The following is a 138,754-nucleotide window of genomic DNA, read 5'->3' as shown; positions in this document are numbered from 1 at the left end:
ATTCCGCCCGGTGGAATATTATGCAGCTGGATAAAGGAATGAGGAAGCGCTCTGTGTACTGCTGTGGAGGGCTCTCAAAGGCACATTGTCAGGGAGAGAAAGCAAGGTACCGAACGGTGTACTTGGAGCGTTATCTTCTGTTCCCAAAAAGTTGTTTAAGAAAATGAGGGGCACCGGACGCTGCGGGGCTTACAGGAGGCCAGAGGGGAGCCAGGCCCGGCCTGGCCGAGAAAGGCACCAGGGGGCCCACTGGCTGCCCTGCGTCAACGGGCCGTGGCCAGCAGGGTGTGTGTGGGGGGGGAGGTGTCACCAGCAGCAAAGTGGAGGTTCCTTGGCGAGGTCCCTATCCAGGCACCACCCTAAATGCACCGTCAGGGAGGGCAGCATTAGAAGGAAGGAGGCCCCTGTGTGTCCCCTCAGGGGCCCTGGCACCAGACAGGAAGGAGCTTGGCCAGCTCTGTCCCCTTCTCGGCCCTTCCGCAGCAGAGCCTGGCGGGCGCCTGCAGCGCTAACACCCGCTGAGCGCCCACCTGGGTCAGGTGCTGGTTCCTCTGTGACCCGCACTCCCTCAGTGTCCCCGCTGCACTTCACCTAACCGCATGGCATTTTGTGGGGGGGGTTTTTTGTGTGTTTTTAATTGCTTTTAGAGAGGGAGAAAGAGAAGCTTCAATGTAAAAGAGAAACATCAATCGGTTGCCTCTTGTATGCACTCCCCCAACCAGGGATCAAACCCGCAACCTGGGTATGTGCCCTGATGGGAACTGAACCCACAACCTTCCGGTGCACGGGAGGATGCTCCAACCAACTGAGCCACACCAGCCGGGGCTCACCTCACGGCGCGAAGTGCCATCTCCATGCCGATCACTCCCGCCTTTGTGCCCCTGGCCCAGACCTCTCCTCGGGCTCCAGGCTGACCGGTCCAGCTGCCCACTGTGAGGCTGTCTCTTCGGGCACCTCAGACTCCAAAGCCAGCCCCTGATCTCCCCCCAAACCTGCTCCTTGCACCTCATGGTCTCCCCCTATTCAATAAATGACAGCTCCCATCAGGCCAACAACTGTGGAGTCACCCCGACTTCTCTCTTCCCCTCAGACCACGTGCTCACTCTATCTGCAAACCCCGTCAGCTCTGCCTCCCGGGAGACCTAAGTCCCAGAGCTTCTCAGCCCCCAGCTACCGTCCAGGCCCCTCTGTTCTCTAAGACTCTTGCTGGCGTTTTTATTTTGCACATTGCTGTTGGTCTGTCTCCCCCATTGCTGTTGGTCTGTCTCCCCCTGCTGGAAGATGCGCTGTGAGGGCCAGGATCCGCCCGTCTGTTTACTGAAATACAGCAGGAGTCTACAAGTGCCTGACACAGAGAGGGTCCTCGAGAAATACCTGCTGAATGAGTAAAGAGCCTCTCCAGGGCTCCCTCATTCCACCCTGCCCCCCTCAGTGTATTCTCCACACAGCAGTCAGAAGGATCCTGTACAATCATGTCAGATCAGCCATCCCTCCTCTGCTCAGAGCCCACCCCTGGGCACGTCTCATGCTGAGTTAAAGTCCGCTTCATGGCCCCCAAGACTTTGCACAATCGCTTCGTTTCCTTTCAGCCACCACCTCCCACTCTCTCCCCCCTGCTCACTCGGCTCCAGCCACTTGCCTCCTCTCGGCTCCTTAAACGCTCCAGGCCTAGTCCCTGCCTCAGGACCTTTGCACGGGCTGCTCCCTCTGCCCTGCCAAATGTTCTCCCCCAGATGGCCCTGTGGCATCCTCCCTCCCCTCCTTCAGGTCTTTGTTCAAATGTCACAGTCTCAGTGAGGCCTGTTTAAAAGGGCAACCCCACTGCCCCATCCTGACCCTCTCCAACCCCTTTCCCTGCTTTCTTTTTCTTTTCTTTTTTTTTAAATATATTTTATTGATTTTTTACAGAGAGGAAGGGAGAGGGATAGTTAGAAACATCGATGAGAGAAAAACATTGATCAGCTGCCTCCTGTACACCTCCTTCTGGAGATGTGCCCGCAACCAAAGTACATGCCCTTGACCGGAATCGAACCTGGGACCCTCAGTCCGCAGGCCGACGCTCTATCCACTGAGCCAAACCGGTTAGGGCCCCGCTTTATTTTTCTTGATGCCACTTACCACTGTGTGGTGCCCTGTATCAGTTCTCCGAGTTCTGCAAGTGTGGTCCCTGGATTAGCAGCTTGAGCTCCGGGTGGGAACTGGTTGGAATGCTAACTGTCAGCATGCTAAGGTCCAGCACTCGGCGCTCGGGTCTGAGAGCCACTGCGCATCAGTCTTACTTACGGCCTGTCCCCACAAGGAGAACGGAGCTCTGAGAGCAGGGACTTGACCTTTTGTTTCCTGCTACATCTCACGCACCCTGAAGAGCGCCGGGGACAGAGCACATGCTCAATAAACAGCTTCCAAAAGAATGATGGGCCCTGGCTGGTTTGGCTCAGTGGATAGAGCGGAAGCCTGGGGACTGAAGGGTCCCAGGTTCGATTCCAGTCAAGGGCACATGCCCGGGTTGCTGGCTCGATCCCCATTAGGGGGTGTTCGAGAGGCAGCTGATCAATGATTCTCTCTCATCATTGATGTTTCTATCTCTCTATCTCTCTCTCTCTCTGCCCCTTCCTCTCTGAAATCAATAAAAATTATATTTTTAAAAATAAAAGAATGATGGAGGGCACTCATGGAATTGTCACAAACACTTTTGAGGTCTGAGGTCGGTGCTGTCCTTACCCTCCAACACACACAATTACTGGGACCCAGGCCCAGAGAGTGAAGCTACCGGCTCAAGGCGGCACAGAGAGCTCAGAGGGAAAGCCAGGGTCCAAGCCAGGCAGGCACACTGTACTCCAGAATGCCGGCCTCCGGGCGCGCCGGGTAAGGTACACAGGGGAACTGCCCTCTGCCCGGCAGGGCAGAGACTGGGCCTCCCTGACTCCCGCTGCCCTTGTCATGCCGGGGGCCATCAGGCCTGTGTCTCAGACAGGGACCCCTCAGAGCGAAAGACAGGGACTGGCGCTTCTCTGAGTCGCCAGCATCGCCCAGCACAGGGCATGGCCTCCTCCTTTTCCTCGGCCACCTTACTCCTCTGAATCCTCGGAGACCCCGCTGTGGCTCAAGGCCTCCAGACTGCCCCTCTGCCCCCTCGGGGCTCCCACAGCGCCTTGTGCTACTTCTGTTATTGCACATGTGCACCCCAAGCTGGGAGTGCTTCAGGCTGTGAGCGCCCCAAAAATAGGCCCAGGGTCTCGCTCAAGTCGGAGTCCCCAGCACAGTGCCAGTTTAGACTGCTCTCGAGTGTCACCAACCCGTGAGTCTTCCCTGAGCCCCAGTTCCTCAGCCTGGGTGGAGAGTTCCTGTCCTTCTCCCACCTGAACTGAATTTTCTTTTCTTTTTTTTAAAATATATTTTATTGATTTTTTACAGAGAGGAAGGGAGAGGGATAGAGAGTCAGAAACACTGATGAGAGAGAAACATCAATCAGCTGCCTCCTGCACACCCCCTACTGGGGATGTGCCCGCAACCCAGGTACATGCCCTTGACCGGAATCGAACCTGGGACCTTTCAGTCCGCAAGCCAGCCGATGCTCTATCCACTGAGCCAAACCGGTTTCGGCCTGAACTGAATTTTCACTGGTTCCCTCGTGCCCAGCAAGGGGCCTGGCACAGAGCAGCTGACTGAAGGCCTGAAGAAGGAAGAGCACTGCCCAGGAGGGAAGGGCGTGGCAAAGGCCCCAAGTGGGGAAGGAACCTCTGTAAGAGATTGGGGGGGGGGCGGGGAGGTGGAGGAGGAGACTGAGACATAGCAGCAACAGATTCTTGGAGTAGGTGGGGCTGCAACACTAGGACACTGACGTCACCCTGCCACTCACTCCATCTAAGCTCTGCCTGCAGAGTGGCATCCCCAAACCTGCTCTCCCTCAGCCTTCTCCATCCAGCCGGTTGCTCCGCTTCCAACAGCCCCACAGACAACCAGAGCCTGAGAGATTCCTCCCGCCTGCTTGCCTCCTGGCTGGTCTCCCTCCTTCCCACTCTCGCTCCTGCTACATTCCATCTTCACTCAGCAGGCGAGCTTCTCAAAACATAGGGCGGCTGACCTGGCTCCAAGGCTGAAAACCTCCCATGACGCCCTATTGAACCCAGAATAAAAGCCAACCTCCCCCCCCCCCCCCCAGCAAGGTTCACAAGGCCCTACAGGATCTGCTTCCCCACCTCGTCCCCACCCTCACCTGTTCCCTTCCCACCTCAGGGCCTTGGCACTTGATGGTCCCTCTGCCCGGGTTTCTCTTTACATAGCTGACTTCTCTCCAATGTCACTCCCCGGAGAGGCCATTCCTGACCACTCCAGCCAAAGCAGCAGGCTACCCGGCTTAAGGCATCGGAGCCTGAAAGCACTGCTTTGCCGTTACTACTAATTACTGGCCCACTGACTGTCCTGTCCTGAGGCAGGAACCCTCTCTCACTAGTTCGTGCAGCAGCCCCTGCATCTATAACACTGCCTGGCACCGAGTACTCAGTATTTGGTGAATAAAGTATAACACCATGCCCCCACGTGCACACTTCAGTCCTCCAGTGCCACCGGGATCCGGTGCCCCAAAGAGCCTCCAGAGTGCATGCCTCATCTCGCCCCGGGACCGGGTGCCCATCGCTGGGCCTCCAGGTGCAGGCCAAGGTACCCCCACCCCCGTCATCTCCCCGCGCGCCCCCGAGCCAAGGGGGTCCCTCCCGCCGTCACGCCCTAGTGACCCCTCACGCCCCTCTCTCAGGCCTACGTGCCGGCTCCCCAAGCCCCCTGGCAGGGTCCTCGGCAATCCCCCTTGTCCCTTTACTCACCCGCTTCAAACAGCGTTTCCCGCCACGGACTGCGCCGCCGTGACCCCTGACTCCAGCGTGCGCAGGCCCAGAGGCGCAGCGCGCCAAGCCGGCCACGCCCCTCCCGCCCAAATAGGGCGAGACCACGCCCACCACCATAGCACCTGGCCACACCCCATTCTTCCAATTGGGGAGAGGCCACACCCCCTCGTTCCAATTGCAGGCAAATTCTCGCAAAAACCCGCCCCCTGTTGACTTAGGCGGCCCGAAGCCACGCCCCTCCTTGCGGAAGCTTCGCGGCCAAGTGAAGGCTGCGCGCGCAGCCACCCTGGGGCACCACCCCCGCCAGCCCTCGGGCGCTGCGCGCGCAGCCTCCGCAACCCCTCCTGCCTGCTGCCCGCGGGGACCACCTGCGCACTGACCGTCCTTGCACCGGCCTGACGTCCGCCCTCCCTGCAGGAGCTGGCTGTACGTGCTCAGGTCCCGGCCTGATCTGTTCGGTCTCACGGCCTCAAGTTTCCCCATCTGTAAACTAGAACTAGCGTGGGGCGGGCACACCAGTGGGGTGGAGGGCACACCAGTGGGGTGCCCAGCTCACCATTTGTAACTACTCTCATCTCTGCAGTCCTCTCTCCCCCGTCCCACAAACAACATAACCTTTCAGTAACCAGCCCATCTCTCTAAGCAAAACCGCCTTCACCCTCAACCAGGGCTGTCCATCCGGCTAAGAGAACTCCTCGGTGCCCCTCCCTATTCTGAACTCACCAGGGCCTCTCACCTTCCACACCCGGCATGTGCCCTACATCGTGGGGGCCCAGGCTCCTTGTTCTCAAGGTTTAGGTCCCAGCTAGGACGGGATCTTTGTGAAGCCTTGCCTTTCTCCTCCAGCACCCCCTCCCGTCTGCTGCCCCCATTCCCTTACATCCTAGCTGACCCCATTCACTCCCCCACTGCCACCTCTGAGGAGGGACTCTGTCTTGTTCGCTGGTTTCCAGTGCCTAAAATCGGTGTTTGGCACCTAGGAAATGCTCCATACAGACTAGAATGAATGACATGGTCTCAGAATGGACACAGGTGGCTTCAGCAAGTATTTCGGCAAGTACTTGTCGACTGTTTGAACGTCCCAGTCCCCTCATCCACTTAAATTGTCTTCCATGAGCTGGCTCCAACTGGCCTTACACAGGGAGGTGACCCTGAGGCCACCAGGGGCCTCTCCTGAACCCCCAGTGCCTGATGACTGCGAACACCCCTCCCACCCGCCTGGCAGCCTCCTAAAGGGCCAGTGTGGAGGAAGACCCTGGCGGCCCAGCCCCAGCCCCTCTCACACTCACTCTGGCTCAGGGCAGGTTTCTATTCATATTTTATTTTCCCGTTTTTTTTGTGTGTGGTTTTTCTTTTAGTTTTTATTAAATAAAAGCAGAAGGAGAGGGGACCTGTGGTCTCTCAGGCTGTGGGAGAGAGCCATGGGCCTCCCCTCCCTCTGTTCAAGGTGCACTGCGCAGTGGGCTTGAGTGTAAGCTGGGCGGGGAGAGCAGCTGGAAGTGCTTGGAGAGGTCAGAGGTCAGGGCCTGCGACCCATCCACACCTCCCAGGAAGACTCAGTGGGCAGGGAGGGAGCCCCCTGGACCCTGACTGGGGCTTATCCTGAGGGCTAAGGGCTGGCAGGGCCAGGGCTTGTGCTCCAAGCCACAAGGTGGGCCCCCAGGCTCGGCTCCTTCCCCGCCACCCAGGAGGAGGAAGGCGTGGCCACGTCCATTCGTTGGAGGGTGCAGGGCTGCGGGCAGGGTTGCTGGACCCTCACTCGTGGACGTCCCAGATCTCAGACAGCAGAGGCGGCAGCTTCTTGTCCTGGAGCCGCAGGGCGAAGACCTGCTCCGAGTGCACGGAGCTGAGGGTGCGCAGGCTCACCAGCTTCATCAGCATGCGGGGGAAGCGCAGCTGGTCCTGCGGGCGGCAGGAGGACGGTGGGTGCTGGCCAGGCCCTGCGCTGTGAGGCTCGGGTCAGCCCACCAGGAGCGACCCCCTCCCCAGGCTGAGCCAGGAGAGCCAGTGTGGGCAGAGGCCAACGAGAGCGTGGGGACCCCACCCCTGTGCTTGGACCAGGCGAGCTCCTTGGTGCGGGGACAGGGCCTGAGCACAGGCTCTGCTGAGAGGATACGGGCCAGAGCTCAGGGTGCTGCCAGGGAGGCAGACAAGCCAGGCTCAGAGCAGGAGGTGGGACCCCACGCGGGTGCCTCCCAGCCCCCGGGACTGGGTCTCCTCTGCGGGAGGGCGGGCTGGTACCTGCGGCCTCTTGATGCGCGTGTAGGAGAGCAGCGCCTCCACGTAGGGCTGCTGCAGCGCCTCCACGCGGCCGGGCTCCTGCACGTTGGGCCGGTCGGCGGAGAAGATGTTGATGGCAATGAGGAGGGCGTACTCGGCGTCGTCCAGGCCCAGCCGCCGCATGGCCCGGGAGAACTCGAAGATGGGGTTGATGAACTCCACCTGCAGGCCTGTGGGGCGGGAGGCGGAGGCCCCCCGATAAACACGCCGCCCGAAACCGGCCCCCACACCCGGCCTGACGCTGCCCAGCGGGATGAGGAAGTCAGCAGCCACTCCAGTGTTCCTGCCTCCTCCGCTCACCCGTGTCCCCACTGCCTGGAGAGTGCGTGGCACGGAGGAGCTGTGCCATAAACCTGGCCCGAGGGGGGGAATGAGTTCTGAGAGCTGCCATTTATGCAGTAATGGCTACGCTATCACCACCTTCACTTCTGGGCTTCTCCGGACTTCTCCTCAGGAAAAGGAAAGAGTTTTTGTTTTTGTATATATTTTAAAATTAATTTTAGAGAGGAAGGGAGAGGGGAGAGAGATAGAAACATCAATGAGAGAGAATCATCGAACGGCTGCCTCCTGCACGCCCCCTACTGGGGATCAAGCCCGCAACCCAGGCATGCGCCCTTGACCAGAATCGAACCTGGGACCCTTCAGTCTGCAGGCCGAGGCGCTATCCACTGAGCCAAACCGGCCAGGGCAAGGAAAGCGTTGTAAGCCCAGGTCACATTGTGTCACCCCCTGTAGTGGCTTCCACTGCTCTCAGTGGAACTCATTCCCAAGAGTGACTCTTTTATTCATTCATTCGTCAAACTTCCCTGGGTACCTACTACGTGCCAGCGGAGAGAGCCATTTACAAGACAAAGTCCGTGCTCTGCGGAACTCACACGGGGGTTGAGGGGACAGATAACAGACAGATACGTCGCCTCTCCAGCCTGTGAGGTAGCGGTGAGGTCTAGAGAGCAGGGAAGGGTCAGGGGGCCGCTGAGAACCATGTCAGCGTCTCAGACAAGGTGGTCACCCGAGGGGGACACTTTCGGAGGGCCTCAGTGGAGGTGACCTTAGAGCGAGGACCGGGAGGAGAGGGAGCGAGTGACGAGGAAGCGAGGGTTCCAGGCGGGGTGCCACCACCTGTTCTGTCTGAGCTTTTGGGCCACGAGACATTCGGTGTGAAAACTGGGAAGGCCCTGCGGGGGTGGCTCTGTTGGTTGTAGCGTCAACCCGGGCACATACCTAGGTTGTGGGTTTGGTCCCCGGTCAGGGCGTGTACGGGAGGCAACCAATTGATGTGTCTCTCTCCCTTCCCCTCTCTCTCTCAAATCAATAAAAACATGTCCTCGGGTGAGGATTAGGAAAAAAAAAAAATCTGTAAAAAAATCAATAATGGGGAAAACACACACACACTCACACACACACACACACACACACACACACACATACTCACACTCACACACACACACACACAATCAGGAAAACAAAAACTGGGAAGGAACCGGGCACGCCAGGATGAGCTGGTGCCCTCGTTCTGGGCAAAGGGAGCAGCAAGTATAAACGCTCTGAGCGGGATTGCGTTTGATGATTCAAATAAGAAAGAGGAGACCGGTGTGGCAGGAGGAGAGTGAGTGAGGAGCGGGGGCAGGGGATGAGGAGGGAGAGGGACGGAGCCAGACCCCGCAGGCCCGTGGTACTTTCCTCCCAGGGGGACGGGAGCCACGGAGGGTTCTGAGCAGCGGGACATGGGCCGATAGGGGGTTAATAGGATCCTTCTGACTATGTGAACAGACACACTGGGCAGGGGTGGAGGTGGGTGACCAGTGAGGGACCCCTGCCATGGGCTAGGGCAGTGGTCGGCAAACCGCGGCTCGCGAGCCACATGCGGCTCTTCGGCCCCTTGAGTGTTCTAACGCCACTTCTTCAAAATAGACTCGCCCAGGCCGAAAACCGACTTCTGCGCACGGGCCACGGAGTTTCAATCGCACTGTACGTGCGCGCCCGCACGTGGTATTTTGTGGAAGAGCCACACTCAAGGGGCCAAAGAGCCACATGTGGCTCGCGAGCCGCGGTTTGCCGACCACTGGGCTAGAGAGACAACTGAGGCCTGGACTGTGGCAGTGGCAGAGGATGGGGGGAGCAGTGGGACCCCAACCTTTTCTCCAGCCTTATCTCTGTGCTGCAGCTGCCAAGACTTCCTTGTAGTTCCTTACAACTGCCCAGCTCTTCTCCACCCCAGGGCCTTTGCACATGCTGACACCCTGCCCAAAACACTCCCCCGCGTGCCCTGCTGACAACCTCCTACTTAGAGGGTGACTGACTGTCCTGAGAGATGGGAGGGCCAGGAGTTGGAGGAAGGGAAGAGGGGGTGAGAAGCAGACATCTGGGAGTGCAGACAGGTGCCCCCGGTAGAGAGCAGGACTTCCTGAGAAAGACCAGAGGCCGAGAGAGAGGCCTCCGCACAGGGGGTTCCCCTGGGCAGTGCTACTCCCACCCCCCTTTGCCGAGGCGATGCCGCTCAGCCCTCAGCTCCCCTGCACCTCCTCCACCAGCCCACACCCTGGTTAAGCGCTCTGAGAGGGCGGGGACCGGGGTTGCCCTAAATAGCTGCGTAGGCTGCACACTTCACAATGGACTGCGATCCAGCCGCCCTCGGGTGGGACCGGGCTGTGGGTGGACAGACCGTCTTTCGAGTCCCACCAAGATGCCTTCCGTGATAGCAGAGACTCTGCCTCATCCTGCACCGCGTCCTAGCGGGCGGTCAACAACCAATAAACGTGCTCTTACCGGACTGCGGGGGGGACTCAACCCTCACCCCACTTTTTTTTAAAAGACTTTTTTTTACTGAGAAAGAAAGGAAGAGGGAGAAAGAAAGAAACATCAATGTGATGTTTCTGCACGCCTCCTACTACCGGGGATCAAGGCTGCAACCTGGGCACGTGCCCTGATTGGGAATCGAACCGGCAACCTTTCGGTGCATGGGATGATGCCCAGTCCATTGAGCCACAGGCTCACCCCACTTTGGAGATGGGAAAACGGAGGCTCAGACAGGGGTGAGGCAGCCGAGGTCTCCCAGACAGGTCTCCCCACCCTGCGCCGTCCCCGCCTGCCCTCAGCCGTACCTGCGCGGTGGAAGTCGTCCTTGCTGTAGGTGAAGTCCTTCAGGAAGGTGATGCACTCCGTCTCGTGGTTGTAGCGTCTGGCTGTCTCCAGCAGCATGATCTGCGGGCAGCAGGGAGGGGGCAGGCAGGGGCATGAGGAGGCCCTGTGACCTCTTTGGCCACCAGTCCCTCCTCTCCTGGCCTGAAAGGGGGCCTGACCTCACCAGGATCATCCCTGGTCCCTCTGCCCCCCCCCCCAATCCCCCGTTCTCAGCCGCAGCAGCCTGCAGTCAGCACGCCGGACCCTCCCAGCTCTCTCCCTCCCCGTTCCAGCTCGCACAGCACCTTTCGCTCAGGACACTCCCCCCCCCGGTGGTCAGGAGGCACAGGGGAGAGATGTGTGTTTTGTTCACTCACATGTGCCCAGCACTCGGAATGGGGCCTGGCACTCAATCCTTATTTGTTACCATTGTTTTGGTTCAAATGCCAACTCCTCCGAACAGCCTTTCTGGCACATTCTCTAAAGTGTGTCCCTCCGGCCTCAGCCCATTTTCTTTCTCCCCCTGGCCCGTGAGAACCTCTGATGATCTTGCTTAGTATTCTAACATTCCTCCATCAGATACATCCCCACAAAGGCAAGGACTGGCGGGGGGGGGGGATCTTGCTTGTCCCAGGGCTTATCTTGCAGGCAGGAGGGAGGGGCTGGGCTGAGGATCGGAGGGCCGGCTGTTACCTCAATGGTAGACGCCTTTAGGAGGGCGATCTGGTCCTCACGGCCCAGCTGCAGGAAGCCGGGCACCTGCTTGGCAAAGTCCACGATCTCCTGGACTGAGATGATGGCCAGCTCCGTGAAGTGGGCAAAACGCTGCTGGCGGGCATCGCGGGACTGGGGGTCTGCGCCCAGAGGCCAGGGCTGGGACATGGGAGTGGGGGATGGGGTGGGGGTTATTCTCTGGACCCTTCCCAAGAACCCAAGGCCAGGGGGGCAACCTGAGGCAAAGCCTGCACCCCGGAGCTCCTCCTCTCCCAGCCTCTGCCCTCTGGAGCCTCATTCCCTTCCCATGCCAGGCCCCCGGCCCCCCAAGGCTGCGCCAGGGCCAGTACCGTGACTTTGGGCTGGTCGGAGAAGGAGCGCTTGTTGCACTGCAGCTGGGCCGCCACCAACTGCTGGATCATTAGTTCCTGAGCAGCTGTTAACTGGACACCCTCGCCTTCCCCGGAGCCCTGGCCACCCCCGTCCGACCCTCCAGGGGAGGCCCCAGGCCCCGAGGCTGAGCCGCTGCTGACTCCTGGCGTCGCCGGGGACTGCTGCTGCTGCTGCTTCCGAATCTTCTTCTTCCGGATCTGCTCCTCGGAGAGGACGCCTGTGGGGAGATGCGGGCCTCAGCGGAGGCCCCAGGCCTGGGCAGTGGCCAGGCTGGCTGCTCCCTCGCGGGCACTCACACTGCTCCCTCATCCCGGCCTCCTTGCACTTGCGCAGCCGGCATTGCTGGCACTTGCGTCGCATGAAGGCGTCCATCTGGCAGGTTCCACCGCCCCGGCAGGCATAGCGCCCGGCCCCGCCTCGGACCACGCTGCGCCGGAAGAAGCCCTTGCAGCCTTCACAACTGAGCACGTTGTAGTGGAAGCCGGAGGCCTTGTCCCCGCACACACGGCACAGCTCGTGGCCCAGCATCTTTGGAGCCGGGCCCTTCTTACGCTTGCGCTCTGGCTCCTCTGCCGGGTCTGGGATGACTGGGGAGGGCGGACAGAAGCCACGAGAGAGTCACAAAAACAAGCCGGCCAGAGAGGCCCGTGAGAGAGCAGACAGAGGCAAAGAGCCGGAGTATCGAAGGTGACCCAGGGAGATGGCGATTCAGGGGGAAAGAAGTGTATGTCAGCGAACCCCAAGAATGAATCGAAATGAGAGGTGTCGAGGAGGAGCAGAAGAAAAAAATGTCAACAATCGGAGCCTCGTGTCCTCATGTCCGATCTTTCTCTCTTTCTGGATCCCTCCGCCTGCCTCCCATACCAACTCCCAGCCCGTCTCTGGGCCCCGTCTCACCCACGCTGCAGGCTGAGCCGACCCCATCACTGCCCGGGACATCAGGGTCCGGGCCCCCAGGCCACGGCTCAGGACGCTCCTCCTTCACAACGGGTTTAGAAGAGGGGGCGCTGGGCTGAGGGGGCACATTTCCTGAGAGAGGGGGGTATAGTGAGTTTCTCCTGACACGTGTGTGATGGAGCAGTGGGCTGGGCTGGGCTGGGAAGGGGCTCACTCACCAGGCAAGGGGGTATTCTGGGAACTCGAGGTAGGGGTGGACATGGTGGGGTCACGGAGCAGCCTGCAAAATACAGGGGGACGGGGAGCCTTGTGGGCCAGGGGAATTCAGCCGCAGGTCTTGAGGGGAACACCTTTCTTCCAGCGTTCCCAGATCCCCCCCTCACGGCATAGAGAACCCAACCCCAGTCCCCCAACTCTAACAGGGCCCGCCCCTCCTGCTGCAGCACAGCCTCCGGCTTGGCCTCAAGCCACGTCCTCATCTAGACCCCGCCCCCCGTAGGCCCCGCCCACTCCGGCCCCGCCCACCCGCTCTGTCCAGGTACTGTCCCTTCTTCCCACTAAGTTTCATCCCACCTCCTCTTACTCCATCCCACCTCGGCTGGGGAAGGAAACCCCTCTCTCAGCCCATCCCCACCTCCTCCTATTCTGCTCCGCCCCCATCCTGTCCACCTTCCAGGTTCCACCCTCACTCCTCCCAAAATGTGCCTGCGGATCACTTTGCCCCGCTCCATCGGTACCCTTCCCCCCCCAGATCCCGACCCCTCCCCGCCCATTAAGCCCCGCCCCCACCCGCCCATCAGGCTCCGCTCCCACACCTCTCTCCAGGTCCCGCCCCTCTCCAAACACCAGTGGGGGGCGGGGCTCATGGCTGCGCGCGAGGGTCTCGTGGGCGGTCTCTCGCGGGGTCTCCTGCTCCGGTTGCCCTGGAAACAGCCGGGGGCGACGCGAGCTACGGAAAGGAGGGGGAGAAGGAGAGAAGGGCTGAGCAGAGAAGTGCGGGGAACTCCGGGAAGCCCCGGGCTTGGGGCGCCTCCCGCATCTCCCCACACTGGGATGCACCTGCGCCTGTCCCCTTACTCTGCTTCTCTTTCTCCTCGTCTGTGTCCCCTGTAGGCCACCGCCGCTCCGGTCTTCTCAAAAGTAACTTCGCCACTTCTTCCGGCAACCCCACTGTGTGTCACTTCCGGCAAGGGGAGGGGAGTCGGGGGTGACGGACTTCCGGTCCGCCTGGAGCTAGCCAAGTCAGTAGCCCCGCAGGGAAGTCGTGCGCCCTTTGGAAGTTGACCCTCCCGGCAGGTCCACTAGAGGCGAAAGCGTTCCGGACTCATTCGGTCAGACGTGGCCAGTGCCAAACCCCCCCGCCAGGCGCGAGTGTTTCTCTGGGCTCCCGGGAAAAGACTTACTCGGCATTTATCTCCCCAACTAGGGCTCCTTTTCGCACAGGACGGAGTTAAAGCATGTTTGTCCCTTTTTGGTTGTTATAAGTTTCCTCATTTTGGAGATGCTCTGATTATTAGTTTTAAATAAGTTAAATTACAAATCTTGACCCAGCTGTTAAAGAAAACTCAGAATACTTGGACAGGTAAAAGATGGAAGTTGTTCCAAAGTCTTTTCCCCCATGACAATCAGCTCTATATTGAGCATGTATACATTTTTTAAAAAATGAGAATGTCTGACCCATGATTTTTGTAGCTTGTTTGGTCCATCTGGCATGGCCTTGAAGCTGTGAAGTTTTTCATCAGAGGATGTTACCATTAAAACGAGTGGTTAAACCCAGCTGGTGTCGCTCACTGGTTGAACATGGACCTATGAACCAGGAGGTCAGGGTTCGAGTCCAGTCAGGCCACATGCCCAGATTGCCAGATGGATCCCTTGTGGGGGGCGTGCAGGAGGAAGGCAATCAATGATTCTCTCTCATCGATGTTTTTCTTTCTCTCTCTCTCCATCTCCCTTCCTCTCTCAAATCAATAATAAAAAATATATTTTTTAAAACACACACAAAAGAAGTGGTTAAGGTGGGCATCAGGGGGATTGGCTGAACCAATGCCTTCTTTCTCGCTGTGTAATGTTAAGCCAAGTTGTTTACCCTCCTTGTGCCTCTGTTTCTTCATCTGTAAATTGGGAACGAGACCTCACTGCATTGTCATTATGATTAAGTGAAGTAAAACGCTTGAACTGGGCCAGGCTCAAATCAGGAGCCCGGTAAGTTGGAGCTGTTTATTGTTGCAGATGTTAAAGTTGTGTTTAACTTTTCCCCATCAGCACAGTGCAAAGGGCTGAAATAGACTGAGGTGAATTGCAACAGCTTTGGAGCAAGTCACATTCCTCTCAGTCTCGGGGGAAGTTATTTGTATTTCTTTTTGAGGCAGGACAGCAAGAAGCTAGGAAAATTCCTTGGCTAGTGGGATGAGGAAACTGAGACAGAGAGCTGAACACACTGGTGGAACAATTTACAGCCAGATACAGGTCACCAGGGCCAAAAGCCTTGGGTGCCTAGCAATGGGCAAAACTGGCGCTGAACCTGGCCCCCCGGGTGGCCTTTCCTCCCCTGACACATCCTTGGCCATGCGGTTTTGACCCCCCTGAGCTTTTCTCCCTGGAAATAACATCTAGGCCTCAGTTGTATTTCAGCTCCAAGCCCCTGAAAAGCAAAAAGCAGCAAAACCAGGCCAGCAGCACCAGGACCAGCTAGATACTAATCACCCCTGACACTGACCAATCAGTGGAGAGCACGACCCTAAAACAATACAGCTGGAGGCCTAGCCGGGTTGGCTCAGTGGATAGAGCATCGGCCTGCGGACTCAAGAGCCCCTGGTTCCATCCCGCTCAGGGGCACATGCCTGGGTTGTTGGCTCAATCCCCAGTGGGGGGCGGGAGGCAGCTGATCAATGATCCTCTCTCATCATTAATGTTTTTATCTCTTTCTCCCTCTCCTTTCCTCTCTGAAATCAATAAAAAAATAAAAATAAACATATATATTAAAAAAGAAAACAATACACCTGGAAAAGCTGATAATATTCTGTTGAGATCCTTCCCTAAGACCTCTCCTAACTCCCAGTCTTTAAAACCCTCAAAACTAAGAACCCAGCCTGCACTTCGCCTCCAGGGAGCACGCCCAAGCCTTTCCCTTTCCCTCTTTCCCCCGCACAGTGTGCATCTCCTAAATTTTAAGGGACCCCCCGCCATGAGACTTGCAACCAGAGGAGCAATGGGCGGCGGCAGCCAGCACACCCCCCACTGGGGATGGAGCCTGCAACACAGGCATGTGTCCTGACAGGGAATCGAACTGTGACCTCCTGGCTCACGGGTCAATGCTCAACCACTGAGCCACGCCAGCCAGGCCCACGTGCCAATGTAAAAACATTGCGTGCAGAGTCAACCAGTTTTATAGCGAACATACTAATTTTTAAAGGACTTTAAAAAAATGTGTGTTGAGCCCTAACTGATTTGGCTCAGTGGATAGAGCGTCGGCCTGAGGACTCCAAGGGTCCCAGGTTCGATTCCGGTCAAGGGCATATACCTTGGTTGCGGGCACATCCCCAGTATGGGGTGCGCAGGAGGCAGCTGATTGATGTTTCTCTCTCATCAATGTGTCTAACTCTCTCTCTCTCCCCCTTCCTCTCTGTAAAAAAATATCAATAAAATATATTTTTTAAAATGTGTGTTGAAATTTACGTGAAAAAGAAATGTATCTGTATTACTGGAATTCATGTAAAAATAGTCCATCAGAAAATACTTTCCTCATGCTGTAGGGAGTAATCACAAATCTAGCTGTTAGAAATATGGTTCATAAAGTTTGAAGAAGTCATAAACTAGGACTCTTAAAAGAAAACAAACAAAACGTGTGTGTAAATAGGACCACACCGCCACCATGTGGCCATTTGGGGAAATGCAGGCTGGGACTGGGATAGTGCAGAATCCAGGTAGGATGATCCTGAAGGATCAAGATAAAATATTCTGCCCTGGCCGGTTTTTGGTCCCGGGTTCATGTGGGGGGTGCCAGATGTGAATGACCCACGTCCCGCGTGTTTCAGGGTTCAGGGTTCTGGACCTGGAAGAGGGGCCGCGCGCAAATGAAAGAGACAAGAAATAATAATTTGGAAATTGGGGGGCCAGGCGGGAGCCCAACGCAAGGGGAAGGACTTCCGCTGGTGCTCAGGCCTCGCCAGCCTTTTATTCAATTTTGGACACACATCTATCCCTTAGGCAGGTAATGGCGGTAACAGACAGACCATCCTAAAGGTCAGTAAATATTAGAAAGATTTGCTCTGAGACTGGTCAGAAAATAGCTTGAGCCCCCATTGTCTGGACTAAACAATCGGTGCATGGCTCTGGCCCTTGCCAGGGGCTCAAGGGTCACCAGCGTTCTGGAATCCTTGTTTACACTTCTCTGATAGTGAGGACAATGGGTGGCTTCCCACAGGTTCAATTCTGGTCAAGAGCGTGCACCTCGGTTGTAGGCGTGACCCCCAGCCCTGGTCTGGTTGGGGCCATGTGGGAGGCAACCAATCGAAACCAATCGATGTTTTTATCTCTCTCTCTCTTTCTCTCTCTCAAAAGTCAATGAAAAAATATCCTCTAGTGAGGAATGACCAAAAAAGAAAAAAAAGAGAAAGTATTCCAACTGTTGAGACAGAGGAGGGGGAGATGTGGTGAAAGTTACTAGAGAAACTGACTCTGTGCCTGCTGTGCCAGGGAAACCCCCACTGGTGCTCAAAGTGGGTTGTTAAAGAAATGGATTGAGCACTGGCTAGATGCCAGGCACTGTCCTAGGTGCTGGGGACACTGGCAAATGAAACTGACCCAGGTGCATGCCCTGGTGAAGATAAGATTCTAAGGGAAACAGGCATTAAAGGTAATAAGTAAATTACCAAGGTAGACACTATCACTGATGCTAACATGTACATGGCTCACCATCAATGACATCTTAGGATTAGGGACATGTAAGAAAGCCTTGAGTCTATGAAAAATGCAGATCAGGGTACACGGTGGGGGAGAATGGCTGCCATGTTCAATAGGGTGGCCAGGGTTGACTTCACGAAGAAGGGGACATTTAAGCAAAAATTTGAAGGAGGAGAGGGAGTGCCGATGGTCTTAATCCAGCATCTAGAAGGGTTCAGGAATCTGGAGAAGGTGCTCTGTGTAAATTAATCAAGAGTCCAGAGATGAAACATGATTTTGGAAGGCATTTGGGGGGCCAGAGGAGCTTGGCTAAAGAAACCAAGTTCTCTCTTGTCTCAGGACCCCTTGCTTTTTATTAACACAAATTGTCCTAAGGCGAGGTAGATATACATATCAAAGTGTAAGGTTTGGTATACAGAATCCATTGTCAGATTGGAGGAACTACCTCCAGCTGTTCAGGTGTTTGGCCAGCAGGAGGCAATAACATGTAGATTGAAATGCCCTCAGCTGTCTGGCAGCAAGCAATCATTTATGCATCCTTTTCAGGTTTGGGGAAATGCCCTCAGCCATCTCCAGATGATTCCGCTCTGTTCACATGCTGGAATTGGCTTCCGGCAAGGGAGCAAGGTTTTCTGGAGGGAAAACACTCAGGCAGATCAGCCTGTGCAAAGGCCCTGAGGCAGGAGCATGTCTGAGGTGTCTGAGGAATAGCAAGGAGGCCAAGGTGGCTGAATTGGAGTGAGTGAGGCAGAGAGGGAAGAGATGACGCCAGAGAGGGAGTGGGACCAAATCATATAGGGCAGTGGTTCTCAACCTTCCTAATGCCGCGGCCCTTTAATACAGTTCCTCATGTTGTGGTGACCCCCAACCATAAAATTATTTTCGTTGCTACTTCATAACTGTAATGTTGCTACTGTTATGAATCGTAATGTAAACATCTGTGTTTTCCGTTGGTCTTAGGCGACCCTGCTAGTGGTTCTCAACCTGTGGGTAGCGACCTTTCCATTCTGTAATGCCACTGGTACCTCTGACCCTTTCACCCCACCCATTTTTTCTCTCTGTTGCCTTCGCCCCCACTTCCTTCTTCAAAGGCACAGATTCTGCCGAAACCGGTTTGGCTCAGTGGATAGAGCGTCGGCCTGCAGACTGGAAGGTCCCAGGTTCGATTCCGGTCAAGGGCATGTACCTTGGTTGCGAGCACATCCCCAGTGGGGGGTGTGCAGGAGGCAGCTGATCGATGTTTCTCTCTCATCGATGTTTCTAGCTCTCTATCCCTCTCCCTTCCTCCCTGTAAAAATCAATAAAATATATTCAAAAGCACAGATTCTACGGTGAACCACCACAATGGAGTCCTTGCGCACGTAACGCGAACCCCCTTGCTCTTTCTCCCTGGATCGTCCTTGTCTGGTGAAAGCGAACTCCCTGCCTTCTCGGTGCCCGTTCGCTGCCAGGGGAGCCGTGAGAGGAAGCACTTCAGAGGTGTGACAGCAGAAACCAAGCGGACTCTCAGAAGCAGCCCACAGTTTCACAGTTTTCTTCTCCCGTCTCAGAGAAACCATTTTCCACTTTCTCTTTCTCAACCTCCAGTACCCCTTCCTCTCTCCGTTCTCACTTCTTCTTTTGCTGCAAAAACAAAATAGAAGGGACCCCAGGGACGCTCCCAGCCCATCTGCCGAGGGGCTCGCACGGCTGCCCCTCCCATGGCCGCCTTTGGACAAGCTGTAAGAGGCCAACCCTCCACTCAGGCGCCGACTCCCTTCCCGTCCCTACTCAAAACTTGCGATATTTCCTCCTCTCTCTTGCATCATTATTTGTACAACCCTTGAACCTTTGTTCCTTTAGGATCCCCCCCTGAATGTCCCCCCTTCCTCATGGCGCTGCTGAGGAAGCTTTCGGAAACTTGGGGGGGGGGTCTTAGACCCACCTCTTTGCCTGGGACACCCCCACCTTTGTAACTCCATCCTTGAAGATCCCTTTCCTCCAGGGTACACCTAAGGGACTTTCCTTCTACACCAACCTAAATACACACACACACACACACACACACACACACACACACACACACACACACACAGGAAAACCCAAGTTCAAGAGTTGGGGCCCCCACCATCCCGAAAGCAGATCCTCCAGCCGTCACATGACGGCAGCCTCGGCTGACATGTGTCTGCAACCCCACAGGCAAGCTGCTTTCACATTTCTAACTCAGGGAGATCACAAAAGATAATGTGGTTATTTCTGTCTTAAACCACTTCGTTTTGAGGTGATTTGTTACACAGCATTAGCTGACTAGTACACCTGCCCAAGTCTGCTTTTCTTTAGGGTTTTCCAAGTCTTGTAAATGAAAATAGCATTTACAGAGTTGTACTAATGTACATTCTATTGTTTTTCTGGCAATCATCTCTGTCTTTTTTTTTTTAAACTTTTTTTTCTGGCCCTGTTCAGGGTGGCTCAGTGGTTGGAGCATCAGCCTGTACACTGAAGGGTCTTGAGTTCAATTCCCGGTCAAGGGCATGTACCTGGGTTGCAGGTTCGATCCCCAGCCCCAGTTGGGGTTCATGTGGGAGGCAACCAATTGATGTGTTTCTCTCACATCAATGTTTCTCTTTCTCTCCCTCCCTCCCTTCCTATCTCTCTCCCTCACTCTCTCTCTCTCCCTCCCTCTCTTTCTCCTTCCCTCCTCCCCTCCCTTGCACTCTAAAAATCAATGAAAATTAATAACAACAAAAAGACTCACAAAGATATAATATTGAGTGATAAAATTTGGACACCCAGGAAGAATTCATGTGATTCATTTTATGTGACATGCAAGAACAGGTGAAACTAGTCTGTGGCCATAGACATCAGGGTACTCATTACTTCTGGGGGACACTGACCGGGAGACAGTGACAGAGAACTTTCTGGGGAGCAGGAAATGTGTTACATCTTGGTCCGGTATTTTATTTTTATACATAAAAGCCCAGTAAGCTGATCACGTAAATGCTCAAAAGTTAAAGGGTGAAATATGTGATGTTGGCAACTTACTTGAAATATATCATGAGAACAGAGAGGTTGCTGGATGGAGAGGGACAACTGGTTAGATGTGTAATGAAGAAAGTCCCGCATAGTATGGTAATTGCAGAGGCTAGGTGGTGAGTAATGGGGTTTACTGTGTATTCTTTTGACTTTGCTTCAAACTCTTCATAACAATACTAGAGGCCTGATGCACGACATCCGTGCACTGGGGGGAGGGGGAGTCCTTCAGCCCGGCCTGCAGCCTCTCGCAGTCCGGGACCCCTCGGGGGATGTCTGACTGCCGGCTTAGGCCCGCGGACATCGCCCGAGGGGTCCTTAGCGCTGCTGCGGAGGCAAGAGAGGCTCCTGCCACCATCACTGTGCTCACCAGCCGTGAGTCCGGCTTCTGGCTGAGAGGCGCTCCCTCTGTGGGAGCGCACTGGCCACCAGGGGGCAGCTCCTGCATTGAGCATCTGCCCCCTGGTGGTCAGTGTGCGTCATAGCGTCAGGTCATTCTGCCATTCAGTCAATTTGCATATTAGCCTTTTATTATATAGGATGTTTGAGAAGCTTCATCAGGGAAACATGGGGGGAGGCTTAGTGACAGAGAGTCCATGAGAATTATTTTTATGCTTTTTCTTTCTTTTTAAAATTTTCACTTATTGATTTGAGACAGAGAGAAAGATAGAGAAACAGCGGTGTGTTGTTCCACTTATTTATGCACTCATTGGTTGCTTTTTTAAAAAACTGATTTCTAGCCGAAACCAGTTAGGCTCAGTGGATGGAGCGTCGGCCTGTGGACTGAAGGGTCCCGGGTTCGATTCCGGTCAAGGGCATGTACCTTGGTTGCGGGCACATCCCCGGTGGGGGGTGTGCAGGAGGCAGCTGATCGATGTTTCTCTCTCATCGATGTTTCTAACTCTCTATCCCTCTTCCTTCCTCTCTGTAAAAAGTCAATAAAATATATATATATTTTAAAAATTGATTTCTAGAGAGAGAGGAAGGGAGAGTGAGAGAGAAACATCCAGTCGAGAGCAAAACGTGGACCGGCTGCCTCCTGCATGCCCCTGTCCTAGGGATCGAGCCCGAAACCCGGGCATGCACCCACCTGGACCAGGAATCGGACCCACAACCTTCCAGTGCACGGGGTGACGCCCAACCATGGAGCCACACTGGCCAGGGCGGGATGCTTCTTGTATGTGCCCAGACCAGGAATTGAACTCTCAACCTAGGCGGAGTGGGGGGGATGCTCTAACCAATGAGCTGCCCGGCCAGGACTATGCTGATTTGGTTGGTGGTGGGGCTATGGACGACTTTTATTTGTGTTTCAGTTATTTCCCCAATAAAACAGAGTGGGGGAGGGAGGCTCTGACACTCTCGAGGTCCCGCCTAACAGGGGAAAGAGAAAGTCTCGTCTGGTCCTCTCTCCCTTCCCCCAGCCCTTCCACCCACACCTCACCCACCCCTGCGCTAGCTCAAGAAAACCCTTCTGGTTAATGAGTCTCAGAAAGAGGAAGTGGAAGTTACATGTTAAAGCCAGAGTCGCTAACAGACGAGGACTGGGGGCGCAGGAGACCCCCGCCATCACCGCCACCGGAGCTGGGAGTGACAGTGACACTGGATAATGCTTCTGCAAACTCCAAAAACACCCGCACATCCGTCCAACAATACCCCCCCTTCCTCCCGAGTCAGCCCCCCTCCCCCAGGGACTCAGGCCGCGGTCACCTCCAAAACCCGAGGTGGGCGGGGTGCAGGGCGGAGCCTCGGGAGAGAGAAAAGGGCGCTGGCAGGTCTGGCCCACACCCGGTCCCCAGAGATGTCACTGCCGCCTCAGCTGCTGCTGCTGCTGCTGCCGCCGCTGCTGACCGCTGGGCCCGCCGGCGCCGCGCTGATCCGGTACTGGGGACCCCCACCCCCAAACCTGGGACAGACTCTCCCCTCCTTCCCCTTCAAGTGACTGTCCACCCTGGCGCCCCAGACTCGTCACGGCTTCCAGGGGCTCCAAACTGGGTTCTCACCCAAGGGCTCCACCCTGCCAGGTCCTAAGACCCCACTGATGTTTTTTTAGAGAGAGTGGAAGGGAGGGAGAGGAGGAGAGAGAGAGAGAGAAACATCGATGTGAGAGAGACACATCCATGGGTTGCCTCCTGCAGGCGCCCTGACTGGGAACCGGGATGAACCTGCAACCCAGGTACTGCCCTTGACCGTGAATGGAACCCACGACCCTGCAGTGCGCAGGCCCATGCCCTAACCACTGGGCCACACTTCCCAGGGCAGACCCCAGCCCTTTAAGTCCAAGATCCTCCAGCCCCGAAACCCTTGACTGGGGACCCTCCCCTGTTCTCCCTTCATGGTTTTGGGGGCACTCTGATGAGCTGGTCCTGGGGTCTCCAGGCTGGGAAACACCTCCCCGCAGGGACAGAGACCCAGGTCTGGGGCATGTAAACGGGCACTCCCTCCGATTCGCATCTTCCAAACTGTTTAGGTCTCAGTAAGTCCATTTTGGGGGACCCCCATGATCCCCCCATCGGGCCAGTGCCACCCCAATCTCTCCCTTCCTCTCCCCACCCGCTGAAACTCCAGACGGGAAAGAGGGGTACACTGTTCCAGGAGCCCTTTCCCCCACTTCACATTCCTGAGCCTCTCAAGGACCAAGTCACGGAGTCACGGGGATGCGGGTGGGGTGGGGGGTGGAGGGGAGCAAAGCAGTGAGGGGGGGCGGGGCTCCAGGAGTGACCAGTGAGGGGGGGGCGGGGCTCCAGGAGTGACGAGAGGCAGGTACAAGAACTACCCCTGCGCCCCGAGGTTGGCGCACCGGCTGTTACCTAAGAGATCACGGCCGTCATTCCCCAAGTCCGCGGAGAGCGGTTCTCTGAGTGTTGTCCGGCCAACAGCAACCCCTGCAGGAACTTGTGAGAAATGCCACTTATCAGGCTCCCTCCCCGTCTACTCCATCAGAAGCTGAGCGCTCAGAACTTTTAAACGTACTTGTATTGATTTTAGAGAGAGAGGGCGGGAGCAGAGAGAGGAAGGGAGAGAAACATCGATGTGAGAGCAGAACATCAATCTGCTGCCTCCTGCACACCCCCTCCCAGGGATCAAGCCTGCAACCCGGGCATTGTGCCCTGACCAGGAATCGAACCGGCAACTTTCAGGTGCATGGGACGATGCTCAACCAATTGAGCCAGACCGGCCGGGCTATTTAAACATTTTACTTCTTTCTAGTGCTCTGGCAATTTTACATGTCACATCAAGCTGTTGATATGTCTGGAATGTATCTATAATAATAAAAGTATAATATGCTAATTAGACCGGACGTCCTTCCGGACAAAGCCAGAGACCGGGGGAAGGCCTATGCTTGCACAAATTTCGCGCATCGAAATAGTATAAAGAGTGAAATTGGGATTTGGTGCTTATATTTTCCCCCAATGGTGGGAGAAATAGTCTCCAATGCCACCAACTAAAGCATGTGAGGATTTTTTCACAAAGGCTAGTTTTATGTAGGGTCTTTGGAAAACTTTGTGAGTGCCATGCCCTGGGAATGGCTTGTTTTATGTTCATTGGAATGTGTCTATTACTGAAAGCTTTTGGGGTAGGTCTGGTCTGTTTCGGTTGGTTTGCTCTTGTAAAGTCTTGGGGAAATTTGCCATCATGGTCTGGTAGGTGTTCGGTAGGGTTTCTGCTAATGACTGTTACTGTCTGTGGGGCCACGAAGATGTTTGCTTTGCATCATATTCTACTAGAGGCCTGGTACACGAAATTTGTGCACAGGAGGGGTCCCCTCAGCCCAGCCTGCACCCTTTCCAATCCGGGACCCCTCAGGGGTTGTCCGACTGATGGTTTAGGCCCGATCCCAGGGATTGGACCTAAACCAGCAGTCGGAATCCCTCTCACAATCCGGGACTGCTAGCTTCCAACTGCTCACCTGCCTGCCCATCTGGTCACCCCTTACTGCCCCCCCCCGCCAGCCTGATCACCCCCAACTGCCCCCCTCTGCCATCCTGGTTGCCCCCAACTGCCCCCCCTGCCAGCCTGGTCACCCCTGCCGGCCTGGTCGCCCCACGCAGCCTGCTGTTCGGTCATCCGTCAGGTTGTTTCAGTTGTGATGGCTGCTGGCTTTTTATATATTAGGACTAGAGGCCTGGTGCACGAAATATGTGTAAGAGTCTCAGCCCTCGCAGCCCCAACTTTGTCCGGAAGATCGTCTGGAAGGATTCTGGAAGTTTGTTTGGCTGTCCGGTCTAATTAGCATGTTACACTTTTATTATTATAGAGGATTTGGGAAAGACTGTGATAGAAGGTCTATGGGAAGGATATCTTCCTAGCTGTTCATATCCTCCTCCCCACAGAATCCCTCTTCGCCGCGTCTTCACTGGAAGCAGGACCCCGAACCCACTGAGGGGATGGGGGAACCCAGAAGAGCCCCTTGGGCTGGGGGCCCCATCCCCAGGGGGCAGGTCCGCCTTTGTGCCTCTCTCCAACTTCATGAACGTGAGTGTCAGCCCCTCACAGCCCCGCTCTCCGGCCCTAAGGTCAAGTTCTTCACTCACCCTCTCTCCTTATTTTTTTTTGCCCTCAGGCCCAGTATTATGGGAAAATCGGGCTGGGGACGCCCCCACAAAACTTCTCTGTCATCTTTGACACTGGCTCCTCCAATCTCTGGGTCCCGTCCAGGAGATGCAACTTCTTCAGTCTGCCCTGCTGTGAGCTTTTATGGGGGGGAATAAGGCTGAGTGGGGTTCAAGGGAGAAGGGGGCTAGGTCCTAGCTTCCCAAGGGGTTTTGAGGCCCCCTTCTCTTCTGACACGCCCTCACAAGGAAGACTCTGCTCCCCCAGTGACAGACTCCCGACCTTCTGACCTAGGGTTCCACCACCGCTTCGACCCTAAAGCCTCCAGCTCCTTCAAGCCAAACGGGACTACATTTGCCATTCAGTATGGATCTGGGCGGCTAAGCGGCATCCTGAGTGAGGACAAGCTGACTGTAGGTGACCTTGACCCCAGGAAGGCTTGAACCTGGGAGAACCCCAATGTCTAAGATGATCTGGCTTAGGGAAGGGCTTGAGGAGGTGGAGCTTCCTGGGGAAATGGGCAGGGCTTCCCAAGTGGGGAGGCGGGCTTCCCGGGTAAAGGGGTGGGGATCCTTTGGTGGTGGTGGGCGGGGGGGGGGGGAGGGGGGGGGGTTGGGGGTTGGGGGAATGAAGCTTCTCCGGCAGCTGGAGTTGTTTCCCGACGTTCCCTGGACTCAGGCCTTAGCTGGGGACCACTCAGGACTATATGGGAAATGCCCTCCCAGAAATAGCTCGCCCCATTTGAATCTTCCCCTAGATTGGGGGAATCACGAACGCATCAGTGGTTTTCGGGGAGGCGCTGTGGGAGCCCAGCCTGGTCTTCGTGTTTGCCCGCTTCGATGGGATACTGGGCCTCGGTTTCCCCATTCTGGCCGTGGGAGGAGTTCGGCCCCCACTGGATGCACTGGTGGCCCAAGGTCTGCTGGACAAGCCTGTCTTCTCCTTCTACCTCAACAGGTAACGTGGGAGGGTCTACCTTCCCGTGAGGCCTGGCCCCAAGGAGGAAGCTCTGCCCGCCTTCAGGAAGTCCCACCCTTCATTCAGGAGACCACTGAGCTCCTCTCCGTTTAGGAAGTCATCCACCCAACACAGGAAGTTCACATACCCCACATAAGAAACACCTGACCCCTACTGATAGGTCCCACTCACTAAGCAACACCCAAAAATATACTAGAGAAACTCGCCATCAGTTAAAAAGCTCCGTGTTTCCGACTCAGATGCCCGACCCCGTCAAATACTCAAGTTAAGAATCCTTCTTCACCATAAAGAAAGCCCGCCTTCCATTGGAGAGCACACAACAGAAGTCAGGAATTGCCCATTTTTTAAAATACGTTTTTCTTGATTTCAGAGAGACAGGAAGAGGGAGAGATTGAGAGACAGAAACATCCATGATGAGAGAGAATCATCAATTGGCTGCCTCCTGCACAGCCCCCACTGGGGATGGAGCCCACAACCTGGGCATGTGCCCTTGATGGGAATTGAACCTGGGACCCTTCAATCCACAGGCAGACGCTCTATCCACTGAGCCAAACCAGCTAGGGCAGGCATTGTCCATTTTAATCCAAGAAGACCCACTCACCTCTTAGGAAGCTCAGCTTTATGCTCAGACGGTCCAGGGCGGCTCCACCTTCCTGCCCAGGCCCATCTCAGAACACCCTACGCCCATTCAGTGATTCTGACCTGAACCTACTCGGGAGTCGCCCACCTCTTGGTGGATCCTGCCCTCGCACACCTCCAGGAAGTCCCGCCCCCTGCCCCCATCACTCCCAGCCAACTCAGGAAAGCTATGGCCTCTGAATGGCAAGACATGGAATTCAAATACTCTCCCCATCCACTAGGAAGCCACCCCACTCTAACACAATCACATACGCCTTCCAGAGTCAGGTCAGAAACCCCAATGCTCCTCTTAAACCCCCCCCCCCCCCCCCGCAAAGGAACATTGGAGATCTTGCTCCCTGGCCTATGTCGTCAGTTTTAGCTCAACTAAACTCATTAAAATTTACCCCCAAAAGTTCTACCTCCCACAGCCAAACCAGGAAGTCCCACTCCCAGCCCAGGCAGCCTGCAGGACCATAAAATCCTCATCACCAGGAAAGGCTGCACTTGTTTTCACGTCCAGTTCCAACTTCGGGCCCTGCCTGCATCTCACTGCCCCATCTAGAGCCCAGAACCACCCCCTGGGCAGGAAGTCCTTTCCTCGGCCACTCTGGGGGGGGGGGGGCGGGCAGGGCAAACTCTGGTGACACTGCAGCATTCTTGTCTCTGCAGGGACCCTGAAGCAGCTGATGGAGGAGAGCTGGTTCTGGGTGGTTCGGACCCAGCACACTACATCCCACCCCTCACCTACGTGCCAGTCACCATCCCTGCCTACTGGCAGGTCCACATGGAGCGGTGAGGGTGCTGGCCTTCTAGGCTGGCAGGGGTGGGTGTTGTGTGTGTGTGTGGGGGGTGTGTGCTGAGATTGCTCTCCAGTGTCCTGGTGGGAAGGGAGCTGGTGGCTGGACTCCTGGGTCTGAGGGAGGAGGGGCTGGGGGCCTGGACTCCTGGGTCTGAGGGAGGGGGGGCTGGGGGCCTGGACTCCTGGGTGTGAGGGAGGAGGGGCTGGGGGCCTGGACTCCTGGGTCTGAGGGAGGGGGGGCTGGGAGCCTGGACTCCTGGGTCTGAGGGAGGGGGGGCTGGGGGCCTGGACTCCTGGGTCTGAGGGAGGGGGGGCTGGGAGCCTGGACTCCTGGGTCTGAGGGAGGGGGGGCTGGGAGCCTGGACTCCTGGGTCTGAGGGAGGGGGGGCTGGGGGCCTGGACTCCTGGGTCTGAGGGAGGGGGGGCTGGGGGCCTGGACTCCTGGGTGTGAGGGAGGAGGGGCTGGGGGCCTGGACTCCTGGGTCTGAGGGAGGAGGGCTGGGGGCCTGGACTCCTGGGTCTGGGGAAGGAGGGGCTGGGGGCCTGGACTCCTGGGTTGAGGGAGGAGGGCTGGGGGCCTGGACTCCTAGGACACTGGCTCTAATGACTGCCCCCTTCCAAATCACAGTGTGAAGGTGGGCACAGGGCTGACTCTCTGTGCCCAGGGCTGTCCTGCCATTCTGGACACAGGCACATCTCTCATCACGGGACCCACTGAGGAGATCCGGGCCCTGCATAGGGCGATCGGGGGATTCCCCCTGCTGGGGAAGGTGAGGACCCAGTGTCTGGTAGGGGCAGGCTGGGAAGGCTGATCGGGGTTTACTGGCAGAGCCTGAGCAGGATGCTGGGGCCCAATGGCGAGAATTGGGGGCCCGGAGCCATTCCAGGGCGGAAGGCACTGGGCGCTGTGACAGGCTGGGGGAAGTGGGAGGAAGCAAGGACACCACCCACGTGTCTACAGAGTGACTCAGTGGATGGGAGATGATGACAGAGGTCTGTTCAGGACTGGATGGGAGTGAGAAGGCTAGGGGACCCGGGGATGTCGGTGGGGGGCGGGGCGCCGTGTGGAAGAAGCTCAGGCGTCACATTTAGGGGCCAGCAGCCCTCAGACAGTAATCACAGCCATGGAAAGGCGAGCCCTCCCGGGCGACAGAAGGGGTCCCAGGAACATCCTCGGGGAACAACCCCATGGAGTGAAAGTGGGGACAGGACAGGAGCAGCCAGAGGCAGGAAGGAGCGCCTGGAGGGGTTAGGTTCCCAGAAGCCACACAAAGGGTGTTTCCAGCATCCAGTGGGGCTCAGTGCAACCTAAGAGCTGCCCCCACTTCCCCCTCCGGCCCTGCAGCATCCGTATCCTTCTGGGTCTGAATCTCTGTCTCCATCCCTGTGCTCTTTGGCGCTTCGGAGAGGGTGGAGAGAACTCAGTTGCTGAGGTTCACGTTCAATGCCTAGGACGTCTGTAGGCCTGTAATGAGCTACAGGAGCCGGGAGGTCCCAGAGGTTGTGACTGTGCGTTGCCCAGGGTGGAATCCAGCTCTGCCGTTTCCTGGCTGGCTGTGTGATCTTGGACAGGCCACTTAACATTCTCTGGCCTCAGTTTTCCAATCTCTAAAATGGGGTCACTGCCCTAGCCGGCTTGGCTCACTGGATAGAGCGTCAGCCTGCGGACCGAAGGGTCCCAGGTTAAATTCCGGCCAAGGGCACATGCCTGGGTTTCGGGCTCGATGCCAGTGGGGAGTGTGCAGGAGACAGCTGATCAGTGATTCTCATCATTGATGTTCTCTCTCTCTCTTTCTCCCTTCCTCTCTGAAATCAATCAATCAATATATTTTAAAATGGGGTTACTAATACCCATTTCTCAGGTGTGTTGTGAGGACTGAATCGATACATCCACGTAAGGTGCTGGGAACAATGCCTTGATGCCTGTCTGTGGATGTTTTCATCAACCTTGTTCTTATCATTTCCTGTCTTCCCAACTAGGTCATTCCTATTGGTTTTTCAGGAAGATAAACTTCTTGGGTTGCTAATAATAGTCTAATATTGTATTATTAGGACCTTGGGAGTGGTGGAAATTGAGGTTAACTGGAGAGCACACACCCCATCAATCTAAAAGGGTAGCTCTCAGCGACTCGGCTCCAGCCAAGTTTGCTGTCTGGGGAAAGCCAGCTCGCTGGTTTATTGGAGAAACCTGAAATCGGTTTTTTTAAAAGCCCCTGGTTTGCAAATAATAATAGCACTTACTATGTGTCAGGCATTTTCCCCAGCTAACTCATTTCTTTGTCACACAAGGTGAGTATTCTCACCATCTATATGTTCAGATTGGGAACTGAGCAGAGAGAGGTTAAGTAACTTGTATAAGGTTGCACAGCAGCAGGCTCCACAGGACACAACCTGTACCGCCATGGCATACAGGTGCTAATGAATTTTTAAATCATTTTAGCCTGGCCCATGTGGCTCAGTGGTTGAGCAAAGACCACAGTTCCATTCCTGGTCAGGGTGAGGGCTGGATCCTCACTGGGGGACATTCAGGGGGCAGCCAATCAATGATTCTCTCTCATCACTGATGTTTCTAGCTCTCTCTCTCTCCCTCTCCCTTCCTCTCTGAAACGAATAAAAAATATTTTTAAAAATCTTTCAAAAATCATTTTAGACCCAGTGTAAGACAAATTAAATACACCTGGGCACTCCAAAATGGGCTACCAGGTTTTTTCTTAAATGTCTTTTAAAAAAATTATTGACTTTAGAGAGAGTGGAAGGTTGAGGGAGAGAGAGAAACATTGATGAGAGGGCAACATCGACTGCCTCCTCCACGCCCCCTACTGGGGATCGAGCGCACAACCCAGGCATGTGCCCTGACCCGGAATAGAGCTGGTGACCTCCTGGTGAATGGGTTGACGCTCAACCATTGAGCCACACCGGCTGGGTAAGGGCCACCAGTTTTTGATCTACAATTAGAGGAAAAGAAGGTCTGATCAAACAGGAGGCCAGGGGATGTGGCGACCATTACACAGGGTGAAAGAAGAGATGTGAAGGCTAGAGGAGGCAGCAGGGTCCGGCTCACAGGTTCAGAATACCCAGCTGCCCAGAACGTATGGCACTGGGGAGCCACGGAAGGAACTGGAGCAGAGCAGGAAGCCCTCATCTCCTCTTGCTCCCCTTTCCCGCAGTACATTATCGAGTGCTCGATCATCTCAACGCTCCCTCCAGTGGCCTTCAACCTTGGGGGTGTCTGGTTTAACCTCACCTCCCAGGACTACGTCATCCAGGTAGGCAGCGGTCAGAAAGACGTCAGGGTGACGCGGTAAGTGGGGGGGCGGGGGGCGCCTCAGAAGGTGGAGCTGGGAGTGAGACCTCACACGCACAAGGACCGAGTAGGGGCCAGAGAAACCTTTCCTGTGCCCGGGGAGTGGGCGGGCGAAGCTTTGGCTTCCAGGGAAGAAGCAGGCTCGGAGGGCGTGACACCCCGTGGCCCGGCTTGTCACCTTGCAGATTGCTCGGGGTGGCGCCCGCCTCTGCTTGCTTGGCTTCCAGGCCCTGGACGTGCCCCCGCCGGATGGGCCCCTCTGGATCCTCGGCGATGTCTTCTTGCGCAGCTACGTGGCGGTCTTCGACCGCGGGAACCTGAAGAAAGGTGCCCGAGTGGGGCTGGCGCGCGCTCGTCCCCGCGGCGCCGGACCGCTAGGCGGTGGGTTCACGCAGGCGCAGTTCTCCGGAAGGCGTCCTGGTTAGACGCATGCGCACTGGGTGATAGCCGAGGTCCCGCTACTCAATAAAAATTCGCTATTTCCATTGAACCTACCTACCTACCTGAGTAGCTTTTATTTAAGTGTGTAGTTTTTGGAGAGAAAAACTAGTGTCTGGCTCTCTGTAGTTGAGGAAAGGGAGGATAAAAGTATCGCTCCTTTTCTTCAGGGCTCACACTGGTGTGGGTGTCTTATACTACGAGTCCCATGAAGCCCTGCGCCTACAACTGCCTCTTGTCAAAGGCTTCCGACACCGCGGAGCATCACGGACGTTGTAGTTCGGGCTGTGTTCACGGCCTTGGGGGCGGGCGCAGACACAACATGCGTAGGAGGCGACAGGTCGCGGCGGCAGCGACAGGTGGCAATGGGGGTTGGATGAAATCGTAGAGTTTTCTGATTCTTATCCTAAGGGGAGGGGATATCGTCCCCGCAGACTTCATCTCCTGTTCCTCCTCTCTCCTCTTGGGTTCTCGGACCCCATAAAGGCGGGGCATGAAGCCCCTGGGTTGGGGGCGCTGTGCTGCCCCTCCTCCGGCGATGATGTCACTCCCCCTACGCAGCCTTTTGCTGCCCAGAGCTGGGTCACCCCTCCCCCCATCGCCAGCCCCGGATTCCCCCATCCCCGCCCCGCCTCGACTTGGGGTGAGTACAGAGAGGGGTAGAAGGTTCAGGGACAGGGGCGGTGAGACAGCCCAAATCCTAGTTGTGGAGGCGGGGGACTCGGGAGACGGGGACTAAAAAAAATTACAGCGGAGGGATTCCCCCTTAGTAACGATCTTTTTTGGGGGGCGGGGGGGGGGCAAGGTATTTGGAGGGTCTCGGGGGACCAAGGATCGTGGTCAGCTTAGTATCCGGGAGACCTTCTTTCCTGGATTTGGAACCGATAGGAATGGGGAGAAGGAACAATATCCTAGAAGTCCCCCAATTCCAGGGCTTTGGGGAGTGGGGAAGAGTTAGGAAGGGACGCAGAGGATGACAGGTGGAAGTTTGGAGCTTTCAGGAATTTTGTGCCTTGAGGACCTGGGAAAGGATGGTTTGGGAAGGAGAAGGGGTGGGGAACTGATCTAAAGAGGCAGACAGGCATTGGCCTGCCCCAAACTGATTCCAGTGGCCAAAAATCAAGTCCACTTGCACTGGTCTGTTTGCGAGGCTAGTGTCTCCAGAAGCACACCTCCCCCCCCCCCCCCCCCCCCACGCCTCACCCCGTCCCTGCCGGGTGGAGAATCCGAGCTCACAAATCCCCCACATACTCTGCTGAGGCCTGGGGACGGCCATGGGGAGTGACGGCATCCAATTTCAAGGCCTGATGGAGTCCGGGCCATCCTGTTACTCCTGGCCCGAGGCCGCCTCCCGCCTTTCCTGGTCTCTATTCCAGGGTCTCGTGCCACACTCTCCCCTATCCAGCCCCCCACCCCCACCCCAGCCCGCACCTTCTCACACACCTGACCTTTGCAAAAAAACGCTGATTTGGTAACTTGATCCCCTGCCTAGTTGCTGTCAAAAGCAGAAAATAAAAGTAGCATGGGGGAGGGGGGGAGGAGGGAAGGATAAGGGTGGATAGCTGACTAAGGTCCTTATCCTAGCCCCTACCCCCAGCCCCTAGTGCCTACCAAACCCCATGACTTGCCCAGAGCCTCATTCAACCCAAGCCCAATCCCTCACCTCAGGCGTCACTGCTTTTGCCTGGGGGCACACCAGAATTTGGGGCAGAGAGGAGTAGGAAGCCCCGATGTCTTTTCTCTGCCCTCCTGGGTCCTGTCGGGGTCTTCAGGACTGGAGGGTATGGGATCGGGGGCAGTGGGGAGCCCAGGGTCTGAGTGGTGATGGGAACTACCTCTCGGGTCTGCAGGACCAGCCCCACTTCTGCAACTCCCTGCAGTGACGCAGCCTGGTGTCCTGGCCAGGATGGGGGTTAGAGGGGGTGATGGGGTGGGGGTGGGGGAGCCTGGAAAAAATGCCCAGAGGTCCAGAGACAGGGAAGGACAGCGGGACCGAGTCCTAAAGAAGTGGGGGCAAAGAGAGCAGGACAGAGACTCAGAGGAGGGTGAAAAGACCTGGGGGCGGGGTAATAGAGACCAGTGGATGGGGACAGACAGAAAGAGAAAGGGCAGGAAGAGAAAAGGCAGTGGGGGAGTGCGGAGACAGAGGAGGGGGAAAAGGCACAGATAACAAGGGTGATGGGGACAGACCCAGATGAATGGGCAGAGATCCAGAGAGTGCGAGAATAAAGCCTGGGGTGGGGGGCAGTGTAGGACAGAGAAACAAAGAGGGGGGACAGAGGCCCGGGAAGGTTGGGGGCGGGGGCGGGCAGAGGCCCAGAGAGCAAGGCAAGTCCCGAGGAAAAGGTATAAAGACCAACAGAAAGAGACTGGGGTTGGGAATACCGAGACACGGCGGTGGGAGCGGATACTGAGGCTTAGAAGAGGGGCAAGGACTCTGAAGAAGGGGGACACATTCAGAAAGTAATGGGACAGCGACCCAGAGGGAGGGAGACTTAGAAGTGTGAGAGCAGAGACGGGAGGACAAATATTTAGAGAATGGGGCTAAAAAGAAACACAGAAATGGGAGCGGGGATAGATGCGGGCGGGGGGGGGGGGGGCGCGATACGAACCAGCCGCCGCACCTGCAGGAGGAGGCGGCAGGCCAGGGACACAGCAGCGGGAGGAACCCCACAGCCCCTGACCCGCCCCCTCCGCTCCCACAGGCACCGCCTCCTCGCGCCGCAGCCCCGCCGCAGCCGCTGGCCCCGCCCCAGCCCTGCGCCCGCGCCTGCGCCCTGTCACCGCCCGCTAGGACCGCCTGGGGAGCCGGGCCGCCCGCCCCGGGACAGTAGACCGGGTTCTGGCCCCGCCCTCCATGAGCCCCGCCCACTTCCATCTCTCTCCTCCCACCAGGACTCACCCCGCCCTATTTCCTATCGGCCCCGCCTATTGCTTCCGCCACTGTGCTCCCTGGCGCTTGGGCTTCTCCCCTCTTCCTGCCTCAGGGCTCCTTCTTCACCAGTCCTCATCCATCCTTTAGGCCTCTTCTCTGCAGTCTGCCGTCATCTAGACCTTGTCTTCTTTCCCTCACCGGTTGGAAGTTTTCGCCCCGCCCTCTAAGTCCCTATTGACCCTTAGGACTCTCTTCCCGTTCCAGGTCCCCCCCACCCACTTGCAGCCTGGTAGCTTCGTACTCTTTCCAGGTCCCTTAGCATCCCCATCTCCTGTTCTTCCCCCCCTCCCATCTCCCGTTCTTTACCCTCTCTTAGCCTTGCCTCGCCCCAGACTAGCCTAGTTGCTTTCATGCCCCTTAAAGCCTCGCTCCTCCCTTAGTCTCGTCTTCCCTCAGCTCATTCAAGAGGTTTTCTACCATTCTAAGACCCCGTCCACCTTCCTCAATCCTGACACTAATTATCCCGGTCCAGCCCCATCTAATTAGGCCAAGTTTGCAGCCCCGGCCCCGCCCCTTCGTTACCTTGCCCCGACGGGTATTCCTAGCCAGACGCTTTCAGGTTTACAGGGCTCGCTCATCTCCTCCCCTTCTCACTGGGTTTCAGTTCCTGTAACCCCTGCCCTGTCCCCTTTCAGTCCAGCAGCCTAGTGCCATTTCTCGAGACTGTACTCTCCACTCTCCATTTCCAGCTCCCGCCTTCGTTTAGTCCCGTCTCCTCACTCTCCAGACCAATCAAGAAGTTTCTACTATATATTTTTCCGACCCCGCCTCTTTTTTAAGATCCGCCCTTTCTAGTCCAAGTTAGGAGCCCAACCCCACAGTCTCCATCTGTCCTTCCCCACCAGATTCTGCTTATCCACTCTTTAGGTTCGGGCCCCCTTCTCTGTCCAATCAGAATGGTCTCTCTGATTGTGGCCCCGCCCCCTCGCTCAGTCTGTCACGGCCAGTCCTGCCTCTTTAAATAGTTTGGACTTGTCCCTTTTCTCTGCTCCGCCCCATCCTTTTTTTCAATTATATCTAACCCCGCCTCCTTCGTTCTCGGTGCTGCCAAGCCAGCCTACATTAGCGGTGCGTCCCGCCTTCTTTAACACCTCGCCCGCCCCTGTTTTCAGAAAGATCCAATCGGTGTGTCTCATTTGCTGCCCCGCCCCATTCAGCTCGGCCGGGTTAGAGTCCCAGCCCTTCTCTCTCTCTGCTTCAACTCCGCCCCACCACCCTCTAGGCCAATCACTTTCGTTGCTACCCTATTTAGGCCCCGCCCCCCGTTTATAGTTTCCCCCACCCAATCACGTCTGTCGTTCCCCTGAGTCCCCGCCCACCAAGGACCCGCCCCTCCAGCCCCGCCCCCTGTCCAATGCTGAGCTCAGTCTGCGTCTCGTCCTTCCGCGGGCGCCAGGGGGCCAGCAAGCAGCAGACCGCACAACCGCCGCAGCCTCCCGACTCCCCTCCGCCGCCGCTACCGCCGCCGCCGCCGCTGCAGCAGCAGCAGCAGCCTGCGCAGCCCGGCCCCGCCGCGTCCCCGGCGGGCGCCCCGGCATCCCGCGGGCCCGGGCACCGGCGCGCCGAGCCATGCCCCGGGCTGCCGGCGGCGGCCATGGGGCGGCACAGCGGCGGCGGTGGCGACAGCGACAAGATCGTGATCAACGTGGGCGGCGTGCGCCATGAGACGTACCGCTCGACGCTGCGCACCCTACCGGGGACGCGGCTGGCCTGCCTGACGGAGCCTGAGGCGGCGGCGCGCTTCGACTACGACCCCGGCACTGACGAGTTCTTCTTCGATCGGCACCCGGGCGTCTTCGCCTACGTGCTCAACTACTACCGCACCGGCAAGCTGCACTGCCCGTCCGACGTGTGCGGGCCGCTGTTCGAGGAGGAGCTCGGCTTCTGGGGCATCGACGAGACCGACGTGGAGGCCTGCTGCTGGATGACCTACCGGCAGCACCGCGATGCTGAGGAGGCGCTCGACTCCTTCGAGGCGCCCGACTCTGCGGGCGGCGCCAACGCTTCCAACGCCGCGGGCGCCCACGACGCGGGCCTGGACGACGAGGCGGGCGTGGGCGGCGGCGGCCTGGACGGCGCGGGCGGCGAACTCAAGCGCCTCTGCTTCCAGGAAGCGGGCGGCGGCGCCGGGGGACCGCCAGGGGGCGCGGGCGGCGCAGGCGGCACGTGGTGGCGCCGCTGGCAACCTCGCGTGTGGGCGCTCTTCGAGGACCCCTACTCGTCGCGGGCAGCCAGGGTGAGCGCGCTGTCGGAGCCCCCATCCCTCTCCCCTCCCCACGCGCTCCCAGACCCTCAGGAGCGCCCCATACAACCCTCAGATTCCCATGGGCATTCCAGCCCCTCCTGGGACTCCGCACTCCTTGGAACACACACACACACACACACACACACACACACACCGTCCTGGCCATCCTCAGACCCTCAGAAGACGTTTCTCCAGCCTTCAGAATCCCCCAGATCCCTTCAACCCTCACCCCGCTTCTCTACATCACCCTGCCTAGACCCTTAGGAACTTCCTCCTGGGCTCCTCTGAACAACCCCCACCTTTCCTGGACCCCCGGAGACCTTTCCCCGGCCCTCAGTCACCGGAACCCCTCTAAGCTCCTTCTCACTTCTCTTGGCCACCCTCAGACCCTCAGAAGACCCTTCCCCAGCCCTGTTTCTTGGACCTTCTCCAGACCCTTAGAAGACATCCTTTGCTACCCCTCAAAGTGTTCCAAGCTCTGTGAAAACTGCCTCCCTTCCTTTGCCCCCTGCAGATCCCCTCCTGCACCGCCCCCCCCCCCCCGCCTCCTCTCCAGCTCTCACTTCCTCAGACTCTCCCAACAGCTCCCCGATGCCTTTTCCCTTTGCCCCTCTCCCTGACCCCCTCCAAGTTAGAGTCTCCTGGCGATTTTTGAACTCCCCTGCGTCTTCTGCCCTCAAAGTCTCAGAAGACTCCCGCACCCCAGTTTCAGAGCCTCCTGGACCACTCTGAACCTCCAAACCACTTGCTCTGGCTAGGACACCTCCCCCTCCCCCTCACTGCAACAGTAAATCTTGGGACATTTTTACTCGTGGGACCTTCGGGACCCCTCTGTTCAAGTCCCTTCGTGCATCCTCCACGCCAACTCCCATCCCAAGGACTTTCCCATAAAGCTCGAGACTTCCCCAGAGCCTTTCCCATTCCTCAGTTTCCCCTGACCTCCCCCCACCCCATATGCTTGTCCCCTTTAGAGCCTCCAATATGATCTCCAGAATGCCTCCTCTTCACCCCCAGCTTCTCCCTTCCTTCACTTACTGCACAGCCCACTCCCTCTCTCTGGGACAGCCCCCTTGCCCCCACCCTCCCAGCCGCTTTCCTGTAGATAAATGACTTTTTCTTCTGCTGCAGAACTTTACCTAAGCTTAATCCTTGGGACCTCCCTCAAGTTATCAGCCCCAAAACTTTCTTCTCAAAACAGTTCCTACTTCTTCCCTGCCTTGGTACCTTTCCTCGTGACCCCAGCCCTGCTCGCTCCCCCTTTCCCAAGGACCCCCCCCCCCCACCACCACACACACACAAACACACAAACACTCAGTCCAAAGTCCTGGACTGAGCGCCTCAGCTTCTCCCCCATCCCCAAGGTGAACAAAGAGCGCACCCCCTCCAGTCTTATCTCCTTGAAACTCCAGATTCCCCCTCCCGCCCCCCAGCTCCCTTTACTTCCCCCCAAAACTTTTATAACTTTAAACATTCCTAACTTCCTAGGCTAAATAGCCACCCTTCCCCCTAGTTCTCCCTTTCTCACCCTAACTTCCTTCCCGTGTTGGAAGAGAGGAGAGCAGTTCAAAATGGGGGGAATTAGAGGGAAAGAGTAGCGACCTCAGGGACCCCTCCTAGCCTCCTGGGGACACAAACACCCTGAGGAGCCGGTTCGGCCCCCTCCCCCCACCGTGCCGCGTCCTGAGCCGGGAAGGACACGGAGCCGCAGTGCCGCATTCACGCTGGGGGAGGGAACTAGGGGGAGGGGGGCCCGGAGGCACCGCATAAAGTTTGGTCCCCAGGAAGCGCTGAGTTGGCGAGATTTGGGGTTGGGTGGGGATAGGTGAGGAGGACGAGGTACAGAAGGGACATGGCCCTAGATGCCCCCTCAAGCTTCTGAGGGCTCTTTCCCCCCCATGGCCTGGGGTGCCCTTCCTTCTTGCTATCCCATTGAAGGGTCCTGAGGTGAGGCTAGATGTCCGGGGCAGCTGTGGGGGGAGGGGGGTCACTCATTTACTCTGCAAATATTTTTTGAGTGCCCACAGCGTGCCAATCACTTTCCAGCCTCCAAGTAGATAGCTTGGTAGAGGCAGGAGCTGAGACCAATGAAAAGTGGAGGGTGACTACCTACCCCCCTCCCCCGCCACACCCACACACACACACACACACACACACACTCCCTTCTTCGTAATCTCTCCTTTCCTTACAGGGACTTCAGGTCCTACTCTGCTTTTGAACCGTCTGGGGACAGGGGGTTAAACCAGCCCCCACGCTGTGCAGCCTCTACAACTGTGCACAGCGGGAGCCCACCTTCCCTTCTGTGTCCTGGGCGGGGAGGAGTTAAGCTAGCTCGGGGCCCGCGGCCTCCAGCTGTGAAGCGGCGGCACTGCGGCTGCGCACCGCCGGCTCAGTCGCGGCCCCGAAGGGGTTAAGGCAGCACCCAACTGCTGCGGCTGCGCACTGCGGCGGGGGAGCTGTCCGCGGTGCTGGTCGCCGCGCCCCGCCCCCCGGCCCGGCCGGCCCGCCCCCACTGCGGTGCCGCAGCCTGCGCCGCGCGCTCGGCTCGGGGCGGGCGGGGGAGCTCCAGGCATGCGCTCTGCGGCGGCCTGTGGCCTCTTAAACCACTGCGGAGAAACGGAGAGGGGGCGGGGCAGAGAGGGCACCCGCTGACCCTCAGTCCAAGGTTTAGGGTCTCTGCAGCCTGACCCTGGCCCCCCTCTTTTCTCTGCACCCCAGGCCCTTCCGCCTCCTCTCTCCATCTGGTTAAAGCCTCCTCTTTGCCCCAACACTCATTCCCTTCCCTCTCCCAGGACTAGCCTCATAGCCCACTATCATCTCCAGGGGCCTCATCCATCCCCTTCTCCGAGATCTTGACCCGCCCTCTCCCTTCCTCAAGGCTTTCATCAAACCCCACAACGTTGTTGGACAGGGTTCTAGTCCTCCCCCAAACGGAAATGACCAGGCTCACCTCCACTCGCAATTCTCTGCACCTCTGAGAGGCCGCTCACCTTTCTTTGGCCCTAGTCCTGCCCTTTCCCCAAGGTCCAGGCCCCCTGACCCTCTCTCCCTTTTGAGAGCCTTAAACCCCACCTGTCTTCATCTGTACCCTCTCCCCTTTTGCAGACTTGACACTTCACTTCCTTCCACCTTCAGGGCCCTAACACCTCCCTCCACTTTGTGGTTCCACCCCTGTCCTGTCCTCTTGGGTAAGGGCCTCACCCAGCCTTCCCGCTTTTCTGGGGCACAGACATTGGCACCAAGGTCCTTACACCCTGGCTCCTTGCCCCCCACTAACTGATGCCCCCATGGCCTCCTAAGAGCTCAGACCTTCCCGAGTTCCAGACACTGGGCCAAGCGCTGGTTTGCGGCGAGGCTTTTTGTCTGCTCATCTAATGTAATCCTCGTAATAACCCTGTAAAACCTGAGGTTCGGGAAGCTTCATTGCTTTGCCCAAGTTCGGCAGAGGGAAAGCTGGATTCAAACCCAGGATTTTACTGTTAGCACCTCATGATTCCACCTTCCCCCCTTCCCCTTCCCTCAGCTCCAGGCCCACCCCCAAACCCTCTGAGATATAGAGGGTGAGTGATCTCTGTCTCACCTGAGCCCAGAGATTGACACGGGGAACCGGAGCGGGGGGCCGGGGGGGGGGGCGGTCTAGACCAGTGGTCGGCAAACTCATTAGTCAACAGAGCCAAATATCAACAGTACAACGATTGAAATTTCTTTTCAGAGCCAAATTTTTTAAAAACTTCTTCTAACGCCACTTCTTCAAAATAGACTCGCCCAGGCCGTGGTATTTTGTGGAAGAGCCACACTCAAGGGGCCAAAGAGCCGTATGTGGCTTGCAAGCCGCAGTTTGCCGACCACGGGTCTAGGCGACAGAGCATGAGGCCAGCAATTGCTGTTTTCAGGACAGAAGAAGTTGCTCATGTGCTGCGGCTCCTGGGGTCAGCTCCTCCCGAGCCGGGGGACAGTGGCCTGACCCTCTGCCTTCCCTTTCGCAGCTTCAGTGAGGAGAGGGGAGCATTTGGGCTGGGAAAGGCGCCCCTGGGAGGGTCCTGTGGAGGCGGCTGGGTGACCAGATGCCCGGGTCACCTTCTGCCTTCTCTCTCCCTCCTGCCCCGCAGTATGTGGCCTTCGCCTCCCTCTTCTTCATCCTCATCTCCATCACCACCTTCTGCCTGGAGACCCACGAGGGCTTCATCCACATCATCAACAAGACGGTGACGCAGGCCTCCCCGATCCCCGGGGCCCCCCCGGAGAACGTCACCAACTTCGAGGTGGAGACGGAGCCCTTCCTGACCTACGTGGAGGGCGTGTGCGTGGTCTGGTTCACCTTCGAGTTCCTCATGCGCATCACCTTCTGCCCGGACAAGGTGGAGTTTCTCAAGAGCAGCCTCAACATCATCGACTGCGTGGCCATCCTGCCCTTCTATCTCGAGGTGGGCCTGTCGGGCCTCAGCTCCAAGGCCGCCAAGGACGTGCTGGGCTTCCTGCGGGTCGTGCGCTTCGTGCGCATCCTGCGCATCTTCAAGCTCACGCGGCACTTCGTGGGGCTGCGCGTGCTGGGCCACACGCTGCGCGCCAGCACCAACGAGTTCCTGCTGCTCATCATCTTCCTGGCGCTCGGCGTGCTCATCTTCGCCACCATGATCTACTACGCCGAGCGCATCGGCGCGGACCCGGATGACATCCTGGGCTCCAACCACACCTACTTCAAGAACATCCCCATCGGCTTCTGGTGGGCCGTGGTCACCATGACGACCCTGGGCTACGGGGACATGTACCCCAAGACGTGGTCGGGGATGCTGGTCGGGGCGCTGTGTGCCCTGGCGGGGGTGCTCACCATCGCCATGCCGGTGCCCGTCATCGTCAACAACTTCGGCATGTACTACTCGCTGGCCATGGCCAAGCAGAAGCTGCCCAAGAAGAAGAACAAACACATCCCCCGGCCCCCGCTGCCCGGCTCCCCCAACTACTGCAAGCCCGACCCGCCCCTGCCGCCCCTGCCTCCCCCTCACCACGGCAGTGGTGGCATCAGCCCCCCGCCTCCCATCACCCCGCCCTCCATGGGGGTGACTATGGCCGGGGCCTACCCTCCGGGGCCCCACTCGCACCCCGGGCTGCTCAGGGGGGGAGCGGGTGGGCTCGGGATCATGGGGCTGCCCCCTCTGCCGGCCCCCGGGGAGCCTTGCCCGTTGGCTCAGGAGGAAGTGATTGAGATCAACCGGGCAGGTGAGGAGGGGGCGTGAGGGGCTGGGGGGGCACCGGCGGAGATGCGTGGGAGGAGGTGGGGAGGTTTCGAGGGGGGCAGGAGGTGGGTGCCGAGGTTCAGAGAGACGGGATGGTCAGCAACAGAGACGGGGAGAGAAAAGGGAAGAGCAATTCCTGAGGCCGGAGAAGTGGCACAGAAATAGACAATGACAGAGAGAGATTTCACGGGAAAGCCAGTTTTTGGGGAGAAACAGGCTTGGAGCCAGAGTATTCAGAGGGATCCAGAGGGAGAGGGTCGCGTACGGGAACCTGGGCCGGCCAGAGAGGAGACCAAGAGATGGTTTCAGCATCTGAGCTTCCCGGAGGAGAGCCCGAGAGAATGGCCCAAAAGCCACAGAGTCTGAAACTACGAGATTGTCCCTGAGAAGGGGCGGGGGGCAGAGACGGAGAGAGCGGTGAGGGGTCGGCAGCAGAGAGTTCCGGCTTGAATCACTGAGACCAAGAGAGGAAGTAAGACTTCAAACTAAAATCGAAGGGTCCGAGAGTGTCTAGGGGAGACCGGCCGGAGGGTGGAAAGGCCACGTGACAGGACAGTGACGGGACCCAAGGCCCAGACTCGGGCTCCGCAGAGAGGGTCCGAGAGGTTCAGAGAGATGCTGCCCAGAGGAGGAGGTGAGACCAGGGAGACAGGAGTGGACTGAGCCTGAGCTTGTGCCTGTCCCTCCCCCAGGGGAGCTGCCTCAGAGGCGGTGACTGGGGTGTCGGTCTGGGAGGAGGGAGAGGCCGGTGGGCCCCACCCCCATGTCTTAAGTAGGTCAAGAAAGGGAGCTGGGCCGCCCGGCCCCCATCTTGCTCCCTCAGCCACTGACCCAGTTTCACACCAATTAAAAATAGCCCGAGTCAGAGCCTGGGGACCCCCACTCCCCCCTCCCTCATCTGTCACCTTCTTAACCCTTCCCCACTCTGTCCTTTCCAGCGCCCCAACCATCTACCCCAACCCAACACCCTACTCTCCCAGCACCCTACCCCAGTCCTGCCTGACAGTTCACTTGACCCAACGACCCCCCAACACTCTGTCCCAGCCCCCTTCCCAGCATCCAGCTTGCTTCCCAGCCCCCTCTTGCCCATGTCCTCCCCCACCCATCCCTCCAAATGCCCAGCACCCAACCCCAGCCTGCCCTTCCTAGCCCTGGCACCTGGCCTGACTAGCATTCAGCACCCTCCTCCACTCACCTTCATCCAACCCTGTCCCCTAACCACCTCTGCCTCCCCTGTTGTCCTCAAAAGGCAACACCCTTCCGCCTTGGCCGGTGCTGCCCAGTGGTTAGAGTGCCAGCCTGTCCTTGGGTTCAGGCTCTCGGGTTCAATTCTCAGTCAAGGGCACGTACCTGGGTTGCAGCTTGATCCCCTGTGTGCAGGAGGCAAGCAATTGGTATGTCTCTCTCACATCGATGTTTCTCTCTCTGTCTCTCCCGCTCCCCCTTTCCCTCCCTCTCTCTCTAAAAATCAATGGAAAAATATCCTCAGGTGAGGGTTAACAAAAAAAAAAACACTCCAAAACTCAACATCCTTCCCCAGTGACCTGCTCCCCAAATCCACCAGCTATGTCCCCCTAACACCCCGCTCCCAACTGAGCCCCTCCTGTCACCTCCTGACACCCTGCCCTTTAGTCACCTCCCTGCACCCGAGCCCGCCAGCACCCTGTCCCTGCTGGTCTCGCCGCCACCCTGCGTGTCCACACTCACTCCTCCCTTTGTGTCTCTGTCCGCCCCTGGGACACAGATCCCCGCCCCAACGGGGACCCAGCAGCAGCCGCGCTCGCCCACGAGGACTGCCCAGCCATTGACCAGCCCGCCATGTCCCCGGAAGACAAGAGCCCCATCACCCCCGGGAGCCGGGGCCGCTACAGCCGGGACCGAGCCTGCTTCCTGCTCACGGACTACGCCCCTTCCCCTGACGGCTCCATCCGGAAAGGTGAGGTGCCCTCCGCTGGCCCCCGGACCCTCCCTCTCGCCTCCCCTAGGGGAGGGGGGAGGGGGAGGGGGGAGGAGGTGATGGACTGCCCTTTCCCCATTCCCTGGCCCCAAATCTCCTCCTTCCCAGAAACCACCCCCCTCCCCGAGTTTCCTCACCACTGACCCTTCACCTGTCTTTATTGCATCTCCATTTCCCCCACCCCGACCCTCTGGCCTCTTCCCCCACCCCCAGCCACCGGTGCTCCCCCACTGCCCCCCCCAGACTGGCGTAAGCCAGGCCCCCCAAGCTTCTTGCCCGACCTCAACGCCAACGCTGCGGCCTGGATATCCCCCTAGTGGACGAACCCCCTCCCCCCGGGGTAAGTAGCTCCTGTCCTCTGAACCCCCCCTCTCGACTAACCCCCCCCCCGAGAACATGCAGCCCCCACTGACCAAGACTCCCGCCCCTCACCATGAAGAGCTCCATCTAATTAACCTTCGGCCCTGACGCTGACCCCACACCCACCCGCCGGACTTGCCCGCTCCTCACTAACTCCTGGAACTGACCCCAACCTCCCCACCATGTGCCTGACCTCCCAGCCCTCCCGACTGACCCATCCTCACCCCATCAACGCCGCTCGCCTTGCCTCTCCTTCTGGGTTTTAAAAATTCCACCAAGAAAACGGGGTACACACCCAGGATACTCTTCAGGGTGCAAGATGGGATGAGAAAGACTCGGCCACCCAGTCAGTCCCTTGTGAATTGGCCAGCTTAGCATCCACAGGCCCCGGCCCGGGACTTCAGCCAGCAAAGTGGGCCTCCCCTCCCCGGGAGGGAGCTGTCGGGGAGAGGCAGACGCAGTCGGAGAAAGTCACTGTTTGAGGTGACATGTGCACGTGGAGGTGGCACAGGTCACACATGCAGTAAGAGGGACAGGCAGGGCCCCGGGTAGGAGGAACCCCCAGCGAAGGCTTTCTGAGGGAATCGGTAATGGATGGGGAAGTGGTCCCGTTAGACAGCAGTGACCTGAGCCACGAGCACAGCAAGGCCAGAGACCGGGGCTCGGCGGTGGCCCCGAGGCAGGAAGGCAGGGCTGGCTGAGGGCCGGCCGTGTCCAGGGACCGGGGAGAGCAGGTCCGCTCCGGGCCCTTGGGGGTCGACTGGAGGTCAGACCTGGGAGGAGACCAGGACAAGGGTCCACGGGACCGGACACGTCCCAAACCCGGTCAGGGCTGTGGGGATAGGAAGGAAGGAGGGGGGCAGAGGGCACAGGAGGAAAAGGGCGGGGGACTGGCCTGGGGGGTTGGGGGACACGGTGAAGAGAGAGTTGTTAGTCAGTGAATCATTCCGCAAACACAACCAAGCACTTACCACACGCCAGGAATTTAACATGTAACCCTCACACCACCCCGCGAACCCCTAGCTCCACTCCCCCACCCATTCATTCATTTAATAACTGACTCCTGAGGGCACCGTAACCTAGTATTGCACAAAGCAAGGATCTGCCCTCAGGGTTTATACTCCAGAGCGCAGGTTGGCACACAGCTCTGTCAGCCAGCCGCTTTGTAAATAAAACTTTATTGGAACATAGCCACTGTAATGCTCCCAGAGTAGACCAGAATAGTTAGGACAGAGACCGTGTGGCTCACAGAGCCGAAAATGTTTACTACCTGGCCCTTTAAGGAAAAGTCTGATGCCCCCTGATTGGAGGCAGCAGAAATTAAACAAGTGAAAAAAAAAAATCTCTGGCCACTCTTAGGTCTGTGGAAGGGCTTTGGGAGGTGACATGAAACCTAAAGGTGAAAAGGGCCCCCCAGGCAGAAGGAACAGCAAGTGCAAAGGTCCCGAGGTACCCAGTGGGCGAGCTTGGTGCGGAAAGGAATTGCCAGGAGGGGGGTGAGGCCAGAGCTGAGCAGCCGCAGGGAGAGGGTGCGGACCGCCTGTGCCACCGCGAGGGGCTGGCCTGGTCTGAGAGTGAGGAAGAGGCGCCTGAAGGAATGGGACCCATCACTTCCTCGTTCCACAAACCCCTGCGGACCCTTCCCTAGAAATAGGGACACGTCCCACATCCCCGCCGCAGCCTCAGGAGAGGCTGGCGTGGGCTCGGGAGCCTCCGGGGCGGCTTGCCCAAGCCCCCTTATTTCACGGAAGCTCCGGGAGGGCCGCGACTGACCCAGGCCACACGGCAGAAGGGAGGACAGAACCGCGAGGGGGCTGTCAGGCTCTTGTTCCGTCCCTCCCCCTCCTGGTTGCACCCCCACAGCCCTCTTCATTGTCATCTCATCACCAGCCCCTCCCCGCTCCCATCTCACCCCTCCCCCCGCTTGCACCCCGTCCCCCCTCCCACTCTCTGTCCCCCTCCTTCATGTCTGGATGGGCCCCTTGGAACGGAGGGGCCGAGGGGGGGGATGGGAATGGGGGTGAGGGAGGGCTGGGCTGGGCGGGGCGGGGGTGGAGGGGTGGGAGGTCTCTGCTTCTCTTGCCTCTGATGCCAAAATCCATTCATTGAACTCAAATAATGGCTGGAGCTGATGGGGCTGACTGGACCCTGGATCCCCCTTCCTCACTTTCCCCTCCTCCCGCCCCCCATGGCCCCCCCTCCACTGTTGCTCCCCTCCCCTCCCCTCCTCCCAAGACCCTTCCTCCTGGTGTGTCCCCGACCTGCCCCAGGACTGCTCCCTTCCTCATCTCCCCTCACCAACCACCCCTTCCTCCCCAGCCTTCTCCTTCCTTCCTCCCTTCCCCCCCACCAACCCCAGCCACCCCGGAAGCTCCTCCCATATTTGATGTCTCTGGCCGCCCCATTTCACTGCTCCCCTCCCCTGGAAAACACTAGAGAGGAGGAAGAGATCCGGCTTTTCTCCGACCCCCAACAGTGAGGCCATGTTGGGGGGGTTCCCGTGACCACCCTCCCCCGCCATGACTCTGTGTATTTCTGTCCCCAGCTCTTGTCACCGCCTGAGGCCTCGAGAGACCCTCGGTCCCCCCCTGCCCCTTCCCCCCAGGTTAGCAATGGGGAATGGATGGGAAGGGGTGTCCCCGAGGTAGTGTGGGCTTCCGACCCCCCAGGCTCCCTCTCCTGTGGTCTAGACGCCGGCGCCCAGACAGGCCCCAGGCGCTGGCAGACGTCCCCAAGCTTCCGAGAGACAACCCCCCCCACCCCCATGCTCCTTGACCTTTGACCCCAGCTTAGATCCCGGCTGTCGGGACAGTTAGAACCTTCCGGTTAGAAGGTTCCCATTGAAACTCCCTGACCCCTAACGTCCCTGCCACGCCTTCAGGTGAGCCAGCCCTGCCCCTCCGACTGCTCTGCCACTGGGGGGCCGCAGGGGCGCCGCGGGCCGTGGCCCCACCCACTCAGCCCCTCACCCCCTCACAGCCCCTCTCCTCCACAAGTAGGTCAGCTCCCCCTGCAGCCCTGCCCGCGCCCTCCCCGGCTGCTCCCCTGTGCCTTCCACCTGAGCGCCCGCCCATGCCCCTGCTGCCACCATCCGCCTTGCTGCCCCCCCCCTTATGCCTCAGATGAGGGGGCCTACGGGGGGCGGGTGGGGGGGACGGGCTGCGTGGGGATGGGATGGGTGGGGGAGGCTCGGTGGGCGCCACCTGCCTCCTAACCCTGAGTCTCTCCCCCCTCCCCATGTCTGAACCTTTCTCCTCGATGCGACTGACTGTGCGATTTGTTCACTTCTCTCTCTCCGCTCCTTGGCCCGCCTGTCCGTCTCCGCCTCGCCCTGTGTCCCGGCGCCTGACGGCCCTGTCTCCCCACGTCTCTCCTCTCGCCTTCTCTGTCTCTTGCTTTCCCTGCCTCCATGTCTCTTTCTCCATCTGGTGTCCTTTCTGTCTGTTTCTCTCCTGCCTCCTTCCCTCCCTCTGTCTTGGGGTCCCTCTGCCTATGGGACCCTCCCCCTGCACCCCGACTCTGTGCTTGCTCCCCGTGTTTCCGCCCCTCCCCCCAGGTTACGAGAAATCCCGCAGCCTGAGCAGCATCGCGGGCCTGAGCGGGGTGTCTCTGCGCCTCGCGCCCCTAGCCACTCCCCCCGGCTCTCCCAGGGCCGCCCGCCGCGCTCCCCCAACCTTGCCCTCCATCCTCTAGCGCTCCCCTCCCCCCTGTGGGGGGACTCGGGGGTGACAGGGAAGAAGGTCAAAGGAGCTGGGGGTGGGGGAAAGGGTTTTTTTAAAAAAATCAAAAAGTCAATAATATGCAACGGAGACGACCACGCCAGCAGACACCCCCGGGCCCCTCACCCCCACCTGGGCCCCAGGATGGAGGGGGAGGGGCCAGAACCCACGCCCTCCAACCCCCCCCCCCCCAAATAAAGCCTTCTCAGGTCTCCATGAGCCATAGGACACCCTCTCCCACCAACTCGTGTAAATACGTCCAAGTTATGCCAATTACATCGGGGCACCTCCCCCTACTGTGCATGCTCCAACCCGGACCCCTCCCCCAACTCCACCTCAGCAATAAGCGCCAGGGGCTGCATGCCACGCGGTTGAGGGTAGGGGCACTCTGGGAGGGGGCGGGGCCTCGAGGGGGTCGGGTGGGGCTGCAGGAGGGTCTCCTCGCCTCCCACCCTCCCCCCTGGAGGGCAGCCCATCATGCATTGATTAGAAATAAACATTAGCGACAATACGGGGGAAGGAGGGACAGTCATCCAGCCAAAAACCCGCGCTGAGCTCAGATAGCAGAAGCGGGGCGCTGCGGCCAGCGGCTCCCTCAGCCTTTAGGAGGATCCCTCTGGTGAATTGCACCCGTTCATCCCCACCCCCACCCCCACCCCCACGGGATCTGCTCGCCTCTGTTCTTGCTGCATGGACTCAGACCTCCCGTCCCAGAACTCCTGGGAAGTCTGGCCCTAGCACACACAAATCCCCCAGCACCCCTCCAGGTTCCCGGGACATGAGCCCTGCACCCAGAATTCCTGACACTGGCCCTGGCACCCCGCATCCTCCAACCCCCGCCCCCCCCACACACACGCACTCCTGGAACTGAACCCCTGCACACAGATGCCGCCCCCAACCCAGCCCCACGGCCAGCCACTCCCTGGAGTGCATCCCGGCGCCTCGACCCTCCAAGAGGCGCCCCAGCCTGCAGCTCACTCTCAGCCTTTGGGATGCTCCAGAACCTTCCCGGTCTCGGACACTTCCTGGACGCCCCAAATCCTCAGGCCTCCACCCCACCAGACACCCCCAAATCTCTGCCACCAGACATCCACCTCAGGTTCCCCTGCCGCTAGGATTTCCGAGACGGGCCCGACCCGTCTGCAATTCCAGGGAACCTGATCTTTCCAGGGCACCCCGTTTCTTAGGCCCAACTCCGCCCCCCAACATGTCTTCCCTTAAATGGCACCCTCTGCACGGACACCAGTGTTTCCCAGAGGGTCGTGTTTGTGCCTCTGACGTGCTGAGGTCCAGGCAGTGCGAGGACAAGCCCCGGGAGCTTGTGATCCCGAGGGTCTGCCTTTTACGACGGCGCTTCGCTCAGAGGCCAGTGAGTCCGGGTTGTGCTGCGCGGCCGGCCGGACGCCGTTTGTTGAGGTCGCGTGTCTCCATCTAGACTCTAGAGACTGTGCCGGATGGACGGACACTGGGACATGGAGGCTTAGGCAACAACCTGCCCACCTGGGCGGGGACCCCAGCCCGCGGTTCCCCGTGTTCCCCGCCACGCCCGCGGGTGGAGGATCACTCCTCACCTCCCATCCTGGCTCAAGGATGCGCTACCTCCCCCAAGCCTGGAGACCACACCGGTCCCAGAATCCTTAGAGAACCCCCCTTTTGGAGCTGGGGGCCCACAGAATTAGCAACCTTCCTCCCTGTGCTCCCACAGCCTCAGGAACCCCACCCGAGGGTTGGGGGGGGGGTGTCACTGAGCACGATTCTTGATGCAACGATTCCTATGCAAGGGGCACTTTGAGTCCCCCCCATCCTTCCCTCGGACCCTAAACCCTGGCGAATCTGGGGTGAGGGGTGGGGCAGGTTCTGCGGGGAGCGGGGCGGGGCAAAGGGCTAGGGGCCCCAGACACCAGGGTATGGGGGTGGGGACTGATTATATTGCCAAAGGGTTTAACTTCTTAAAAAAAAAAAAAAAGCCCCCCCCTCCCATTCCCCGGACCCTCACGGAAGACGAACGGTGCGGGGGGAGGGGGCGAGGATCTTTTCCAAAGGGTACAGACCTCTTCCCTTCGCCTCCCCCCTGCTCGCCAACCTGCCACACGTACCCAGCTTTTTAGTTCAGCTTTTAAAAATAACTACGATCATTACAAGCCTCTACACAACGTGATTCTCATCCCCCAAGTCAATAAACAACGTGGGGTTCGGGGAGGGAGAGCGAGCTACAAGGACGACGTCCACGTCCCGCTCCCTTTCCCGCCCCGCGCCCGGCCGCCGGGGTGCCCGCAACCACACGCATGCGCTGCATGACGCTCCCCACTCGCATGTGGCGCCCTCCTGCGCTCGGGACGCACGGGCACGGGGCGGGGGGCGGGGCGGGGGGAGAGGAACGGACGGCGGGGGTCCTCCTGAGCTCAGCGGCTCCCCTCCCCAACACACACAGCAATAAGTTTCTCTCACTCCAATGTGGGCGGGGCGAGCCTGGCCTGTCCAGGTGGAGGGGGGTGGCCAGGGGGCGCTCTCAGGGATGGGGGCGGGTGTCCGGAGTCAGTGTGGGGAGGGGAGGTCTGCAAATCGTCCAACTCTGGTGCTAAAGGCGGGTCTTCTCAGCCCACCCCCAGGGCAGGGGGGGAGGGGTCGGCAGGCCCCTCCCCCAAGCCTCCCCCACGCCCACCCTGGGTGCATGAACCGCCCAATGCAGAAGCTGCCGCATGTCACCCCCCAAAAGAAAAAGTGTCATGCCCCCTTCCACCCACCCTCTCATTCCCCACCAAAATTAAAGTTTCCTTTTCATTTAAAAGCTGCGTCCTGTCCGTGTGTTGGGAAGCCTCCCGGTGAGGGCTGGGGAGCTGTTGAAGGGTCGACAGAGGGATTGGGTCTTCAAGACCAGGGGTCGGATTAAAGTGGCAGGCATGGGTGTGCATTCTGGGGGCCCAGACCTCCCCGTGAACACCGGCTCTCCCTTGGTGATTTGGGGCGAGTGCCTGCCTACACCCCTAGCTGGGATATCTAAGGGCACCTGGATGATGTGAGCTCCGAGTGAGGGTGACTAGTCCCCAGGAGAGGAGTGACCTGGGTCCCATGGTGTGCTCAGGGCAGCAAGCCTCAGCCTCTCTGGGCTTTTGCCACTCAAAAAGGCCAGGATGGACCGTGGCCGGTGTGGCTCAGTGGATAGAGCGGTGGCCTGAGGACTGAAGGGTCCCAGGTTCCATTCCGTTCAAGGGCTCCTGCCCGGGTTGTGGGCTTGATCCCCAGTGAGGGGCATGCAGGAGGCAGCCCATCAATGAGTCTCTCATCATTGATGTTTCTGTCTCTCCCTCTTCCTTCCTCTCTGAGATCGGTAAAAATATGTTAAAAAAAAAAAAAAAGGCCAGGACGGCCGATCTAGTCATTCAGCAAATACATTATGAAAGCCAACTAGGTGCCAGGCACTGTCCTAGGTGCTGGGAAGCAATGAGATCTTTGCCTCTAGAGGTTGTGCTGGGAATTGAGACAAACGTCTTGTGTTCAGCACAGCTAAATAGAAGGTCATGGTCACGGCCACGGACTCAATTGTTTTGCAAAGATTAGAAGGTCAGCCAGAGGCCAGAGTACAGCAAGCACCCCTTTGCCACTCCTGGTTTAGAGTGAGGGGCATCGCAGCTCTTGAGCCTCAGCCTCCTCCTCTGTACAATGGACGCAATGCTTTGAAGGGAGGCTGGGGTGTGGGGCAATGCCCAGTACCAGGAGGTCCCCCAATACTGGCCAGCTGTGATCAGAATCAGCAGACTGCCCCACCTGCAGCCCCAGCAGGTGGAAGAAGCCAGTGCCCATCTGGACCCACCAGAGACCCCCTGCAGGAACACACACCACCCCGACGGGGTCCAGTTGGGGCTGGAGTTTATTTCTGCCAGAGCTGGAGGCGGGAAAGTCAGGGAGACCCCTCCAGCCCCCACAGGGACTCTAACCAGACGGTGATCACACAATAGCAACAGAAGGGAGGGCAGAGCATGGGAAGAGGGGGACGAGACAGGCCCCCTGATCCTGCTCCTCTGCAGGAATCACAGGCTAGGAGACGGGGGACGGGGGTGGGGGTGGGAGAGGAGGCCATGGCCAGCCCTGGCTGAGGAGGGCAGGGGGGCACGCTCCCTTCCTAATAAAGACCATTAACATCTGAAGTAAGTATGGGAGCTGTATGGGTCCACAGCGTGCAAACTACACCCGAATTTCCACTCCAGCGAGAGAGCCCCGGTCCTTGCCTCCTGCTCCCCACCTGGGCTCTTCCATGTTCTGCGTTTATGGAGGTCTCAGGGGGCCTCTGGGGTGGGGCTGTAAGTGGGTGGTACCAGCAGGTGGCACCATTTCCAAAGTGCAAGAAGCCACAGGGTGGGTTCATGGGACCTGCACCCTCCAGGGCCAGGGAGGGAGGGGTGATGGCTAGGAACAGGGAGGGGTCACTGGGGCTGCACTTCCTGGGGCCCGTCAGACTCCTGGGGCTGGGGCTGCGGTCCAGAACCTGGCTCTGCCTCCTCGGCCTCCTCGTCGGACGCCACACCCTCCTCCAGTCGGAACACCTGGCGCACCGTGCGGGTGGTGAAGGTGAGGGGCCCGCGTCTGTGGGCAAAAGGAGAGACCGGCAGACAGATTAAATGAAGGGAGTAGAGGAAAAGTGAGAGATAGGAAGATATGGAGAGAGACATAATAAAATGAGAGGGGAGAGATGAGATGGGGAGGAATGGAGAGGGATGGGCAGAGGGCAAGGGTGGGTGCAGAGAGAAATGGGGGAACACAGGGACAGAGAGATGAGGACAGAGGGACTGAGAATGATGGGGACAGAAGACCAAAGAGAAAAAGAGGGACGGAGTGGTGGGAGGGCCGAGAAATGAGGGACAGAGAGAGGGGGGACAGGTGTTTATGGAGTGAGGGTGTGTATGTGCAGGGTGGCCATACCGGAGTCGGTTCCTCAACGTGGTCACCTCGCGGTTCATGGACTCAGCAGACTCTGTGACATCCTCCAGCTCACGCTGCAGCCTTCGACGACCTGCCTGAGCCCTGGATGCCTCTTCCTCAGCCTCCTCCAGCTGCCGCTTCAGCTGCTTCACTCGAAGGTTCCCCTTCTCCAGCTTGGTGGGAGCAAGGAGGCCAGGTCATGTCTCTGTGTGTCATCCTTGTCCTCACCCCTCATTCTTATCACTCAATCTGCCCCACCAACCAATTCTTCCCTGTAGCCACACTGGTAATCTTTTTGCTCCAAATTCACCAAGCTTATTTCCATACCCCAAGGCCTTTTCACCTGGTGTTCCCTCTGCCTGGCTCTCCCTCAAGCTTCAGGTATCAATTCAAATGTCACCTCCTAAGAGAGGATTCCCCAATCCTCTGTGTCTCCCTTGCTCTTCATTCTTTTTTCTTCATAGGCTTTGTCACAGTCTGTAATTATCTTTGTTTGTTTATTGGTTTCTTGTCTCTTTCTTTTTCTATTCTGAAAATGTGAGTTCTGTGAGGGCAGGGACCTTCTCTGTCTCATTCACAGCCATATCTCCAATGCCTAGCACAGTGCCCAGCATATAGTGGGCACTAAATAATTGTCTGTGGAATGAATGGTGAATACAGCTGAGCTTTTAAGGGCACAGTGATACTATATAGAGCAGCGGTCGCCAACCTTTCGGACCTCATGGACCTCCAGTGGTGCGTGAACCACCAGTTGGCGACCGCTGCTCCAAAGGTTTCCCTTAAACCAGTAGTTGCCAACCTTTCGGACCTCATGGACCACCAGTGGTCCACGGACCACTGGCTGGCGACTGCTGTATAGAGTCTGACACACCTGGAGTCTGATCCAGGCTCTGTCTTTACTGACTGTGACTTTGATGCAAATTATATCCACTTTAAAAGTTTGTTTCCTCACCTGGGAAATCAGACTAGTGAGAGAACGCAAGCATGTATTTTTTTAAAAAGTGGTATTTAAGTAGTGGTAGTGAAGACCTGGGGTGGGGAGGGGAGGGGCTGGGAAGAGGGGGAAAAGGGAAAACAGGAGATATCTGTAATACTATCAACAATAAAAAAATACATAAAAAATAAAGCAAGTGGCTCAGCCTCATGAACCTCTTGGTCACTGGTTAGAGTACCAGTCAGGGCACATGCCTGGGTTGCGGGCTGGATCCCCAGTGGAGGGTGTGCAGGAGGCAGCCGATCGATGATTCTCTCTCATCAATGTTTCTAGCTCTCTATCTCTCTCCCTTCCTCTCTCTAAAACCAATAAAAACATCTTTTAAAAAAAGAATTTAAAAAGAAAAAGCAGGTAGCACAGAGCTTGGGACTCAGTAACTGCTCAATAATTAAGAGCATTAGGCTCTGCAGCCGTTGTGCTGGGATTTGAACCCTCACTCAAGCTCTTTCTAGCAAAATACTTCTGAGCAAGTTGTTTCACCTTTCTGTGCCTCCGTTTTCTCAGCTGAACACAAGGGGAAAATAACAGTGGACCACCACAGAGTTCTGACAAGAAATAAACGGACTCTCTAGTATGTGTTCAGCAGAGTGCCCAGCTCATCGAAAGCACTCAATAAACTATGTGTTATTTTAGCCCTGGCCTAGCCTCTCCTTGGCTGTCTCAGCTCCCAGAAAGCTCAGCTTTCCTAGGTTCAAAATGTATGGATCACAAAGTCACTGACTCCAGCTCGGTGCGATGGCACCACGCCCCGGATGGTACCTGCGTTAGTTCCAGGCCAGCAGCACCCGCACGTGGCCTCTTGTGACGGGAACTCGCTGCCTCCAGAGGGAGCCTGTGCTATTTCTCTGTCAGTGGTCCCCACCCCCACTGCTCCCGAGTGAGGTCAGCCGCTCACCTGGTCCCTGAGCTGGTCGGCCACCCTGCGCTCCTCCTCCACCTGCAGCACCACCTCTTTCAGCCGCTTCTCAGCTCTGCGCACCAGTTTGCCGGAGAGGATGCGCTCCCTGGAGAGAGGCGTGAAGGGGAGAGTCAGGAGAGGCGTGCCCCGGGTTCTGTCCCCGGGCCTCATCCAATGGCTGCTGTCCTGTTCCCGAACTGGCCTCTTCCTGCTTTCCCACCCCCAACCGACCCCCACATCCTTGGCTTCTTCTAAGATGCCTGGTGTTCTTTCTTTATTTACTAGAGGCCTGGTGCACGAATTCGGCCTGGCCTGTGGGATCGGGCCGTAACCGGCTCTTCGACATCCCCCCAGGGGTCCTGGGTTGTGAGAGGGCGAGAGCCAGGCCGAGGGACCCCACTGGTGCAGGATCGGTGCCGGGGAGGGATGCGGGAGGTTCGGGGAGGGACTGAAGGCATGTCCAGCCCATCTCACTCAGTCCCCATCAACCGGACCCCAGCAGCAAGCTAACCTACCGGTCAGAGCATCTACCCCCTGGTGGTCAGTGCATGTCATAGCGAGCGGTTGAGCGGCCTTAGCATATCATTAGCATATTATACTTTGGTTGAACGGATGACCAGATGAATGGACATTTAGCAGAGTAGGCTTTTATTATATAGGATTTTTAATATATTTAAAAATTTAATTTCAGAGAGGAAAGGAGAGGGAGAGGAGATAGAAACATCAATGATGAGAGAGAATCATTGATTGGCTGCCTCCTGCACGCCCCCTACTGGGGATCGAGCCCCAAACTGGGGCATGTGCCCTGATCGGGAGTCGAACTCTGACTTCCTGGCTCACAGGTCGATGCTCAACCACTGATCCAAGGCAGCTGGGTGCCTGATGTTCTTTAAAGTGTCTCCATCTCTTTTCTATATCCCACTAGGTCCCCCCCACTCAACTGTATGTCCCTTAAGCCTCCACTCAGGAGCTGACCACTGACCACCAGTCCCAGGTCAAACCATGGGCACTGTCCTGGCTCCTTGTGTCTCCTTTGCCCCGTTCCCCCTAGCCCCCAGCTTGTCAGTGCCCAAACCCTGTCCCACTGTCCCCTGCACGCTGTCCTGACCCCTCCTCTGTCCTCAGAGCCTTAACCCCCAGCTCAGGCCTCATCCCCACCCACCTGACCTTCCCTCCTCGGCTGGGAATTTTCTTTCCCCCTCTGTCTTTTCTTTCTCAGTGTTCTTCTCTGACTGTCTGTGCGGAAGCATGAAGCTCTCTTCTTTGTCATCGTCACACACACACCTTCCCTAGACAAACTCACGTGCCCCAGGTGTTGCTCAATCTATCCCCTGAGCGCCAGCCTGCTTCTGCTCGGGCCTCAGCAGCCCCCAGATCCCCACACCCCTCACGCTCCCCGCTGGGCTCAGCACTTCCTCCCACACCTGCTCCTCTTCCCCATTCCCTGTGGTCCACCTAGATCTGCAGGCCAGACACCCAGAGCCAAGCTCACCTCCTCTCCCCTCTCAAATCCTTTTCCTCCTGTTTCACATTTCCCCATCCCTGCTCCTCCGTCCTCTCCTGCGTGGGCCACCACACGCAGGGTGAAGTCCATGCAGTGAGGCCCCTAGTAACGGACCCAGGAGCCCCAGATGTGCTGAGAGGCAGGCACGGGGATGGGGGAAGTGGGAGGACACTGAGCCAGGGAATGGGGTGCAGGGGAGAGACTCCTTTAGCTGCTGGTTAGCTGGCCACTCCTTGCTCCCAGGGGGACTTTTAGCAGATCACTAACACCCTCTGAGCCTCAGTTTCTTCATCTGTATAATGGGGGAGGGGGCCATTAACCTCTGGCAAGCCTTCCCAGAGACCTCAAACTACATTTCCCATGAGTCCCTGGGCCCTTGGTAATCCCATGGACCAGAACCTCTTCTTCATGAACCTCTGGGGCGGGTTCCTTCGGCCTGTGTCTGAGACCCCTCACTCTCATCATGTTCGCCAATGAGTTCAATATCCTCCCCCAACCTTCAATGCTTTCCCAGTCACCAGGCCTGAACCCCAAACATTGTCCTCTTCCTCCTACACCTCCAACAGCCCATCAGCCCCCAGCTCCATTCCTTCTCCCCACGACTTTTCTCTTCTTCATCCCTCCTGTCCATTCTCACGGCACCAGCCCCTGCTCAGGCCTCATCTTCTGCCAGGACCAGCATCCGGCCTCCTCCCTGGCCTCCCAGCTAGCCCTGAAGACGGAATCTCTCTCAGCCCCACACAGCTGCTGTTCCCTGGCTTTGAACATGGATGTATGGGTGTGATGTTTGGTTCAAGGGCAGCCACTTTGTGACCATGAGGGGCACTACACAGACGCTGACCCAGAGCCCTGTCATCACTCAGCTGGTCCGCTCCTTATCATTCGAGGAAAAGACATCCTTTGTGATAAACTGAAATGGCCTCAACTGTCACCCCTTTCTGTATCCGCCTTTGCAGCTGCTCCCATCAAGAAGTAGAGTCCAGCCCTAGCTGGTTTGGTTCAGTGGATAGAGCGTCGGCCTGCAGACTGGGGGGTCCTGGGTTCGATTCTGGTCAAGGGCACATGCCCAGGTTGGGAGCTCGATCCCCAGTAGCGGGACGTGCAGGAGGCAGCCAATCAATGGTCTCTCTCATCATTGATGTTTCTATCTCTCTCTCCCTTCCTCTCTGAAATCAATAAAAATATATTTTTAAAAAAAAAGAGGCAGAGTCCGTTTCTTCATCCGTTAAATCTGAGCTGGAGTAACAGGATGCAGCGGAAGTGACATTGTGCCAGTTTCAAGTCTACGGTCTAGAAAGCCTTTGACCCTTTCCCTCACTCTTGGAGCCTTGACTCTGCCATGTGAGCAATCCTGGGCTAGCCAGGAGCAGAGACAAGTTAGCCGAGTTGTCCCAGGTGAGGCCTTCGACACAGGAGAGCCAGCCAAGATCAGCAAACCAATCTAGCTGACCCTCAGGTGAGCAAAGGTGCATGAGTGAGAACAGCTGACCCTACCAGCCAGTCCAAAGACTCATGAGCAAGAATAAATGGTGGTGGTTGTCGTAGTTTAATGGGCAAAAGACTTAAACGGGCAGTTATTTCACAAAAGAGGCTATCCAAAATGCCAGTAAGCAAATGAAAACCTGTTCAATCTTATTATGCATGTGGCAAACTCTAATTTTTAATTGGATTTCTTGGGGTGACATTGGTTAATAAAATTATTTGGTTTCAGGGAAAATGGTTGTTGTTTTAAGCCACTAAGTTTTAGGATATTTGTTATGCAGCTATAGCTACCTGCTACATTACTGTTGAAATCATACTGTAGTGGAAGTAAATACAGGTTCTTGCAGCTCAAAGCCTCTTTTTTTTTTTAAATATATATTTTTTTAATTTTTTATTATTATTATTTTTTAATATATTTTATTGATTTTTTACAGAGAGGAAGAGAGAGGGATAAACAGTTAGAAACATCGATCAGCTGCTTCCTGCACACCCCCCACTGGGGATGTGCCCACAACCAAGGTACATGCCCTTGACCAGAATCGAACCCAGGACCTTTCAGTCCGCAGGCCGACGCTCTATCCACTGAGCCAAACCGGTTTCGGCATCAAAGCCTCTTAAATGATACAGGAAGTCAGCAACCATTAGCATTATGATGCCTTTGAGGTGTTTCAAACCAGGTGTTTGTAATACAACTCCCCTTCATCTCATTGACCAGAATGTGGGGGTCGCCCCCCCGCCATGCCCCCTCTCCCACCTACCTGTTTTCCTGCTCCAGCTGCTCCTCGGCCTGGGCCAGCTTCGACTCGAGGGCGGCGATGGTCATCTTCTGGCGGGCCCGGGCCCCCGCGTCCTCCTCGCCCAGGCGTTCCCGGAGCTCCTGGATCTGCCGCTCCAGCTGCTGCCGCCCGCTCTCCGCCTTGGCTGAGAAGCTGCGCTCGGCGGACAGCTCTGTGGTCAGTGATTCCACCTGGAGCGGGGGGCGGGGGGAGAGGCAGGCTGTCACGGTGGGTAAGTCCAGGCACCTCCCACAACTAGGTGGGTGGATGATTGTCAAGTGCAGAGCACGAAGCTGACACACACTAAAGACTCAACACACGCGAACGTGTGTCTTTCCAGATCGACCTATCAGCCAACAGCATTACCTTTTGGTTAGATTTGTGCTATTTTAGAAAAAAAAATTATTGCTCGATTTTAGAGAGAGAGGGGAAGGGAGAGAGAGAAACATCAATTTGTTGTTCCACTCATTTATGCATTTATTGGTTGCTTCTGGTATGTGCCCTGACCAGGGATCGAACCCACAACCTTGGTGTATCAGGAAGATGCTCTAACCAAAACCAGAACAGGTTTTTGCTATTTTAATAAGCCCACAAGACTATCACAAACTTGCTTAAATGCTATAAATTCTACCTCTGACTGTGAATGAGCCTATTCCAAGAGTTATCACACTTTTTTTTTTTTTTTTTTTTGCGCAACAGGATCACCTGCATTTTTTTTATGAAAAAAAAAAATGCAGACTGCATGGTCTCACCCTCCAGAGACTGTGATACAGCAGGTCTGAGTGGCCTCCATGAATGCGCTTTTTTTTTTTTTTAAAAAAAAAAAAGGGAAGTGGCTACTTTAAAAAAAAATGTTTTAATTGATTTGAGAGAGGAAGGGAGAGGGAGAGAAGTAGAAACATCAGTGATGAGAGAGAATCATTGATCAGCTGCCTCCTGCATGCCCCACACTGCTCCACACCAGGGATTGAGCCTGCCACCTGGGCATGTGTCCTGACCGGAATAGAACCCGGGACCCTTCCGTCCGCATGGCCGACACTCTATCCATGAGCCAAACCAGCTAGGGCTGGACCACAATTTAGATAGTGGGGGTGCTCAATGCTACTAGAGTGATTATTGTTTCTAGGTCTTTTGGATGGACAGAGGATGGATCTATATAAAATAACTCATACACACAAGCGTGAACACATCCAAGTCAAATTCAGGATTACTGGTTCCTTCCTTCCCTCCCTCCCTCCCTCCCTCCCTCCTCTCTCTCTCTCTTTCTTTCACTTCTCTTCTCCCCTCCCTCCCTCCCTCCCTCCCTCCCTCCCTCCCTCCCTCCCTCCCTCCCTTCCTTTCTCTCTTTCTTTCTTTCTTTCTTTCTTTCTTTCTTTCTTTCTTTCTTTCTTTCTTTCTTTCTTTCACTTCTCTTCTCTCCTCCCTCCTTCCCTCCCTTCCTCTTAGGGACACTGGTGATACCCACTCAGGGCAACCAATGACTGCATAAATAAATAGAGCAACAAATCCATGGTCTCTTGTTCTCTCTCTCTTCTTGTGACTCTTGCAGAGACCAATTCCCGCTACCTCCCCCCTGGGCCCAGGATACTTCGATTGCCGCACATGCCACCTCTAATGTGACCGTGTAGTTCATCTCTGGGCTCAGCCCTCGGGAAGCCTCAGAAATACAAGCGAATGAAGGCATCACTACCTCCCTTCCTTGAGAACTCCTATTCAACCTTCAAAACCCAACCCAAGCATTCCTTTGCGTATGTCTGCTGAATTAGAGGCCTGAGGTCCGGTCCGGCCGCGGGGCCGGGCGTGCTCACCTGCAGCAGCAGCTTGCGGTACCGGTCACCCAGCAGCTCCGCGTTGCTCTGCTCCTCCTCCAGCTCCTCTTCCATTTGCCCCAGGCGCCCCTCCAGCTGCCGCTTCTCGTCCAGAATGGCTGCCCTAGGAGAACGTGACCAGGCGGGTGAGAGGGCAGGACGGCCAGAGGGGGGCCCCTCGCCCCGTGTTACCGTGGGCCACTCACTTGCTAAGGCTGCCGTTGGCCACCTCATCTGCCATCTCGTCCCGTTCCTGCTGGGCCTGCCGCCGGGCGCGGTCGGAAGCGGCCAGTTCCTGCGATGACCAGGGCGGGGTGGTCAGCGGGGGCGCGGGGGGGGCCCACCTGGGCACCAGCCTCGCTGCCTGTCACGCCTCAAGTCCCGTGGCCTTTTTTCATTGCACATGAACGTGCGGGACTTTGGTGTGAGCTTCAATCCACACAGAATTCTCCGGGGCCCCTGACCGCTATCCAACTCCTGCTGTCTGTCCCCAGGCCCCTCACCCTCATCACCTCCTCACTGAGCTCAAGCGTCTCCTTTCAAACCTGCCCCCCCTCCAGGTTCCCCCAGTCACCGGGCCAGACCCCACCTCCCTTCTCACGCCCTCTGACCCCTTACACCCACAGCCATGCCCTTCCTGCCCTTCACTCTGCCTGGTTCCTTCCTCCGTGTCCCCAGGCCAGACTAAGGCTCATCCTCTCTCCCCACCGCCCTGCCTCCAGCCCCTCTCACTCCTGTTCATCCTCCCTAAGGCCCCAGACCAGGCCGCCTCATGCTCAGAACCCTCCCCAGGGCTCCCCAATACCCCCAGGCCCAGTGTAGCTGGTACCACCCCCCACTTCCCACCTTAGCCCACCCTCATCCCCACGCTCCACCCAGACCCTGTCCATCCGGCCTCACCTCCTGCAGCCGCAGCACCTCTGCCTCCAGCCCTTTAAGGCGCTTGTCGCTCTCCCGGTTCAGGGCAAAGATCTCATCCCGGGAGGTGCGTGTCTCCTCCACCTCCCGCCACAGCTCCTTCATCTGGGCCTGCGCAGGACAGAGGGGAGGTTTGTAACTGGCCAGGGTGGTAAGTGGCGGGGCCGGGACTTGAACCCAGGCCATCCTGTTTCAGGGCTTACACTTCTAGCTGCTTTGCTACCTGGTTATATGGCTCTGAGTGTGTAAAGATGCTGGCATAAGGGTTTTCTCTTCAAGGATGCTTAAAACAAAGGGAAATTAAACACAGCCCGGCCGGCATGGCTCAGTGTTGGGTTGACTATGAACCAGGAGGTCACGGTTCAATCCCCAGTCAGGGCACATGCCCGGGGTGTAGGCTCAGTCCCCAGTAGGGGGCATGCAGGAGGCAGCCAATTGATTTTCTCTCATCATTGATGTTTCTATCTCTCTCTCCCTCTCCCTTCTTCTCTCGGAAATCAATAAAATATATCTTTTTAAAAGAAAAATTAAACACAAGCCACCATTAAAACCCCCACTCTATTTTTACAACAGAATAGTGCACACGCCGAAACCGGTTTGGTTCAGTGGATAGAGTGTTGGCCTGCGGACTGAAGGGTCCCAGGTTCGATTCCGGTCAAGGGCATATACCTTGGTTGCAGGCACATCCCCAGTAGGGAGTGTGCAGGAGGCAGCTGATCGATGATTCTCTCTCATCGATGTTTCTTTTTTTTTTTTTTTAAATATATTTTATTGATTTTTTACTGAAAGGAAGGGAGAGGGATAGAGAGTTAGAAACATCGATCAGCTGCCTCCTGCACACCCCCCACTGGGGATGTGCCCGCAACCAAGGTACATGCCCTTGACCGGAATCGAACCTGGGACCCTTGAGTCCGCAGGCCGACGCTCTATCCACTGAGCCAAACCGGTCAGGGCTCATCGATGTTTCTAACTCTCTATCCCTCTACCTTCCTCTCTTTAAAAAATCAATAAAATATATTTTTAAAAAAATAGTGCACAGCTGTTAGTAACCATAGTGAGGGCAGCAGCGGGCTTGAGGGTAGTAAGACAATTGTCACTGTTATTAATGTTATTTGCTTGGCCCTAGCTGGTTTGGCTCAGTGGACAGAGCGTTGGCCTGTGGACTGAAGGGTCACGGTTCGATTCCAGTCAAGGGCACATGCCCGCGTTGCAAGCTTGGTCCCCCGTGGGGGGCATGCAGGAGGCAGCCAATCCATGATTCTCTCTCATCATCAATGTTTCTATCTCTCTCCCTCTCCCTTCCTCTCTGATATCAATGAACATGTTTTTAAAAAATATTATTTGCTTGATAATGATAGCTTTTCAGCGTAGGGGTTTTCTCTCGCCGACCACACCGTGGCAATTTTTACTTCCGGGAGGGATCTTTCTGCCCCATGCTGCCCGGTGGAAACGTATTAGGAGGACGCAAGCAGTTTCAGGAGAGGTGAAATGAGTGTGAAGGGTAATTTAGCCTAATACAGCCAAAAAATTATTTCCACTTCTAATAATATAAACATTATGGAGATATTTTACCTTTTTTTTTTGGTACTAAGCCTTCAGAATCCAGTAGGTAATCATAATTTTGGACCCACCACATTACAGATGCCCAATAGCCACACGGGGCTGGTTCCCACTCTGGACAGCCCAGTTCTATACGTAAGAAAAAAAGAGACCAGGTGCCCTGGCCACGTGGCTCAGTTGGTTGGAGTGTTGTTCCATGCACCAAAAGGTTGTGGGTTCGATCCCCAGTCAGGGCACATACAGGAGGCAAGTGATTGATGTTTTTTTAAAAAATATATTTTATTGATTTTTTTACAGAGAGGAAGAGAGAGGGATAGAGAGTTAGAAACATCAATGATAGAGAAACATCAATCAGCTGCCTCCTGCACACCCCCTACTGGGGATATGCCCACAACCAAGGTACATGCCCTTGACTGGAATTGAACCTGGGGCCTTTCAGTCCGCAGGCAGACGCTCTATCCACTGAGCCAAACCGGTTTCGGCAAGTGATTGATGTTTCTTTGTCACATTGATGTTTCTCTCTCCCTCTCTCTAAAAATCAATAAAGACATATCCTTGGGCAAGGATTAAATTTTTTTTATTTTTAAAAAAATATATTTTATTGATTTTTTACAGAGAGGAAGGGAGAGGGATAGAGTTAGAAACATCGATGAGAGGGAAACATCGAACAGCTGCCTCCTGCACACCCCCCACGGGGGATGTGCCCACAACCAAGGTACATGCCCTCGACCGGAATTGAACCTGGGACCCCCGAGTCCGCAGGCTGACGCTCTAGCCACTGAGCCAAACCGGATTAAAATTAGTCGGATTAAAATTTTTTTAAAGAATAAAATAGACTTGGCTTTTTAGAGCAGTTTTAGGTTCAGGGCAATATTGGGCAGAAGGCACAGAGGTTTTCCATAAACCCCTGCCCCAGGCACCGCCTCCCCATCATCGACATCCCCCCCAGAGCGGGACATTGTTACAACTGATGAACCCACTTTGATACATCATTATAAAAAAAATTATTTTTCTAAACAACCAAATATAACCTTTGCAATGTTATTTCCATTACAAAAATTAAATAAAATGGGTGAATCGGACTTAAAAATTAAGCATTTTAAATAAAGGTAATAAAAATATTAAAAGAACCAAGTGAGCCTTTGGGGCATGGACGTTTATAAGGCCGGTGGGTAATCTGGGTGCTGCTGGTGGGGTGAGGGAGGGGTCCAAGCTGGTCTCGCAGGAGCGGAGGTGGGGCCATCCAGCCCCGGGCTTTAGCCCCGCCCCCACCGGTTTAGGCCCCGCCCCTCACCTGCATCCGGCGCAGCTGCTTCACCGCCTCCTCCTTGCCCTGCCCCGCGGCCGAGGTCTGGGCCTTCAGCTCCTCCAGCTCCGCCTCCAGCTTCTTGCGCGCGGCCACCGCCAGGGCGCGCTGCTTGCGTTCCTCATCCCGCTCCACCTCTGCATCCCGCAGCTGGGGGTGGGGGCGGGAGGGATGCGCTCAGGGCACAGGAGGCCCAGGCCCCCTCTACATGCCAGTGACATAGACGTCCACCCACTCGCTCCTGCCCAGGCCTGCAGCCCTGTTCCTCCTGCCCCTGCCTCTCCCACCCAAGTCCTCCCCTCTGCTCCCCTCTGCTCCCCTCCCGTCCTCCCGCCATGTCCTGCAGGGCTCCAGAGGGTCTCTCTACACTCAGAGTTGACCCTGCCCCTTTCCTGCTCCTGGCCCTCGTGTGGCTCCCCAGTTCCCTGGGAGCCAAGTCTTGGGCCTTCACTCATGGCTGGATCAGGGGAGATAAAAAATACCCAGAGATCCCGGCTCAGTGGTTGAGTGTGGCCCTATGAACCAGGAGGTCACAATTCGATTCCTGGTCAGGGCCGGGCCCGGGGTTGTGGGCTGGATCCCCAGTGTGGGGTGTGCAGGAGGCAGCTGATCGGTGATTCTCTCTCATCATTGATGTTTTCTCTCTCTCCCTCTCCTCTCCCCTCTGAAATCAATAACAAAATATTTTTTTAAAAAAATACCCAGAGCCCTGACCCGTGTGGCTCAGTGGATGGAGCATCGGCCTGGGGACTGAAAGGTCCCGGGTTCGATTCCGGTCAAGGGCATGTACCTTGGCTGCGGGCACATCCCCAGTGGGGGGTGTGCAGGAAGCAGCTGATCGATGTTTCTCTCTCATTGATGTTTCTAACTCTCTATCCCTCTCCCTTCCTCTCTGTAAAAAATCAATAAAATGTATTAAAAAAAAAAATACCCAGAGACCCCCAGCCTGGCTCACAGTCTCCATTTCTCCTTCCAGGCCTCCCAGCTCCAGTTTCTCCCCCTCCAGTCAGCTGCCCACGTGGCCCCGAGGGGTCTTTCTGACACTCAGAGCTGCCCCGCCCCCCATGCTCAGTGCCCAGCACCTAGTAGAGGCCCCGGCTGGCCGCCACAGACCACAGGACTGAAGAGCAATGAATGAATGGTGCGGGTGAATGGGTGGGACACAGGAGGAAGCAGGTGGAAGAGGAAGTGAACGAGGGAGTGAGGCTGTGGGTGAAGGGGGTGTGGACAAGCTGGTCAGTGAGCATGGGATGAGTGGGAGGGGAGGGTGGGGTGCTGCGGGCTAGGGCTGTGGTGGGCACTGAGCTGGGGAAGAGGAGGCTGGGGGACTAGCAGATGGGACTTGGGTAGAAACACTAGAGGGCAGGTGGGTGGCGGGGAGGGTGGGACTTCCGGCCTCTCGCCCCCGGTCAGCCCCGAGGCACAGCCAGCTGGATGACCCCCGGCCGCGCCCGCGGGCACCTGCTTGGCCAGCTGCCGCCGCCTCTCCTCGCCGGCCTCGTCCCGGCCCTGCAGGTCTCGCTCATGCTGGGCCTTGAGGGCCTGCACAGTCACTTCCAGGCGCAGCTTGGCGTCCTCGGCGGCCGTCAGCTCGTCCTCCAGCTCTGTCACCTGCGTTCGCAGGTCGCTGGCCGCCTGCTCCGCCACCCGGCGGGCTCGCTCCAGCTCGTGTACCTGGTGGGGAGACAGAGTGAGCACGGGGCACCGGGGTCACTAGGGAGGGGGCAGGCCGGGACCCTGGGAGAGTGAGGGGGCCCCAAACCCATGTGCCCATCCTAGTTCGTTCATTCACTCACTCCTCCAGCATCTCCTGTGTACCGACTTCCTATGTCTCATTCTGAGCCATTCAAAACCATTTTAGGAAGCACCTAAGTATGATCGTTCTATTATCTGAAAGCTCTTGAGAGTCCAACTCAAGTGTCTGTTAGGTCAGCTGACTCTGCCTCATGGTGGGTTATTTTCTCACGGGTTTTGTGATTTTGGATTGTGAGTTCATTTCACTGGGACTTCATCCTCGGGAATCTTGTGTGGAAATGGGTTGAAGGTGCATAACTCCAGACTCCCCAGGATATCTCAGCTTGCGGGGGGGGGAGGGGGGGCTCCCAGACCATTCTGGGAAGCGTAAATTATTTAAAAAAAAACACAAATACACTGTGAAACAGATCTGGGCTTATGGATTCTTAGAGAGACCCTCCCCCCCCCCATCTCTCTCTGTCCTCAGAGAAGTGTCCCTTGACCTGTCAGGGCCTCCCTGTTACCCACACTCCTGGCGCTGAGCCCCTCTCCAACTCACCCCTCATCGCGTGGTCATTTAACACGTGCTTAATGGTCCTTTTGCAACACCCACCTCTCACACTGCACTGTGGTTCTACAGGGCAGGGACTCCGTCTGGTGTGACCACTGCTCAACGACCCCCGGACACGTGTCAGTGACCGTGTCTACGTTTAGCCCTCGGAAGGGGACACGGGTCTCCCCTCCTATTTGGCACCTGCCCATCAACTTGGTTTGCATGAAGGAGTCACACGTTGTCACATCCGTACCCTCTTTCCCAGAAAAGGCCCTTCGACTCACTGCACATAACTTGGCATTTTCCCCCAAGGATGGGCTTTAGCATGAGTTGGATTTTGGCTCCAGTCACTGGGGTGCAGGCGAAGGGTACATTTCAGGTTTGGGGGGTTCTCTCCAGGCCTGGCTAAAAGCTCCATTGTATCGACGCCAAAGCCCAGGGACTCAACTAAACACACAGTCAGGGCCTCTGTCGTCAACCAGGTGGCTCTGTCCCTGCCCTGGCCTGGCCGGTGCCGCACAAATATATTTCTTGGGTGAAGGAAGGAAGAAGTGGAGGGACACTGGCTGGGTGAGGGGGCCTGGGAACAGGCCTGGGGTGCCCCTCACAGGCCCTGGAGGGATGTATGAGTCGGGGGAAGACAGAGGCCTGGTGGGGAAGGCCTGTGTGGGCTTCGGGGTGACGAGGTGGGGTCTCCTCGCACTGTGTGTGTGTGTGTGTGTGTGTGTGTGTGTGTATACACACACACTCATGTCTAGGGAGTGATTCAGAGCCTGTGTGTGTTGTAGTAAAATCTCTTGTTTTCTGTCTCAGAGTATTCACACACACGTGTGATGAGTGATTTTCATGCTCTTTGTGTACATGTGAACACCTGTGCTTAATGGGAGATTCTCCTCACATGCCATGGACACACACACACAAACAGGTATGTTTTGTGGGCAGCTCTCACGTTTTGTGTGTGAACATGTGTGTTCGACGGAAGAGTCTCCACATGGTCTATGTGTATGTGAACACGTGGGTTTGGTCAGCAGCTCTGCTCCTGTTGTGTGCGTGTGTATGAACACGTGACATGGATGACTGGGTCTCCTCATGTTCTGCATGTGACAGCACACGTGTGCATGCAGTTGTCACATGGGTGTCTCGGGGAGAGGGCCCCCACTCACGCTCTTGCCCACGTCATCCTTGCTGCTCAGCAGCGCCTCCAGCTCCGCCCGAAGGGCCCGGTTCTGCCGCTCCAGCTCCTCACGCGCTTCCTGCTCCTCCTCCAGCGCCCGAGTCAGCGACAGGGTCCGGGCCTCACGCTCCCGGCCCTCGGCCTCCACCCGCTCACGCTCCTCCACGGCCCGCAGCACAGCTGCCTTCTCCTCTGCCAGGAGCTTGGGGGTTGAGGGAGACAGGGTGGGGGAAATAGATTAGCTGAAAGGAGTGTACAAGGGTGTGGAGAATAGGGAGCAGCCAGGGACAGATAGGCAGACAGACAGACAGACAGGCAGAGGCAGAGACACAAGAGGGAGGTAGAGGGATTAAAACCGCAAACTAGCCCCGCTCTTCAATGGATCAAACTCATCAGCTGCTCACTGTGGACACTGAGAGGAAAGGGCTTCTTCCTTTGGGGGAAGTGATAGGAACACACATATACCTCTATTTCCAAAATGCACTTGAGCCTTTCCTGTTTTTTTCCCAGGCACAGTGATTGAGAACAATAACACTTACAATACAGGCAAAGCAAGGGAGAGGGTGGGACTCAGTCAAGAGAAAAATCAGTCCATGAAAACAGATCCACAGATGACCTGGATATCATCACACAAGGGCTATGATAAGTACGTTTCAGGACAAGACGGATACAATGGACGAAGAGATGGTTATTTCAGGAGGGATTAGAAATGGTAAAACAGAACCAAACAGAACTGAAAGCTATAATTTCCAAACTCAAAATGTCCCTGGAAGAAACTGAGGGTAGATTAGACACAGAAGAATTAGTCCATTTGAAAACTGGTCAATAGAAATGATCCAAATAGAGTGAAGAAAAAAAAAAGTGTAAAAAAATTAACAGTCCTAGCTGGTTTGGCTCAGTAGATAAAGCGTCAGCCTGCGGATTGAAGGGTCCCAGGTTCGATTCCAGTCAAGGGCACATGCCAAGGTTACAGGCACATGCCAGATAGGGGGCCTGCAGGAGGCAGCCAATTAATTATTCTTTTTCATAATTGATGTTTCCATCTCTCTCTCCCTCTCCATTCCTCTCTAAAACCAATAAAAATATATTTTAAAAAAAATTAACAGAGTGCCCGGCTGGTGTGGCTCAGTGGATAGAGTGTCAGCCTGCGGACTGAAAGGTCCCAGGTTCGATTCCGGTCAAGGGCACATGCCTGGGTTGCAGGCTAGATCCCCAGTGTGAGGCCTGCGGGAGGCAGCCAATCAATGATTCTCTCTCATCATTGATGTTTCTCTCTCTCTCCCTTCCTTTTCCTCTCTGAAATCAATCAATATAATATATATATATATATATATATATATATATATATATATATGAACAGAGCTTTAATAACCCACGAGACAGCACCAGGCAGTCAAACATACACGTGTTTGGAACTGGAAGAAACCTAATAGGATCTAGAAAATAAATCTACCAGCACTAATAAGCGAGTTTAGCTAGATTGTAGGAAGCAATATCAAAATATACAAAAACTGATTGTATTTCTATACCCTAGTAGTCAGAAATTGAAACAAAAAGAATACCATTAAAATAGCATCAAAAGTATAAAATAGTTAGAAATAAATCTGAAAAAAGATGTGAAAGATATACACTGAAAACTACAAAACGTTCCTGAGCTAAATGAAAAATCTAAGCCCCCACCCTCCACTCCCCAAAAAAGAAGACCTAACCCGGCTAGCGTGGCTCAGTGGTTGAGCATTGACCTGGGAATCAGGAGGTCATGGTTCCATTCCCGGTTGGGGCCCAGTTAGGGCACATGCCTGGGTTGCAGGCTTGATCCCCAGTGGGGGGCATGCAGGAGGCAGCTGGTCAATGATTCTCTCTCATCATTGATGTGTCTATCTCCCTCTCCCTTCCTCTCTGAAATCAATAAAAATATATTTAAAAAAAATAAAGAAGATCTAAATAAATGGACCATGTTCCTGGGCCAGAAAACTCAATATTATTAAGATGTCAGTTCTTTCCAAATTGACCTAGAGATTCAATGCAATCTCGAATCAGGAGGGTTTTTGTGGTGCAGAAATTGGCAAACTGATTCTAAAATACATATGAAAATGTGTAGGACCCAGAAGAGGTACCTATTGTCAAATGGCTAAATACCAACGATAAAGAGAAAAAACTTAAGCCAGCTAGAAGAACATATCCCATGATCCTCAGGGAAACAAGGATTTCAGTGCCTGCTAACTTTTCCTTTGAGACAATGGAAGCCAGAGATCATGGAATGATCTCTCCCAAGTGCTGGAAGAATCAAACTGTTTACCTAGAATTCTCTACCCAGTGAAAACAGCTTTCAAAAGTGAAGGCAACGCCGAAACCGGTTTGGCTCAGTGGATAGAGCATCGGTCTGCGGACTGAAAGGTCCCAGGTTCGATTGATTCTGGTCAAGGGCATGTACATTGGTTGCGGGCACGTCCCCAGTGGGGGGTGTGCAGGAGGCAGCTGGTTGATGTTTCTCTCTCTTCGATGTTTCTAGCTCTCTATCCCTCTCCCTTCCTCTCTGTAAAAAATCAATAAAATATATTTTTTAAAAAAAGTGAAGGCAAAATAATGATGCCTCCCTTTTCTAGATGAAAAAAAACACACACAAAAAACAGGCTCAGAGAGGGTGGAGCAGTTTGCCCAGCCACACAGCCTGAAAGGGACTGAGCGGAGATTCAAAACTCCAGGTTGGCTGATCTTAAGGCTCTGGGGCTGTGTGATCTTTGTTTCATCTTCAGATCGCCCGATGCTTAATATTGTCCCCATTTCCTAGATGGGCACACTGAGGCCGACACGGGGAAAGCAGCTTGCCCGAGGCACACGGAGAGCCAGCAGGAGCAGTGACACGTGTTGTTTCATTTCACCCTCGCCAGCACCCTTCGGTGCAGCTTCAGCACCAGTTTGGGAGGAAAAGGAGGTGCTACCAGTGGGACTTCTGGGACAGGAGACACCCGCCAGGTTGGATGGGGGTCTTATTTTAGACTCAGAGCGAAGAAGCATCTTGCCCTAGGATTCCCCCGCCCCCGCCCCCGCCCACGTTCATTCCTCATTGCCCACAGTGACCATGGGAGGCAGGGTTAGCGTCCTGATGGCCCAGCAGAGTAACGGGGTCCGGGGTCCGGGCACCGAGGTGGCCCACCTGGTCGAATTTGCGCTGCTTCTTCTCCAGCGTGCTCACGAGCTGCCGCTGCTGCTCCAGGTCCATGGTGGCGTCGTCCAGCTCCTGCTGCAGCCGCCGGCGGCCCCGCTCCAGCCGCTCCACCGCCTCCGTCTTCTCTGTCAGGCGCTGCGTCAGGGCCTCAGCCTCGCGGGCCGCCCGGCGCCGAGCCTCCTCCCCTGCCTCCAGTGCCCCTGCCTCCTCCTCCTGGCGCCGCCGCCACTCTGAGAGCTGGGGGGGGGGGGGGGGGGCGGGGGGAGAGGGTGAGTGGCACGCATGGCTGTGACCGAGGTGTGAGCTGGTAGCGTCCCATTTCCCAGATGAGGAGACTGAGGCCTGAAGAGGGAAATGGCTCACTGCACTGGAGGAGGGAGGAGGCTGTGAGGTCTACGACCCTCAGCTTTCCCAGGAGATTAAAATTATTCCCTCTGGGACCAAGACGGTGAGTCAGACCCGGGCTCTGCCCTGGGGAACCCCCCGTCTGATGGAGAGAACGGAGTGTCGCAGCCAGGGTGATGGAGGCTAAGGTATGGGAGCCAGAGGAGTCCTCAGGAGGGCGCAGAATCGGTCTAGAACATTTAAGGGAGACTTCCTGGAGGAGGGAGCATTTGTAATGGGTCTTAAAGTATACATAGGAGTTTGCCAGTGGAAGGAGGACATTTGCAGGCATGCATCCAACACTCATTCATTCAGCAGGCATTTCTCAAGGCCTCCCATAAATCAGGCTCTCTGTTGGCCCATGTTGGGGACCAGATCTAACTCAGGGTCCCACTTGACAGAAGCTCTCCAGTTGGTGGGGGACTCATGGGCAGAGAGTGTTCCAGCCCAGGGTGGCTGGCGTGGGAAGGGGGAGAAAGAAGGGTTGGGGAGCTCAGAGGAGGGTGGCCAGGGACTTCCCACCATAGGGGGCGCTGATGCCGAGTCCTGAAGAATGAAAAGGTTTCCCAAGTGAAGTGGGAAAGGAGATGAGAGAAGAATGCAGCTAAAGACAAAGAGAACAGAACGCAGGGCCTCCGGCGCCCGGCTGAGAGGCAGGCGCTTTGTCCAGGGGAGCCGGGAGCCATGGCAGGGCTGTGAGCAAGGGAAGGGCAGGGCCAGCTCTGGGGCAGGAAGACCGTGTGGAGAATGAGCCGGAAGAGGAGAGACTGGAGCCAGGGAGGCGTGAAGGGAGGCTGAGAGACAGTCAGAGGCGGGATTGGCACCCAGAAGTCTGGGCTCTGACTGGTCGGATAACGGGCCGTCTGAGCCAGGGAACCAGCAGGAGCAGGTTGGGGGACTAAGTGTCCCCTGGTCTCCCCCAAGGATGTCTCACCTGGACCTGGGCAGTCTGCAGCTCACGGCCGGCCCGCTCCCTGGCGGCCGCCTCCTCCTCCAGCTGCTCCCGTAGTCCGGCCACGTCAGCCTCCAAGGCTCGCACCCGGGACCCCAAGGCCAGCTTTGCCCTGGTCTCCTCCTGCAGCAGCTCCTGTAGATGGAGAGGAGAATGGAGGTCAGGTGTGGGCAGAAAGGTGGGAGGGGCTGGGTACAGGGGCGGGGGCGGGGGTGGGGGAGAGGTCACCTGGGCATCGTGCAGCTGGGCCTCTGTGCTGCTCAGCTCCTTGCTCAGCCTGATGGCTCTGGATTCGGCCTCACTCAGTGCCCCAGACACATTCTCGAGTTCAGCCTGCGGGAAAGGGGCACCTTGCAGTGTCGGCTTCCACCCAGCCGACCCAGCGGCTCCTCCACCTCCACACCCTACCACACGGCTGGTGGGAATGTGAATGGCACAGCCGCTGTGGAAAACGGTTAAACACAGTTTCCATATTGCCTAGCAATTCCGCTCCTAGGTGTGGACTCAAGAGAAATGAAAACATATGTCCAAGCAAAAACATGTACAGGGATGTTCATAGCAGCATTAGTCACCACCTCATAATGGAGAAAGGTAGAAACAACTAAAATGTCCACCAGAGGTGAGTGGATAAACAGAATGTGCCCAGGACCTATTCTAAGGGCTTTACAACTTTTGGCTCACTGGATTCACACACCAACCCCCAGGGCAGATGCCACTATTATTCCCAGTTTACATAAAGGAAAGCGGAGGCACAGAGAGGCCAGGAAAAGTGCCTGGGAGCTCAGGTGGAACTGAGATTTGAGCCCAGGCAGAATGGCTCTGGAGCTGTGCTGTCCGAGATGGCAGTCATATGTGGCCATTTAAACTAAAATGACATAAAAGCAAAAATCCAGTTCCTTGCTTGTACTTGGCCACATTTCAAGTGCTCGCTAGCCAAGTGGATAGCACAAATACAGGAAATTCCCAGCACTAAAGAAACTTGTGGATAGCGCTGCCCAGAACTTCCGCTATCGCCACCAAACTGTACTCTTGGTGCCACTTTTACTCTCGCGATATGCCAAGTGCTTAGCACAGTGGTGGCTGCATAGCATGGTTCCATTTGGCATAGACCCTCGTGGTCCCCCCAGATCCATTCTCCCTTGGTCCCACTGTGACAGGCTGTTAACTAGGCCCATGACTGTCAGCTAGAAACTACATTTCCCAGCCTCCCTTGCAGTGAGCTGTGGTCATGTGATCATGGTATGACCAATGAAATGCAAGCAAGTGATGGATGCAAATTCTGTCCCTCCTAAGCTGAAGCACAGACCCACCACCCAGATTCCACTCTGAAGACAAGGTCAACGCCCTCGGGAACAGTGGAACAAGACGGGGCTCTGGAGCGACCTCATGGAGCATAGGGTCCCGCCAGCCTCAAATGCTTACCTTGAGCCTGTTTCTGGAGAAAAAGTGTGTATTTTATTCAAGCTGATGACTTCTGGGGTCTCTTTGTTATAGTAGCCTAACCTTTACTCTAAAGAATACACACTTTTCATCTGGAAATTAAGAAGTGTAACAGTGGGGTGTTTTCCCCGGGGGTTCGGGGGGGGAGGGTTGGGGAATTAAGTCTTCCCTCTGTTCTTTTTGCTGTTTGTGTCCTCAGTAATGAACAGGTATGGGTCATTTAGTTAAAAAGCCCAGAACCCACGGCTCGCCTCCCAGTCACAGACTGACACTGTCCTCACACGGTTCCAGGCATTCACTGTGAGCTCTTCTAGTCAGACCACGGATCATTTAAGGCCCAAAGAGAAGCGTGGAGGCTGGGGCTGTGGCAGGGGTCAGAGCTACGGGATCAGGCAGGCCTGGGTTCGAGTTCTAGCTCAGAATGACTTCAGACAACCAACCCCACCTCCCTGGGCCTCAGTTTCCTCGTATGTACAGTGGGAACAGTATGAGCACGGCCACCCACGAGGCGTCGGGAGGAGGCTGTGAAACGCACAGGATGTTTGGCACGTGGCAGCGACTCACCGCGTACTCACCCCTCCCCGTGCGTGATGATGCTGGAAACGTTGGAAGGGACGGACCACAGGGTGGACGTGGACCAAACAGAAGCCCAGAGAGAGGAGGTCTCACTCAAGGCCACAGAGCTGAGACCACCGCTGCCCCGCTCACCTGGGCTCGCTGCAGCTTCTCCGCAGCCTCTGCGCGGGCCCGCTCCCCGTCGCCGGCGCGGCCCTGCACCTCCTGCAGCTGGGACTCCAGGCGGCGCCTCCGCTGCTCGCCCTCCTGACGCGAGGCCTGCAGGTTACTCAGCTCTGCCCGGAGCTCAGACACCTCGGTCTCCAGAGCCAGCCGGGTCTTGTCCCAGACACCTTTGCCCTGGCAGGGGAGAGAGACAAGCACAGGTTTACGGTCCCCCCACCAGCCAGGCCGGGCACATTCCTGCCTCAGGGCCTTTGCACTGGCTCTTCCCTCTACCTGGAACTCACTTCCCCCTGATGCCGGGATGGCTCAACTCTCACCTCCCCCAGTTTTAAAAAATATATATATTTAAATATATTTTTGTTGATTTCAGAGAGGAAGGGAGAGGGAGAGAGAAAAGAATCAATGATGAGCCCAGCTGGCGTGGCTCAGTGGTTGAGCATCGACCTATGAACAAGAAGGTCCCAGGTTCGATTCCTGGTCAGGGCACATGCCCAGGTTGTGGGCTCGATCCCCAGGGTGGGACTTGCAGGAGGCAGCCGATCCATGATTCTCTCTCATCATTGACGTTTCTATCTCTCTCTCCCTCTCCCTTCCTCTCTGAAATCAATAAAAATGTATTAAAAAAAATAAAGAGACATCAATGATGAGAGAGAAAACATCAATGAGGAGAGAGAATCATGGATCGGCTGCCTCCTGCAAGTCCCACCCTGGGGATCGAGCCCACAACCTGGGCATGTGCCCTGACCTCCTGGGTCATAGGTTGATGCTCAGCCACTGAGCTACCGTGGCCAGGCACCTCCCTCAGTTTCTTAACTCAGATGTCCCCTTCTCACCCAGTCCCTCCAAGATGCTATTTAAAATCACAAACTGCCCACCTCGCACCTGATCCCCTTTCCGGGTCATCATTTTCCCAAAGCACTTAGCACCCCAACAGCGGTTAGGGATGCTTATATTGTCTGCTCTCTGCCTCTCCTGCCAGAACATGCACCCCGCAGGGGACGGGGCACTGGTTGTTTCTTCACTGCTGGTGCCTCGCACCATCCCTGGAGCACAGTGTGACTCAGTTAATGCTGAGTGAAGGGGAACCAGCACATGGATACGTAAGGAAAGAACCCCAGACCGATGGGCCGGCCTAGAACCAGCCAGCGGTACCTCCTCCAACCCAGCATCCTGCCCTCCCTCCCCATGGCCCTTAAAACTGCCCTTCTCCCTTCCCCCCAACCCCCCCACTCCTGCCCTAACCCACCCTCCGGGCCTGCTCCAGCTGTTCCGCCAGCTCTCCCAGCGCCTGGCCGTGGCGCTGCCTCAGCTCCTGCACTGCCATCTCGTGAATGCGCGTCTCCTCCTCCAGAGCCTTCTTCAACTCCGTCACCTCCTGTTCCCTCTTGGATCTTGGGGGCAGGGGGAGGAGACAGAATTTCACAACAGAGGAAGGCAAGGACTTTGGGGGAGCCCCTGACAGCTAGCTGTGCTTTTTAAAATTCTTTCTATCCAAGGATGGGGACCTCACTCTACATTCCTTAAAGAATCTAGGTACTGATGCTGTGCAAGGAATGTGGCTTTAAGGGCGAACTCCTATTCATCCTTCAAAACCCTGTTCAAAAGGCCCCTTCTCAGGGAAGTCTTCCTGAACTCCCTCCCATAGATGTGCCTCAGGGGCCTTCGATTATCATGCAACATTATTCCATTAAAGCACTCTTTGTCCTGGATTGGGTCTGTTCTGTGCCCAAATCTGCCTCCCCCCAGACTGGAAGTTCCTGGGGGCAATGTCTGGGTATGACTCATCTCTAACCCCAGGTTGGCCAGAGCGGGTACTCAATAACCAATTGCTGAATTACTAAATCTCTGTGTAGATGGAGAATTCTCACCAAGTCCTTTTCCCCTCCCCCGCCCGCACGTGCCCAGGCTGTGCCAGCCGCGGGCAGCCCGCCTCACCGGAGCTCCTGCTGGGCATTGGTGGAGTCCAGCGTGTCCTCCAGCTCGCCCCGCAGGGCCTCCAGCTCCTCGCCCAGGTCCCGCCGCTGCTTCTCTGCCTTGGCCCTGGCCAAGCGCTCGGCCTCCAGGTCTTCCTGGGCCTCGGACAGTCCGGCTTGCGCCTCCCGCAGGGATTTGAGCAGCAGGGCGCGGGCCCCGCCCTCCTCCTCCACCCTGAGGGCAGACAAGGACCAAGGAGTTAGCCACAGGAGCAGGCAGGGGGCAGGATGACTTCTGGGGGCGAAGGGGCCAGAGGAGGACTTTGGGGTGACCCGTCTTGGGTTCAAATTCAGCTCTGCCCCTGGGCATGTGCCTCCAGTACTCAGCCTCAGTTTACCTAGCTGTAAAATGGGAATGACGCTGGTAGTAATCCCAGGGACATTTATGAAGCTCCAACCACATGCAAGCCCTTTACTCCATGGTCTCATTCAATGCTTATGACAAATGAGGAAACTGAGGCACAGGGTAGGGAAAGCACTTGCCCAGGTCACACGGTCAGTGAGTGGCAGAGCTGACCGCACAGACCCACCTCATGAGCCCTAAGGAACACAGCCTCTTGCATAGAGGAGCTGAATGGAGCGCCCGCACAGACCAGGGCTGTGCAGATGGGTTTGCATCCCCTGCCGGGCCACCATCTGCCTGGCTAGTGACAGCCTCTCGGAACGGCAGGTCCTGGTCTGTGAGAGGATGTGAACATCCATGTCCCAGGGTTGCTGCGGGCATGGCAACAAAAACGACGGGAGTGCAAAAGGCGACCTGCTGTACGATCCCTGTTGTCAAGAACAGGAAAGTCTGCCCTGGCCGGTGTGGCTCAGTGGATTGGGCATCGCCCTGTGCACCGAATGGTGGCTGGCTCAGTTCGATTCTGGGTCAGGGCACATGCCTGCGTCTCGGGTTCCGTCCCTGGTCAGGGTGTGTACTGGAGGCAACTGATCAATGTTTCTCTCTTACATCAATGTTTCTCCTTCTGTCTCTCTCTCCCTCTCCCTTTCTCTCTCTAAAAATCAATTTTTAAAAATTAAAAAAAAAAAAAAAGAATAGGAAAGTCCTATGTGGCCAGAAAGCAGGTTGGTGGTGCCAGGGGCTGGGGGAGGGGAAATGGGAGTGACAGCTTAGTGGACACCGGGCCTCCTTTTGGGGGCAATGAGAACATTCTGGAGTCCTAGCCGGTTTGGCTCAGTGGATAGAGCATCGGCCTGTGGACTGAAGGGTCCCAGGTTTGATTCCCGTGAAGGGCACATGCCTGGGTTGTGGGCTCGATCCCCAGTGGGGGGCTTGCAGGAGGCAGCCTATCAATAATTCTCTCTCATCATTGATGTTTCTAGCTCTCTCTCCCTCTTCCTTCCTCTCTGAAATCAATAAAAATATATTTAAAAAAGAAAACATTCTGGAACTAGACAGAGGCGGTGTTTGCACAACATCGTGAATGTGCCAACTGAATTGTCCACTTTAAAATGGTTAATATTGTTATGTGAATTCCATCTCAGTATTAAAGAAAACAACAAGACCATAGGAATAAAATAATGAAAAGTTTACCGAGGGCCAAGGGTGTGCCAAGAGTTTCATGAGCACCTTCTTATTTAATTCCACACTAACCCCCATTTGACAGATGAAGAAACTGAGGCCACAGAGGTAATGTCACTTGGGCGAGGTAACATGGCCAGGAATGGAGCCCCGAAGTCAGACTCCAGGTGTGTGTTCTTAACCACAGACACACACACACACACACACACACACACACACCGTGTACCAGCGATTCTAAGAAGCACATCTTCCCTATAATCAAGGCGTCTCAGTTTGCATGAAGCACAGTGGGTCAAAAGCATCTGAAAAACCCACTGCCCTATCTGGCACACAGTAGGCGCTCAGTAATCGTGAATGGCTGTCATAATGATTAGGATTCCTAAGATGGTCAGACCACTTATCAAATCACTGACTCTGGGGGTTGGGAGGCGAGTAGGGGGAGAAGAAACCGCCTTTTCTTGCTTCTGTTCTGACCCGGAACCATGCAAGGTACTAGACACCAGGGCCTCAGTTCACGTTTCCCTCAAGCAGGTGGGCCCGGAACTCCCCGGGGCTGTTTTACACAAGGGGACACCGAGGCGCAGAGGGGGGTGGCGTGTGCCCGGCGGTGAGCGGCTCTCCGCTGGGCTCTGCACCAGGAGGATCTCACCGGCAGGCTGTGCTGCGTGCCTGGTGCCCCGCCAAGCCAAGCACTCCTCCCGCGTCCCCAGGGCACCTGGCCAAGGCGGCCTGCAGCTCCTCCTCCTTGCGGCCCAGCTGGGCCCGCAGCTCCTCCACCCGCTGCTGCTGCTCCACCATCTGCTCCTGCAGCTCCGAGCTCTCGCCGTCCAGCCGCCGCTTCAGCTTCTCCAGCTCCTGGCGGCCCTTCTCCTCCTTCCGCAGGCGGTCTGGGGGCGGGAGGGGACCATGTGCGAGGGCTCCACACCCACACCCACAGCCGCAGCTCCCCCGGAGAGCCACAGTCCCGCCCTCACTTGCCGGGTGTGAAGCTCAGCTCAGCGCTTTCCTCTGTGCCTCCTCTTTCCAGCTTCCCCCTCTCCGGGAGCACCCAGACCCTGAGCCAGACCCCAGACTCTGTCCTCCCCCCACTCCCCGCCCCCAGCAAGGACAGTCCCTGCTCCTGCTCACTGCCTCTCGCTGCCCTGCCCTCTCCCCCGTCTCCCCAGCCACCTCCTGCGCTTGATCCCTTTGGCTTCTAATTCCGAGTGCATAGCAAGGGACAGAGACAAAAAAATGTCTGAAACTGTGGGTGGGACAGTCAGAGAGAGAGAGAGAGTGACACAGGACAACAAAGAGAATGGCCCTGAGTAAGATAGAAACTCAGAGCTGAGAAGACACCCAACCTGTCTCCAGCCTTCTTTCCTGCCCCCATTTAGCAGATACAACCACTGAGGCCCCGCGGCACAGGCGGCCAGCCTGAGGTCCCCACTGCGGGCGGGCGCTCACCCTCCATGTCCGCAATCGTCGCCTCATATTTCAGTCGCAGCTTATTGAGGCTCTTGACCTTCTCCTCCTCCTCGGCGGCCTGGGATGAGAACTCGGCCAGCCGCTCCTCCAGCAGCCTCCGCTCCTGAGGGCGTGGGACGTGGGGGCGTCAGTGTGTCTGCTGTCTCCATCCGTCCCTGCCCTCCTGCCCCAACCCCGTCCCCGCTTCCATTCTCTAAGGCAAACATGTCAAACTCGCGGCCCGCGGGCCACATGCCTTGTTTATTTGGCCCGTGTTAGCCTTTGAGTTTGACATGCTTGCTAAGGTTAGTCTCCGCTCCAATCCACGCGGTGGGTGTAGACGTTCATTATTGCAAACACAGCACCAGTCACTGACCACCAGCCCCTGATGGGCCCTGAGGGAGATTCTAATCATTTGCTCTTTTTTTCTTAATTTTCACCCGAGGATACTTTTCCATTGATTTCCAGAGAGTGGGAGGGAGGGGGAGAGACAGAGAGAAACAATGATGTGTGAAGGACACAGCGATTGGTTGCCTCCACCAGGGCCAGGGATTGAGCCTGCAACCGAGATCCGTGCCCCTGACAGGAATCGAACCTGGGCCTTTCAGTCTGCAGGCGGACCCTCTATCCACTGAGCTAAACTGGCTGTGGGTCTAATCACTGGCTCTTATAAACAACACTGCGGCCAATGTCCTGCACGTCTGCCCCATCCCTGTGTGAGCGCCGGACCCTGGCTGCGGCCCAAAGTAGGGATCACGGACCCACAGCGTCAGCCTCAAACCGACGTTTGCCCGAGAAGCTGAATCTCGCCCCACCCGGACCTGCTCGGTCAGAGTCTGTTTCCACAAGCTCCCCATGGGGTTCCGGGGCACACCGGGTTTGAGAAGCACAGGCCGGAGGAGTACTTTTCAAACCGTGAGCTGTTTCCAAAATCCATACAGGCATGTTCCAGAAAGCCCCGGGGCACCACTGAGCTCCCAGCTCAGGCACCGAACCTCCGGGGAGCCCGAGGTCACCCTGATGGCCGGGAACAGACCACGCCCCCCTCCCCACCCCACCCCCCCCCCGTTTTCCGTTCTGTTCTGACACAGCTTATAATTACTAGTAAGTCACAAAGTGCGATCACATTGATTTCCTCTGGGAACGCAGCCCCCTCTCCCCGTGTGAGGGCGTCGATGGCTTTCCAGTTAGTTCCATGCCATCTTCCCGTGCCCAGCGCAGCCCTGGCTGTGGCTGGTTAAAGATGGCAGCAGATTCTCCCCCGTGTGCCCATCGGGGATGGAGTCTAATTCCCCACCTCTTGAATCTGCGGCCGCTTTAAGATCAGGGGTCTGCAAACCACAGTGCAGACCAAATGCAGCCCGCCGCCTGCTTTTAGACCTAAAGTTCCACTGGGACACAGCCACCCCCATGCGATGATGGACGGTCTGGCTGCTCTCTCGCTACAATAATGGAATTAAGTGGCTGTGCCCCGGTCGGATAGCTCAGTTGGTTACAGTGTCGTCCTGATACGCCAAGGTGGCGGGTTTGATCCCCAGTCGGGGCACATACAGGAATCAACCAATGGATGCATAAATAAGCAGCACAACAAATCGATGTCTCTCTCTCTCTCTCTCTCAAATCAACAAATCCCATCTAATAAAGACAGAATATGCAAATTGACCATAACTCTGCGACAAAGATGGTAGCACCCACAGCCAATAAGGAGGGAATATGCAAATTGACACATCTGGCCAGAGCGAAGGTGGTGCTGGCAGCCAGGGGAAGGAAGGCCTATTCTTGCACGAATCTTCGTGCATCGGGCCTCTAGTTTTAAAATAAAATAAAAAAGAATTGGCTGGGCTGGCGTGGCTCAGGGGTTGAGTATTGACCTATGAACGAGGAGGTCACAGGTTCGATTCCCAGTCAGGGCACATGCCCGGGTTGCAGGCTTGGTCCCCAGTGTGGGGCGTGCAGGAGGCAGCCGATCAGTGATTCTCTCTCATTGATATTTCTATTTCTCTCTCTCTCTCTCTCTCTTCTCCTTCTCCCTTCTCTCTGAAATCAATAAAAAATAATATTAAAAATAAAAATAAATAAATAATTGCGTGGTTGTGGCAGAAGTGGAACGGCCCACAGATGTTCATGATCTGGAAACGTCTGCCCACACCTGAGCGATAGAATTCACTGGAAGGGAGGCCACCGCCTCTGCTTCCCTCTCCTGGAGCCCGAGCTGCTGTGTCAGACACTCAGGCTCTGCTGGGATACAGAGGCCACACAGGAGCGCGGAGACACCAGACAGCCAGCCCGGCCACCCTGGGACGGTGACCACCTGCGAGGGCCACAGGCGGACAGGTGGGCCCTGTGCAGCCGACCCCCAGGACGATGGGATGCAACGCAACAGTGTGTTTTCAGCCACGTGGCTTTGGGGTGCCTGTGACACAGCGACAGGTGATGACACACAGCCGATGCTCAGTCATGGCTGCTTGGGTGACCGTGTGTCCAAGGGAGACGAGGAGAGAGAAAGGGTTCAAGGGAAACACAGCCCAGACGGAGCGTGACCAAGACGCTGGAGGCAGGGCTGGCTGAGGGCGGGGGCAGAGAGGGGTCCAGGCGCCACCAGCTCCCCCTCCCCCCGGGGGGCCCCGGGCCACCCACCTTGCTCAGCTTGGCGTTCTGGTCCTCCAGGAGCAGCAGGTCTTCCTCAAATTTCTTCAGCTTTGCCTCCGTCGTCACCTTCTCCAGCTGCAGCTTCTGCCGGGCCCCCTCCTCAGCCTCCAGGTGGGTCTCCAGCTCCTGGGGTGAGAGGGGGCGGTGAGGACCCAGGGGCCGGGGGCTGGTGTGATGGGGAGGACGGGGAGGGGACGGCCCATGGACCCCCGGGCTGGTGGCTCAGACAGGTCCACACACGCTCTGCACGAGGCTGGGAAGGATAAAACCCTTCCTGGTCTGTTTCCTTCATCAGCTCGACAAGCATTTACCGAGTGCCTAGTGTGTGCCAGGCACTGTTCTAGGCACCGAGGACAGATGAAAGTCTTTTTTTTAAATTTAATTTTTTATATATATATTTCTTTATTGATTTCAGAGAGGAAGGGAGAGGGAGAGAGAGATAGAAACATCAATGATGAGAGAGAACCATTGATCGGCTGCCTCCTGAACGCCCCCTACTGGGGATCGAGCCCGCAACCCAGGCATGTGCCCTTGGCCGGAATCGAACCTGGAACCCTTCAGTCCATAGGCCGATGCTCTATCCACTGAGCCACACCAGCTAGGGCTAGATGAAAGTCTTTGTCCTTGCCCTGGCCGGGTGGCTCAGTTGGTTGGAGCATCATCCCATGCACCAAAAGGTTGTGGGTTCGATTCCCGGTTGAGGTGGGTACAGAAGGCAACCGACTGATGTCCCTCTATCGGTCTTGCTCTCGCCTTTAAAATATTTGGCCCTGAAGTAAGAAGTCTCTGTTCTAAATCTTGGTCTCTCACCTAAAAACTTCCTATCCTTCCCTGGCTGTTCCTTACTTCTGTACAATCCCAAACATTCTCTCAAGGTCCAGGAGTAAAAATTTATTATACATAGCTAAATAAAGAAAAACTTCTCAATTGAATAAAATAAAATAAAAATTTGGCCCCAGCCAGTGTTGCTCAGTGGTAGATCATCAGCCCGTGTACCAGAGGGTCGCGGGTTCGATTCCCAGCCAAGAGTGGGTACCTGGGTTGTGGATTCATTCCCCAGACCCCAGATCGGGGCACGTGCTGGAGGCAACCAATCGATGTGTCTCTCTCACATAAATGTTTCTCTCTGTGTCTCTCCTCCTCCCTTCCACTCTCTCTAAAAATCAATGAGAAAATTACCCTCGGGTGAGAATTAACAAAACAAAACAAAACAAAAAACATCTTCGTCCTTATGGAAACTGCATTCTTGTGTGTGTGAGATTTTTAAAAAATATATGTTTTATTGATTGTTTACAGAGAGGGAAGGAGAGGGATAGACAGTTAGAAACATGATGAGAGAGAACCATCGACCAGCTGCCTCCTGCACACCTCCCCACTGGGGATGTGCCCGCAACCAAGGTACATGCCCTTGACCAGAATCGATCCTGGGACCCTTCAGTTCGCAGACCGACGCTCTATCCACTGAGCCAAACCGGTTAGAGTGAGAAGATTTTGATCAATAAATAATAAATAAACATATCATGTCGATGGGCACCGTCCCCTACGGCGGTGACCAGCACTCGTGGAGACTTTGGTGTGAAACCAGAAACTACGATGCAATATTATGAGCTGCCTTGACACCTGGTAAAATTGGGGGGCCCAACCTCCTGCCACTCTGCTCCTGCGATCAGGGCCCCTAGCAGGTAACCTTCCGTATCACAGGGGCCAGGCACAGGCCTGCTGATCCCCGCGGGCTGGATCTCAGGCGCCTGCCAGTTGGAATTAGTCAAACAAACCAATCGCTGCTTCCTGCAGGAACCGGGCCACCTCGCCCTCTTGTTGGTACAAAGCCTGCCTCCCACAGCCATGGCTCATTCACTCTTCCTGAGTGCGCCCCCACGCGGCTCTCTGTGGCGTGGTCTCCGCTAGCTCAGCTGTGAGTATTCTCGACTAATAAACTGCTGTCTGCCTCACCTGGTAGGTCATCTCGGTAACCAAAGGGCACGATCCCACTCTCACCAACCAGGTAAAGAGGAGGCAATTCAAACACTCCAGCCCTAGCCGGTTTGGCTCAGAGGAGAGAACGTTGGCCTGCGGACTGAAGGGTCCCGGGTTGGATTCCGGTGAAGGCCATGTACCTTGGTTGCGGGCACATCCCCAGTAGGGGGTGTGCAGGAGGCAGCCAATCAATGATTCTCACTCATCATTAATGTTTCTATCTCTCCCTCTCCCTTCCTCTCTGACATCAATAAAAATATATTTAAAACAACAACAACAAAACATTCCAGAGTTTGCCCGACCCTCGTGGCTCAGTGGTTGAGCGTCGACCAAAGACCAGGAAGTCGCCATGCCCGGGCTGTGGGCTTGATTCCCAGTGGGGGGCCTGCAAGAGGCAGCTAATCAATGATTTTCCCTCTCCCTTCTAAAATTGATAAAAATAAAAATAAAATCGATAAAAATATATTTTAAAAACAAACCCACTCCCGAGCTCTTAGTGTGGCCAGTGTGAATGAGCAATTGAATCTCCCTTTTCATTTCATTGTATTTATTTTAAATTTAAAATGGGACACCCAATCAATCCCTGGAAAACTTTTAAGTATGTTTGGAACAACTTGGGTATGTAAATCGACTTTTCAACTGAAAAATATGAGATATAAGTGCAGATGAAGTATATCGCCCATGGAAACGTGGCATCTGCATTGAGATGTGCCCTAAATGTAAAATACACGCTGGGCTTTGCAGGCCAACCACGGGAGGGCACCTGCCTGCGAATGTAGTGGCACCGAGACCAATGGAGCCAGAGGGACAGAGGCCGAGTACTGAGGATCTGACTTCAGCACCTGGATCCAGCCATGCCTGAAGCTTATCCCTTCTGGAGCCTCCCAATATTTAAACCAAAAAAGAGCTCTTTCTGCTTGATCCACTTTGAGTTTTTTTCTGAAAATTTATGGCCAAAAGAGACACTGTTTGCAGAAGCAAAGGGAGGCAGGGTGGACAGACGGAGGGGGAGGAGGAGGGGAAGGGGGCCTGTGGGGACGTGGGGACCGGACCTGTATGTGTTGCTGCAGCCGCTTCTTCTCATGCTGCAGCTGGCGGCTGCACTCCTCCTCCTCCCCCACGCGGGCCTCCAGCTCCGACACCACCAGCTCCAGCTCCTGCTTGCGGGCTGCCAGCCGCCCCCGGGTCTCCTCGGCCTCAGCGCACAGCTCTGCCTCTGCTCGAAGCTGCTCTGCCAGGCGGGTCCTCTCCTCTTCCAGCTGGGGGGTGGGGTGGGAGGTCAGAGGTCAGCAGGCAGTGCCCCCAGGACGGCCCTCAGTGGAGCACCAGGTCCCTCCTGCCCCCTGATTTGTTCTTTGAGGTACAGCCCCCAATCCCATTCCTCCCCCAGGTCCTCATCTCAGGATGACCCCAGGGGTCCCCAGCCCTTTCCCTCTGCCCCTTGACTCCCTTTGCTTTGTCCCTCCTCTCTGTCCCTGTAGCCCCAACACTCTCAGGTTTCGTCCTCTCCCAATGGACATTCCCCCCAGCCTCTTCCCCAGCCTCCCCGCCTCCAGTCCACCCTCGAGAGGGCCCCAGGAAAGCCTTTCTACCATCTCACATTGCATTTAACACTCCTACGCCCAGCAACTTAGCCAAGGGAAGTAATGCAGGAAAAGCAAATGGACAAATGCCCCAGAGGTTTGCTTCGGCATTATTTTAAGGTACCAGAAATACTGGAGAGAATAAGTCCACCGCCTGCCTACCAGAACCCTGCTACAAGGCTGATCCCCGGCCCTGCCCCGCCCCGCCCAGAGCCCCGCCCCCTGAGCACCTTAGCCCGGCAGGAACCAGCCTCCTACCCAATACCCTGGCTACACCCCAGGATCCTGCACAGCATGGCTCAAACCACACCAGTTTCTCGACCTCTATTTGGCCCCAATACACCTTGGCTCTGACCCATCCTACCCCTTCGCCCCACAGCCCTGCCCCCGCCCATCCCACTCAGCCACAAGCCCCGCCCCTTTGTGACCTGGCTCCGCCCACAGCCCCGCCCCCTCACCTGTGCCAGCCGGCTCTGGAGCTCGCCCACCTCGCGGGCGCTCTGCTGCTGGAGCTCCTGCACCTTCTGCAGCTCCTGCGCCCGCGCCTGCAGCACCTCGTCCTGCCGGGTCACCTGCAGCAGCGGCTTCACCTGCGGGGAGGTCAAGGTGGCGGAGTGGCTGGGAGGCCCCTTGGCCCAGGAGCCAAGAGCTCACGCTCTGAATAGGCCGGACTCCCGGCTGCAAGGCCAGCTCCTCCAGCGGCAGCGGGGGGCCTGGCAGGCACGGCAGCGTCCCATCTATAACGTGGGGGCCGTAGCAGCCCCACTGCACGGGGTTCCGGGTACGGGAACAGGGCGGGCAGCCCCGTCCGTGTTTCCTTTTTGCTCAGTGAACCCTTCGTACACAAGCGACACTGGAACTCAGTAGCAGGCGTTTCTCAGAGTCCTCAGCCCCGGGGCCATGGGGAGAAACGCACCTTACACGGTGCCATTAGGCGACAGGTGCACGCGCACCCATCACCGAAATGAAATTTCACAAACCGCCCTCCCCTTGCCAATGGGACACGCTCTGACCATTTCTGTTCTGTCGCCTTTGACTCGGTTCTTAGCTGTTCCTGGCTCTTCTCTGCTCGAGTCCTTCCTAGTCTATTATTTTCTTTTCCATAGCGTTTACCACAGCTATAGCTTTCTATTTATTTGTGGGATTCACGCACTGACGCCTGCCAAGCCTACCCCTCGCCCCCGTCCTAGGGTAGGCAAACTTTTTCTTAAAGAGCCAGCTAGTGCCCGGCCGGTGTGGCTCGGTGGTTGAGTGTCAACCTATGAACCAGGAGGTCACGGTTCAATTTCCATTCAGGGCACAAGCCCAGGTTGTGGGTTCGATCCCCAGGGAGGCATGTGTAAGAGGCAGCTGATTGGTGTTTCTCTTTCATCAGTGTTTCTATCTCTCTATCCCTTTCCCTTCCTTTCTCTCTCTAAAAAAAAAAATCAATAAAAACAAAAATAAATAAAGGGCCAGCTAGGGAAATATCTGAGGCTCTGCAGGCCACTCTGTCTCTGCTTTATCGACTCCACTCTGCTGCTGTAACAGAAAGCAGCCCCAGACAGCACGCTATCCAGCAGGCACTTACAAAAACAGGCGTCTGGCTTGTGCGTTTGCCAACCCCTGCCCTGAACTATGGGCTCCATAGGGCAGGGCTTTGCCCATTTTTATTCACCATTTTATCACGGTCCCCTAAAACGTTACTGGCGCACAGTAGGTGCTCAGTTAACACTGGCTGAGGGCATGTAGGTTGACAGCTGAAACGTATATCGAGAGTTATACTCAAGAGCTGTGTTTTCTCTTCCAGATCTCCACCCTCCTGCCTCCGCTCCATTCCCCTTTGGGGGAACACCCTGCTCCAAGCGCACAGGGGACCGGATGGCCCGGCTCTGCCCCTCTGCTTTGGGTGGGCACGGGCAGCCGGCCTGGCTCATCTGATGGGAGGTGAGGGGTCTGGATGGTCACATGACTGCCGCCGGGCCAGGGGGAATGAACCCAGACTCTGAGCTCTGAGCTAAGACAAGCCCACGCCGGCTCGCTGGGGGCTGGTCTCAGTCGGCGGGTGGCTCCTCTGCGGGTAAGTCTGCAGGTGACCGTCACGGAGGACAGTCAAGCGGGAGACAGAAGGCTGTAACTGACATCATGTGGGCCCTGTCTGTGCAGTAAGGGGTCACTCGGCAGGCCTGGGGTGTCCACACTCTCTCATCCCAAAGGAAGGACTGGCCCTCGCCCGGCTCCTTGAGAAAACCTCTAAGCCCTTAGAGCAGTGGTCGGCAAACTGCGGCTCACGAGCCACATGCGGCTCTTTGGCCCCTTGAGTGTGGCTCTTCCACAAAATACCACGGCCTGGGCGAGTCTATTTTGAAGAAGTGGCGTTAGAAGAAGTTTAAGTTTAAAAAATTTGGCTCTCAAAAGAAATTTCAATCATTGTACTGTTGATATTTGGCTCTGTTGACGAATGAGTTTGCCGATCACTGCCTTAGAGTATCGGTCTGATACCTGACTTGGTTTATCTGGGGGTTTGGGCCCACGTGGTATCAACTTGACCTCTGCAAGGGCTGGAGACTGTCACAAAGGTCAATTACATGGGCGGTCAGCCATGCCTACGTGAGTGACCACAATCAAAACCCTGGACACTGCCCGGCCGGCGTGGCTCAGTGGTTGAGCACTGGCCTATGAACCAGGAGGTCATGGTTGGATTCCCGGTCAAGGGCACATGCCTGGGTTGCAGGCTCGATCTGCAGTGGCGGGTGTGCAGGAGACAGCTAATCAATGATTCTCTCTCATCACTGATATTTCTATCTCTCTCTCCCTCTCCCTTCCTCTCTGAAATCAATAAAAATATATTAAACAAAACAAAACAATAAAACCCTGGACACTGAGGCTGGGTGAGCTTGCCCAGTGGGCAGTTTCCCACGTGTGTTGTCACGCATCATTTCCGGAAGGTCCGAGCTGTCTGTACGCCGCCCTGGGGGACACCCGGAAGCTGGCACCCATCTCCCCTGAGCTCGGCCCTGTGCGCCTTTCCTCTTCACTGGTTCTAATCTGTAACCTTAACCTGAATGAATGGCAAGCATGAGCATAGCTGGCAGTAATTTCCCTGAGTTCTTCCAGTGAATCGTGGAATCTGAGGAGTCTTCAGGACCCCCTCATCCAGCCCTGGATCCAGCTGCACCTGACGCTGCTCTGCACCTTTTATCCATGTTGGTGTGAGTCAGAGTTTGGGGTCCCTTGCTACCCATCGATCCTGCTGAGCAAAGGTCAGGCTGATTGGTCCCATTTTACAGATGCAGCCAACTGAGGCCCAGCAGCCCAGCCCCCGCAGTCCTGTCTCCTTGCTGCTCAGGCCACCTCCCCAGGTGCCCCCCTCACCTTGATGAAGAGCCGCCACCACTGCCAGTGCCGCAGCTTGAGGTAAGCCGCGCAGTTCCGCTGCATCACCCGCAGCGCGCTCTGCTGCTGCTGCCGCTTCTGGAAGGCCCTGAGCGGGGAGACGGACGGATGGACGGACGCATGGGAGGGGGGCTCGGCCCCACCAGGCCCCAAGAGCTCCCTTCCACTCATCAACCATGATTAAATGCTTACTGTGTGCAAGCACCATTCTATTATTGGCAAATCTTGTTGTGCACAGTTTATCAGTCCTCCTGCCCTTGACCCTCTCGGCCCTGCCCCCACCCCTTCCCCTGTAGCCCCAGCCCCAATGCAGGCCTCACCTTCACCCACTGTGACCCTCACCCAGCCTTCTCCCCAGCCTCCCGGCCTCCAGTCCATCCCAACGCGCCTCCAGAGGGTCTTTCTACACCCCTCCCCTTCTCACAGCCCTCCTGTGGCTCCCAGCACCCTAAACAGGGTCCTCGCCCCTCAGCCTGGGATTTGGGGCCCTGCATTTGCTGATCCTTCCTCTGGGCCAGTTCTGAGGGGAAGGCGACGCTCCTGTAGACTCCCTGCTCGTTCCTGAGCCTGGAACACCTTTCCCACCCCCTCGGCCTACCGGTCATCCAGCCTGACCGGGGGCGCCTGGTGGTCAGGGCCCCCCCCTGCACTCGTGTGACCCCATCAAAGCACAGCCATGCGCTCTGTGCCTGCGCTGTCTGCCCCTCCAGACTGCAGCCCCTCGCCCTTGAGGCCATAGGGTGACCACCTTGACCTAGTTTCCCGGGGGCTTTCTGTGTGTTAGCACGGAAACCCTGCACCCGGGGCACCTCCGGCCCCAGCTGGTCACCGACGACAGAGTCACCTCTTCTCGGTGTCTCCAGCATCGCTCAGCACTGGCCTGGCCCGCAGGGGCCGCAGGACCTGGTGGCCCCCTCCCTCTGTCTCTCAGCCCCTCTCCCATCTCCGAGGCCTGGACACCTGGGACCATCTGGTCAACCCCTCCCTGCCAGCCTCAGCCAATGGGACCATGGAAGACAGCGTGGGGCCCTACCTGCGAGCCAGGTATCCCCGGGCAGCTGCCTGGAAGGACACGATGATGTCCGTGACCTTCAGGTCCCGCTCCTCCTCCAGCTGGGCCAGGACCCCCGCCCGGAAGAAAATCTTACTCTGTCCCACGCGGTAGAGGTTGGGGTCCAGTTCTAGGGCTTGGATCTGTGAGGGGTGGGGGTGATACGGAGAAGATGCAATGACAGGGGAGGTCCTGGCCCCACCCCCAACCCCCCAGACTGTGTGCACGCACTGCCGCCCCCCCCCATCTTCCCTCACTCACCATCTTCTCACAGGCCTGCTTCCCATCCATAAAGCCCTTGGGGATGGCATTGGGCGTCAGGATCTCATACCTGCAGGGATGGTGGGGGTGGGGGGAGGGGGCGGGGAGATGGAGTTACAGCAACTGTCACCATGGCGGGCCCTGGGCTCAGAGTGACAAATAGCAAAAACCAATGACAACAAGAACAGAAAGAAAAATGGACGTTCGATCTCAGCCACACACTGGGCTGAGTGTTAATGCCGCCGGCTGCAGCGACTATAAAAACCCCCAATTATTGGACAGCTGCCACATGCAGACTAGAAGCATTTATTACATTGTCATACACTGAGTGGCCAGATTAGCTGGCCTGCCTGCCGGTCGAACTCCTGGTCAAGGGGACAATTTGCATATTAGTCTTTTATTATATAGGATATACACTGAGTGGCCAGATTATTATGCGTTCAGAGATCATAATAATCTGGCCACTCAGTGTATAGTTCACTGAGATGCAAACAGCGTCGGGTCTCAGAATGGGAACATGAGAATAACAAAAAACAGTGGCTGATGCTTTAAAAATGCATTTTTATTGATTTCAGAGAGGACGGCAGAGGGAGAAAGAGATAGAAACATCAATAATGAGAGAGAACCATTGATCGACTGCCTCCTGCACGCCCCCCCACTGGGAATCGAACCTGACACCTGGGCATGTGCCCTGACTGGGAATCGAACAGTGACCTCCTGGTGCATAGGTCGATGCTCAACCGCTGAGCCACGCCGGCCGGGCACCGCTGATGTTTGTAAACTTCTTATGTGTCAGGCCCTGGGCTACGTGCTTTACAGCCATTTCTTTCAAATTTCTGAGTGGAACTCTGAATTTTAAAAATACATTTTATAAACAGATACGTGTCTGTTCTCAGTGCCTCTCCCCTGCCGTGCCCTCAGCATTTCCTATAAAATAATGTATATTATATATACAACTAGAGGCCCGATGCATGAAGATTCGTGCAAGAATGGGCCTTCCTTCCCCTGGCTGCTGGCACCACCTCCCCTCTGGCCCGGAGCCACCTTTCTGCCTTCCCACACTGCCCAGAGGCCCAAAGCCGCAAGCATCCTGTCCCGCCCCTGGCTGCTCGGCGCCTGCATATGCAAATTAACCCACCATCTTTGTTGGTTAATTTGCATACTCACACCTGATTGGCTGGTGGGCATTGCAAAGGTATGGTCAATTTGCATCTTTCTCTTTTATTAGTGTAGATATGTATACAAGTATGTACACATTTATATGTCACATATAATGTACATTATTTTGCCCTGGCCGGTGCGGCTCAGTTGATTGAGTGCCAACCTGTGCACTGAGAGGTCGCTGGTTCGATTCCTGGTCAGGGCACATGCCTGGGTTGTGGGCTTGATTCCTGACAGGAGGAGTGCAGGAGGCAGCCCATCGATGTTTCTCTCTCCCTCTCCCTTCCTCTCTCTCTAAAATCAATTTTAAAAACATTTTTTTTTTAAATAGAATCCTTTAAAATTAACTATATACATTATTTTATGGGTGGTGATTGAGAAACTTGTATGTGTGTCCCTAGGCATGTGCCCTGGTGGGAATCGAATCCACAACCTTTTGGTGTACGGGACGATGCTCCAATCAGCTGAGCCACCGCCCAGGGCCAACTGAACTAGATTTTTAACTTCATTTAACTTCCTTTTTTTGTTTTGTTGTAATAGACATTTATTTAAAGTAATATATTGGAAACCCAGATGGCTCTAAATTGTACATTTCAGGTTTAACCAACATATTTAAATTCTGACGACAGATGCATCCACAGATTTCGATTGCATGACTACTTCTTTGCTCATTCTCCTCTTTCTTTCCTTTCCTGAATAACCTCTTTCAGTACGGTGTGAGGCAGGATGTACCCTCCTCATGTCCTGTCCACTGCTCTTTAGGCAGATCTGCCGCCTGTGGGCAGGCCCAGTGCTCGCTTAATACAAAACGCCCTGTCGTCACCCAGGTTCTCAGGAAGCCTGCTTATGGCTTCTTTTACATCCTCATACACGTGTGCTGTGTCTCTCCCATTAACCTCGGTTTATGGAATCCTGCAGCACTGTAATACCATTTTTCAGGCCCCTCCAGCCACCAGCTTGATGCTGGCTCGCCATTTTGACCGAAGACTAACCATATTTAATTTTTACTAACTGAAATTAATTTCTTTTTTATTGTCTAAAGCTTTATATATGTCTTCTTTTATCCCAATTGACCCCTCAACTGAAGCAGCTCGACCGGCATGGCTCAGTGGTTGAGCATCGTCCTATGAGCCAGGAGGTCACAGTTCCATTCCCGGTCAGGGCACATGCCCAGGTTGTGGGCTCGATCCCCAGGGTGGGACGTGCAGGAGGCAACTGATCAAAGATTCTTTTCATCATTGATGTTTCTATCTCTCTCCCTCTCCCTTCCTCTCTGAAATCAATATACACTGAGTGGCCAGATTGTTATGGTCTCTGAACGCATAATAATCTGGCCACTCAGTGTATATCCTATATAATAAAAGGCTAATATGCAAATTGTCCCCTCGACCAAGAGTTCAACCAGCAGGCAGGCCGGCCAACTGCCCATGCCCCGCCCCCCCTGCCAGGCTGGCCGGACCCCACCCATGCATAAATTCATGTACTGGGGCTCTAAAATGTATACACACACACACACACACACACACTGAGTGGTCAGATTATTATTCGTTCAGAGATCATACTAATCTGGCCACCTGGTGTATATCTGAAGAGGAGGAGGAGGAAGAGGAGGAGGAGGGGTGGAGAAGGAAGAGGAGGAGGAGGGGTGGGGGAGGAGGAGGAAGAGGAGGAGAAGCAGCGGGAGGTTTTGGATGCAGGGATTGTGGCTTCCAGACCCGAGCCCCCCTCACCCCACCCCTCACCCCGCTCACCGCTGCCGGAACTCCTGGAAGAGGATGCGGTTGGGGAAGCCTTGGCGACAGATGCGGATGCCCTCCAGGACGCCGTTACAGCGCAGCTGGTCCAGCACCAGCCGAGGCTCCAGCTTCCCAGCCTGTGGAGAGCAAGGCGGACATGCAGGGTCAGCAGCGGCGGCACGGGGGCGGCGCCACTCTATGGACGGCCGCACGGGGGCGCCATTCACTGGCCGACAGCCTTCAGGGGAAACCACGTGGAATGGCCCGTTTGGCTGGTCAACAATGGTGGCAATTTCGTGTCGTTTGATCTATAATTTACTGAGCACCTACTACGTGCCAGGCGGAAACCCCTGCCCTGTGGGAGCTCACAGTGCAGTGGGAGAGCCTGGCAGTACATGTGGTGGAGAAATCCCTAATAAATGAAATAAACAAATACCAATAAGTAGTAAGTAGAACAGAACAGGAGCGGGGAGAGTAGGGAGGGCTGAATTAGCACATAGGACAGTCAGCCAAGGTGCTGTGTGAACAAAGCTCATAAATCATTATTTTTGGTAAAAATGGTAAAAATCTAAACTGTACATTGCCCCGCCGGCGTGTCCTGGGAGTGACACCCTAACACCACTGAGCACACCTGGCACCCAGATCTTCGACTCTAAGCACCATTCTCCACTAAAAAGCGCCAGGGCTTCCTGAAGAAACGGCTGTCTCTGTTACAGTTCATCAGATATAAGCCACCACCAACAGTAAGACACACTGTCCTAGCTGGCTTGGTTCAGTGGATAGAGCGTCAGCCTGCAGACTGAAGGGTCCCAGGTTCGATTCCGGCCAAGGGCACATGCCTGGGTTGCGGGCTCGATCCCCAGTAGGGGGCGTGCAGGAGACAGCCAATCAATGATTCTCTCTCATCATTAATGTCTCTATCTCTCTCTCCTTCTCCCTTCCTCTCTGAAATCAATAAAGAAATATATTTAAAAAAAAGAAGAGTAAGACACATTGTTATTTTATATACCACCAAGAAAGCAAAACCCCGGTCAGTTAAACTCTGACAAGCAACAATAAAAATGAAAAACAAAAAACCCACACAACACTCTGACACACTATTAATTAATAGCACTTCCCAACTTCAGAGATGCTAAAGTGTCAGAAATAAATGCATCTTAGATTTGATAAAATACGGTGTCAGCAGACCTGAAAAAGGACAACCCCCCACCCCACCCCACCCCAGTAACCACACCTGCCTTTCAAGGACAGTGTAAGCCTCAAGCACCTAACTTTGTGGCCTCGTTTTCCCTTTTCTATGGGCCTGCTCTTTGATTTTCCCAACAACAACAACAACAAAAATGTTCAGTGTCCTGGGAGGCCAGAAATTAACTCCCCAAACCTACATGTCACCCCCAGCCCCAACCGCCATCTTTCCATCCCTTGTACCTTCCATGCTCTGACCTACCACTGGACCTTTGCACACGCTAGTCTCTGCTCAGAATACCACTTTTCCTTCAGAGCTCACTTGTCACCTCCTCCAGGGAGCCTTCCCGGAATTCACCGAGCAGAACAAGCCTTATGCGGTGCCGACCACCCTTACAAATGCAACCAGACGCTCCTTGTGGGTGGTTAGTTGCACGTCTGTGTTCCGCATGGGGCTGCGAGAATAGGGGTTGACTGTGCTTCTCTCGGGTGTATCCCTAGTACCTGGCACTTGATAGGTGCTCAATAAAATTTAAGACCCAGGAACAAATGAATTTTCCGAACAGGGCACTCATTCGGGGAGGGGAGCAAGTCCCTCAAGGTCACACATCTGGTCAGAGGTGAGCCTGGCACAGATGTGGCTCCAGCGGCCAGGCCTTTACCCGCCGCCAGGGTCTCCCGGGTCCCGGCCCAGGTCACTCACCCTCTTCTCGTGGTTGGGGACGATGCAGCGGACGAAGCTGGGGTTGGTGTTGCTGAGTGTGGCCATGAGGCGGCTCAGGGACTCCTTGTAGAGCTGTCCCACCGTCCGGAACATGCCCCGGCGGGGGCGGCCCCCCGGGGGGCCATCCCCGAGGCTGCTCACCTGCTCCAGCCCCACGATGCCCTCCACTGTGTGAAGAGGAAATCAGGCGTAGCGTGAGAAGGGGACCGGGGTCAGTTTGGGGGCACTGGGCTGGCCAAAGGTGAAGGGAATTACTATTTATAGGGCTTGGCACTTTACATAGGAAACACCTCCCACAGCCTGGTAAGGGAGGTAGTCCCAGCCCCATTAGACTGGCGGGCAAACCGAGGCTCAGAAAAAGCGGGAAACTGCGCCCAAGGCCACACAGCTTAGAAATGTGGCTGAGAAACTGCAGGTCCAGGATTTAAACCCAGGCAGTGGGAGTCCTCTCAAACCCTGACCTCTGACCCCTCTCCGTTTTCCTTATGGGCAAACATGACAAGGACAGCACATGCTCACGTAGCACGTATTCTCTGCCGGGCACTGTTCAAAAGCACTTTACCTCCTCTGGCTTATTCATAGGACAGTGAGAGTCGCTCCCATTTTACAGATGAGGAAACCAAGTCACAGAGAAGGGATTTTTAGGAACACCAAACAGTCACATTAAACATGGAATAGAGAGAGCCCTGGCCGGTTTGGCTCAATGGATAGAGCGTCGGCCTGTGGACTGACGGGTCCCAGGTTCGATTCCGGTCAAGGGCACATGCTCGGGTTGTGGGCTCGATCCCCAGCAGGGGGCGTGCAGGAGGCAGCCGAGCAATGATTCTCTCTCATCGTTGATGTTTCTATCTCTCCCTCCCTCTCCTTTCCTCTCTGAAATCAATAAAAAAATATTTTTTAAAAAATGGAACAGAGCGCTGGTGGGTGTGGCAGTCGGTTGAGCGCTGTCCCAGGCACCGAGAGGTTGCCGGTTCGATTCCCTGGTCAGGGCACATGCCCAGGTTGCAAGCTTGATCTCCAGTGGGGACATGTGGGCGGCAGTTGATCCATGTTTCTCTCTCTCTCCCCCTTCCTCTCTCTCTCTCTCTCTCAAAAAAAAAAAAAAGAATCAATAAAACACTTTTGAAAAATGGAATAGAGTCTGGCTTTTCAGTGCAATGTGTGAAATAAGGCAAGCTGCCTTCACATTAAGCATTTTCTCAGAAAGGCCTGATTTCATGGTAACTCTGTTTCTCTATTGTCACTTGATGGTGTCCCTTCAGCAAGTGAGAAATACCCACTCACTCCGGTGACCGAATCATGCCCGGTTTCTCAGGCCCCTGCAGCTGGGGCTGAACCTGCTGTCCTGCTGTCCCCAGCGATGAGGGTCATAGGGGTCAACCAGACCATCTGCATTTAGGCAGGACCCGGTGTGTGGTGGGGGCTCAGATGTAGCATTTTCCTACCCAGGTTTCAACGCTCCCTCCCACCGCCACACTTACAGTTATTATCAAAACGATAATTACCACTTATTAAGCTCTTATAGCACAGCTAAGAGCTGAGGCTCTGGGACTCGATATCCTGGGTTCAAACCCCGGCTCTGCCACTTACTGGCTGTGTGATCTTGGGCTGGTGACTTAACCTCTCTGTGCTTGATTTCCTCATCTGTGTAAGGGGCGGGTCATAGTACCAACACCTGCCTCAGTGGGCCACTCAGAGGATTCTACGTGTTAATCATCGTAGAAGGGCTTTGCACAAAGCGAGGCACGTAGTAAGTGCTCATTAAACGCCAGCTGATGTTAGCAATTTGGTTAGAGGAAGGCACTGAGTCTGGACGCCGCCGAGGGAGCTGACAAGGAGGAAGAGGAAGCACGAGAGACCTCCTTGTGGAGAGAAAAGGGGACGGGTGCTCAAAACCAGGTTCCCGGTCCAACAGGCCCACCCTCCCCGTCTGGCAAATCTCACCCATCGATGCCGAGCAACACCCACCCCCTGGCGGAGAAATGGCAGAGCCGTGCCTCCCTGAAGATCCTGGGGGCGGCGGCGGTGGGAAGGAGCCAAGGAAAGAGAATTGCTGGAAGCCCCCCTGTTCTGGGGGGAGGAGACAGATGGGGGGAGGGGACAGATGGCGGGGAGAGGGCAAATGGCAAAGAGATGGGGGGATGCAAAGGGAGCAGTATGAGAAGGGAAGAGGGAGAGAAGGTGGCACAAAGAAAAAGAGAGGAGAGGATTATTAGTCAACAGCACGAGGCGGAGCAGGAGGGAAAACTGAGTCCTGACCACAGACTTTTACAGCCAGGGCGGCGGCCCTGTTCACCTGCGTGTCCACCACGGAGGGCGTCAGCGTGGCTGAGGGACGCGTGTCCTCTGTCTGTGAGGAACTCGGGCCGGGGGGGAAAGGTCTCCCTCCCCAGAGGTTCCTTCTGTGTCTGTTTTGCTAGTGTCTCTCTTTTTAAAAAATATATATTTTATTGATTTTTTACAGAGAGGAAGGGAGAAGGATAGAAAGTTAGAAACATCAATGAGAAACATCAATCAGCTGCCTCCTGCACACCTCCTACTGGGGATGTGCCCTAAACCAAGGTACATGCCCTTGACCGGAATCAAACCTGGGACCCTCCGCAGGCCGACGCTCTATCCACTGAGCCAAATCGGTTAGGGCTTGTTAGTGTCTCTTTTCTCCCTGCCCGCCAGGAAGCTCACGGACTCCCTCGGCGCTCCCACCCAGTTTGTTGTGTTTGTCTCTGAGAACTTGTTCCATCTGCTTTCCCCCGGGGCTTCCAGGATGCTGGGCATCCGGCTGTGGGCTCAGGGCAGCAGGAACAGGGATTCCTGCCACAGCAGCCCCCGTTTCCACCCCTCCTGTGACTTGCAGCTCCTTGAGTCTGGGCTGGCCTGTGACTGCTTTGTTCAGGGGACCTGGGGGGACCCTGTGCCACGTTCCCGTCTAGGACTCAGGGGACCTTTGCTGCTTCCACTTTCCCTCTGAGAGTCGACCACAGATGGGGTGGCATGTGAGGGATCGCTGGGGACACCATGTGTCCGTGAACGAGGCACAGATTTTAAAGAAGAGGGGCAGGGGGTGATTTTCAGTCCGAGGGCGATGACGCTCACAGCAGGATCTGGTTTTGTTGCAGAGCATCAAGCACTGCATTCCAGGCCCTCTTGTGTAAACTAGATGAGACACAGATGTCAAAGCTTTCCTTCTCGAATCGGCGCACAAGATCGAGGCGCGCCACGCCCCTGTGCCCCGTGAGTTTGTCCGGGAACCGCTCATCCTGCTCGGTTTGTTCTCTTGTCTAAGTGGCGTGGGCGGGCACCTCGACAACTACGCTTCTCACTTCCATCGAAGACTAAGGCAAACGGACACTTTCTGGAAACCTGGGATCGGAAAAAACTAAGATGCGGGAGCTGTCAGTTGTATCAAATCATCTCTCAAACCTCCTCTCAGGACGGGGGCCACCGACAAGGCTGGGAACAGTACAGGGGCCCACCTCAAAGGCATTCGGCTCTTCTGCCCGGGGCTCTTAGAAGTGACATTCCGAGAAGACGAAAGGCAAATTCACACGGGCCTTTTTGGAGCAAGAAAGCTCCTGCCCTAACTGGTTTGGCTCAGTGGATAGAGCATCAGCCCGTGGACTCAAGGGTCCCAGGTTCGATTCCGGTCAAGGGCAGGTACCTTGGTTGCGGGCACATCCTCAGTAGGGGGTGTGCAGGAGGCAGCTGACCAATGTTTCTCTCTCATCGATGTTCCTAACTCTCTATCCCTCTCCCTTCCTCTCTGTAAAAAATCAATAAAATATATTTTTTTAAAAAGAAAAAAAAAAGAAAGAAAGCTCCTACACTGTATCTCAGTCTGTTGCTTCCTTCCTTCTCCCCAGGGGCCCCGAAGGGAACTTTGTGAGAAATCGAGTCAATAAAGGTCGAGCCCAGCCCGCGTGGCTCAGTGGTTGAGCATCGACCTACGAACCAGGACGTCACGGTTCGATTCCCGGTCAAGGCACATGCCCGGGTTTCAGGCTTGATTCCCAGTGAGGGGTGTGCAGGAGGCAGCTGATCAATGATTCCCTCTCATCACTGATGTTTTCTATCTCTCTCTCCATCTCCCTTCCTCTCTAAAATCAATAAAAACATATAAAAATAAATCTTAAAAAGTCTAAAAGTTGATCCTGTAAAGTACTCCCTTCTGAGTTCTCTTGTTATTAATTCTTTTCCAGTCAAATCTTGTGTGTGTGTGTGTGTGTGTGTGTGTGTGTGTGTGTGTTTTTTTGGGGGGTGTTGATCATATGCCATCTACAAATAATGTTATCTCTTTCTTTACAATGCTCACACACTTATTTCTTTTTCTCATCTGATTGCATAGGCTAGTATTGCCAAAAAAGTGTTTCACAGCAGTGTTGACCGTGGGCATCCTTGCCTTGTTTAAGGAGCAGTGTTTTATCATTGAACTAGAGGCCCGGTGCACAAATATCATGCACTGGAGGGGGAGGGTCCCTCAGCCCGGCCTGCACCCTCTCACAGTCTGGGAGCCCTTGGGGGATGTCCGCCTGCCAGCTTAGACCCGCTCCCCCCAGGGATCAGGCCTAAACCAGCAATCAGACATCCCTCTCGCAGTCCTGGGCTCCCCTCACTCCGCTCCTTACTGCCCACTGCAGCGGAGGCGGGAGAGGCTCCTGCCACCACCACTGCCCTCGCCAGCCTGAGCCCGGCTTCTGGCTGAGCAGCGTGCCCCCTGTGGGAGTGCACTGACCACCAGGGGGCAGCTCCAGTGTTGAGTGACTGCCCCCTGGTGGTCAGTACATGTCATAGTAAACTGTGTTTTGCCGCTCCATCGATTTGCATTTTACCCTTTTATTATATAGGAGTAGTGGCCCCGAAATTTGTGCACAGGAAGGGGTGTCCCTCAGCCCAGCCTGCACCCTCTCCAATCTGGGACTCCTTGAGGGATGTCTGACTGCCAGTTTAGGCCCGATCCCAGAATCAGGCCTAAACAGGCAGTCGGACATCCCTCTCGCAATCTGGGACCACTGGCTCCTAACCGCTCACCTGCCTGCCTGCCTGCCTGATCGCCCCTAACCACTCTGCCTGCCGGCCTGATCACCCCCAGCTGCCCTCCCCTGCCGGCCTGATCACCCCTAACTGCCTCTGACTCGGCCCTGCCACCATGGCTTTGTCCAGAAGTATGTCCAGAAGGTCTCCCAGTCTAATTAGCATATTACCCTTTTATTAGCATAGAAAGGATGCTGGCTTGAGACATCAACCAACCACTCATTGAGAACACTGCTGTGAGACCGTCTGGCCTGCCTGTGTAGGTTCTGCACCTGAGCAGACAACTCAGCCCCGGAAACAAGGTGCTCACACTGTGGGTTGGGAGAAGGGACGCCCAGAACTCCAGGGCCGGGGAAGCGGGTCCTCACCATCTTTCCAGATCTCCGCCGTCAGCCGGTCTGTGCTCTGGTGCAGCAGGGCTGCCACGTTGTCATTCAGAGGGTCCATGTTTTTCATCAGCCACTCATTGGCCTTGTAGTCGACCTGAGTGGGGTCGGGCACGGGAGGGAGTGAACGTGCAGGTTCGGGGGCTCTCCTGAGTTTTCCAGGAGCCCCCCAGAAGTTCTGAGGCTCCGGATCTAGGGCTCGCCACCGGAGAGCATTGGTGCCACCTTGTGTCCATATCTTGAACTGCACCTTATTCATTCCACTCCAGACACACGGGCTTCCACGCTGTTCCTCAAACGTGCACCCTCACTTCCGCCTCAAGATTTTACCCCTGCCGCCCCCCGCCTGGGATTCCCTCGCCGTGGCATTTCCCACGGATGGCTGCTTGGGAGAATTCAGGGTTTTGCTTTGAGGCTCCCACAGAGTCACGGTCTTGACCACAACACCCTGCATATGTCCCCCCCTCCCCCAGACAGGGGCTCCCTGAGGCCAGGGCCCGGGCCTATCCCAGCCCAGCACAGGGCTGGACACACAGGAGGTCTTAGAAAATGATTGGGAAACTTAGTGCCAAACACAGGACACACGGGGTCCTGCCTCCCAGCCACCGCGCATGCTGTTCCCTCTGCCTGCAGAGCCCTTCCCACCCTCCACCCATCACATCATTTAGACCATACAGCCCACAGGCCGAATCGGGCCTGCCCCCTCTTTCTGTAAATGACGTTTTATTGGAATACAGCCTTCATTTATGTATTCATTTATGAATTACCCGTGGCTTCCTTCACACTACAGTGGCAGAATCGAGTGGTTGTGACAGAGTGTCTGGCCCACGAAGCTGAAACTATTTACAGAAAATGTTCGCTGGCCCTTAAATTAGATTTCAGATCCAGCATTGCTCTTCTCTGTGAGGTGCCCCCTCTGGGCTTTGACTTTGACACTGCCCTTCGCTGCCCCGACCAAAGCACCAATCACCTTCCATTCCAATAGTTCGTCTTTGTCTTCCTTCCAGATAAGGAACTCAGTGAGGACAGAAACCATGTCTGACTTGGGTCCCCAACTTTGCTCAGCACAGGGCTGAGTGCACAAAGATACATGTTTGCTGAATGAGTAGATAAAATGCACATGATTCTCCTCTTGTCGAACTCCTACCCATCCCTCAAAACCTACTGTAAAAACCCCCTCCTCGAGGAAGCCATGGTTGACTTCATCAGAGTCCTCACTCCTCCTGGGGCTTTCCTAGCCCCTGCCCTGGCTGTGTCTGTCCCAGTGGACCTCCGGTGGCCCCTGCTTTCCGTCTGCACCCTCCCCCCATCTGTAGCCCAGTGGTCTCTACTCCCACCCACGTGTCCCGAGGCTGGCCCGACCCCCTACCTTGCCCGCGTAGTGCAAGACGCTGAAGTCGGCCTGGTCCCGCAGGTGCCGCGGCCGCTGGAACTTGGGGTGGCCGCCCTGCTCCTGGGCCACCTTCTCTACGAAGGACTTGTCCGTGGCCTTGGGGAACCAGCACTCCTCGTCCAGCAGGGCCAGCAGTCCAGGCGGGTTGGCCTGACCATTGACAGGAAGGGGAGAGGAAGTCAGGTCCCAGATACAGGCACGTAGGCGGCGGCTGGTTTTTAGTTTTCATCACGGACACGTGGGTGTCGGACGGAACAGGAGGACAACAGTGACAGTGACAGCCACGGACGAGCCCGGGGTTGGAGCCGGGCGCGGCGGCAGCACGTCCCAGGGTCACACAGACCTGGGTTGTTTTCTCCCTTTAACTGACGGGGAGGCCCGAGGCCGGCGGGGGCGGGCCTGGACCTCGGCCACAGGACGGCGGGGAGACGCCGGGGCGGCAGGCAGATCTGTGGGCGGGCTCACCGGCCGCTCGATGAGGTCGATGCAGGGCTGCAGGTCGAGGCCGAAGTCCAGGAAGGTCCAGGGGATGCCCTCGCGCTGGTACTCCTCCTGCTCCAGCACGAACATGGTGTGGTTGAACAGCTGCTGCAGCTTCTCGTTCGTGTAGTTGATGCACAGCTGCTCGAAGGAGTTCAGCTGCGGGGTGAGGGGGAGCGTGAGGAGGGGCGGGGGGCCCAGAGGGAGGGGACGGGGACTCAGAGGGAGGGGAGCGGGGGCCCAGAGGGAGGGGGATGGGGACCCAGAGGGAGGTGGATGGGGACCCAGAGGGAGGGGGACGGGGACCCAGAGGGAGGGGACAGGGACCCAGAGGGAGGAGATAAGGACCCAGAGGGAGGGGGATGGGGACCCAGAGGGAGGAGATAAGGACCCAGAGGGAGGGGGATGGGGACCCAGAGGGAGGTGGATGGGGACCCAGAGGGAGGGGGACAGGGACCCAGAGGGAGGGGGACGGGGACCCAGAGAGAGGGGACAGGGACCCAGAGGGAGGGGGACGGGGACCCAGAGGGAGGGGACAGGGACCCAGAGGGAGGAGATAAGGACCCAGAGGGAGGGGGATGGGGACCCAGAGGGAGGTGGATGGGGACCCAGAGGGAGGGGGACGGGGACCCAGAGGGAGGGGACAGGGACCCAGAGGGAGGAGATAAGGACCCAGAGGGAGGGGGACGGGGACCCAGAGGGAGGGGGACAGGGACCCAGAGGGAGGGGGACAGGGACCCAGAGGGAGGGGGACGGGGACCCAGAGAGAGGGGACAGGGACCCAAAGGGAGGGGGACGGGGACCCAGAGGGAGGGGGACGGGGACCCAGAGGGAGGGGGACGGGGACCCAGAGGGAGGGGACAGGGACCCAGAGGGAGGAGATAAGGACCCAGAGGGAGAGGGATGGGGACCCAGAGGGAGGTGGATGGGGACCCAGAGGGAGGAGGACGGGGACCCAGAGGGAGGGGACGGGGACCCAGAGGGAGGGGATGGGGACCCAGAGGGAGGGGATGGGGACCCAGAGGGAGGGGGACGGGGGCCCAGAGGGAGGGGGACGGGGACCCAGAGGGAGGGGACAGGGACCCAGAGGGAGGGGACGGGGACCCAGAGGAAGGGGGAGGGGGCAGCGTGATGGGCCCTCAGGCCTCAGTGGCACAGAGCGCGGACCTGGAAGATCTCGAAGCCGGCGATGTCCAGGATGCCCAGGAAGGAGGCACCCTGCCGGGGGCTGCGGTCCAGGGCCCGGTTGAGGCGCAGGACCAGCCAGCGGAAGAGGCGCTCGTAGGTGGCCTTGGCCAGGGCTTCCAGCGCGAAGTCAGCCTGCAGGCGGGACAGGAGGCACAGTGAGGGCCCGGCCTGCACACCGTGGCCCCAGCCGGGCCTCGGGGCCCCCACCCCCGTGGTTCAAGCACGAGGTCAGGAACAACAGCCGACCATCACTCGAGCCCTGCTGTGTGAACGCTCGGGGCTCACTGGTCCGTTAGTCCTCCCCCTACTCCTTGAACCAACTAGACAGCATAACAGGCAAGAGGGTGGACTCTGGAGCCTGCCAACCTGGGTGTGAATCCTGGCTCTGCCATTAGAGGCTGTGTTACCTCGGGCATGTGAATAAACCTCTCTGTGCCTCAATTTCCTCCCGGTCAGTGTGAGCTCCAGTCTCTGGTCCCCATCTCCCCTTCTGTGTCTTCATCCTAGCACCTCGGGTGCCCAGCCTGGGGCAGGCAGAGGCCTCTGCCCAAGAGCTGGACCCGCAAACCTCTAGCTCATGTGACTTCCTTCCTCTCCGGCCACTGCGAGCCCGTCTCAGCCTCATTGTCATTGGCTCGGATTGTGGCAGCAGCCTCGTCGTGACTGGCTGCTTCCGCCGTGGCCCCTGCACTCAATTCTCCACATGGAAGATAAGGAGAGCTTGCCGGGCCGGCGTGGCTCAGTGGTTGAATGTCGACCCGTGAACCAGGAGGTCACGGTTCGATTCCCCGTCAGGCACATGCACGGGTTGCAGGCTCCATCCCCAGTAGGGGGTGTGCAGGAGGCAGCCGATCAATGATTCTCTCTCATCATTGATGTTTCTGTCTCTCTCTCCTCTCCCTTCCTCTCTGAAACCAATAAAAACATTTTTTATAAGAAGATAAGGAGCCCTAGCCGGGTTGGCTCAGTGAATAGAGCATCGGCCTTTGGACCAAAGGGTCTGGGGTTCGATTCTAGTCAAGGGCACGCACCTGGGTTGCAGGCTCCTCCCCTGCCTGGGCTCTGCTCAGGGCTCGTGCAGGAAGCAACCAATCGATGTATTTCTCTCACATCGATGTTTCTCTCTGTCTTTCCCTCTCTCTCCCACTTTCTCTAAAAATCAATGGAAACATATCCTTGAGTGAAGATTAACCAAAAAAAAGGAGGAGGAGGAGGAGGAGGAGGAAAGGAGATTTTTACAAAAAACAAACTGAGTCAACTTGCTCCCTGGCTTAAACCCTCGCTGGCCTCCTGCTGCACTTTTAATAAAAGTCGCCTCCTTACTGTGGCCTCTAAGACCCTGTATGATCTGTCCCCTCCCAACCTCTCTGCCTGCAGCTTCAACCACCCTCTTCCCCACTCTCTAGCCTCACTGACCTTAATGTTCCCAACTCGCCAAGCTTGCTCCCACCCCAGGGCCTTTGCACGGGCTGTTCCCTCTGCCTTGAACCGTCCAGGTCTCAACTTGAACATCACCTCCCCCGAGAGGACCTTCCTGACCGCCCTGGCCCTCTCCTTCATGGAAGGCATCCCTGCCTCGAAGCTCCTGGTTATCTTTCACCCTACCACTGCTTTTATCCCCAGCACCCAGACCAGGGCTGTAACTGGGCAAACACCCCGTAACTGGGCGAAAAATGCGGCAAAAGTTGGTTGAGTGAGGAAAAACGGCATAAGCCACTGAGACCCGGGACCTTGGCTGGGGTTCTCCCCATCCCGCCCCCCACCAGCACCGCCTCCCACCAGCACCGCCCACCTGCTCCTTGGTCTGCGCTTTCTGCACGTAGTCCCGGCCAACTTTGATGCGGGGGGTGAGCAGGGCGCGGGAGAAGTCCGTCACCCCCAGTCCCAGCAGGCGGCAGAGCTTCTGGGCAGCTGAGGACAGACAGGCACCCGGACCCTCAGCACCGGGAAGGGGCACCGCCCCCCCGGCCCCCCCCCCCCCCCGCTGTGGGGAACGGAAGCCCCGCCTTTCCCACTACAGGCATCACAGGTCCAAAGGGAGCACCCCCTTGCCCTAGCCGGCTTTGCTCAGTGGGTAGAGCGCCGGCCTGTGGACAGAAAGGTTCCGGGTTCCATTCCGGTCAAGGGCACATGCCCCGTTCTGGGCTCGATCCCCACTAGGGGGCGTGCAGGAGGCAGCTGATCGATGATTCTCTCTCATCATTGACGTTTCTATCTCTCTCTCCCTCTCCCTTCCTCTCTGAAATCAATAAAAATATATTAAAATAATAATAATAAAGCAGAGCTATTTCCAGTTGGATAGAAAATAGAATATCAACTATAATTCTGCTTTTGAAAGGCAAAAAATATATATATGCAAGCCCAGATGCCAGGAGGAAATATGCCCCATGCTAAAGGCAGGGTGGGCTGGGATGCCCGGGGACCCTGCTCCTCCCCGGCCACCCCCATGCCCTCTCCCCTCCCCCAGCCCCCGTTGGCACGCTGGTGCTGGTCAAACTTTGAGCAGGGATCACACCTTTTATAACCAGGAAGACGGTGGGAGAGGCTGTTTCGGAAAAGACTCAGCCAAGGGTGGGACCTGAGAGCCCCGGCTGGGCAGGGGTGGGGTGCTCTGTGGGTGGGACGGGGAACGCGGTCACGTGGGTGGGCAGCAGGCAGGGGGCGTCACCTGTGTTGTCAGGCATGGAGGCCTGGTCGGTGTTTCGTTCTCGCTTCAGGACGATGTTGCCAAACTGGAGCACGGCCGAGACCATCCGCAGCATGGCTGGGGCGGCAGAGAGAGAGGTCACCGCGGCTCCAGACTCTGTGGTGGTCTTAGCTGCCCCCTAGACACGGAGCTTCAAAACCCTGTCAGCCCGGCCAGGTGGCTCGTGGCTCAGAGGTAGAGTGTCCACCCAGGAACCAAGAGGTCACCGGTTCGATTCCCATTTAGGGCACAGGCCGGGGTTGAGGGCTGGATCCCCAGTAGAAGGCCTGCAAGAGGCAGCCGATCGATCATCGATGTTTCTATCTCTCTATCCCTCTCCCTTCCTCTTCCTCTAAAAATCAATAAAAACATATTTTTTTAAAAAATAAAAAACCCGCCCTGACCGGTTTGGCTCAGTGGATAGAATGTCGGCCTGCGGACTGAGGGGTCCCAGGTTTGATTCCAGTCAAGGGCATGTACCTTGGTTGTGGGCACATCCCCAGTGGGGAGTGTGCAGGAGGCAGCTGATGGATATTTCTCTCTCATCGATGTTTCTAACTCTCTATCTCTCTCCCTTCCTCTCTGTAAAAAAATCAATAAAATATATTTTTTAAAAAAAGAGAGTCTAAAATAAATAAATAAATAAATAAATAATAAAAAACCCTACGTCAGATCACACCACCACCTTCAGCTGCCTCCTACACACCCCCTACTGGGGATGTGCCCACAACAAAGGTACATGCCCTTGACCTGAATCGAACCTGGGACCCCTTAGTCCGAAGGCCCACGCTCTATCCACTGAGCCAACCCGGTTAGGGCCCACCTCGAGCTTAAAATCCACCTATGACACCAGGCAGGCCTTAAAGCACACAAATGGATAGATGCATTGTGCATTTTGTGTTCAAGGTCCGCTGTATCACCATCCGGTGTCTGCTCAGTTGTCTGTTTCATAAAGCGATGCTACAAGATTTTAAAGGACTTAGAGAAATGAATGAGCAATACGGAAAGATTTTTAAAATATCGAGTGAAAGCTGCGAGGTGAGGAAGGTGTAGGGGACACACTCTATGTGAAAAAGGCAGGAAATAGCAAGTACAGCTGATTCTCGTTATTTGCAGTAATGTTCTATGGAGTCACCGAGAACACGGAAAAAGGGGGAAGTACAGGGTTCGGGTCCCAGGAGCCTCCGGTCACATGTTGATCAACCAGGCAATACATCACCTTGTTTTATGTGTGTTTCTGTTTAAAGACACCTTAGTGCCCAGCCAGCATGGCTCAGTGGTTGAGCGTCCACCTATGAACCAGGAGGTCACAGTTCGATTCCTGGTCAGGGCACACGTCCGGGTTGTGGGCTCCATCCCCAGTAGGGGGCGTGCAGGAGGCAGCCAATCAGTGATTCTCTCTCATCATTGATGTTTCTCTCTCTCTCTCTCTCTCTCTCTCTCTCTCTCTCTCTCTCTCCTTCTCCCTTCCTCTCTGAAATCAATAAAAACATATTAAAAAAAAGAAGAATTGCCCACATCCCGTGTAACTCCTAAATGTCCCACTGGACATCACACCTGTGAAGTAATGGTTTGCAGCGATCTGACAAGAATCCCTCCTGTTTTACTACAAATACGTAAGCATTTGGTTTGAATACACAGTCAATTTCCCAGGAGGGGGGCGGGCCACTGTCTAACCGGAGGAAAGACTGTTGTTGCTTTTGTTCAGAATTGTATGTAGATTTGGCCAGCATTTCACAACCCTCTGGCTTCCAACAGCAAAGCTGTGCCCGGCATTTGAGTCGCCCATGTAGCACGCCCACAGCAGGATGCCCTGGGCATCCCGAGGGCGACCCAGAGGTGCCCACCGGCCTCTCTGGGAAGGATCCGGGGCTGGCCTTGCAGCCACACTGCCCCACCTCCCCGGACCTCTGTCTCCTTTTGTCAAAAGGACAGTCTATGAAAGGGTGACCCGCTGGCTCCACTCCTTGTACTCAGTAGGTGAAACACAAAATCTAGCAAAAAGCTCACAAAGGTTGTGCCAGCGGGAGGGCACAGGGAATGGGAAACCAGCGCCACCTACTGGCCAGTGATGATTGATTCTCTACAATTAAAATTAACAAGAGGGGGCGGTCAGAGGTGAAACTCAAAAACCCACGAGTGGGTACCTGCTGGTTCTGATGCCAGGTGCCCAGGGGTCATTACCCTCTGCTCTACTTGCACACGTGTTTGAAACTTCCCATAATAAAGAGATAATAAAAAATATTCAGCAATAAAAAGGAGTGACGCTCTGACACAGGCTACCTCACGGGTGCACGGGGAAACTCATGCTGAGTGACAACCCAGCCACAAGGGGCCGCTATGATTCCACTGACAGGACCGGCCCGGGATGGGCAAATCCGCAGACAGGAAGCCGGCAAGTGGCTGCCAGGGCTGCTGGAGAGAACGGGCGGGTGACGGCAAAGGGCCTCTTTGGGCCACGGAAACGTCTAATGTCACCGGTGGTGATGGACGCACACCTCTGCGAATGCACTGAAGGCCACGGATTTGTGCCCTTGAACTAGGTGAACGGCTGGGTAGGTCAATCACATCTCACGAAAGCTGGTTATTGTATAAATAGGATAAAGACAAAACCTGCACCTCTCCCTGGATCCCCCATATCTCCTCTAAGAACTGAGCCTCAGACCTGTTCACACATGAGCAGGAAGACCAAGGGACATGGGTATTCAGGGCATTTTTCCGGTCATTCAATAGCAGTGGAATGTAATCACCCCAAGGGTCTGCCTCCAAGGAACAGGGTTTGGAAAAAAAGCCTCATAGTTCATCTAAACCAGCGGTCAGCAAACTCATTAGTCAACAGAGCCAAGTATCAACAGTACAACGATTGAAATTTCTTTTGAGAGCCAAATTTTTTAAACTTAAACTATATAGGTAGGTCCATTGTTATTAACTTAATTAGGGTACTCCTAAGCTGGCCTTTGCTAAAAACTCAAGGGGCCAAAGAGCCTCATGTGGCTCGCGAGCCGCAGTTTGCCGACCACTGATCTAAACAATGAAAACTGCCCTGGCCCAGTGGCTCGGTTGGTTGGAGCATCATCCCATACACCAAAAGGTTGCCGGTTCAATCCCCAGTCAGGGCGGGTATGGGAGGCAACTAATTAATGTTTCTCTCGCACATCAATGTTTCTCTCTCTCTCTCTCTCCTTTCCTCTCTCTCTAAAAATCAGTAAACACATATCCTCAGGTGAGGATTAAAAAATATCCTATATAATAAAATCTCTATGGCATACACTCACCACCAGGGGGCAGACGCTTGACGCAGGAGCTGCCCCCAGCCCGCATGCCCCAGGCCAGCCAAGGCAGGTGCCAGCAGGGGCCCTCGATTGCCCCGCCAGTCACCCCACAGAACGGCCCTGATCGCCGGCCAGGCCTAGGGACCCTAACCATGCACGAATTTTGTGCACTGGGCCTCTAGTATATTTATAAACAATGAAAACTTACGCAGCCACAAAAAAGGACTGAAGTTCGCCCACACGGACGAAAACACAATGATGGCCAAAACGTATGGTTTGGTGGGAAAAGTGGGGAGCAAAGCCCCCAAGCACTGGGTGATGAGCTGACTAACCCCTGCGCCGCCTGGGACCCCACGTGGGGCTGACGTGCCAGATGGTTTTCACCTGCTGGTCGGGCATCTCAGGTGTCTTGGGAGGAAGGTCAGGGGGCGGGCCCAGCTGAAGCCACGCTGTGCGGGACATTTTAAATCAGCAGAGAAACATCTTAACATTTGAATCACCAGGTCAGCTGAGCTCCAGCCCTCGGGCTAGAGAATGCCTGTCGTGGTGGAAAAAATATGTGCATCTCTTCTAAGTTACCTAAACTATTTCTAGAAGGAGAAGCGGGAAGCTTAACCTTTTGCACTCGGATGTCGAGTGTGACTCGACAAGGTTAGCATTAGAATAAAGGAATCGAGAAAAAAGCAAGCGAGTGCAAAGGGTTAATGGTGTGAAATTCAGGTGGGGGCAGGGGTAGGGGAGGGGGTTAGGAGACTTGGTTTTCCCGGGACGACCTATGGCCTCATTCACCTGTCACTGCGTGCCATTCGTTGTGCCGGGAGGGCTATTTGAGGTGACATGTGTCAGGAGGTCAGGCGGAACCTGAGGGGCCAGGCAGGAGGCCCAGGCCCCCACCATCTGAATCTGTTTGCCAGCTGCCCAGGGAGGAGAGCGGAGACGGGCAGGCGGGAGTTGTGCAACCGTGGTTGGGAAACGCGGCAGGGGAGGCCGGGGACCTGTGTCCATGCGCCCCGGGAGGCGGCCTGTTTGCAGCCGGGGAGGTGGCCAAGCTGGCTCTCGGTCTGCAGCCCTCCCACCCACAGCGGCTCCCGGGGCCTCCCGCAGCGCCAGGGACCAGAGGAGAAGGAGCCGGCCCTGCCCTGCCCTGGAAATCAGGGCCTTTCTCCCGGCCTCGGCCTCAGTGAAAAAACCACAGGCCACCCAAACCACACAACCTCAGGCTGCCGCCGAAACATGGCGGAGGTCAACCTCTATGTCAGTGGTTCTCAACCTTCCTAATGCCGCGACCCTTTAATACAGCTCCTCATGTTGTGCTAACCCCCAGCCATAAAACTATCTTCGTTGCTACTTCATAACTGTAATTTGGCTACTGTTATGAATCGTAATGTAAATATCTGTGTTTTCTGATGGTCTTTTTTTTTTAAATATATTTCTTTATTGATTTCAGAGAGGAAGGGAGAGGAAGAGAGAGAGAGAAACATCAATGATGAGAGAGAATTATCGATCGGCTGCCTCCTGCACGCCCCCTACTTGGGATCGAGCCTACAACCCGGGCATGTGCCCTTGGCCAGAATCGAACCTGCGACCCTTCAGTCTGCAGGCCAACGCTCTATCCACTGAGCCAAACCGGCTAGGGCTTCCGATGGTCTTAGGCGACCCCTGTGAAAGGGGTCTCGACCCACAGGTTGAGAACCGCTGTCAGGGGTCACCTAAGACCATCAGAAAACACAGATATTTGCATTACCATTCATAACAGTAGCAAAATTACAGTTATGAAGAAGCAACGAAAATAGTTTTATGGTTGGGGGTCACCACAACATGAGGAACTGTATTAAAGGGCCACGGCGTTAGGAAGGTTGAGAACCACTGCTCCATGTGCTTGTTATGGGGGGAATCACGCCCTCCCCACAAGAGGTGTGTTGACACCCTAAGCCCAGGGCCCCTCAGAATGTGGCCGCATTTGGGTGTTGGGTCATGGCAGGTGTCATCGCTTCAGTTAAGACGAGGTCGCAGTGGGCCCCTAATCCGGTGCGACGGGGTGGGCGCCCTGACACCAGGCGGAAGTGGCACACACAGGTGTGCGCACGGGGAGAGCGCCGTGTGAACAGAGGCAGATCAGGTGACGCTCCTACAGGCCCAGGAACTGGGCAGGTTGCCAGGAAACCACCAGCAGCGAGGGGAGGGGCAGGGGACAGATTCTCCCAGGACCAGCCGACCCGCCCACGCCTGGTCTCCTGGCTGCCACAACGGGACACAATCCCTTCCTGCCGTTTGAGGGGCTCGGTGTGGGGTCCTGCGTTAGGGTGGCGCTAGTGAGCGAATGTAGCCCTGCCGCAGGACTAGGGTCAAGACATACTGTTTGGTGACAAGTTCAGGGGCAAACTAGTATCACACAAGGTGGTGATCTGAGTAGTCCACACTCGGAACACCATTTTCCCTGCACCCTCGCCTCAGCCCCCTCCCGACCTTCAGTCCATCCTCCTCAGAGCTGCCCCTGGCCTGCTCCGAGCTCTCCAAGGATTCCCAGGGCTCTCAGGACAAGCCCCAGCCCCTCCTCAGGCTGGAATCTGAGGCCGCGCCTGCCTCTGCAGCTCCATCCCTCGCTCCCCTCTATCACATACTAGACGGAAGTTTCACCCTTCAAATATGCCATGCCTTCCCTGCCCCAGGGCCTTTGCACAGGCTGTCCCCCTGCTTGAAACGTTCTTCCCTGATACCACCAGTGCTCACTCCCTGAGCTCCCCCAGGCCTTTGCTCACCATCTCCGTGGGCCCCTCCTGACCCGCTACTTAACGCTGTCCCCTCCTCCCCTCTCCATCCCTTGTTCTATTTTCCTCCCTGGCATTCATCGCCTTCTCGGAGAGCACCGAATTCCTGATTTATCTGGATTGTAGTTCTCATCTAGCCAGTCTCCCGGAGGCAGGAATGCTTATCAGTCTCATACCCAGTGTGTGCACACAGTACTTGCTCAATAAACGCTTGAGCAAATAATCCAAGGAATGAATGACCAGCCCTCCCCTCCGCCTGCCCATGCACAGCCCACCCCGACCCTTCACGGGCCCAGGGCACACTCACAGGTGATTTCCTCGTGGGTGAATCCCAGGACACGCAGGGACTCCAGCGTCTCCTGGAAGAGCTCGCGCTCCTGGCCGGGGGAGGACGCGGGCCCGTTGGTGAGGAAGCGGTAGTGGGAGCAAGGCTCCAGGAGGAGGTCGGCTGCAGGGGAAGGAGTGGAGGTCGAGGTCAAGGGCGAACGTGGAGGTCGACTCACATCCCAGCTTCCTCGGAGGCCACCCCAGGCCAGGCCCTTTCCCACTGGGACCCTCGGTCTCCTCGGATAAACGAGCGAGGAGCCTTTCCTCACGGGCTCAGTTTGGACTGGGGGTGGAGCGGGTGCGTACTTAGCACATCCCAGACCGTTAATCTTCCCTCCTTCCATAGGGATTCTCCTGTGCTGGGGCTGCCCAGAGCAGGCAGGAGCCGCTGGTCGGCAGAAGCAATGGGCCCGAGGGGTCCCGAGTTAGTGCGTTAGCGGAAGCCACGGCAGGGGCATCAGCAGAGGGCATGTGGCTCAGAAGCCACCGTGAGCGGGAGCCTGGGTGAGGGGGAGCCAGGAAGGGGGCAGGAGCCAGAATGAGAGGGAGCCTCGGGCAGCGGGGACATCGGCAGGAGGAGTCGGAGCGGGAGGAGCGAGGAGAGTGAGCGAGCGGCAGGAGAACCTCAGGCAGCAGCAGAGCGAGGAGAGCCGGGAAGCCGCCCAGACCAGGACCACGGGGACCGCGGGGCCGCGGGAGCCACGGCACAGCTGGAGTCACACCCGCTGGAGTGAGCAGAGAGACGTGAGCGTGAACAGGAGCCACGTGGCCACGGGGCCAGTGTGACCAAGACCCGGGAGGCAGCAGGGCCAGGGGGCAGCGTGGGCCAGGGCGGGGGGCGGGCCTCTGTGGGCAAAAGTCATGAGGCGACAGGAACCAGGGGCCGCAGGATCCAGGAGGCGACAGCATCCACTGCCCGGCAGGAGCCGGACAGGCACAGGGCCCCCCTTCCTCCTCCCACGCCTCCTCCTGGGGCCCAGCAGCAACACGGACCCTTGAGCTGCTCGCCCGCGCCGCCCAGCAGCTGGTAGAAGATGTGGAAGCTGCACTCGTCCTTGGCCTGGCGGATGGCCCGCGACTTCTCCAGCAGATCTGGGTGGAGCGAGTCAAGGTGCCGCAGAAGAGGGGGGAGGGGACCCCGTCCAGCCCCCCCCCCCACCCGGCCCCCTCAATCCCCTCGGCCCCCCTGCTATCCCGTAAGGCGGTGGAGTCCTTCACAGCCCCGCCCGGGGGCCCTGCACTAACTGGATGAGCGGCCTTGAGCATGTCACTGAAGCCCTGTGCCTCAGTTTCCTCATCTGTGAAAGGGGCTTGATCACAACACCCATCAAGGAGTCGCTGGGAGGGTAAACGAGTTACAGTGAGAATATCTCCTGCCATCATCACCCTCCCAGCCTCAGTTTCCCTGCACGGATATCAGGGCTACTGGCTCCTCCCTTCTAGGAAAGCCACGTGACTGGTTCACATACTAACAATCGGCGACTCACCTCAGGGTAAATAAAATGCCCAACAACTCGTCTGCCCCTCGTACCCGCTGCGCACGGGCCACGGAGCACCTATGTTGGGTGACAGTCGTAACACAGAGCCTTGCCCCAGGCTCTCCATTGACTTAAACCCTGGGGTCACCAACCCCTGGGAAATGGGGAGCCGCAGTGGGGAGAGTTGCACAGGGCAGGGAGGGGTGGGGGAAGAGCACACGACCTATGTGATCCTGGGTGCAGAGAGCCCCAGCCTCAGTTCCCCCGTTGAACGGGGTGATGATGGCACTCGCCTTGTGGGCTCAGAGAGGAGGGGCTGAGACAGACGTGGGAGCTCTCAGGACCCCCAGGAGCATCTGAAAGCCTGGAGACACGCCGAGGTCTCTCTGATTGGCCCGGGTGGCACTGCCCCGGCAGCATCAGTCCCAGGCTGTGACAGGCCCGGAGACAGACAGCGGTGCCCGGGGGCAGCCGCAGCGGCGTGGGGGAGTGGACGGGAGAACGTGTCCCGGCACAGGTGGAGGAGACAGTGTGAAGATAAAAAGAAGCTGCGGGAACCACGGGGCCAAAGGAGGCGCGAGTGGGCAGGGTGGACGGCAGGAAGGGCCCTGAGCCCACATGTGCAGGGGCCGATGCAGAGGACAGTGGGCCTCGGGGACTGTGGGAAGCAGGAGCGGTGGCTGCAGGGGACACAGGCCTCTCAGCCTCCCTGGCACCGGGATGTGGTTTCTTTTTTTCACATATAGATACATATATATTAAATATATTTTTATTGATTTCAGAGAGGAAGGGAGAGGGAGAGAAGGAGCTAGAAACATCAATGATTAGAGAGAATCACTGATCAGCTGCCTCCTGCACGCCCCCGCACTGGGGATCAAGCCCAAAATCTGGCCTGGGAATCGAACTGTGATTTCCTGGTTCATAGGTTGATGCTCAACCACTGAGCCATGCCAGCCAGGCAGGGATGTGGTTTCTTATTAATATTGTTAACGTGATGATGAATAATTATTAATCCGTAATATTAACATCATTCCTGGCTGGGTGGCTCAATTAGTTGGAGCCTCTTCTCACGAACCAAAAGGTTTGGGGTTGAATTCCTGGTCAGGGCACATGCCTAGCTTGTGGGTTTCATTCCCGGGTGGGGCTTTTCCTGTCCAGGTGGCAACCGATCGATGTTTCTCTCTCTCTCTCTCTCTCTCTCTCTCTCTCTCAAGATCAATAAAAACATATCCTCAGGTGAGGATTAAAATAATAATGATATTATTATTATTAATTTACTTTTAATAACAAGAGCTCATTATTGATTGCTTACTATGCGGTGGGTGCAGTGCTAAGCATCTGACCCACGCTGTCCTCTAAACCCTTTGGGGCAGGTTCTGTGATCCTTCCCCTTCTACAGAGGGGAAACTGAGGCACAGGGCAGTCTCATCACGTGCCCAGAGTCCTAACAGCCTGGACTGGAGCCCAGCTCCGCGCCTGGTTCCATCTGCACTCGGGGTCGGGGGTAGGTGGCGGGGGGCCTGTGTTGTAAACTCCCTCTGAGCGCACAGACCGCCCCGTGCAGAACCCGGCAGACACCGCAGGCCCGAGGCCCCTGCACGCGCGGCTGCCCCGGGCTGGAGTGCGGGAGCCTGGGCTTCGGGGCTTCGGGCGCGGCTCCCTGAGCCTAAACTCTCCCAAACAACGGGAATTCTGCTGGCATCTGCTTTCCCTCGGGAGCTGGGACGTGGGCATGTTCCGGGCAGGGGGTGCTGCCTGGGGACCAGCCCCCAGTAAAACCCTGGGCGCCGCGCCTCTGAGGAGCTTCCTGGTCCCTCTCTGCCCGGGGAGAGGGGTCTGGGAGCCGGGCGATTCCCGGACTTCGCCCCGCGCCTCCCTGGCTAACTGTGCGTGTCCTTCCGCCGTGAGGAAACGGCGTGAGCGTGACTGTGTGCTGAGGCCCGTGAGTCCTCCGAGTGGATCACCGAACCCGGAGATGGTCCTGGGGACCCCGACCCACCGCCCCCCAGCGGGGCTGTGCCCGCCTTCTCCTAAAGCAGCGGGAGCCCCTGCCCTCCTCCCTCCACGGGGAGATGCTGTCTCTACCCTTTCCTGAGGTTCTGTGATCCTTCCCTTCCCACTGAGGGGGAAACTGAGGCACGGTTTCTGCGCAGCGGGGAGCCAGGGCTTCCTGTGCGTGTAGACGCCTGTTCCCTGGGAACGCTGAGATCCCAAGCGCCTCCCTCCCTCCCTCCCTCCCGGCCGGCCGCCCGCGGCCCCCAGGCCTCCAGGCCCCCAGGCCCGGAAGGATACAGGTCTCGATGTTGGCGCCCACGATGTACCCGGCAACGTCAAAGTTGATGCGGATGAACTTGCCCTGGGAGGTAAGCGCGTGGGGTTTGAAGAGCAGCCCTCACCCACACTCACCCCTCCCGGAGCCAGGACTGCCTCTTGTCTTTCTCTCTCCCTGCACCTGAACCCCGCCCCAATCATGGGGTCTCAGTGGGGGCTCCCTGGGGAATCCAAGGTCCCAGGCCCCTTTGACTTCTTTCCTCGGGACCCAGGCCCCCCAGCCCCCCTGCCTCTCCCCCCTCAGCCGACTCACACATCTTGCCTCCCCCCCTCCCCCCGCCCCCTTCATGCCCAGCTGCTGTTTGGCGCCAGGCATGCAGGCGTCCAGGCAGCGCCCTCCCAGCACTCACAAATCGGGAGGAGTTGTCATTCTTCACCGTCTTGGCGTTGCCAAAGGCCTCCAGGATGGGGTTGGCCTGAAGAAGCTGCCGCTCCAGCTCACCCTGGGAGGGGGCACCTCAGTGAGAATGGGGCAGGAGATTGGGGTCTGAGCTACAGCTGACTGAACGTGTGTGGGGGGGGGGGCTTTTGTGTGTCTGGGTGTGTGCCTACCTCCCTGCATCCGGGTGGTGCCTGTCAGTCTACTGTGAAGGGAACAAGGAAACATCTCCAAGATAAATTGTCAAGTGGAAACAAAGCAAAAAACAAAACAAAACCAAACCCTGCAGAACAATACCTACAGTGTGATCCCATTAATAAAAAATAGAGAAAAAAAACACCACCCAAACAAGACTCCCCTTTCTACAGGTATATAAACATGTTTGTAAACATTTAGAGAAAGGTCTGCAAGGATACACACCAAACTGTCAACAGTGTAAGCCACTCCAAGGAAGGGGCACTGAGAGGAAGAAAGGAATTCCACTTGATCTGATTTTGTTGTTGTTACAGGGAACATGTACTCATGCATTACTTGTGAGATGGTTAAGGAAAAATCTGTACCACCTGTACATAAAGTGCTTCAAACTGGCACACTGTAGGCATGCAAGAAACGGCAGTTTCCTTCCCTATGGGTGGGGATCTTACTCTGAACTTCCCCACAGCCATCTTGGTGTCAGGGTCAGGAACATAGTAGGTCCTCAATAAATGGCAATTTTCTTTTCCTCCTTCCTCGCCAGGCTCTCTAGGGCATGGACTATTTCTTTAATTTCCTTGAGAGCCCTGAGACTAGCCTGAGCCGAGGGCCTGTAATACATGGCCGCGTGTGTCCCTGGGTTGTGTGAAGTCATAGTGTCTATGGACTCCATCTACAAACATTTAGCAGATCAGCAATAAATGGTACTTTTTGGTCTCTGAGTTATTTCATATTGCACACACTGTAGAGCTAACTTAAGTAGCAATTCAGACTGGGTCTGTACACACACAGTAGGACCACACTAAATGACAGCACGGGCCCTAGGTGTGTGTACACAGTGTGTGTGTGGGGGGGGCACTGTGTGTACATAGCAGGGTTGCATTCAATGACAGTGCAGAGCCTGGTGTGCACCTAGTAGGACCACCCTAAACAGCAGTGTGACTCCCTGGCAGGTATAACCAACAATGCCTTGGGCCCTGTCAGGAAGACTGTAGTTTGGGGTGACCTGGGTGGCATTATGACTCGAGGTGATTCCCTGCTACTCACATAAGACATGGTGCTGGTGGAGGCCTGAGGAAGTCACGGGACACGAGACACGGACCGGGACATGGATCAGGACACGGCACATGAAACGTGGACAGACACACAAGTGAACCGGTGGTCTTGGGTGGTGGGCAGGGCGGCGGGGAGACAAGGGGAAACTGGGCATGTGGAGCGGGGTGGCCTGGGGGGACCACATGCCTGGGTCTGAATCCACGCTAGCCCTGGCTGGGTGTGTGACCTCCGAAACCGACTCCCCCAGCTGTGCCTTCGGTTTCTCATTTTTACACAGGAAAACAACACCCCACCCACCTCAATGGAGTGTCAAATTAATGGGAGCACCGGGACAAGCGCTATATAAATGCCCACTTAATAAAGCCAACAAGGGCACTGCAGGCATCTAAATTAGGCCTGGCACACAGTAGGTGCTCAGGAATGTAAGCACCTACTATGTGCCTGATACTGTTCCAAAGGCCAACAAGGCCAAGAACTGGCCCTTGCATTTCTTTTCCACCTGCCACGGCTCCCAGCAATATATTAGGCACACAGTAGGTGCTCAAGCAGCATGGGGAGCCAGGAGAAGACCCACAACTATGGCCCCCCTGAGGAAGATAGGGAATTATGGGGGAAGCGGAGCCTGAGATGGAGGGGGCATTGCAGGTGGCAGGCTCTAGAGCAGGTCACTTACCGGTACGCCCGGCTCCTTCCTGCCCTTTGGTGACGATGCCACGTGGGCAAGGTACTGGATGACCTTCTTGGTGTTTTCTGTCTTCCCAGCTCCAGACTCCCCACTATGGGGGGGAACAAGGGGAAGCAAGAGGGGTCAGCAATGATTCCACTCCAAGGAGAGCCACACCCAGCTGGGACCACCTCCACCAGGAAGCCCTCAGGACTACTCACGTGCAGAGAATGGACTGATCTTCACGATCTGTAGGGGAGAGAAGAGAACATGTCACCTGGGAGGGTCTCTCCTGCAGGACCCCGGCCCCTTATGCTGGCCACTCCCTATCTATATAATAAAAGCCTAAGCGACTGTTACAGCAGAACAACCAGAATGACCGGTTGCTATGATGCACACTGACCACCAGGGGCAGACGGTCAATGCAGGAGCTGCCCCTGGTGGTCAGTGTGCTCCCACAGGGGGAGCACCGCTCAGCCAGAAGCCGGTCTCATGGCTGGTGAGCGCAGCGGCGGTGGCGGGAGCCTCTCCTGCCTTCGCAGCAGTGCTAAGGAGCAGCGAGCAGGTGGGTGGTAAGGAGCAAGGGGTCCCAGACTGCGAGGGGGATGTCCGCCTGCCAGCTTAGGCCCAGGGAGATTGGGCCTAAGCCAGCAGGCGGACATCCCCCAAGGGCTCCCAGACTGTGAGAGGGTGCAGGCCGGGCTGAGGGAACCCCCCTTCCAGTGCATGAATTTCGTGCACTGGGCCTCTAGTTCAAAATAATTCCTGGGGGATAAGGGGAAGCTTGGGTTTTGATGTGTGACACCCTGGATTCTAATACAACACCCGACTCAGCCTCTTGCTTTCTGTGTGTCCCTGGAAAAGCAGCTGTCCCTCTCTGAGCCTCAGGTTTCTCACCTGAGGAGACAATAAACTCCAACCGAACAGCATGTCATTCATTCAGCAACTTCAATGTGAGCCCCTACCCTGTGCCGTGTGAGATTCAAAGACATGAGAGGGATCCTGGACCCCTGGGAGGTAACAGTCAGGGACCCTGGGTTCAAATCCTACCTCAGCCACCAGTGGGGGCAATGACTGTGCCTCAGTTTCCCCATCTGGAAGCCAGGGAGATGAGCTCACCTGCTTCATGGGGTTGCTATGAGGTTAAACCTGTTAATCCATGAAAAGTGCTTGGCGCGAAGTAGGCTCTCACCCTTACTTTATTGTACATTTATCCCTAAGGTATAATAATAAGTGGGATATAATAAGAGCTGAAAATTATAGAAACAAATGTATAACAAATTAGATTATGGAACCAAATAAGTGTCACCAATGATGAAGTATAGATGTATAATGTGAATATAAAAATGTGACATCTAAACACGTTGTATTGCCTGAAACAGGTGCATTATAGATAGTCCATTACACCCACGGGCCTGCATAGGGTCTGCAAGAGCCTGGGGGTCTCATTAAACACCGTCTGCTGAGCCTCCCCCCAGTTTCTGACTCAGCAGGTGCTGCTGCTGCTGCTGGTGAGGGCACTGCACGCTGAGAGCCACTGCATGCTACGATATAAATATATCATTACAGCCCTGACCGGTTTGGCTCAGTGGATAGAGCGTCGGCCTGCGGACTGAAGGGTCCCAGGTTCGATTCCAGTCAAGGGCATGTACCTTGGTTGTGGGCACATCCCCAGTAGGAGGTGTGCAGCTACCCTAGAGATATAGCATTTATTAAATGATGTAAGTATAACACATACAATATATACACTGAGTGGCCAGATTATTATGATCTCTGAACACATAATAATCTGGCCACTCAGTGTATATCCTATATAATAAAAGGCTAATATACAATTGTCCCCTCGACCAGGAGTTCAACCAACAGGCAGGCCAGCCAACCACCCATGTCCCCGTCCCCCCCACCAGGCTGGCCAGACCCTACCCATGCACAAATTCATGCACCGGGCTTCATACACACACACACACACACACACACACACACACACACACACAGAGTGGCCAGATTATTATGTATTCAGAGATCATAATAATCTGGCCACTCAGTGCATATACTGCTGTATACTCATGTCATATGATTGAAAGGTATAAATTTTAAAATATTTAATATGTATTTTAATACATACAAAATATTAAAATACTGGTAGATGACAGCGCTGGCTGGTGTGCTCAGTGGTTAGAGCATCAGCCCACACACCAAAGTGTTGTAAGTTCGATTCCTGGTCAAGGCCATGTATCTGGGGTACAGGTTTGATCCTGGCCCTGGTCAGGGCGCATGGGAAGCACCAATCAATGTGCCTCTCTCACATCAATGTTTCTCTCTCTCCCTCCCTCCACTCTCTAAAAATCAATGGAAAAAGTATCCTCGGGTGAGGATTAACAAAAAATAAGATAAAAGAGGTGATGTGTACTAAATAAGTAATGAGCACATTGTGTGTGGGCCGTGTAATTTTGCCAGGACTGATTTACATGGTTATGGCACAAATGGCGGCCCCTTTAACAGACACCCCTGTGCAGTGCACAAGCTGCCCAGCGGTACAGCAACCCCATCTGCCCATCATGTAAGGGGCTGCTATCCACCCACGTCAAGGCAGATCACACCAACCACAGAAACGGTGAGTGAATGAGCGCTCTGAGAATCACGGTCTCAAGAGAAATTTTGACAGAACCCTGGCCCATGTGACTCCTAAATGGTGCTGGCTGAGAGAAGGGGTGGCCACAGAGGCCCATGAAGAAGGGGCCTGTGGGGCAGGACTCAGAGCCCCGCCCACCATTGTGTCCCCTCGTGCCCCACAAAGAAGCCGCAGAGTCTGAAGTCCCGAGCCCCGGCCCACACTCACCCTGGAGCATGCTGCGGTAGGCCCCCTCGGTCACCGCGTACACGTGGGGCGGCACTTCGTGGCGCTTCTTGCCCCGGTACATCTCCACAATCGCCTCCGTGTAGATGGGGAGCTGCTTGTACGGGTTGATGACCACACAGAAAAGGCCAGAGTACGTCTGCAGCGGACGAGAAGGAAGAGGGCTCAGCTGCCGCCTGCGGCCCGGCCCGGAGGGCAGCACGGGGCTGCCACGGACAGCCGGGCGCGCTGCACCCTGCACAAGGACATCCGTCAAAGGGGCTGTCACTCACAGTGACAATGTCAATTTTTTTTTTAATATATATTTTATTGATGTTTTACAGAGAGGAAGGGAGAGGGATAGAGAGTTAGAAACATTGATGAGAGAGAAACATCGATCAGCTGCTTCTTGCACACCTCCCACTGGGGATGTGCCCACAACCAAGGTACATGCCCTTGACCGGAATCGAACCTGGGACCCTTGAGTCCAAAGGCTGATGCTCTATCCACTGAGCCAAACCGGTTAGGGCTCAAAATTTTTTTTTAAATATGTTTTTATTGATTTGTTTATTTTTTTGAGAGAGAGAAGGAAGGAGAGGGAGAGAGAGATGGAAACATCAATGAGAGAGAACCATCCATCGGCTGCCTCCTGCACGCCCCTTACTGGGGACCGAGCCCACCACCCCGGCATGTGCCCTGACAGGGAATTGAACCAGTGACCTCTTGGTGCTTGAGCTGGTGCTCAACGACTGAGCCACACCCGCCGGGCCATGTCGATTTTGAACGTCTGTTACAAACACCGTCAGGCTGCTGGTGGGAAAGAATCTTTCCAAATTGCATGAAGGTGCTGTGTGGGCAAGGATGCACCCTGAGAGAGAATGGGGGCGTTGCAGCTGGCCAGACGGGGGTCCCAGCCTGTCGCTGCCTGAAGGGCCCTGTGCACACTCATCGACGCCAGCATTCTTCACACGGCAAAGGCTGGCCATGACCTGAACACATGTCCGTACATGGCCCTGTGACGCTCTCCGTGATGGGGATGGAGTGATCTCGGAAACATTATCAAGGGACAGGAAACAAGGCGGGAGTGTTAGCATGGCACGGGGGGGGGGGGGGGGAGGGGGGGGTGGGGGGGGAGCGGGATATTGTTGTGTACCTGCTGGAATACACACAGTATCTGGGGAAGGGTGCTCGCAATCTCGGCAGCGACGGAAAGATATTTTGTGGTTTCTATTAATACAGACTCACGGGTCTTGCTTACACGAATTCGATTATATAACCAAATAAGGGTTACCTATGATTAAGTGCAAATTTATAATGTGCACATAAAAACGTGACATCTCAATATGCTGCTGCATAGCCCGGCCAGCGTGGCTCAGTGGTTAAGCATCAACCTATGAACCAGGAGGTTACGGTTCAACTTCCAGTCAGGGCACATGCCCGGGTTGCGGACTCGATCCCCAATGTGGGGCGTGCAGGAGGTGGCTGATCAATGATTCTCTCTCATTGATGTTTCTCTCTCCCTCCCTCTCCCTTCCTCTCTGAAATCAATAAAAATATATATTTTTTAAAAAATAGTAAGTATGTTGCTGCATAAAACAGGTGTAGTGTAGATTGTCTATCATACTCAAACTTGGGGTCCACTCTTATTGGAGGAAATGCTATAGTTCAGGTTCCAGGTGCATGGAAATTAAGATATAATTTTTTTTTTTTTTTTGGCATTCACGTTCACAGACTTCCTGAATTCGTGCGCACACCCATTGGGCCTGGATTCGGGACCCTGGGGCGGTCTAAGAACTGCTCCAGCTCACTCCGGGCACCGGGTGGACAACAGGCACTCAGGACTGATAGAGGTAGTTAGACAACTAGAGAGCTAGCTGGTTACCTGGCTACACCAACCCAGAGAGCTAACTAGCTGAGCTAACCAGAAAAGTTTTGCTTAGTGGCTTAGCTAGTTAACTACTAAACCGGTTAGCCACTTAGCCAGCGAGTCAGCTAGTTAGCTGGCTAGCCGGTTACTTAGCTGCTTCGTAGCAGGGCTGCGTTAAACTCCCAGCAGCGCAGGGTGTGGCCGCCACAAGCTGCCCGGCTCCCAGGTGCCAGGCTTTTCACGGGCGGAGGGTGGGTGGCCAGCCGGGAGCAGAGCAACCGGTTTGCTGGGAGCTCCGGGCTCTGCGAGGGCGGGGCGGCCGGACCACATTCCCTGCGAGGGTATCTCATGGCTGCTGGCGCCCCGGCCCCCACTCCTGGCTGGCGGACGAACCCACTCCCCACGCCACCCTCCCACCCCAGCCCCGTCCTGCCAGCCACACCTTGTCGCCTGGGTGACACCTCAACAGGCACCTGAGCCGGCTGCCAAGGCCAGGGGCAAAGGGCAGAGGCTGTGGTGCACGCAGACAGCACGAGGAGAAAGCTGTCTGGAAGGGTCTGGAGCGGCTGTCCCAGCATGGGGGTGGGGGGAGGGGGGGCGGGGGGCCCTGAAGGCAGACCCTCGGGGTCCAATTCCCGCCTCTACCTCTTCTCAGCCCCGAGACTCTCCCCAGTCTCGGTTTCCTCCTTGAGAAACCGGGGATGACACTCCCCACATCATTACAGAGTCTGCAGGGATTAAGGGAGATAATGAATAAAAACCAGCCGGCCCAAGGCGGGGCGCATAAAGGCACTCGCACTATTACCCTGGGACGCTCTTACCCATCACCTGGGAGCTCGGAGCTCGCTCAGCCCGGGTGTCTAGCTGGGTGACTTCACACAAGGGGTGTGCCCTCGCTGAGCCTCAGTCTCCACTCCTGGAAAATGGGGCTTTTCACACCACCACCTAGAAGGACTCTAAGAGTAAAGGCCCAGCTCTAGCTGGTTTGGCTCCGTGGATAAAGCATCGGCCTGCAGACTGAAGGGTCCCGGGTTCCATTCCTGTCAAGGGCACATGCCCAGGTTGCGGGCTGGATCCCCAGTAGGGGGCTTGCAGGAGGCAGCCGATCAATGATTCTCTCTCATCATTGATGTTTCCATGGCTCTCTCCCTCTCCCTTCCTCTCTGAAATCAATAAAACATATTAAATAAACAAATACATAAATGAAAATAAAAGTGAAGGCCCACAATGCACCTCCCGGTATCCCACAGAGCAGGGAACACTACGAATGCTCAACTGGTGCCCTCTGTACCCCAAGCGTCCCAGTCAAGGACGGTGACCCTGAGTGACTCTTAGAGGCAGAAACCGGATTTCTGGGGCCTCAGAAGCCCTACTTTCCACTGGGAAACACCACCTCCCCAACCTCAGTGGCCAGTCAGCAGACATGTATTAAGCAAGGCCTGGGCTTAATACATATACAAGCCGGGCACAGCTTGTGCCGCATTTCTGTTTTATTTTATTTTAATTTTTAAAAAACTGATTTCAGAGAGGAAAGGAGAGGGAGAGAGAGATAGACACATGAATGATGAAAAAGAATCATTGATCAGCTGCCTCCTGCACACCCCACACTGGGGATCGAGCCTGCAACCCAGGCATGTGCCCTGACTGGGAATCGAACCGTGACCTCCTGGTTCATAGGTAGGCGCTCAGCCACGGAGCCACGCCGGCTGGGCGCACCGCACTGCTAACATCCAGCTGGCGGCCTCGGCAGGCACCTTGCCCTTGCTGCGTCTCGTTTTCTCCTCAAAGGGGGCCGGGAACCGTGCTCCCATCTAGGGAGGCTGGGAGCCACCCACAAATTCACGTTGCACGTACAGAGCCGAGCATGGGCCCCGGAACACCAAATGGGCATGAAACGTTAGCCGTTAACTTCTGCTGGGCCAGTGGCTGCTGCTCGCCAAGCTGGGGGAAAGGAGGGAGAATCCCTGCCTCACAGCTTTCTGTAGAGAGGGGCCAACAAGACCATATGGGAAGGAAGTTGACAACAGCACCCGATGGGAAATCAGGCGCTCACGCAGTGCGAATGATAGTAGTAAGGCCCGTTCCCTCCCCAGCTGCGCTTCTGGAATCTTCCATTTCACTTCCACTTGTCAGGCCCCAGTTCTCTGGTTCCTGGGCCACAACCTTAGCTCAGGCCTCCCCATTTGTTTCCCCCTGAACTTTCCCAATGATCTTCCTACTGCGGTAGATAGGACGTGGTGTTTGGAGTCAGGTGACCTGGGTTCAAGTCCCAGTTTAGCCCGTTACTAGCGCTGGGGCTTCGTCCACATCCTGGCCCCTCTCTAAGGCTCAGTTTCCCCACCGGAAGAATGGGGGTGGCAGCAGGTACCTTACAAGGCTACTGAGAGCGTTCAGAGTATTTATTAAGAGGCAAAGCACCCAGGCCGGTGCTTCTAAGTGGTTAGAACCGTGGTCGGCAAACCGCGGCTCGCGAGCCACATGCGGCTCTTTGGCCCCTTGAGTGTGGCTCTTCCACAAAATACCACGGCCTGGGCGAGTCTATTTTGAAGAAGTGGCGTTAGAAGAAGTTTAAGTTTAAAAAATTTGGCTCTCAAAAGAAATTTCAATCGTTGTACTGTTGATATTTGGCTCTGTTGACGAATGAGTTTGCCGACCTCATCGGCCTGAGTACCGCCGAAGGGTCTCAGGTTCAATTCCCGGTCAAGGGTATGTACCTGGGTTCCAGGTTAGATCCCCGGCCCTGGTCTGACATGTGCAGGAGGCAACCAATCGCAATGTCTCTCACATCCATGTTTCTCTCTCTCTCTCTCTTCCTCCCTCCCTCCACTCTATCTAAAATCAATGGAAAAATATCCCCGGGTGAGGATTAACAACAAAAAGAGGCAAAGGGTGGCTGGGTGTTTGGGTGTCTCTCCGATCTCCCTGCCTTTGGTGAGCAGGGCGGTGGCTCGGGCAGAGGCCCCCTTCCCAGGGCCTGCAAAAGCGAGTGAGGAATCGGAAGAGGCCAGTGCAGCCTGGGGAAGGTGCCATCCCCATCCAGGGTCAGACAGCCCCCGATTCAAATCCACATCTGCCACCACACGCTGAAGGGCCCGGAGCCAGCCACCGGCTCCGCCCAGCCTCAGTCTCCTCCTTTCCGATCAGGAGTCAAAATTCATAAAAATGTCTAATCTTGCCCGGCCGGCATGGCTCAGTGGTTGAGCATTGACCAATGAACCAAGCGATCACGGTTCAATTCCCGGTCAGGGCACATGCCCTGGGTTGTGGGCTGGATCCCCGGTGTGGGGTGTGCAGGAGGCAGCCCATCAATGATTCTCTCTCAACATGGATGTTTCTGTCTCTCTCTCCCTCTCCCTTCCTCTCTGAAATCGATAAAAATATATATTATTTTTAAAAATCTAATCTTGTGCTTTGTGACCCTTAATAGGGTGGATATTAGGGCCAGTTTATTCATTTTCTTTTCTTTTTTTTTAATATACTTTATTGGTTTTATTTTATTTTTTATTTTATTTTTACAGAGAGGAAGGGAGAGGGATAGAGAGTTAGAAACATCAATGAGAGAGAAACATTGATCAGCTGCCTCCTGCACACCTCCCACTGGGGATGTGCCTGCAACCCAGTTACATGCCCTTGACCATAATCGAACCCAGGACCCCTCAGTCCGCAGGCCGACGCTCTATCCACTGAGCCAAACCAGCTAGGGCAAGTTCATTCATTTTCATATTTTTATATATCGCATCATTTATTGAAAAAGTTTTATCACTCTCATTGAGTTTTTGTAGCTTTTTAAAATATAAAACCAGCACTTTGCCTTTTAGGGTTTTAGCTAGGCATTTTTATGATTTCTTCGGTGTGGCCACTTTATTTTATTTTTAAAAAATATATCTTTATTGATTTCAGAGAGGAAAGGAGAGGGAGAGAGAGAGATAGAAACATCAATGATGAGAGAGAATCATTGATTGGCTGCCTCCCGCACTAAAGCCCGAAACCCGGGCATGTGCCCTTGGCTGGAATCGAACCTGGGACCCTTCAGTCTGCAGGCTGATGCTCTATCCACTGAGCCAAACCAGCTAGGGCAGGTGTGGCCACTTTAAATGAGCAAAGCAGTGAGACCCCAGCCCTCCAAGCTGGTGTTCAAATCCTGGCAGGACTCCATCATGTCTGTGTGACCCAGGACCCAAGTCACTTAACATTCCTGACCATCAGGCGATAGAGGTGAGCCGAGAACCCCACACAGCACTCAGAACAGTCCTTGGCACAGCGTGTGAGTGCTCAGTCAATATTTGCTAGCCACCCACCATTATTATTCTTCACTATTCTTCTCCACATTCCTTGTCAGTCTCTCTAATCCTGTTTGCTCTTAAAGCTCTGGCTGCCCTTTAAAACTGCCCTGGAAGCTTATTAAAAATGCCAAATACCCCGTCACACACCCTTCCCATCCCCCCCCCCCCACCCCCGCCCCGAGAGCCTGGGTTTAATGGGTTGGAGTGGGACTTGGGTGTTGGTATTTAAAAAAAAAAAAAAAAAAATCCCCTGGTGATCCGAATGTGAAGGCAGGGGTAGGAACCGCTGCCCTAGGTCTGTTTGCTGTAAAGATTACATAACGTGAGGGACAGGAAATGCTTCACAGAGACTGCCCTGCCACAGTCAGCCTCACTAGGGCCATTCCTGTTTGTTTGTTTGTTTGCTAATCCTCACCTGAGGATATTTTTTCCATTGATTTTTAAAAATATATATTTTACTGATTTTTTACAGAGGGGAAGGGAGAAGGATAGAGAGTTAGAAACATCGATGAGAGAGAGAAACGTCAATCTGCTGCCTCCTGCACACCCCCCTACTGGGGATGTGCCCGAAACCAAGGCACATGCCCTTGACCAGAATCGAACCTGGGACCCTTTAGTCTGCAGGCCAACGCTCTATCCACTGAGCCACACCGGTTAGGGCTCCATTGATTTTTTTTAAAATAATATATTTTTATTGATTTCAGAGAGGAAGCAAGAGCTAGAAACATCAATGATGAGAGAGAATCATTGATCGGCTGCCTCCCGCATGCCCCCTATTGGGGATCGAGCCCGCAACCCCGGGCATGTGCCCTGACTGGGAATCGAACCCTGACCTCTTGGTTCACAGGTTGACACTCAACCACTGAGCCACACCAGCTGGGCTCCATTGATTTTTAGACAGAGTTGAAGGGAGAGACGGGGAGAGAGAGAAACATCGATGTGAGAGACACACATCAATCGGTTGCTTCTTGCACGCACCCGACAGGGGATCGAACCTACAACCCAGGTATGCACCCTTGACCAGGAATGAAACCCTGGGCCTTTTGGTGCGCCAGGCGAGGCTCTAACCGCTTAGCCACATCGGCCAGGGCTCGTCAATCCCGTCTTAATCTCAGAGGCACCACGGCAAAACGGTAGAGCCTGGAGCTGGACCACTCATGTCCGCCATGTTCAACTGGGTGACCTTGGTCAAGGAACTTGACCTTTCTGTGCCTCCATTTCTTTATCTGTAAAATACTTTATAATTGTGAAGACATACTGAGACAGTATGTAGGCATTTATGTAAGCCATGTGTGCTCAGGCGTTTTTATCTCCTCGAAGTAATGCATTATTTCATTACAATCTGCCACCATCATTTTTTTTTCACCCACCCCCATGAGATAATATATTTTAGGGGGCCCAGTATATGCTTAATAAATGTTAGTGTAGGCCCAGCCGGTGTTGCTCAGTGGCTGAGTGCCGACCCATGAACCTGCAGATCCTGGTTCCACTCCCCGGCATGGGCCTGCAGGAGGCAGCCAATCGATGATTCTCTCTCATCATTGATATTTCTTTTTTTTTTTTTTTAATATATTTTATTGATTTTCCACAGAGAGGAAGGGAGAGGGATAGAGAGCCAGAAACATCGATGAGAGAGAAACATCGATCAGCTGCCTCCTGCACACCCCCCACCGGAGATGTGCCCACAACCAAGGTACATGCCCCTGACCGGAATCGAACCCGGGACCCTTGAGTCCGCAGGCCGACGCTCTATCCACTGAGCCAAACCGGTCTCGGCATCATTGATATTTCTATCTCGCCCTCTCTCTTCCTCTATAAATGAATGAATGAATGAATGAATGAATGAATGAATGAATGAATGTTAGCTTGTATTGTATTACATTTCTCTGGGCCTCGGTTTCCTTTTAGATACAATGGGGACACTAATAGACTCTACCCGTATGAGGAAGAGGAGATGAATTCACACATGGCAGGCGCTTAGCACAGAGCCAGCCCCGGCTTTTCCACACTCAGTGGTTCTAGTTGTCACTACAGACCCACTTCCCTTTCTCGGAGCAGGCTGGGTCCATCCCGGGGAGAATTCAGAATTCTTTCTACTTTAGGAAAATAATAAGGTACGTCTACCATACAATATCATGGGGCTCCCCACGGGGGTCTGAGGCAGTCCTGGTAACCCCAATAATTTATCATTTGGCAACTACGTGTGGGCATGGCCACGGCCACAGGGCGGGGCATAAAGATGATGAACAGCCCCACGTTCATTCGCGGGCAGGGGGCAGGGGGCAGGGGGCAGGGGGCAGGGGGCAGGGGGCAGGGGGGGGGGCGGGGCACTCACGTAGATGAGGCCGGAGTAGTAGCGCTCGCGGAGGTTGTGCAGCACCGAGGCCTCGTTGAGGCAGGTCAGCTCGGCCATGTCCTCGGCTTTGCTGAACTTGGGCGGGTTCATGCGCTGGACCTGGTCGCGCGGCAGCCGCAGCCGCCGTCCGCTCTCCGCCAGCTCCACCTCCGCCTCTTCCTCGCCCTCATCTCGCAGCGCCGCCGCCTCGAACCCGTGCAGCTCCGACGGCACCCACACCAGGCGCCGCGCGGTCCACTCCACCTGCGGGGAGGGGCCCGAGCCCCCAGGCCCGACACCCACGCTGGGCCCACGGGCTGTGAACAGGAAGGGCTGGGCCGCCTCGGGCACCGGGCCTGTCCTGGGGGGCGCCTTCCGCCCGGGCACCGTCATGGTCGCTGCTGCCATGGTCTGCAAGGGAAGAGAAGAGGATCGAGGTCAAGTGGGGCACGAACGCCCCCTCCAAACCCCCCCCCAGGCAGTCCCCACTGTCTTTCTTCACCGGACCTCTTTTTATACTTCTGTAAAATGGGTCCACAGACCTCTTAGTTCATTTATTCACCTCTTCATTCATTCATTCTTCATTCATTCAGTAATTATGGAATAAGCCAGCCTGTGAGCCAGGCACTGTTCAAGGCTCCAGGCATGCAGCCATGCACATGCCAGAAAACGACCCCTGACTTTATAAGGCGTTTACAGCCTAGCCCTGTGCTGTCCAATACGAAGCCACCGCACCATGTGGCCACTGGGACTGAGGAAATAAATTTTTAATTGTATTCCATTTTAATTAATTTTAAATATAAATAGCCCCATGTGGCTGCGCGGCATTTGAAATGGAGAATCCAAACAGAGATGGAATTTTAAGTAGAACATATACACCAGATTCCTAGCTGATGACATAATGCAATAATATTTTGGACATATTGAGTTTTTGAAAATATATCTTTAACTTAATTTTTAAAAAATATATTTTATTGATTTTTTTACAGAGAGGAAGGGAGAGGGAGAGAGAGTTAGAAACATCGATGAGAGAGAAACATCGATCAGCTGCCTCCTGCACACCCCCCACTGGGGATGTGCCCGCAACCAAGGTACATGCCCTTGACCAGAATCGAACCTGGGACCTTTCAGTCCGCAGGCCAACGCTCTATCCACTGAGCCAAACCGGTTAGGGTGATTAACTTTTATTTTAAAAAAAGTTCCTCACCCAAGCCCTGGCCCATGTGACTCAGTGGTTACCAGAGGGTCCTGGGTTCGATTCCCAGTCAAGGGCACGTACTTGGGTTGCAGGTCCGATCCCTGCCCCCAGTTGAGGTGGGATTGGGAGGCAACCAATTGGTGTGTCTCAGTCACATCGGTGCTTCTCTCTCTCCCTCTCTCTCCCCCTCCCCGCTCCCTTCCACTCTCTCTAAAAATCAATGGGGGGGGGGGAATCCTCCCCCAAGATATGTTTATTGATTTTAGAGAGAGGAAGGGAGATAGGAAGAGAGAGAGAGAGAGAGAAACATCAATCGGTTGAACCCAAAACCTGGGTATGTGCTCTGACCGGGAATAGAACCTGCCACTTCTCAGTGTACGGGACAGTGTTTCAACCAACTGAACCACCTGATCAGGGCTAACATTAATTTTTAGTTTTTAAAAAAGTTTAATGATGCTACTAGAAAAATTTAAATTATACAGTTGGCTTGCATTATGTTTCTATTGAATGGTGCTGCTGTAATCCCAGGAGACAGATAAAAAGATAAATAATTATATAGTATGTTAAATAATGAGAAATGCCCAGGGGAAAAATAAGGCCGGGAACGGTGGGAGCTAGGGTTGAGAGGTGTTGCAGTTTTTAATTGGAGAGGCCAGGGAAGGCCTCTCTGATGTGGCATTTGAAAATAGACCTCAGAGAAATGAAGGGAGCAAGTCATGGGAATGTCAGGAGGAGAGCATTCCAGGCTGGGAGAACAGCCCGTGCAAAGGCCCTGAGGCAGGAGTGGACCTGTATGTCTGGCATTGCGAGAGGCCCGGGAGGCTGGAGTCTAGGGATGGAGGGGGAGAGGGTGGTAGGTGAGGTAAGACTGGGGGAGAAGCAGGCCAGGTTAGGTCATGATGAAGAACTTGACCTCTTAGCTGGGAGCCCTAGAAGGGTGTCAATCTGATGTCTGTCTCTCAGGTACCCAGACTACCTCTGGTCTGCCCCGTGCCTGCAGAACACACTCGAAACTCCACCTCAGTTAACAGTGCCTTCCTTCCCCCGGGCCTGGCTTCCTTCTCTGTATAATGGGGAGACTGGCCCCATTCCTTCACTCTGCCATTCAGGCAACCTTCCCTGAGGCCGAGGAGGCTGGGGGCCCGGAGACCAGTCAGCTCCCAGCCTTAAGGAGCTCCTGGTGATCCAGTTCTAGTCTCAGACGGTCACAACCCAACTGAGCAATAAGGGAGGCACTGGGTGAGCCAAAATGAGCAAGGTCCCTCTGCGCCCCCAATGGGGCCACAGACCAGGAGTGAACAGACCACAGCAATTCCGGAACGGTCTAAGCACCATCAGGAAAAACATGCTCCCATCACTCGATGGAGCCTCTATTCTTTTCCGCTGCCTCAGACATCCACATCGCCCTACCACCCCAGTCACAGCAATATATGTCTCCCCCACCTTGGTGCTTCTGCCTCTGCCCTCCAGGGCACCCACCTCCAAACTACCCCTGGAGAAGTCCCTTCAAAAACCTGGTGCCTCTTGAGGCACCCCCAGATCTGGTCCCGTCTGGCTCTCCTCTTTCCTGCAGAGCATTTGCCCCTGGCCCACTGCCTCCCAGACCCTTGCCTCTCCTGCCCGCCCAGCACCAGCAGTCCCCACCCACAGCTCTGCTTGCTCCCGAAGCTCTGGGGCCCCAAACCCTGGCCCCTGCACTCAAACAGGGTCCCATCACCAGCGGATGGCGTTTCGCCACCTCCCAGGCCCCAAATTGCCAAGGCTCACCCCAGGCCTCCAGGATGGCCCTGTTCCACCGGGAGCCCAGCCCATCCCTGGGACTTTACCCCCACCTTCACCCTACCCCGCCTCACCCACTTCCTCTCCGGCCCTCGGCCTTTGACCAGGAAAGGTTTGGGAGTTTTTGCAATGACCCAGGCCTGTATTTTCCCTCCCTAGAGCCAGGAGTCCAGGCTCCCAGCACCCTCATCACCCAGGACCAAGAAATCGAAACCCTCAGCCCCCTCCTCCCTTAGCCCCAGGAGTCCAGGCCCCCTCACCTCACTGCGGTGGCTGGGGATAGAGGTGAGGATGCCTGGGGGCTGATTCTGAGGACTGACAACAGCCCAGGCCAGGCATTGCTGCAGGCCTCAGCCTGAGCCCCTCCGGAAGCCCCACCCTCTTTTGCCAGCAGGAACGCCTCTGCCCGGGCTCATTACTGTCACCAGGGCAGGTGAAAGCACCTGCCCTGGGAGGGGCAGAGACTGCTGGGCTAGAAAAGGAAAAGGAGCCAGGGATCCGCCCCTGGGGCAAGGGTTGGGGCCCTTGGCATCCAGCCCTCTGACCTCAGCAGAATGCTAGTATTCAGGAGCCCCTCTTCCCCCAGACCCAGAAATCTGGGATCTCAGCCCCTCCTCCCTCAGACACAGGAGTCCAGGCCCCCAGTCCCTCCTCCCTCAGACCCAGGAGTCCAGGCCCCCAGCCCCTCCTCCCTCAGACCCAGGAGTCCAGGCCCCCAGCCCCTCCTCCCTCAGACCCAGGAGTCTAGGCTCCCAGCCCCTCCTCCCTCAGACCCAGGAGTCTAGGCTCCCAGCCCCTCCTCCCTCAGACCCAGGAGTCTAGGCTCCCAAGCCCCTTTCTCAAGCACAGGAGTCCAGGCCCCCAGCCCCTCTCCCTCAGACCCAGGAGTCCAGGCCCACAGCCCCTCCCGCAAACCCAGGATTCCGGACTCCCAGCCCCTCCTCCCTCAGACCCAGGAGTCCAGGCCCCCAGCCCCTCCTCCCTCAGACCCAGGAGTCCAGGCCCCCAGCCCCTCTCCCTCAGACCCAGGAGTCCAGGCCCCCAGCCTCCTCCTTCCTCAAACCCAGGATTCCGGACTCCCAGCCCCTCCTCCCTCAGACCCAGGGGTCCTACCTCCAGACCCAGAGTTCTGACCCGAGCGCCTTTCTCCCTCAAGACCTAGGAGTCCCGGCTCCCAGCGACGTCCTTACTGAGACTGGGATTCCTTGCCCCCATCCCCCCTCCTCGGAACCAGGATTCCGGCACCCAACCCACATTTCCCTGAGACCCAAGCGCGCGATCGCCGCCCCCCTTACCCCGCAGATCCTCGCCACTACCTGGGGGCGCCGGCCGGTGCGGGAAGCGGGAAGATGGGGAGGGGGCGCGGGAATCCCGAGTCCCTTTCAGAGCTCTCAGGTGAGGCTACCTCCACGGTCCAGCGCGGGGCGGGGCCACGTCGCGTCACTAGGAGGGAGCCAGGCTCTGATGTCACCCAGCACCTGCCCGGCTTGGGAAGGGGGCGGGTCCTGGAGCCAGGCCCTGGGCAGGGGGATGGGGGAGGCGGGATGAGCCAGTAGCCAGGTGGGCGGCCGCGGCGGCGGCGGCGACGGCGCCTGGGGCCCCTCCTCCCAGCGGGTAAAGGTCAGGTGCCCGCTGCGGAGAGGGCTGGCGACTCCAGGGTTCGAATCCCGCTCCAGCTTTTTGGGCCTCAACGTTCCTCTCTTGTCAATTACCGCCAACGAAATAAATAAAACGATATGGGAGAAAGAGCCAGCCCAGGGCTTAAATAAGCAACGCCCCAGGCCCTCACTTAATCTCTCTGAGCCTCAGTGTCCCCAGCCCTGGAAATGGGACTGCACGAGTTGTCTGCAGAGGGTAAGTGCCCCCAAGAAGACGACAAAACGCTGCTCTCGGTCCTGCGGAGCTGGTCTCCTCATGGGTGAAATGAGGACTAAATAGTGGCAAGCGCACCTACTACGTCCCTGGTGCTTTCTGCTCTTAGAACAGCTCTCGGAGTTTCAAGTCATAGAATGATCTCAAAAATAAAAAATAAAACAAAACAAACAAAACAAAACAACAATGAGATGGGGACAATGACCAGAATCTCTACTTCTCCGAGGGGGAAACCGAGGCACGGAAAGGCGAGGTAACGCGCTCAAGGTCAGTCAGGAAGAGGGAGCGTTGGGTTCAAGCCCCGGTCGTTTTCTGCCATTCTAAAGGGTTTCGGGGGAAACGTGTAGTATTTGGGTCCTCAAAGATGTCCATTTTCTCCTCTCATTTGGTAACCCCCTCCACCCGGCTTCCCCCTCTAAGCCAGAGGGCCCGCCGCCTTCCTCAGTGGACTCCTGTGGGATGGGAAAGGCTAAGGGACCCAGCACACGGTCCGTCTCCCAAGTGTTATCCTCAACTCCGGCCCCTTGCAGTCACCACCTCTGCCCAGCCTCCGTGTTCCCCTCTCTGTGAAATGGGTACAATATAGCCCACTTTGGGTTATAATTAAGGGACACTATTTAGTTACAAAAAATAAAAGCGCCCAAGCGCATTGGGGGTGCTTTACATACGTCTTTCCCCACCGCTCTGCCTCGGCCAGTCCCGACCCTGGTTTCGGGTCCGCAGTTTTTACAAGTGAAAACGGAGACACTGTCTTCTGGGGGCGGGCACTGGAGGCGATGACTCAGGTGTTAAAGGGTTCCAGGTCCCAAAGCGAGCCTCAGTTTCCCCGTCTACGGAATAGGCCCGGGGCCGCCGGTGAGGACCTCGACCCGGCCGTGCACACAGTAGGAACTCGCGTTGGGGGGCGGAGATAGTCGCCCCGCGCCGTCCCCCCCACCCCCCTAGCCGCAGTCCCGCAGTGCACAAGGTGAGTGTCCCCGTCACCGCTCCGGCCCCGCCACTTGCCCAGGCCTCCGGGGCCCGTTCGCAGCCCCGAGGCCCAGCCTCCCGGGCCCAGTCCGACTCCGCCGCCGCCGGCGGGCAGTGAACCCCGGCCACTCACCGGCTTCCAGGGCCGTCCCGAGGCTTCGGCCTGAGGAGAAAGAGGGGCGGGCCCGTCAGGAAAGCCCCGCCTACACGAGCTCAGAAGAGGCCAATCGGAGCCCGCTGCGGCATGCTACGGCCCCGCCCATGGGGGCGACGCGCCACCCAATCAAGAGAAGCAGCTGGCGAGCGAGGCCAATCAGAAGTTGTCGGAGTGTGCCAGCCGTGGGAAAAGAACCGCGCCTGAGTTCGGAGTCTGGCGGCGCGGTTGTGGGCGGGACCCGAGGCCTGACGGGCAGCGCGTTAGGCCAATGGCGAGGCGCGGCGGGCGGCTAGGGGTGGTAGGCCCTAGGGACCCGGTTGAATGGGTCGCTTTGTAAGGGAAGATGAATGGGGGCCTTTGTGAGCGCCCGCGTAGGGGGGGGACCGGCTGGAGGCCGGAATGCCTGGGTCCCCGGGGAACTGGCGGGCAGCAGAGACCGGAGAGAGAATTCACTTTTGTCGAACGCCGACCGCGTACCAGGCACTCTCCCAGGCTCTCACCCACCGGGGAGGTGTGGGCAGTGCCGTCCTTAATAATGATCATTCACTGAGTGCCCGGTGTATATGCCAGGAGCTGTGCTAAGCGCTTTCTTTACCTGCCTGATCTCATTTATTCCTTACAACTACCCTTCGGAATTGATGCTATTAAGATCTTCATCTTGCAGATGAGGTAAACCGAAGCTTAGGAAGAGGGTGTTAGTGGCCGAAAGCGACAGAGCTGGCAAGTGGCAAAGCAAGAACTCGGATCCCACTAAACCTGACTCCAGAAATTCTGCTTTTTTTTTGTCTCAGCAGGAAGTTATTTATTTGTTTGTTTATTGTTAATCCTCACCGGAGGATACCAGAGTTGAACCTCCTCCGGCCCACGCTCTATCCACTGAGCCAAACCAGCTAAGGCCAGAACTTCTGCCCTTAACCGCCATGCTACACCCAAACGTTGGTTAAGGCTTCCCAATTTACAGATGGGAAAACGAGCTCAAGAGAGTCAGGCGACTGCTCAAAGTCACAAAGAAAAGGCTCTGCTGAACCCCGAGGCAGTGACCAGGAATGCAGCTAACCTGTTGCTGGTGAGCCCTGCACCACTGGTCTTCGAGCTGTGTCCCCGTTTTACAGGTGGTCACTGAGGCTCCAGGAGGGGCAGTAGCTGGAGCTGCATGTCAATCAAGCCCACCCAGTCTACCAGCCTGGCTCTGCTGTTCAACAGCTGTGCGGGCTTGGGCCAGCTGCTGGCCCCTTTCGAGGTTCCATTTATTCCTGCATGGGTAGAATGGGGATGATGGCTCTCTGCCTCCCTCTGACAACCCCCCAAACACAGAGACTGTCTACTGCCGATGGGATCCTGTTAAACTTTCTTTCTGACAGCTCCCCTCCTCTGTTTAGAACCTTCCATGGCTCCGTCTCAGAGTAAAAGCCGATGTTCACACCATGGCCCACAAGGCCCTGCATGACACCTACCCCTCACCCCCCTACCCACCCCTGTCTGATCTCATCTCCTCTTCTTTTCTTTTTTTGTTAATCCTCACCCAAGGTTATTTTTTCTATTGATTTTTAGAGATAGTGAAAGGAAGGAGGGAGAGAGAAAGGAAGGAGAGAGAAAGAGAGAGAGAGAGAGAGATAGAGAGAGAGAGAGAGAGATGTGAGAGGGACACATCAATTGGTTGCCTCCCGCACTCGCCCTGACCCGGGGCCAGGGATCAAACCTGCAACCCAAGTCCGTGCCCCTGACCAGGAATCTAACCTGAGACCCTTCGGTGCGCAGGCCCAAGGTCTAATCACTGAGTCACGTGGGCCAGGGCTCTTCTCCTTTTCATTTGACTCCAGCCACACGGGCCTCTGGCCCTTCCTCAATTCCTCAAATACTTCCCAGGCACGGTCCTGCCCCAGGGCCTTCGCATTTACTTTTCCTTCCAGCAGGAATGCTCTTCCTGCTGCTTCTCTCTCACAGCCTCAGGTCGGCTCCACTGTCACTCCCGCAGGAGGCCTTTCCTGACCATTCCATACAGAGCCGCGCCCCTCCTCACTCTCTCCCCATGGCCCTGCTTTGTTTTAGCTCGTGGCTCTGGCAGAGTTTATTTCTTTATCCTCTGTCTCCCCACTAGAATGCAAGTCCCACGAGGGCAAGGATCTTTGTTTTGTTCAGTGATGGCTCTTCAGGGCCTGGCACACAGTAGGCACTCAGTAAGTGTCGAGTCTATACTGATAAGTATGAATTAAATGAGTCAGTGCATGCAGAGAGGAGTCCATGCGTGCAAAGAGCTGGTGCATTGGGAAAAGACTAAATAAACAGATAATGGCCCTGACCGGTGTGGCTCAGTGGATAGAGCATCGGCCTGCGGACTGAAGGGTCCCAGGTTCGATTCCCGTCAAGGGCATGTACCTTGGTTGCGGGCACATCCCCAGTAGGGGGTGTGCAGGAGGCAGCTGATCGATGTTTCTCTCTCATCGATGTTTCTAACTCTCTATCCCTCTCCCTTCCTCTCTGTAAAAACTCAATAAAATATAATTTAAAAATAAATAAATAAATAAACAGATAATGCTGAGTATCACCGTCAATATCTATTTCCCTACAAACAGCCTTCTGATCGCATGCGGGAGAGGAATGAGAGGGAGGAAGTCCAGAATGAGGGAAAGAGCCAGCGAAGGGGGAAGGGTGAGAGGTAAGAGGTGGGGAACGAAGAGACAGGAGGAGAGGCTGGCGCTGGGGGGAGGGCAGATATTGGTGCAAGCATCCAGCCCCCAGCGCACTGGCCTGGCAAGTCCTCGTGGGTAAGAAGCATTGACATGGCCAGGGCACTGCCCACTTCTATGCACTTGGGGACACCGAGCTCCAGGGAGGGGAGGACCTTTCTGAGGGCGTCTGCAGCTTGATTACGTGCTGGGAACATGACTGTCATCTCAATGCACCCTCGTGCCAGCCCCATGAGGTTGGCACTGTCATTTCCACACCTTATAGGCCAGCCATGTGCCCAGGGTCTCCTGGGCTCAGGCGGCACTAGGTCAGACCCCAGAGTGTGTGCTCTTAACCAAGACCGAGCTGAGGGCCCCTGTTACTCTGGCAGCGTGTCCTCCTTAGAAGTCTCCTGCACTGAGGGTGACAGGAGCTGCTGTTTAGCGAGTGCCGACTGTGTGCTGGACATTGTGTCCTATGTATGTATTAACTCACTCTACGGATTCTCTGGACAATCTTATGAGAGTGATGCTTTTATTATCCCCATTTGACTGATAGAAACCCGAGGCTCAGACCCATAAAAATTCCATGTGCCTGAGGGCACCAGGGAAGAATGTGGACTGGGACACAACTGACATTTCAACAGGAAAGCAAGCTCTGGCACCTGCATTCTAAACATATTCTGCCTGGTAACTGGTGATGTCATCAACCCTATTTAGGGCTAACTCTACCTGGCAACTAGGGATGTCATCATTCCCCCCGGGACCTAAACTGGAGATGTCATGAATTCTGCTCAGTCTCTGGAGTCATTGATGACATCAGTGAATGATAACATCAAGCTGAGGGTGTTCTATGAACTGGACGCCTGTACAAAGCACTTTAATAGTTTCTGATATTTATTTATTTTCCTTTT

The 138,754-nt window shown here is 55.9% G+C and overlaps 5 protein-coding genes across 7 annotated transcripts in view; 2 read left to right on the top strand and 3 right to left on the bottom strand.

The window, feature by feature from the left end:
- POLD1 (DNA polymerase delta 1, catalytic subunit) overlaps window positions 1–4,860 on the bottom strand; it is a 22,901-nt gene extending 18,041 nt beyond the window's left edge. Inside the window, exon 1 of the mRNA XM_008154327.3 lies at window positions 4,821–4,860. The gene's annotated coding sequence lies outside the window, so the exon portion shown is untranslated. The remainder of the gene's footprint in view (window positions 1–4,820) is intronic.
- A 1,205-nt stretch (window positions 4,861–6,065) lies between these two features.
- Window positions 6,066–13,420, bottom strand: NR1H2 (nuclear receptor subfamily 1 group H member 2). The gene is made up of 10 exons (XM_028129398.2): window positions 13,323–13,420; window positions 13,061–13,194; window positions 12,464–12,525; window positions 12,246–12,377; window positions 11,645–11,935; window positions 11,306–11,565; window positions 10,935–11,114; window positions 10,223–10,322; window positions 7,083–7,291; window positions 6,066–6,743 (listed from the first exon to the last, which is right to left on the bottom strand). The coding sequence occupies exons 3-10, from the start codon at window positions 12,504–12,506 to the stop codon at window positions 6,597–6,599; spliced, it is 1,362 nt and encodes a 453-aa protein (XP_027985199.2). The 5' UTR covers window positions 12,507–12,525; window positions 13,061–13,194; window positions 13,323–13,420; the 3' UTR covers window positions 6,066–6,596.
- Window positions 13,421–21,917: 8,497 nt separating this feature from the next.
- On the top strand, window positions 21,918–30,899 carry NAPSA (napsin A aspartic peptidase). The gene is made up of 9 exons (XM_008154496.3): window positions 21,918–22,034; window positions 24,488–24,629; window positions 24,718–24,841; window positions 25,002–25,120; window positions 25,465–25,664; window positions 26,976–27,098; window positions 27,734–27,875; window positions 30,273–30,371; window positions 30,595–30,899. The coding sequence occupies exons 1-9, from the start codon at window positions 21,955–21,957 to the stop codon at window positions 30,832–30,834; spliced, it is 1,269 nt and encodes a 422-aa protein (XP_008152718.3). The 5' UTR covers window positions 21,918–21,954; the 3' UTR covers window positions 30,835–30,899.
- Window positions 30,900–35,136: 4,237 nt separating this feature from the next.
- On the top strand, window positions 35,137–47,459 carry KCNC3 (potassium voltage-gated channel subfamily C member 3). 3 transcript variants are annotated; one of them, XM_054710666.1, is made up of 5 exons: window positions 35,137–36,018; window positions 40,134–41,241; window positions 42,032–42,034; window positions 43,003–43,194; window positions 47,132–47,459. In XM_054710666.1, the coding sequence occupies exons 1-5, from the start codon at window positions 35,137–35,139 to the stop codon at window positions 47,266–47,268; spliced, it is 2,322 nt and encodes a 773-aa protein (XP_054566641.1). In that variant the 3' UTR covers window positions 47,269–47,459. The 3 variants fall into 3 exon arrangements, with proteins under 3 accessions (XP_054566641.1, XP_054566639.1, XP_054566640.1); XM_054710664.1 differs by lacking the exon at window positions 42,032–42,034; XM_054710665.1 differs by lacking the exons at window positions 42,032–42,034; window positions 47,132–47,459 and adding an exon at window positions 43,429–43,546.
- Window positions 47,460–51,144: 3,685 nt separating this feature from the next.
- On the bottom strand, window positions 51,145–135,166 carry MYH14 (myosin heavy chain 14). The gene is made up of 42 exons (XM_028129390.2): window positions 135,151–135,166; window positions 129,200–129,610; window positions 120,718–120,874; window positions 118,100–118,127; window positions 117,888–117,990; window positions 117,206–117,229; window positions 115,938–116,030; window positions 115,549–115,612; window positions 112,772–112,870; window positions 111,759–111,899; window positions 105,394–105,489; window positions 104,518–104,636; window positions 102,705–102,857; window positions 101,523–101,696; window positions 101,034–101,207; window positions 99,647–99,761; window positions 94,230–94,417; window positions 92,357–92,478; window positions 89,445–89,514; window positions 89,166–89,326; window positions 88,112–88,220; window positions 85,216–85,347; window positions 84,227–84,433; window positions 81,186–81,323; window positions 78,549–78,672; window positions 77,818–77,989; window positions 75,540–75,752; window positions 74,851–74,995; window positions 73,572–73,778; window positions 71,652–71,756; window positions 71,406–71,558; window positions 70,076–70,324; window positions 66,908–67,120; window positions 64,919–65,131; window positions 63,446–63,607; window positions 60,574–60,702; window positions 59,880–59,968; window positions 59,674–59,797; window positions 57,848–58,056; window positions 54,101–54,209; window positions 52,212–52,384; window positions 51,145–51,875 (listed from the first exon to the last, which is right to left on the bottom strand). Exons 2-42 carry the CDS (start codon window positions 129,605–129,607, stop codon window positions 51,716–51,718), a joined length of 6,024 nt encoding a protein of 2,007 aa, XP_027985191.2. The 5' UTR covers window positions 129,608–129,610; window positions 135,151–135,166; the 3' UTR covers window positions 51,145–51,715.
- Between the last annotated feature and the right edge of the window lie 3,588 nt (window positions 135,167–138,754).

This window comes from Eptesicus fuscus, chromosome 21 (assembly GCF_027574615.1).
Source record: "Eptesicus fuscus isolate TK198812 chromosome 21, DD_ASM_mEF_20220401, whole genome shotgun sequence".
Classification (NCBI taxonomy): domain Eukaryota; kingdom Metazoa; phylum Chordata; class Mammalia; order Chiroptera; family Vespertilionidae; genus Eptesicus; species Eptesicus fuscus.
The sequence above is the reverse complement of the archived record's forward strand: the minus strand, read 5'-3'. Positions and strand labels throughout refer to the sequence as shown.

Excerpts from the sequence above, each read along its gene's own strand:
- NAPSA (XM_008154496.3), top strand. The coding sequence starts at position 21,955 with ATGTCACTGCCGCCTCAGCTGCTGCTGCTGCTGCTGCCGCCGCTGCTG. Across the intron at positions 25,121-25,464 it reads TGAGTGAGGACAAGCTGACT|ATTGGGGGAATCACGAACGC; the intron begins GTAGGTGACCTT and ends ATCTTCCCCTAG. Across the intron at positions 30,372-30,594 it reads CCCAGGACTACGTCATCCAG|ATTGCTCGGGGTGGCGCCCG; the intron begins GTAGGCAGCGGT and ends GTCACCTTGCAG.
- KCNC3 (XM_054710666.1), top strand. The coding sequence starts at position 35,137 with ATGCTGAGCTCAGTCTGCGTCTCGTCCTTCCGCGGGCGCCAGGGGGCC. Across the intron at positions 36,019-40,133 it reads ACTCGTCGCGGGCAGCCAGG|TATGTGGCCTTCGCCTCCCT; the intron begins GTGAGCGCGCTG and ends CCTGCCCCGCAG. Across the intron at positions 43,195-47,131 it reads TGACGGCTCCATCCGGAAAG|GTTACGAGAAATCCCGCAGC; the intron begins GTGAGGTGCCCT and ends CCCTCCCCCCAG.
- MYH14 (XM_028129390.2), bottom strand. The coding sequence starts at position 129,607 with ATGGCAGCAGCGACCATGACGGTGCCCGGGCGGAAGGCGCCCCCCAGG. Across the intron at positions 111,900-112,771 it reads CGCGGGCGAGCAGCTCAAGG|CCGACCTCCTCCTGGAGCCT; the intron begins GTCCGTGTTGCT and ends CTTCCCCTGCAG. Across the intron at positions 67,121-70,075 it reads AGCAGCGCAAATTCGACCAG|CTCCTGGCAGAGGAGAAGGC; the intron begins GTGGGCCACCTC and ends TCAACCCCCAAG.
- NR1H2 (XM_028129398.2), bottom strand. The coding sequence starts at position 12,506 with ATGTCCACCCCTACCTCGAGTTCCCAGAATACCCCCTTGCCTG. Across the intron at positions 11,566-11,644 it reads GGCCGGGATGAGGGAGCAGT|GCGTCCTCTCCGAGGAGCAG; the intron begins GTGAGTGCCCGC and ends ATCTCCCCACAG. Across the intron at positions 10,323-10,934 it reads TAAAGGCGTCTACCATTGAG|ATCATGCTGCTGGAGACAGC; the intron begins GTAACAGCCGGC and ends TGCTGCCCGCAG.